Source organism: Amblyomma mixtum, chromosome 3 (assembly GCF_055824585.1).
Source record: "Amblyomma mixtum isolate Tamu chromosome 3, ASM5582458v1, whole genome shotgun sequence".
Lineage (NCBI taxonomy): Eukaryota > Metazoa > Arthropoda > Arachnida > Ixodida > Ixodidae > Amblyomma > Amblyomma mixtum.
Genome location: NC_143014.1, coordinates 410,231,148 through 410,375,326, shown reverse-complemented (window position 1 = coordinate 410,375,326; position 144,179 = coordinate 410,231,148). Strand labels below are relative to the sequence as shown.

General features: G+C 48.3%; 3 protein-coding genes, 1 long non-coding RNA gene and 3 pseudogenes across 4 annotated transcripts; all 7 read left to right on the top strand.

Annotated features, from left to right (window-relative positions):
• Positions 1-9,411: 9,411 nt before the first annotated feature.
• LOC149357635 (uncharacterized) lies at positions 9,412-11,044 on the top strand. The gene is made up of 2 exons (XM_089576641.1): positions 9,412-10,460; positions 11,041-11,044. Exons 1-2 carry the CDS (start codon positions 9,412-9,414, stop codon positions 11,042-11,044), a joined length of 1,053 nt encoding a protein of 350 aa, XP_089432767.1.
• A 527-nt stretch (positions 11,045-11,571) lies between these two features.
• On the top strand, positions 11,572-14,918 carry LOC149357634 (uncharacterized; annotated as a pseudogene).
• Positions 14,919-30,010: 15,092 nt separating this feature from the next.
• LOC149357633 (uncharacterized) lies at positions 30,011-78,915 on the top strand (annotated as a pseudogene).
• A 1,333-nt stretch (positions 78,916-80,248) lies between these two features.
• On the top strand, positions 80,249-82,057 carry LOC149357632 (uncharacterized). The gene has a single exon (XM_089577953.1). It carries the CDS (start codon positions 80,249-80,251, stop codon positions 82,055-82,057), a length of 1,809 nt encoding a protein of 602 aa, XP_089434079.1.
• Positions 82,058-82,551: 494 nt separating this feature from the next.
• Positions 82,552-85,768, top strand: LOC149357631 (uncharacterized; annotated as a pseudogene).
• Positions 85,769-87,084: 1,316 nt separating this feature from the next.
• On the top strand, positions 87,085-88,265 carry LOC149357630 (uncharacterized). Its single transcript, XM_089576640.1, has one exon. It carries the CDS (start codon positions 87,120-87,122, stop codon positions 88,263-88,265), a length of 1,146 nt encoding a protein of 381 aa, XP_089432766.1. The 5' UTR covers positions 87,085-87,119.
• Positions 88,266-120,501: 32,236 nt separating this feature from the next.
• Positions 120,502-123,308, top strand: LOC149357629 (uncharacterized). The gene is made up of 2 exons (XR_016291854.1): positions 120,502-120,538; positions 121,370-123,308. It is a non-coding gene; the product is annotated as an uncharacterized LOC149357629 (long non-coding RNA).
• The last annotated feature ends 20,871 nt before the right edge of the window (positions 123,309-144,179 follow it).

Here is a 144,179-nt window from a genome sequence, read left to right as displayed (position 1 = left end):
CGGCCCTCCTGCAGTTCTCATTAGCGACCGTGGACGCCAATTTACAGCGGACGTTGTTGAAGAACTTCTCCGCCTCAGCAGCTGCAGTATTCGCCACTCCACGCCATATCATCCCCAAACGAACGGTGTGGTAGAACGCACTAATCGGACGCTCACCACCATGCTTGCTATGTACATCGCTGCAGATCATAAAGACTGGGATGGCGTCCTCCCGTTCGTTACTCATGCATACAACACAGCGCAACATGAGACAACTGGCTACAGCCCCTTTTACCTGCTCTATGCTCGCTCGCCTCGCTGTGGCCTTGACACCATTCTACCATTTTTCATCCACGACGAACCTTCTCTTGCGACCACACTCTGCAGAGCTGAAGAAGCTCGCCAGCTTGCCCGCGTTCGAATTTTATCTTCGCAAGAGCGTTCCAAGAACCGCTACGACGTCCACCACCAAGAAGTTTCTTATGTTCCTGGTGACATTGTGTGGTTGTGGACCCCTCTGCGCAAGCGTGGTCTGTGTCAGAAACTGCTATCCCACTACACTGGACCGTTTGTTGTGTTGGAGTGCATTAGTGACGTTAATTACGTTATATCGCGACTAACTGCTAGTGGTCGACGGTCACGCCAGTCTCAGGTGGTGCATGTAGCCCGCCTCAAGCGATTCCATCCCAGGCGGTCTGTTTAACTCGCCCGACGGGCTTCGTCTGCGAGGAGGGAAATGTAACGTGCTTCCATAGAACCTCGACGGAAGAAGCAGAAGATGAAGGACGAGCAGAGAGAAAGGAAGAGAAAGAGCGGAAGGACGCTGGTAGGCTTCCTGCTTCCATCCTGCTCCGACCGATCCCCTCTGTGAATAACCCCCCGTGCGTTACGTGCTAAGCACGTAACAATATTATAGTAGAATACAACTTAAAAAAACAGCAGTTGCTAACACTGGACCGCAGTCGCCGCTTTCCAATTGGAACAGAAACAAAATCAGCCTGACTTTTGTAAACGGAACAGTAAACGAAATCAGCTTGAATGTTTGATTTTATCAAACAATCCCCATATCAAAATTCAAAAGCTCATAATTTTTTTTCTTGCAATAAGCTTGTTTATAGGTAACAAGGTATTTTTAAGCAACGGACTACTTTTTCGTCGTGGAGGAATTCTTGCGCGGAGGCTAAATATATGGGCGGAGCTTCACTGCAGACTTAAGTTGTATCCGACTATAAGTGTTTTTATTAAAACCTTCTCTAAATGTTCAAGCTGCACTGACCTCACAAATAAATTTTTTCAACGAAAATGTTTCAGGCTTTGATTAGGCACATTGGCATAACTTGCCATGAATATTTTTGAACAAACTGTAGATGGCTGTGTGCAACGTCTGGGGTGTTTGGCATGGAATGACCCAGTAGAACTGTGTTTGGTCACTCAGAGTCAACCCCTAAGAAGGCTGCTAGCCTGGTGCACAAAGGTCAGCTGACCTTGCAAGCTGATCCAAGTTGAGCCAGGAATCACGTGGAAGAGTGTGTGGGGAAAGGAGCATACTAAATGTCAGCACGGCATCCTAGTAGGCAGTGTATTTAATGTGGAGCAGTCCCTGCATATAGATTAGCTGTCCGTTCATCTTCGTGTGTACACCTTCTTCCCATGTCCATATTTTTTAACACTGCTTTCAATAAATGTAACTCACCTGCCCGACAACCTACTTAGGATCAAATATTTTACAGCTTGAAATAGAAGTGGATATCTGGAGGCAATGATCTGTCTTCAAGGCCAGTCACAAGCCCCACCTTGTGAGCTGTTCATCAAGTAGACACACACTTTTACAGTGCAAAACTGCACATTTGAAAGTAATATTAGCAGCCTTTAAAAGCTATGACTTTACCTTTACTTTTGTCCTTTTCTTCCCTTCGGGTGGTATAAGAGGTCTTCGGTGTCGTTTTTCATTGTAGATGTCCATTTCCTCCTTTGATTCTGCACAGCACATAGAAAGTTAGAAGCAATGTGCATTGATAAAAGGTTAAGAATGTATCATGGAGCTGCACCGCATATTATTTTGAATTTTTCCAATCTGATATGCACACAACCTTTACAAAATGTTCAATTTTTTTGTATTGTAATGGAACAAACCTGCATCCGCGAATTCTGTGTACAAGTTCCTCTCCGTCTACTGCAATCATACTGTATGCAGCTTACCAGATGATGATGATTGCAGATCTTACTGGTTTAAAGGCAGCTTTGTCCAAAGAGCACCATGGCACAAGGAATTTTCGTCTACTCAAGGTGAAATTAGAGACACATTTTTCGAGCATTTTACCGCACATATGCCAAACACCAGGCCAAGGGAAACCTTGCACACACTGCATCATTTCTGAGTACCTGGGGGCACTGTATGGGGATTGAACCCAACACTGCTTGCACGCAAGGTGGATGCTCAAACCAAGAGGGCACAGCTGCGGTACTTCAGGCTGCATTCATATGTCCTTTGCTGAGCAAGAATTAGTTGAAGACACATTAATTAACGTCTTAAGCAGTAAAAGCTTGATTACAATTTCTAAGCACATACACACTTCATTTTAGTGTTTGAGGTTGAGCACATATCCCCTCCTTTTGTCCTGCCTTGAGGGCAAGAACTCTGTAGGGTAATAAATTATAAAACACTAAAAACAGAGAAACACATGCTCGGCTGAGCCACTATAGCAACATGTACCCCACAGCGTTTTGCCTCAAGGAGGGCATCCCTGCTGAAAAAAACTTCTATGATGCAATAACCTCATAGAGGCTTCATCATAGAATATCATGCAATCTGAATGATATATCATACAATTTGTATGATATTCTATGACATCTCTATGATGACTATGATTTATAGAAATGTATGACATTTCTATGATAATTTTCTATGATTTGTATGATAAGTCTATGATATTTCTATGATAAACTGTGTGAGTTTATTGCAACATAGAACTTTTTTCAGCAGGGATGGCAGTTAAAACTATTACCATTATTTATAAAATATACCTTAATTTAATATATATATATGTATACATACATACTACATAAAACTTTGTATGCTGATTTCACATTTGGATTTTACGCTCCGCTAGCTGCAACAGTTCATCATCATCATCATTTATTAACCCTTAAGGGTCTCGTGGGGACATTACATAAGGGGGGGGGGATACAAGTGTCCGACGGTCATACATAAGAAAAGGCAGAAACAAGAACAAGAAGAGAGAAAAAAAGAATAAAAACTAGAAAGAAAGCTAGACAAAGCAAAACAGTAAACGAATTATGAAGTCAATCAAAGACAATGTGAGAAACAAGCAAAATAGTAAATACATTAATATAGTCAATCAAAAACAATGTGAAAAAAAAAACATAGAGAAATACACACCACAGTAAAACAACGCGTCAAATAAAGCGATCATTTTGTAGCACATCGCAGCTGATACATGGAAAGTTTTATTTTTCTTGGAAATGGTCGATGAGTAGCTGTCTAAAGCTGTCTAAAGCTGTCTAAAGTTACTGAGTCATTAAAACTAATACCCTCATATAGTCCTCCCCGGGACATCAATAGTTAAGAAGGAAGTATACAAGTGTATAATTAGTAGTACACAAAGCCTTGTTGTGTGCAATAAAGCCATTTTTTTCTTATACATGAAGCCCAATACTCACTGAAATAAAATTAAAAACACGAGCAGAAACCCGCGAAATACACGAGGCACCGCGACCCGCGAAACCGGCGGCACCGGCACCGGGAGGCACCGGCGGGGTATCAGAAGCGCAATTCGTTGACAATGTTAGACAACTACGCATGAGAAAACAAGTCATTTTATGAACTTCGCAACCTTTCGTTATAATTATTCGCTACAAGACAGGTGAAGATACGAGAATTACAAAAAAAAGAGAAATCGAAACTTTAGAGCACATGTTTTCCATTCGCCGCTTCCCGCGACCTCAACTTGCGCGCTTTGCGTGGTTTACTTGTCATGCCTCAAAATATTTTCACGAGCCCTTGACGAAGCGACAAATATCTATAATATAGCCAATGGATCCCCGAAAGTGCTCCATTTTGAGCTCTCAAGACGGTTGTGTCGTTGCGTAGAGCAGCGCGCGCACAGGTGCGGAAGTCATGCATACTTAGGGCACGCGCTTGTATATACACCTTCCTAATACCGCAAAAAGTTGTTCAGCCGCAGAAAAAGAAATACAATGGATGACCTTTTGGCGACTTACCTGTCATGTGTATGATTCTGGCATCGTAGTAACCGCCAGCGGTGAAGTCGTCGCCGCACCAGTAGACGCTGTAGTTTTTTCCCGGATCGAAATCCGCGACGTTCTTTGGTTCAAATGACTGAACTTTAGTGTGTTCAACAACAGCAGTTGTATGATCACACACGTACTCACAGTAGACGAACATTTCGGGAACAATTAAAACGAACCGCAAATGCGCACTAAGTTTGCAACGCGACGCGCCTTGATTTGGCAATGGACGCATCTCAACTACGCGGACAAAACTATAAGGCGTGCATAGGCTTTCATGCATCATGCGCAGCAAAATATAGTGCCACCTGTAAGCGATCGTACGACGCAATTTCTCATCGGCGCCTACTCCCGTCGAGATGGCGGCAGTCGTCCCCTCGACTCAAGAGGCTCACGTGAATCTGTCTCGGTTCGCCGGTCGGTCCAGAGTGCACACCGCATCGCCTGCCTCGAGTGGCGCTCACATGAATGTGGCTCGGTGCGTAGGTCGGTCCGGAGAGCATACCGCATCTCCTGGCTATCCTCTTCCATTTCCTTCGAATCGAATCGAGCCGCGATTCTTTTCTATTAGTGCACAGAAAATTACCTATGACACGGAAGGAGACCATCCGAAGCAAAGCATGCTGACTGAATAACCGTACGGGTTGTCTTCATGGCATACAGTGTCAATATTTTGCTGCGCATACAAATTTACCTGTTTGCACGTTGCTATTGGCTACATGGCGTGTTCACCCAACAAGTTTCCTGCTTGCGATTCAAGCCACTTATTGGTGTTGGCTTACTGGCGTCTTTGGCCAACAGCTGTACCAGTCAGGATTTTCTTTCCAATTCAAGCCACTCTGTTGGTGTTGGCATAATTTCGCGTTCCGCCAACACGGCCCAATAAGGAATCTGTTGGTGTTGGCTTATTGGCTTGTTTGACAAACAGAGTGCCAATAGCAATTCCTGTTTGCCATTCAAGGGCCAACAAGGAGAGACTGTTGGATTTTTTGATAGGGTATTTCTATTCGCGGATATGTTCAGTGTTTTATAAATTCAAAATTTGTAGCTACATAATTATTTTACAACAATATTTAACATTTGTTTCAAATTTTTTACTTTGTTGCCAGACTTACGTGAATAACCTTGGTGGCCAGATTTCTGAACCAAACTATCACTTCCCGCTTGTACTAAAAATGCTTAGTGGGAACATATTATTTGCTGACACAAAAACAGCCTCATTTCCGCAGCAATCAAAACAGCGTAAGTTCCAATCTTACAACAAAGACATTGTTGTTGAGCTTTCAGATTTTTTATGCCGTGTAGCCAGACGTTTGTGCTCATAATGGCAACTATTTCTATTCGCGGATATGTTCTGTGTTTTATAAATTCAAAATTTGTAGCTGCCACAGCAAATTGAATATTTTCTCTGGCCAAGTCGGTCCGCGTTTTGAGGCCAAGACAGAGGCGGGCGGGGAGCACATAGATCAGAACCCCAGAAGCGTGCACGGCGGAGTCTGATTTGCCAGTCGCAGGTGTACTTCCGGGCGACGCGTAAAATTTTCTGTGTATGCAGGACCAAGCAAGCGAAACGGGCGAAACACTTCACGCGACGGTGCTGCTCTAACAGCGCCCTACGAGGTCCACAAACAGTGCTAATTATTTACTGTCCAAAGTTCCTGCTATGCAGCGCGCGGGGCTGGAGGGAAGCGGCGGAGTGCTTGCCCTTTGCAAAAAAATACATATGAAAACAAAATGCATATGAAGGCAAAAAGAAATGAGCGCGCGCTGACACGCCGATTAACGGGGAGGACTCTGCGTAGACCTTCGTCAGTGCTGCTGTTTCCAAAGCCATAAAGGCGATCTAGTCGTGCCGACCACCCACTGAAAACTCGTCGCAGTGAAATTATTCACTCCATTCTCCCAGTCGCTTGTCCCGGCGGCCGCCGGCGCACTAGCTCAACGCCGAGTTACCATGGAAAAAGGACATTTTCCTTGCTCCATGATGCGCCGCGAGCTGTGGGGGCGAGATCTAGTGCGGAAAACCGCATGGCGCTCGCGAGCTGTGGCCGCCGTGCTTTCCAAAAGTCGGTGCTAGTTGCTCGCAGCCGAAAGGCGTCGTCGCGCACGCGGAGGCGCAGAAAAAAAGAGCGGCAGCACACCCGGACTGGATGTCGCCAAGAAGTCCTTCGTGCAACTTGGGCGCTGAGAAACTCCAAGTTCTCCTACAGCAGGTCTGGTTTGCGAAGACGGGGCTCTTCCGGAGTATTGGTGTAGGGCAGTCGTTTCTCACTTTGTTCCGTACCAAGGCAGGACGCCCATCCACAGAGCTGACCGATACCGACCAGTGGCACGTCAACATCCTACTGCTTGCGGCCCAGCACGGAGTAGGTTAATATTTTTCTAGTGAACGGATCTCACACGTTGAACTCAGAGCCGAACTGGTCGCTTTCAGCAGAAGGGAAAAGCTAATAGGCTTGAGTATTTCACGGTGTGTGTTTTGAATATTATAAGCGTCCTAAACTACTATGTCCTTCCCGAATGTATTTCTAATAGTGTATAGGTACGTTTTGGGATAATCAACGATCAATAGCCAATTACGACCGCTTAAATTTTTCTCTTGCTGGTTGAGCAGAAGATAACGCTCAACCCACGTGATAACTTATCATGTCATGTCTACTGTCATGTGGGGAGGGCCAGCGCAGCAGCAGCAGCCAGTGGACTACCGCACTAGGCGGCCCACCCACATGTTCTGAGAACATTGAAGAAATAAAGATGTTTGTAACCAATCAATCAATCAATCAATCAATCGCGCGATCACCGAACCCCTGACAGCGAGAGTCAGTGAACCAACTGGCGACAACCCTGCAGAGTTGTGCACAAGTGTAGTAGAAGTTATGGGCTTCAAATGCCTAAAAATTACACCAAACGATTATGTGCAACGATGGAAACTAAACAAATTTTATTAATTCCAAATTTGCAAACAAAGTTTAACATTTGTTTCAAAATTTAGACTGTTGCCAGACTTACGTGAATAACCTTGGTGGCCAGATTTCTGAACGAAAACTATCACTTTCCGCTTTTACTAAAAATGCTCAGTGGCAACATATTATTTGCTGACACAAAAACAGCCTCATTTCCGCAGCAATCAAAACAGCGTAAGTTCCAATCTTACAACAAAGACATTATTGTTGAGCTTTCAGATTTTTTATGCAGTGTGGTCAGACGTTTGTGCTCATAATGGAAACTATTTCTCTTCGCGGATATGTTCTGTGTTTTATAAATTCAAAATTTGTAGCTGCATAATTATTTTATAACAATATTTAACATTTGTTTCAAATTTTTTACTTTGTTGCCAGACTTACGTGAATAACCTTGGTGGCCAGATTTCTGAACGAAAACTATCACTTCCCGCTTGTACTAAAAATGCTTAGTGGGAACTTATTATTTGCTGAGACAAAAGGAACCTCATTTCCGCAGCAAGTAAAACAGTGTGAGCTCCAAGCTTACAACAAAGACATTGTTGTTGAGCTTTCAAATTTTTGATGCATTGTGGCCAGACGTTTGTGCTCATCATGGCAACTATGCATTTCTTATCACAGATATATTTCGAGTTAGAGTAAAAAGTATTATTTTATTTTTTCTGTTGTGAGGTAGCAATAATTTATGCAACATCTAGTCTAAATCTTAGTGAGTCGTCTGCATCAACGATGTTACAGCGGCGCCTCGCATCGAGCGCCCGTACCCGCGGTCCGACGCGGCATTTCGCCCTGCAGAGGAGCTGCCCAGCCCATATGACGTTTGCATGCGCCCAATCCACCGCTGCAGCTGTCAGTAAGGAGTCCTGGGTGGTATCGCCACGCATCCATAGGACCTGGAAGAGCATAAGACCGTAGTAAGACTAGCCTTCGAAGCCGCCAGGTCCCGAGGGATCTCGGCCGGTTGACAAGGACGCGGGGGGGAGGGTGGGGGGCAAGTCCGCCCTCCTGCCACTTATCTGAACTAAATAAAGTTTGTCTGTGCTAGCTCTGCGCGTAGCCCGTTCCAAGTGTTGTTAGCCCTCTTTTACCAACTAGCAGAGTGTTCATTTTTCTTTAATTTTGCTGCGCTGCCTTACGGCCACAGCAAATTCAATATGTTCTCTGGCCAAGTCGGTCTGCGTTTTGAGGCCAAGACAGAGGCGGGCGGGGAGCACATAGATAAGAACCCCAGAAGCGTGCACGGCGGAGTCCGATTTGCCAGTCGCGGGTGTACTTCCGGGCGACGCGTAAAATTTTCTGTGTATGCAGGACCAAGCAAGCGACACGGGCGAAACACTTCACGCGACGGTGCTGCTCGAACAGCGCCCTACGAGGTCCACAAACAGTGCTAATTATTTACTGTCCAAAGTTTCTGCTATGCAGCGCGCGGGGTTGGATGGAAGCGGCGGAGTGCTTGCCCTTTGCAAAAAAATACATATGAAAACAAAATGCATATGAAGGCAAAAAGAAATGAGCGCGCGCTGACACGCCGATTAACGGGGAGGACTCTGCGTAGACCTTCGTCAGTGCTGCTGTTTCCAAAGCCATAAAGGCGATCTAGTCGAGCCGACCACCCGCTGAAAACTCGTCGCAGTGAAATTATTCACTCCATTCTCCCAGTCGCCTGTCCCGGCGGCCGCCGGCGCACTCGCTCAATGCCGAGTTACCATGGAAAAAGGACAATTTCCTTCCTCCGTGATGCGCCGCGCGCTGTGGGGGCGAGATCTAGTGCGGAAAACCGCATGGCGCTCGCGAGCTGTGGCCGCCGTGCTTTCCAAAAGTCGGTGCTAGTTGTTCGCAGCCGAAAGGCGTCGTCGCGCGCGCGGAGGCGCAGAAAAAATGAGCGGCAGCACACCGAGAGGGCGCTGCGGTCGCCGACGGGAGGGGACGCGCTTCTCATCGGCCCCTGCTATTATGCCAATTAACGCAGTGTTAATTTACAGTTACCGCGATATATTTGGTATCAAAGTGTGCGCGAAAGTGCGGGGCATCGACCGGTACCAGTTTTGACCAAGCGGTACGTGATTCTCCCGATTTACGAGGACTTTTCTCTGGTGCGGTGCTAGGCCTAGCGTCGGCCTACCACAAGTACGGCCACCGGTGGCGACGGGCCCGGCCGCTAGGCCTAACCCGACGACGAGTACGACCAAGATGGCGTCCGAGAATGGAAGTGGACACGTCGATGGGAGACAACATAACGTCAGCGCCGAGCATCGGCAGTCTCGGCGGGCGTACGTCCATTGAAGTTCCCGGAGAGGACATTACACCGGAAGAAGCCGAAGGCTGGTCGGCCTCCGGCAAGCGCATCAAGCAGATCATGGCCGGCAAGGAAAACGGTGATTCCGCCGCCACTACTCGCCAGTCTAGACCCAAGACTAGGGCCAGTGTTGCTAAGAGAGTTGCAGCCTCGGTAACGAAAGCGGCGATGATGCCGATAGACATGCCGAAGGAAGACACCAAGATAGTCATGAGACCACGGGGAGGTCTCAACGTAGCGAGAACTGAGGTTTCAATAATTATGTCGGCCGTCATGACGGCGGTTCGAATAACGAAGGAAGAAGCCAAAGCAGACACCATCTGCACGAACGCGCAGCCAAACATCATCGTGGTACGCACCCCGGACGAGAGGCGTGCCACGCTGTACTCTAAGGTCAAAACCCTAAACGTAGGAGACAAGGCATACGAAGTCAGCGCCTACCGAACGGCGCCGGACGGCACGGTCAAGGGAGTCATCCGAGGCATAGCCGTACACGACACCCCGGAAGAGATAACCGAAAACATCGTGAACCCATGCAACCCCCTAGCGGTGGAGGCGCACAGAATCGGCAATACAACCACAGTGATAGTACTCTTCGCTGGACAAAAAGTACCGAACTACGTCAAGTATGGCTCGATATTTGTCAGGTGCGGGCTTTACCGCAAGCATTTTGACGTGTGCAGGCAATGCGGCAGGATCAGCCATAGAAGAGACGTACGCCCGAATCCCAATGCCAAAGTATGCTTCGGCTGCGGAATCGTGAACCCCAGCGAGGATCACAAACGCGAATGCAAGCCCAAGTGCAAGCTCTGCGGGGGACAGCATCCAACGGGCGAGAGGGAATGCAAAAACAAGTACAAGATGCCGTATGTGGTCAAAAAACGGCAATGGGAACGCAAGATGGAAGCCATGCAGCAACAACTGGGTCCGAAAAGCTTTCCGCCGCTGCGAGCGCCGTCTGCTGAGAGACCCCGCGGGGATTCGAGGCAGCGCGACAGCAGCCGCAAGAGGGACAACAGCAAGGGAGGCAGGAGCGCCAGCCGCCACAGACCGTCGCAGTCGGGGGAAAGAGTCACCTGGGCCGAAGCAGTCAAGGCTAACATGGCAGAGAAAAGACAACCACCGGCGCAAAACGCCACGAAGAAGTTCCAAGATGAGAATGGAATGGTAATAAAAGCCCTAAGAGACGAGAACGAGAAGCTAAAGCAGAGAATCGCCGAGCAGGACGCAACCATCAAGGAAATCAACGCGAAGCTAACGACGTTAATTGCGATGCAGCAACAGCAGCAGCTGCTGCCGAAGCCCGCACAAGAGAGGGAACAAGAAGAGATAACCGAGGACGAACTAGAGGTCGAGGTGGACCCGAGAGCCACGAAAACGGCGGGACCGGCTCCCAAGAGGAGAGCCATAGAGGTCGCCAAGGAACGAAAGACAATGGAGAGAATCGAAAAACAGGACGTCAGACTCGAGCGTCTGGAGGCGACCAGCAAGGAAACCAACGAACGACTTATTGCGCTCGCGCAAACGGTTCAGCAGATGACAACGAATATACAGAGCACGATCCAGAACATGATGGCGCAAATGCAAGCACAGCTGCAGACGCAGGTACAGGCACAAATACAATGTATGGAAGCACAGATCACCGCCAAACTGCAGCAATCATGGACGGGACAGCAAGTACAGCAGCATCCACACCCCCAGTGAGAGACCTCTTGGTCTGGCACTGGAACTGCAACGGCTTTACCGGCAAGAGAGCAGTGCTGCAGCAACACTTGCAGCAACTAACGAGGAAACCAGACGTCATAATGATTCAAGAAACACACAGCGAAGAGACGCCGAAACTACCGGGCTACCGGTCGCACGACAGCCCGCCGAGCAAAAGGGACACGTCCAAGGGCAAGGGAAGAGGGGTCTGCACCTTCGTTAGGAGAGGGATCACCTTCGTGGAACACGAAATGATCGGCAGAAGCGCCATCGAACACTGCACGGTGGAAGTAATCACGGGAAAGAAGAGGAGGGAGAGCACTTTCCTGGTGAACGTCTACAGCAACCCGTCCCACGGGCAACAGAAATTCAAGGCACTGTTCCACAAGGCAGCTTCAGTCGCGGGAAGCAATACGCTCGTAGTGTGCGGAGACTTTAACGCACCGAGCCAAGACTGGGGCTACCACAGAACTACGGTCAAGGGGAGAGAGCTGATGCAAGACGCCACCGACGTCGGACTGAACCTAATCACGGATCCGGCCTTTCCCACCAGGATCGGCACATCTGTTCCGAGAGACACAACTCCGGACCTTACCTTCATCAAAACTGAAGGAGGATCAAGAGAAGCGAAACGGAGAAACACGGGCCAAGAGCTGGGCAGCGATCACTACATCGTAGAGGTCGTCATACTGCTCGAAGGCCAAGGCAACACCGGCATAAGAAAGCATCGCATTACGGACTTGGACGCCTTTCGAAAGGCGCTACCCGCGGTGCAAGAGGACATTACGGACATCGAGCAATGGGCGGCCAACGTCGTTGAGACGACGGAAGGAGCCACCAAAGAGCTAGAGACGGACGAACGGACAGACAAGATGGACAGTCGGCTGGCCCACCTGATAGAAGCCAAGCAGTCCATAAAGGCGAGGTGGCAGAAGCGACGAACCAACCGAAGTCTAAGGAAGAAGATCGCCGAGCTCAACAGGCAGATCGAGGTCCACTGCAGGGTGCTATGCACCCAACAGTGGAACGAGGCCTGCAACGAAGCCGACGGACAGATGCACAAGGGCAAGACGTGGAACATGCTGCGGCACCTCCTCGACGAAACCAAGACCAAGGGCCACCAACACAACAACCTGGCCAGGATCCTACACAAGGCAATCTGCGAACACGGGGAGGACGAGGTCAAGCGGCGCTTGGACGCCAAGTACCTGCCGACCACCCCCACGGAAAGACACCCGGATTACCAAGGGAAGGAGAACGAGACTCTAGTTTGCGACATCCAGACCTGGGAAGTAAGAGTGTCCCTGCAGGAACTCAATGGAAGGTCTGCCGCGGGTCCCGATCGAGTGACCAACAGAGCGCTCAAGAACCTCAACGAAGCGGCCATCGAAACGCTCACGATCTTCTACAACAAGTGCTGGCAAGAAGGAAGGCTACCCAAGCAATGGAAAGCAGCCAAGACGATCCTCATCCCCAAGCCTGGCAGGCCGCCCAACATAGAGAACGTCAGGCCGATCTCACTCACTTCGTGCGTGGGAAAGCTCCTCGAGCACGTTCTCATGAACAGGTGGCAGCGTTACCTGGAAGAATCGGAGCTATACCCAAACTCCATCATCGGGTTTCGGAACAAACTCGGGACGCAAGACGCCATGATCTTACTGAAGAACGAGATCATCGACGATACGACGGGACCCAAGGACCACAGAGCCGTACTCGGGCTGGACTTGCAGAGCGCCTTTGATAAAGTGAGGCACTCGGCTATCCTGGCACAAGTATCCAGGCTAAACATGGGCAGGAGGACATACCAGTACATCAAAGACTTCCTGACGGAACGAACCACCGAAATCTGTGCGGGAGACCTACAGTTCGAAGAGAAGAAGCTGGGCAGCGTCGGAACTCCGCAGGGGTCGGTGATCTCCCCGCTACTCTTCAACCTCGTGATGATCGGGGTGGCCACCCGGCTAGAAAGAGTAGCGGGAGTCCGGCACACCATCTACGCCGACGACGTGACGCTATGGGTACCGGGAGGAAGCGACGGACACATCGAGACAACGCTGCAAGAAGCGGTCAACGCCATCGAGGAGCAGCTGGACGGGTCTGGACTCGTTTGCTCCCCGGCCAAGTCAGAACTGCTGGTGATTCCCCCGAAAGGATCGTGCAGGAAAAGAAAGAATATGGAAGTCAAGTACCAGCGTCCCAAGATCACGGTCAAGACGGCGGGAGGACAGGTAATACTGGAGGTCGAGAAGATTCGGATACTCGGGCTGCTCGTCCAGCGAAACCGAGTCAACGGTGACACGGTCAACAAGCTCGCGGGCAAGGCGGCTGCGGCAATGAGACTCATCAAGAGGGTGTCCAACAGAAAAGCGGGGATGAAGGAGGAGAGCCTGACTAGGCTCGTTCAATCCTTCGCAGTTAGCCACATAACGTACGTGGCCGCCTTCCACAACTGGAGGCCGAGTGAACTTAACAAGATAGCCGCCACCATACGCAAGGCGTATAAGGCGGCACTCGGTCTCCTCGGGGGCACGAGCACCGAAAAAATTCATGGCGCTGGGAGTCCACAACACACTGGACGAAATAGCCGAAGCAGAGAGAACGGCGCAACTCGAGCGTCTCTCCGAAACGGGAACCGGAAGACAGATACTGCGGGACCTTGGCCTCGAACCGAGGGAAGGCAAGCAGCAGAAAGACGTACCTATACCAGATAGCATCAACAGAAAGCTCAGGGTCTTCCCGATCCCGAAGAACGTGAACCCCGAGCACAACAGGGAGCGGAGGTTGGCGAGGGCCAGGGCTCTCGTGGACCTCCACGCCAGAGAAGAAGGCGCCGCCTACGTGGACGCGGCAGAGTATCAAGGGAGCACCGACGCATACGCGGCGGTGGTTGTCGGGGATCGACGGGTGCAACGAAGACCACGGTGAGCGTCCAGACTCGAGAAGCGCACCGGGCGGAGGAGGTGGCCATCGCCTTGGCCGTTTCCGACCCCGGTGTACTACAGTGTTGTGTGACTCTAGAACGGCAGTGAAGAACTACGCCAAGGGTAGGGTATGTAGTGAGGCCGCGAGCATACTGCGCAAGGCCGAAGACATCGGACGCAACAGTCCTGTGGTGATCAAGTGGTTTCCGGCCCACATGGGCAGTGACGTGTCGGAACGCGGAAACGTGAACGACAACGAGACGGCCAACTCGGCCGCGCGAGGACTAACCAACCGCGCGGCTGAAAGCACGGCCGACTCGGAGTCCTGGTCGCGGCGCAGTGCCAAGGACAAGATGACCACCTTCAACGAAATAGTGAAATGGTACAGACTGAACAGACAGACTATGCCGCCACCTCACCCGGGGCTTACCCGGAAGGAGGCAGTGTTATATATACAGTTACAGACGGGGTCCCTGCTCACCCCGGTGCTAGCTAAGCACGTGTGTCCGAGTGTGCACGCGAGCGACATATGCAGACTGTGCGCGAAGGAGAGAGCCACCGCGGCTCACATCCTTTGGGACTGTAGCGTAAATCCGCGCGAAGCCAGCGAGAAGACGACGATCCCGCCGCAACTACAGGCTGCAACGAGGAGCTGTGATCAAAAGACACAACTCAAGGCCGTCCAGCAGGTCTCGGCAGCTCTCGAGAGGCAGCGACCGAGCGAAACCGAGGAGAGGGGGCGGCACCCCCAGGAAGGGGGCGGCCGCCCTCTCGAACCCGCAGAAGTAGCGAGGGACGTAACAAGACCTCAAGGAGCACAACGCACGAGATTGACGTAGTGGCCGCGTCGCGGTAAAAGCTTGTCCTCCCTGCTTGGAGGGAGCCCAACCGACTCTGCAGGCTTTCTAAATAAAAGTTGTTCTCTCTCTCTCTCGCAGCACACCCGGACTGGATGTCGCCAAGAAGTCCTTCGTGCAACTTGGGCGCTGAGCAATGCCAAGTTCTCCTACAGCAGGTCTGGTTTGCGAAGACGGGGCTCTTCCGGAGTATTGGTGTAGGGCAGTCGTTTCTCACTTTGTTCCGTACCAAGGCAGGACGCCCACCCACGGAGCTGACCGATACCGACCAGTGGCACGTCAACATCCTACTGCTTGCGGCCCAGCAAGCAGTAGGATGACATTTTTCTAGTGAACCGATCTCACACGTTGAACTCAGAGCCGAACTGGTCGCCTTTCTGCAGAAGGGAAAAGCTAATAGGCTTGAGTATTTCACGGTGTGTGTTTTGAATATTATAAGCGTCCTAAAGTACTATGTCCTTCCCGAATGTATTTCTAATAGTGTATAGGTACGTTTTGGGATAATCAACGATCAATAGCCAATTACGACCGGTTAAATTTTTCTCTTGCTGGTGGAGCAGAAGATAACGCTCAAACCACGTGGTAACTTATCATATCATGTCTACTGTCATGTGGGGAGGGCCAGCGCAGCAGTAGCAGCCAGTGGACTACCGCACTAGGCGGCCCACCCACATGTTCTGAGAACATTGAAGAAATAAAGATGTTTGTAATCAATCAATCAATCGCGCGATCACCGAACCCCTGACAGCGAGAGTCACTGAACCAACTGGCGACAACCCTGCAGAGTTGTGCACAAGTGTAGTAGAAGTTATGGGCTTCAAATGCCTAAAAAGTACACCAAACGATTATGTGCAACGATGCAAACTAAACAAATTTTATTAATTCCAAATTTGCCGCTGCATAAATATTTTATAACAAAATTTAACAATTTAACATTTAACCTTGGTGGCCAGATTTCTGAACGAAAACTATCACTTCCCACTTTTACTAAAAATGCTCAGTGGCAACATATTATTTGCTGACACAAAAACAGCCTCATTTCCGCAGAAATCAAAACAGCGTAAGTTCCAATCTTGCAACAAAGACATTGTTGTTGAGCTTTCAGATTTTTTATGCAGTGTGGCCAGACGTTTGTGCTCATAATGGCAACTATTTCTATTCGCGGATATGTTCTGTGTTTTATAAATTCAAAATTTGTAGCTGCATAATTATTTTATAACAATATTTAACATTTGTTTCAAATTTTTTACTTTGTTGCCAGACTTACGTGAATAACCTTGGTGGCCGGATTTCTGAACGAAAACTATCACTTCCCACTTTTACTAAAAATGCTCAGTGGCAACATATTATTTGCTGACACAAAAACAGCCTCATTTCCGCAGCAATCAAATCAGCGTAAGTTCCAATCTTACAACAAAGACATTGTTGTTGAGCTTTCAGATTTTTTATGCAGTGTGGCCAGACGTTTGTGCTCATAATGGCAGCTATTTCTATTCGCGGATATGTTCTGTGTTTTGTAAATTCAAAATTTGTAGCTGCATAATTATTTTATAACAATATTTAACATTTGTTTCAAATTTTTTACTTTGTTGCCAGACTTACGTGAATAACCTTGGTGGCCACATTTCTGAACCAAACTACCACTTCCCGCTTGTACTAAAAATGCTTAGTGGGAACTTATTATTTGCTGAGACAAAAGGAACCTCATTTCTGCAGCAAGGAAAACAGTGTGAGTTCCAAGCTTACAAAAAAGACATTGTTGTTAAGCTTTAAAATTTTTGATGCATTGTGGCCAGACGTTTGTGCTCATCATGGCAACTATGCATTTCTTATCGCAGATATGTTTCGCGTTAGAGTAAAAAGTATTATTTTATTTTTTTCTGTTGTGAGATAGCAATAATTTATGCAACATCTAGTCTAAATCTTAGTGAGTCGTCTGCATCAACGATGTTACAGCGGCGCCTCGCATCGAGCGCCCGTACCCGCGGTCCGACGCGGCATTTCGCCCTGCAGAGGAGCTGCCCAGCCCATATGACGTTTGCATGCGCCCAATCCACCGCTGCAGCTGTCAGTAAGGAGTCCTGGGTGGTATCGCCACGCAGCCATAGGACCTCGAAGAGCATAAGTCCGTCGTAAGACAAGCCTTCGAAGCCGCCAGGTCCCGAGGGAGCTCGGCTGGTTGACAAGGACGCGGGGGGGGAGGGTGGGGGGCAAGTCCGCCCTCATGAAATTTATCTGAACTAAATAAAGTTTGTCTGTGCTAGCTCTGCGCGTAGCCCGTTCCAAGTGTTGTTAGTCCTTTATTACCAACTAGCAGAGTGTTCATTTTTCTTTAATTTTGCTGCGCTGCCTTACGGCCACAGCAAATTGAATATTTTCTCTCGCCAAGTAGGTCCGCGTTTTGAGGCCAAGACAGAGGCGGGCGGGGAGCACATAGATCAGAACCCCACAAGCGTGCACGGCGGAGTGCGATTTGCCAGTCGCGGGTGTACTTCCGGGCGACGCGTATAATTTTCTATGTATGCAGGACCAAGCAAGCGACACGGGCGAAACACTTCACGCGACGGTGCTGCTATAACAGCGCCCTACGAGGTCCACAAGCAGTGCTAATTATTTACTGTCCAAAGTTCCTGCTATGCAGCGCGCGGGGCTGGAGGGAAGCGGCGGAGTGCTTGCCCTTTGCACAAAAATACATATGAAAACAAAATGCATAAGAAGGCAAAAAGAAATGAGCGCGGGCTGACACGCCGATTAATGGGGAGGACTCTGCGTAGACCTTTGTCAGTGCTGCTGTTTCCAAAGCCATAAAGGCGATCTAGTCGAGCCGACCACCCACTGAAAACTCGTCGCAGTGAAATTATTCACTCCATTCTCCCAGTCGCCTGTCCCGGCGGCTGCCGGCGCACTCGCTCAACGCCGAGTTACCATGAAAAATGGACATTTTCGTTCCTCCATGATGCGCCGCGAGCTGTGGGGGCGAGATGTAGTGCGGAAAACCGCTTGGCGCTCGCGAGCTGTGGCCGCCGTGCTTTGCAAAAGTCAGTGCAAGTTGTTCGCAGCCGAAAGGCGTCGTCGCGCGCGCGGAGGCGCAGAAAAAATGAGCGGCAGCACACCCGGACTGGATTTCGCCAAGAAGTGCTTCGTGCAACTTGGGCGCTGAGCAACGCCAAGTTCACCTACAGCAGGTCTGGTTTGCGAAGACGGGGCTCTTCCGGAGTATTGGTGTAGGGAAGTCGTTTCTCACTTTGTTCCGTACCAAGGCAGGACGCCCACCCACGGAGCTGACCGATACCGACCAGTGGCACGTCAACATCCTACTGCTTGCGGCCCAGCAAGCACTAGGATGACATTTTTCTAGTGAACCGATCTCACTCGCTGAACTCAGAGCCGAACTGGTCGCCTTTCAGCAGAAGGGAAAAGCTAAAAGCCTTGAGTATTTCACGGTGTGTGTTTTGAATTTTATAAGCGTCCTCAACTACTATGTCCTTCCCGAATGTATTTCTAATGGTGTATAGGTACGTTTTGGGATAATCAACGATCAATAGCCAATTACGACCGCTTAAATTTTTCTCTTGCTGGTGGAGCAGAAGATAACGCTCAAACCACGTGATAACTTATCATATCATGTCTACTGTCATGTGGGGAGGGCCAGCGCAGCAGCAGCAGCCAGTTCACTACCGCACTAGGCGGCCCACCCACATGTTCTGAGAACATTGAAGAAGTAAAGATGTTTGTAATCAATCAATCAATCGCGCGATCACCGAACCCCTGACAGCGAGGGTCACTGAACCAACTGGCGACAACCCTTTAGAGTTGTGCACAAGTGTAGTAGAAGTTATGGGCTTCAAATGCGTAAAAATTACACCAAACGATTATGTGCAACGATGGAAACTAAACAAAGTTTATTAATTCCAAATTTGCAGCTGCATAAATATTTTATAACAAAATTTAACATTTGTTTCAAAATTTAGACTGTTGCCAGACTTACGTGAATAACCTTGGTGGCCAGATTTCTGAACGAAAACTATCACTTCCCACTTTTACTAAAAATGCTAAGTGGCAACATATTATTTGCTGACACAAAAACAGCCTCATTTCCGCAGCGATCAAAACAGCGTAAGTTCCAATCTTACAACAAAGACATTGTTGTTGAGCTTTCAGATTTTTTATGCAGTGTGGCCAGACGTTTGTGCTCATAATGGCAACTATTTCTATTCGCGGATATGTTCTGTGTTTTATAAATTCAAAATTTGTAGCTGCATAATTATTTTATAACAATATTTAACATTTGTTTCAAATTTTTTACTTTGTTGCCAGACTTACGTGAATAACCTTGGTGGCCAGATTTCTGAACCAAACTATCACTTCCCGCTTGTACTAAAAATGCTTAGTGGGAACATATTATTTGCTGACACAAAAACAGCCTCATTTCCGCAGCAATCAAAACAGCCTAAGTTCCAATCTTACAACAAAGACATTGTTGTTGAGCTTTCAGATTTTTTATGCCGTGTGGCCAGACGTTTGTGCTCATAATGGCAACTATTTCTATTCGCGGATATGTTCTGCGTTTTATAAATTCAAAATTTGTAGCTGCCTAAGTATTTTATAACAATATTTAACATTTGTTTCAAATTTTTTACTTTGTTGCCAGACTTACGTGAATAACCTTGGTGGCCAGATTTCTGAACCAAACTATCACTTCCCGCTTGTACTAAAAATGCTTAGTGGGAACTTATTATTTGCTGAGACAAAAGGAACCTCATTTCTGCAGCAAGGAAAACAGTGTGAGTTCCAAGCTTACAACAAAGACATTGTTGTTGAGCTTTCAAATTTTTGATGCATTGTGGCCAGACTTTTGTGCTGATCATGGCAACTATGCATTTCTTATCGCAGATATGTTTCGCGTTAGAGTAAAAAGTATTATTTTATTTTTTTCTGTTGTGAGGTAGCAATAATTTATGCAACATCTAGTCTAAATCTTAGTGAGTCGTCTGCATCAACGATGTTACAGCGGCGCCTCGCATCGAGCGCCCGTACCCGCGGTCCGACGCGGCATTTCGCCCTACTATAGTGAACTAGAATACTTTCTAGTTCACTATAGCCCTGCGGAGGAGCTTCCCAGCCCATATGACGTTTGCATGCGCCCAATCCGCCGCTGCAGCTGTCAGTAAGGAGTCCTGGGTGGTATCGCCACGCAGCCCTAGGACCTGGAAGAGCATAAGGCCGTCGTAAGACAAGCGTTCGAAGCCGCCAGGTCCCGAGGGATCTCGGCCGGTTGACAAGGACGCGGGGGGGAGGGTGGGGGGCAAGTCCGCCCTCCTGCCACTTATCTGAACTAAATAAAGTTTGTCTGTGCTAGCTCTGCGCGTAGCCCGTTCCAAGTGTTTTTAGCCCTCTATTACCAACTAGCAGAGTGTTCATTTTTCTTTAATTTTGCTGCGCTGCCTTACGGCCACAGCAAATTGAATATTTTCTCTGGCCAAGTCGGTCCGCGTTTTGAGGCCAAGACAGAGACGGGCGGCGAGCACATAGATCAGAACGCCAGAAGCGTGTACGGCGGGGTCCGATTTGCCAGTCGCGGGTGTACTTCCGGGAGACGCGTAAAATTTTCTGTGTATGCAGGACCAAGAAAGCGACACGGGCGAAACACTTCACGCGACGGTGCTGCTCTAACAGCGCCTTACGAGGTCCACAAACAGTGCTAATTAATTACTATCCAAAGTTCCTGCTATGCAGCGCGCGGGGCTGGAGGGAAGCGGCGGAGCGCTTGCCCTTTGCAAAACAATACATTTGAAAACAAAATGCATAAGAAGGCAAAAAGAAATGAGCGCGCGCTGACACGCCGATTAACGGGGAGGACACTGCGTAGACCTTCGTCAGTGCTGCTGTTTCCAAAGCCATACAGGCGCTCTAGTCGAGCCGACCACCCACTGGAAAACTCGTCGCAGTGAAATTATTCACTCCATTCTCGCAGTCGCCTGTCCCGGCGGCCGCCGGCGCACTCGCTCAACGCCGAGTTACCATGGAAAACGGACATTTTCCTTCCTCCATGATGCGCCGCCAGCTGTGGGGGCGAGATCTAGTGCGGAAAACCTCTTGGCGCTCGCGAGCTATGGCCGCCGTGCTTTCGAAAAGTCGGTGCTAGTTGTTCGCAGCCGAAAGGCGTCGTCGCGCGCGCGGAGGCGCAGAAAAAATGAGCGGCAGCACACCCGGACTGGATGTCGCCAAGAAGTCCTTCGTGCAACTTGGGCGCTGAGCAACGCCAAGTTCTCCTACAGCAGGTCTGGTTTGCGAAGACGGGGCTCTTCCGGAGTATTTGTGTAGGGCAGTCGTATCTCGCATTGTTCCGTAGCAAGGCAGGACGCGCACCCACGGAGCTGACCGATACCGACCAGTGGCACGTCAACATCCTACTTCTTGCGGCCCAGCAAGCAGTAGGATGACATTTTTCTAGTGAACCGATCTCACACGTTGAACTCAGAGCCGAACTGGTCGCCTTTCAGCAGAAGGAAAAAGTTAAAGGCTTGAGTATTTCACGGTTTGTGTTTTGAATATTATAAGCGTACTAAATTACTATTTCCTTCCGGAATGTATTTCAAATAGTGTATAGGTACGTTTTGGGATAATCAATGATCAATAGCCATTACGACCGGTTAAATTTTGCTCTTGCTGGTGGAGCAGAAGATAACGCTCAAACCACGTGATAACTTATCATGTCATGTCTACTGTCATGTGGGGAGGGCCAGAGCAGCAGCAGCAGCCAGTTGACTACCGCACTAGGCGGCCCACCCACATGTTCTGAGAACATTTAAGAGCTAAAGATGTTTGTAATCAATCAATCAATCGCGCGATGACCGAACCCCTGACAGGGAGAGTCACTGAACCAACTGGCGACAACCCTGCAGAGTTGTGCACAAGTGTACTAGAAGTTATGGGCTTCAAATGCCTAAAAATTACACCAAACGATTATGTGCAACGATGCAAACTAAACAAATTTTATTAATTCCAAATTTGCAGCTGCATAAATATTTTATAACAAAATTTAACATTTGTTTCAAAATTTAGACTGTTGCCAGACTTACGTGAATAACCTTGGTGGCCAGATTTCTGAACGAAAACTATCACTTCCCACTTTTACTAAAAATGCTCAGTGGCAACATATTATTTGCCGACACAAAAACAGCCTCATTTCCGCAGCAATCAAAACAGCGTAAGTTCCAATGTTACAACAAAGACATTGTTGTTGAGCTTTCAGATTTTTTATGCAGTGTGGCCAGATGTTTGTGCTCATAATGGCAGCTATTTCTATTCGCGGATATGTTCTGTGTTTTATAAATTCAAAATTTGTACCTGCATAATTATTTTATAACAATATTTAACATTTGTTTCAAATTTTTTACTTTGTTGCCAGACTTACGTGAATAACCTTGGTGGCCAGATTTCTGAACCAAACTATCACTTCCCGCTTGTACTAAATATGCTTAGTGGGAACTTAATATTTGCTGAGACAAAAGGAACCTCATTTCTGCAGCAAGTAAAACAGTGAGTTCTAAGCTTACAACAAAGACATTGTTGTTGAGCTTTCAAATTTTTGATGCATTGTGGCCAGACGTTTGTGCTCATCATGACAACTATGCATTTCTTATCGCAGTATGTTGCGCGTTAGAGTAAAAAGTATTATTTTATTTTTTCTGTTGTGAGGTAGCAATAATTTATGCAACATCTAGTCTAAATCTTAGTGAGTCGTCTGCATCAACGACGTTACAGCGGCGCCTCAAATCGAGCGCCCGTAGCCGCGGTACGACGCGGCATTTCGCCCTGCAGAGGAGCTGCCCAGCCCATACGACGTTTGCATGCGCCCAATCCACCGCTGCAGCTGTCAGTAAGGAGTCCTGGGTGGTATCGCCACGCAACCATAGGACCTGGAAGAGCATAAGACCGTCGTAAGACAAGCCTTCGAAGCCGCGAGGTCCCTAGGGATCTCGGCCGGTTGACAAGGACGCGGGGGGGAGGGTGGGGGGCAAGTCCGCCCTCTTGCCACTTATCTGAACTAAATAAAGTTTGTCTGTGCTAGCTCTGCGCGTAGCCCGTTCCAAGTGTTGTTAGCCCTCTATTACCAACTAGCAGAGTGTTCATTTTCCTTTAATTTTGCTGCGCTGCCTTACGGCCACAGCAAATTGAATATTTTCTCTGGCCAAGTCGGTCCTCGTTTTGAGGCCAAGACAGAGGCGGGCGGGGAGCACATAGATCAGAACCCCAGAAGCGTGCACGGCGGAGTGCGATTTGCCAGTCGCGGGTGTACTTCCGGGCGACGCGTAAAATTTTCTGTGTATGCAGGACCAAGCAAGCGACACGGGCGAAACACTTCACGCGACGGTGCTGCTCTAACAGCGCCCTACGAGGTCCACAAACAGTGCTAATTATTTACAGTGCAAAGTTCCTGCTATGCAGCGCGCGGGGATGGAGGGAAGCGGCGGAGTGCTTGCCCTTTGCAAAAAAATACATATGAAAACAAAATGCATAGGAAGGCAAAAAGAAATGAGTGCGCGCTGACACGCCGATTAACGGGGAGAACTCTGCGTAGACCTTCGTCAGTGCTGCTGTTTCCAAAGCCATAAAGGCGATCTAGTCGAGCCGACCACCCACTGAAAACTCGTCGCAGTGAAATTATTCACTCCATGGGTGGTGTCCAACTGACGGCGGACATTGCGTCACGGCGCAGCTTTGTCACGTGAATTTGAACTTCCGGGTCTTTTCTGTCGTTTGGTTTCCGTAGGCATTGCTTGCAGACGTGCGGTTTCGGTCTTTCTTTTCTTAATACTGGCGCTCACATTGCTGGAAAAAGGATGTTGTGCGCTGCCGCAACCTGCAGAAACTTCATTGCAACGAAATGCAACATGTTCCGAGTGCCATCAAGTACAGGGAACGGCAAGAACAGTGCGCCGTTGCGATCCGCTGGCAGTCTGCCTGCGACGGTCAACCCTATGCTGTGCTTCGAGCATTTTGTTGGCGGCAGAGTTTGAGAGCGTTGTGGAAGTTGAAGAAGTCGGTAAAGTAGGTTGTTTATCTCCTTGAGGAGCACCAATTTCTCGCTCGGAAGACTTCGGCTATGTGCCACAACCGTTCTCACATGACGGCGGCAGCACCGCGCGGGCTATGTTTGCAAATATATGCTGTTCGGCCTCCGTCAGTACAGCGACAACTCAAGATGTTAAAGGACAGGACGATTATTCCTAGACATTTGCGCTAATGCGAGTAGCTCGAATTCATAGCTAATACTTAAAGCGTGTGTTGTTACTGCCGTCAGCTGTCGAAACGGCGACACCGCGGCCTCGTACGGCGGCATCTCGTTCGCTGGCACAGTTGCTCTGGTCGCAGTGTTAAGACATGTTTACGAGCACTTGTAAGAGTTATAAATTGTTCTATGAGGCCATTCTCGCTAATTTCATGCTCAAACTGAAACACGTTTTCACCAGAACACTAGTCGACATGAGCACACAGCAAGTGTCGAAAATTATAATTAAGCAACCTGTTACACATAAGTTCCCTGTTTGTGTGGAACCGCATGTTGCAGTAATGTTTCTTCGTTTCCTGTGTGTGGAGAAGGAGGCTGACAGACGAGGTGATCGCATTAGAAAGTGATAAGAATTATTAACCGCCTTTCTTTTCATACTTTTAGTCAGTAAGTTGGGAAAAGCTTCACTTCAGGATAACACAATTAAAAATAAATGGCAGCCAACATAGCCTAGCTGTTTTTCACCTTTCATTGTACAGAACTTAGTAGAATTGACATCTGAGACAAATGCTATAATACTGAACTCTCACTGTGCAGCAAAGTGTCATTCGCACACTGTTTATGTGCTGAACATGCATATGAAGTAAATAAATGTCTACGTCTATAGCTTGCATATGTGATGCATTGCATGTTTGCATGTAGTAATATTGAAAATGATTGACTAATTGAGAGGTACATTGGTGATTTCAATAAGTGCAAGATGCTACAAGGAAGGCAGAGGCTGGTCTAGTGGTCGTTGGGTTCATAACGATCAAGAGTAATAATCATGCTATAAAATTGTTTTTTTATTAAAAAGCCAAGGAACGCATTGTGTTCAGTCATTCCAGACTTTTTGGTATCACTAGTGTCTTAGGGATGGTTTATCAATGTGCAAGCTGTGCCGCATTGTTAACGCCAAAGCTAAAACTGGATGCAAATGCCTTTTGCACAAGACTTTGTAACAGGGACTTGTAGAAGATTCTGAAAACAACTCGTATCAAGCTTCTTTGTGTGCTGTAAAAGCTGAAGCATGATATTTTTTTTACGCTCGACCATACTATTTATTATAATTTACTATTTGTCACAAAGATCTGCATTAAACTCATTTATTACATGCTGTAGAAAATGCGCTGCGAAAGGTTTTGCAAGACACAGATATGATGTTATACCTACAGGACAAGAAGAGTTTCTCGTTAATAGCTGAGAAACTTGCTCCTCTTGCAGTTCAACAGTAAAGCTGCCCACGTCAAGAGCTTGTTCTGCTTTTGGCTCCTGTTGCTTACTGTTCTGTGTTTGTGCCTGACTTTGTTTACGTTCAATAAAACTTCTTTTGGGGCTAGTTGGTGCATTTTGAATCTAAGAAAAGGAGCAGCACCAAAGCATGCAAACACAAACAAAGAAAGGAGAAGAGACAAGCGCTGTAGTGCCTGTAGTGAAGCTCTGTAGCAGGCTTTGGTGCCTTGTTTTGGCTTTTAGGTTTTTATTAGGAAAAACAAGGCAAGCTCATCTTTTGCCTAGTTGCTAGTGTTGTTACTTACCTACCTTACCTTGAACATTGTGCATACAGTGCGTAAGTTATACATCTCCACATTTCTATACATAGCTAGGCATCAACAGCTGAGGTGCCAATCATTGGCGACATCTGTCTGTTCACAGGCTGGTGGTTCTCCTTCAACTAGGCTCAGAGCACGAAGTACAGGGTCGTCCACTCTTGGGGTGATCACCGCTCCCCGTGGCTGCGCTCCGCGGAGCGCCAGTGCGTCCGGCGCGGCCGCGCATCGAAGCAAAGCTGCGCATGCGCGGGGGGAACTAGGGGAGGTGCTTCGCGTCGTCTGCTACAGCGCTGGAGCGCGCCGCTCTAGCTTTGCTGTGAAGCGCACTTCACTGAGCTCCAGCGACTGAGGGACCGAGACGGCATCGCGGGAAAGAGCACTTTAATCGCGGCAGCGTATTGGTTTCGCCTAGAGCATGTGAACAGCCTGTTTCTTCACCGTCAGAAAGTCAATTCAATGCAGAAACTGAAACAAGCATCTCCGCAGATAAACGACTTAAGCATTGCCCCCCCCCCCCGATTGATGAGGATAAAATGACTAAAGCGCTATTCTTTTGCGCGCTGTGCTGGTGCTATTTTTTGTTGTTGCCGCAACTGTTAGTGCCGTGTGTCTGGAGATCCTATCAGGCGCGCTTTTCTTGGTTTAGGGCGATGACGTGATGAGCATAGCGCGCAGTTTCGTGCATCGCTTGATGCTATATCGAATTTGATTAATGGGGCTAATAAAATGGCCAACATCCGTGTAAAATCAGGAAAAAAAAATTGAGCGATTGTTCACTCGTATATATATTTTGTTCATTTGCTTGTCATTTCTTCTACCATTAAGCCGGGCAATAAAAACAGTACTTTGACAGAAGCTAATCAGTGATCTCAGCTTCTCCGCGGCTATTTTATTGTTGTGTTAATGTCGCTCGTAGGTGTTCGTGGATCGCTTTACGGGATGTGCGACACTGCGCTGTCCGGCATAGCAACTGATTTCTGCGATCAAAGGGTCGCAACCTTACGCCCCATAGTCATATTTCTAGATCCGATAAAAAATACAACTTATTTACGTCATGTGAAGCCGCGGTGGCTCAGTGGTTAGGGCTTCCGACTGCTGATCCCGAGGGTGCGGGTTCGATCCCGGCCGCGTTTCGATGAAGACGAAACGCAAGGCGCCTTTGTACTGTGCGATGTCATTGCACGTTAAAGAACCCCAGGTGGTCGAAATTCTCCGGAGCCCTCCACTATGGCGTCCCACATATCCTGAGTCGCTTAATGTCGTTAAACCCGATAAACAAACCAACTAACAAATTATTTTGATTACCATCACTTGATGTAAAATCGCCGAAGCAGTTCCGGTTCGTTGTGGGATACCTGACGCGGGAAGTCGCATTCTAAGGTAGATTAATCGCAAATCAATTCTTTGATTATTACATTCATAAGCTGTTGTAAGGCAGGTAGCACTGACGTTTCTTTTTTCTTTTTTGAGTCTCTGGGATCAATGCACACTGTCTGAGAATGCTGTTTGTGTTCGTTTTGAATAGGCGGTTGGAGGGGAAAAGCTATGAGAGACGTGTCTGTTTTCTAGCTTACAATTAAGCTGTATTCTGTGAGAAAGAAGCAACACAGAGAAGTCAAGTGAAAGAGGAAAGAAATGAGTGACATATATTTACAAAAACATTTTCTGCACAGTTAGACACGGAAAAGACGTTGAGTAAAAGACATGACACTTTAGACGTAAGAGGCACAACTATTTCTGCCTGAAAACAAACGAAGTGAGTCACCATCTCTCTTGAAGACGGTACTTGTGAGGGTGCCCTTCACCTCAGAAAAAGTGGTCGGGGTGGGGGAAAATGCATAACCCAAGTTGAAAGGAGGAGACAAGCGATGGGGCTCGTGCGATACTTTGGTATGGATATGTGAGCGTTTCTTGCTTACTGGTGTGCCTTTTTTTTGGTCTGTTTTCTCCTCGGCCCATATCTTCGCTCTAATCGCTGTTGGCGTCATTGCAGAGCAGTTCTTTCTTAAAACTCTACTCTGTTCAGTAGCGAGTGGCTTCGCCACCACCGTCAATGACAGCTCGCATTCTGCTTGGCATGGAGCTGTACAGCGAACGACAAAAGCTAGTGTTGGACCTAAGGCGATCCCACTCCTCTTCCACAGCTGTCCAAAGCGCGTCCGCTGAGAGGCTGTGGAGTTGTCGGCGTGCCATAGAAAATTTCATTCTGCCCCAAACATTCTCGATGACGTTGATGTCGGGTGATTGTGGTGGCCAGTCCAGAACTGCCACGCCACGGTCGTCCAGGTAGGCACCGACCTTTCTTGCCTTGTGAATCGGAGAGTTGTCGTGCTGCAGGATAAATTCATTGTCCGGAAATGGTCCTCCGACTAGATACGGCAGCAGCACGTCGTCCAGGATTGAACAGTATGAGTCCGCATTGAAGCGGCCCTGGATTTGAACAAGAGGTCCAAGTCCTTCAGCAGTCATTACGCCCCAGACGCTCACAGCAGAGCGGCCGCTAGCTGCGACCCGCTGGATAAACTCCGGCATGTATCTATAAAAAAAAATTGTATTTCCTTTTTTAAACAAGCAGATGCAGAGTCTGGACTGAGAGTAATGAATACCGAAATGTTCTGACCTCTTAAGATTTTGGCTTGGCACTAACAGGCTGAAACGCAATTGAACTCGTCCCCAGAGTCAAATATACAGCCACCGTGCCTTTCCTGTCATTCCAGTGGTTATCACGGAATATAATACGAAAGGAATGAACAAAGACCCCGGTGGCCGCACATTTTGTCATTTTTGATCTCATTACAATATGGCGCAGGCTACCGATCCCAACTCGCGGGAACGAAACCTGGCCGCGGCGGCCGTGTTATGAGCGGTCGAAATGTAAAACGCATTTGATGTATGCGATATCATAACATTTTAAAGACCGCTTAGACGGTCAAGGTTCTTTTAGCGCGCTGTTCTATGGCGTCTCACATAGCCTATGTGACATAAGACGTTAAATCTAAAATACAAGCACCAACATAGATCACGATTTATGCCCAGCTTCAGGCAAACATTTCTTCGCTCGTGGGTCCAGCACAACGCTAGTAAATCGGAGATTGTCTTTGGTTTCAAAATTTTCTAAACTCTTTGGCAGGAAGTAAATACGGGATACAGAAACGTATATATAATCTGGGATGAAACCCAAAAATCGTTGCGCTGAAAATATGGCTTGCGAGATGACATTTATTAGCTCAATATTTCCTTTAAAACACGGAAGAAAAAGCGCAACATGAATTATAATTTGAACACATGCTATCATTGAAATTTTTTGAATAGAGTAACAAGCTATCAACATCTTCGTTTCCATATCTGTGCAAAGTTCCTGCGCACTTGCAAGACATGAGAGCTCACGCTAATTATGCTTACCGGCAGTTCTCGGGGCGCCAAACTCGCTGCCTCTGGTCCCATCTTGTTGTAAAGGTGGACTCATCTGTGAAGACGACTTTTCTCCATTCGTTTTCGGTCCACTGCTCATGCTGAAGGGCGAAATTTACGCGCTTTACTTTGTTGGCCGCGCTCACTATTGGCTTTTGCGCCGCCGTTCTGCTTTTCAGACCTGCCGCGTAGAGGCGACGCTTGATAGTCGTGTCTGAGACGCCATCCAGCCCGAGGTTATTCTTAATTTCGCGAACAGTTGAAGTGGGGTTGTCAGCCACCGCCGCAACAATGGCCATGTCGTCCTCTTCCGTGGTCACTTTGGGCCGGGCTTTACGGGGAGCATCAGCAATTCTTCCTTCCTTTTTGTACGCCTGGATGATTCGATTCACAGTTTTAAATGGCCGATTAGTCATCTCTGATATAACTCTTTGGGAATAGTTTTGAAGGCAGAGATCTACAATGCGCCGTCTTTCATTTTCTGGCACCCGCGACATGGCTACCTTTTCGAAAGTGCACCGGGAAATGAAATGGGCCTGCGCTGTCAAAGAGTTTTTGTCGCCGAAGGGGCATGGGAAGCAGCAAAAGATAAAAGCAATCCATATTCCAAAGCTGATCGCACGATGATCATGCAAGCCGACAGAACTGCGGTCAGAGTAAAAACGTCCGCTGGCCTTCGCTTTTACGAACAATCCGAGAATCATTCGCTTGAGAGTGGCCAGCCCCTTCGTTGAGCAGTCATGAGCAGCCACGTATCAGCATCGTAAGCTGATAAGAGCGGGTAGCATGACTCGGCTACCACAGACCGCCATCCTATACATCTCGGACATGATTCAAGCTGAACTCGCGCTGGTGCTGTGCGGCTTCGTATCATTGAGAAACCCGCTGCCGTGACTCAGTGACTTTCGCTCTTGCCCCTGATCCAAACGTTGCGGGTTCAACCGCAGCCGCGGAGGCAGTACTTCGATGGAGACAATATAGAATAAAACGTGTTCCACGGCTGCTTGGTTCATTCTGAAGAAAGGTCAACTTTTGCAACTCAAAAAGAAGGTCGAACACACAGATAGTCAATGGACAGGACAGGCGCTGTCCTGTGGCCAGGAGCGGGCAGCGGCTGTCCTGTCCATGGACTATCTGTGTTCGTCCTTCTTTTGCCCTATAACATTTCACCTTTATAGCGACATTATATGGCTTATCGGCAACGAAACCCGGATGTTGCTGTTTGCAAAAGTGGTCCAAAAACTCAGATGACGTAATCAAGGAAAGCCAGACATCATAATTGAAATATAGCCTAGACATCAGAGATGTGTGTACGGGATAATAGTTAGCAGTATTAATAGTTAGTAGTGATAATAGTGAAAGGTCTTTAGGACAAAGTCCTTAAGGTGAAAGGCCTTTGCAATAGAGACCTTTAGGTAAAGGACATTATTATTAATGGTGAAAGGCACTAATGATAAACAATAAAGGCCTTCAGAAAAAAGTTTTATGGCAAAGACCTTTAGGTCAAAGGCATTTAGGACAAATACCTTTAGCTAAAAGGCCTTTAGGTAAAGGGCATAATAAATGCTGATAGTCATTATGAGATTGTTAAATGCCTTCGGGTCGAACGCTTTTTGTGGTAAATGATTATAGGCCAAAGACCTTCTGGACAAAGGCCTTTATGGTAAAGGTGGGGGAAACCTTTAATAGAACACGCAGCAGAATTCATGATGACCCATAAATGATTTCGCATTCACAGCACGCAAGCAGTGTTAAGTGACCTCGGTAATTTTAATGACATAATGCAATAACGCCCGTGGCTCTGCTATGGAAACGCACGTTAATAAACCCCGAGCGGTTTATATTAACCAGAGGCCTCAGCGGTGACCAAATAGTTTGATCAGCCTTCGTGCGTGCCGGATGTGTGGGATTCCATCTGCAGAGCGACGGGTGTTGGCCGTTTTATTAGCCCCATTAATCAAATTCGATATAGCATCAAGCGATGCACGAAACTGCGCGCTATGCTCATCACGTCATCGCCCTAAACCAAGAAACGCGCGCCTGATAGGATCTCCAGACACACGGCACTAACAGTTGCGGCAACAACAAAAAATAGCACCAGCACAGCGCGCAAAAGAATAGCGCTTTAGTCATTTTATCCTCATCAATCGGGGGGGGGGGGGGGGGCAATGCTTAAGTCGTTTATCTGCGGAGATGCTTGTTTCAGTTTCTGCATTGAATTGACTTTCTGACGGTGAAGAAACAGGCTGTTCACATGCTCTAGGCGAAACCAATACGCTGCCGCGATTAAAGTGCTCTTTCCCGCGATGCCGTCGCGGTCCCTCAGTCGCTGGAGCTCAGTGAAGTGCGCTTCACAGCAAAGCAAGAGCGGCGCGCTCCAGCGCTGTAGCAGACGACGCGAAGCACCTCCCCTAGTTCCCCCCGCGCATGCGCAGCTTTGCTTCGATGCGCGGCCGCGCCGGACGCACTGGCGCTCCGCGGAGCGCAGCCACGGGGAGCGGTGATCACCCCAAGAGTGGACGACCCTGTACACGACAGCAAAATGGCTACAGGCTCTCCTCTGCTTTCATGGGAAGCAACATTGATTTTACATCCTTGAAGCTAGTGAATGTTCAAGAGATGACACAAAACAAAGCATTTATTTTTGCACATTTTTTTCATCTACCTAATGCAGCAACCAGCATCGGGAAATCGAGTACAGAAATTCTTAACATTCAGAGGTGCAAGTTAAATGTAAGTGGCTTGTCATGTCCCACACCACCATACAGGTTGTGAAATGCATTGCAGTGCAGTTGCAGTGCATAACTATGCATAGTCAATTTTGTTTGTGAGAAAAGTTCTTGTGCATCCACCAAAGCTGCAGTAAGTGGACGCCTCTCACTGCTGGAATAGCTGCCATGTAACTTCCCATCTGGGCTCTTGGCGCACATAAGTGGAGGTTTTCAGCCACAAAGTCGAAGGTGCATGCTTGTCAGGGCATAATTCGTACAGGCAGAAAGACTACAGTAGTGCTGAAAATTCAACACATTTGTAATGCAGTTGCACTTTTGCATTACAGCTCAACTAAAATTAAATCACATGACAGAGTTGTTAAGAATGCCAGCTTCTGCAGTAATTATTCCATAAAGCATAGCAAATATGCAACGAAAGCAATTAAGCTGACAAGTGCAGGAACCGACAATAAAACAGATTGTGCCCCTTGCTAAGGTTGTAAAACATTGATAAGTTCACAGACTTTCGAGAGGAGGAGCGACACGTGGGCAATCAGGGACGCCGTAGTAGAGGCCTCCATATTAATTGGAACCACCGGGAGTTCTTTAACGTGCGCTGACATCGCGCAGCGCACGGGCGCCTTTCGCGCTTCGCCTCCATCGGAAACGCGGCCGCCGAGTCCCGGATCGGGTCCTCCGACTTAGTAGCCGAGCGCCCTAACCGCTAGGCCACCGCGGCGTGTAATGAAAAAGTACCGAAAGTCCTCCGCGGATTTGCACGGTTCAGGCTCCTTGCCGTCGTAGCCACCCTGCTAGTGCGCTCGTACGTAATGCTAGGCTGCGGTTGCTGGTAGTCCATATATTCAGCGCCTGGAAGCGCGAAACCTCTAGGAAATATGTACTCTAATATATATTAGAGAACTATGTAGCAGCCATATGATAACCGTAACAAGAAGCGGACTTCTCAGCGAGTGAATGAAGCGTCCTAAACTTCAGCGCGAACAGACGACGCATGCCGAAACGTTCGCACTTACAACGCTTTTCCGCCCTTAATTCCAATAGGGAACGTCGAGCGTGGGCATAATAATGCACGTAGAGCATGCTGACCTTTTTTACGACTTCATTCGCGCGTATTGACTTATTAGGAGCGAATTTAAGCTTGGAAAATCCGCATTTCAAGCGGAGCGCCGTACACACGCATCTCGCCGAAAGACCCGGAAGTCGGAGTACCCAGCATGCCTTGCGGCTCGTTCAGATTGGACACCACCTATTCTCCCAGTCGCCTGTCCCGGCGGCCGCCGGCGAACTCGCTCAACGCCGAGTTACCATGGAAAACGGACATTTTCCTTCCTCCATGATGCGCCGCGAGCTGTGAGGGCGAGATCTAGTGCGGAAAACCGCTTGGCGCTCGCGAGCTGCGGCCGCCGTGCTTTCCAAAAGTCGGTGCTAGTTGTTCGCAGCCGAAAGGCGTCGTCGCGCGCGCGGAGGCGCAGAAAAAATGAGCGGCAGCACACCCGGACTGGATGTCGCCAAGAAGTCCTTCGTGCAACTTGGGGGCTGAGCAACGCCAAGTTCTAATACAGTAGGTCTGGTTTGCGAATACGGGGCTCTTCCGGAGTATTGGTGTAGGGCAGTCGTTTCTCACTTTGTTCCGTACCAAGGCAGGACGCCCACCCACGGAGCTGACCGATACCGACCAGTGACACGTCAACATCCTACTGCTTGCGGCGCAGCAAGCAGTAGGATGACATTTTTCTAGTGAACCGATCTCCCACGTTGAACCCAGAGCCGAACTGGTCGCCTTTCAGCAGAAGGGAAAAGCTAAAAGGCTTGAGTATTGTACGGTGTGTGTTTTGAATATTATAAGCGTACTAAATTACTATGTCCTTCCCGAGTGTATTTCTAATATTGTATAGGTACGTTTTGGGATAATCAACGATCAATAGCCAATTACGACCGGTTAAATTTTACTCTTGCTGGTGGAGCAGAAGATAACGGTCAAACCACGTGATAACTTATCATGTCATGTCTACTGTCATGTGGGGAGGGCCAGCGCAGCAGCAGCAGCCAGTGGACTACCGCACTAGGCGGCCCACCCACATGTTCTGAGAACATTTAAGAAATAAAGATGTTTGTAATCAATCAATCAATCGCGCGATCACCGCACCCCTGACAGCGAGAGTCACTGAACCAACTGGCGACAACCCTGCAGATTTGGTGCACAAGTGTAGTAGAAGTTATGGGCTTCAAATGCCTAAAAATTACACCAAACGATTATGTGCAACGATGCAAACTAAACAAATTTTATTAATTCCAAATTTGCAGCTGCATAAATATATCATAACAATATTTAACATTTGTTTCAAAATTTAGACTGTTGCCAGACTTACGTGAATAACCTTCATGGCCAGATTTCTGAACGAAAACTATCACTTCCCACTATTACTAAAAATGCTCAGTGGCAACATATTATTTGCTGACACAAAAACAGCCTCATTTCCGCACCAATCAAAACAGCGTAAGTTCCAATCTTACAACAAAGACATTGTTGTTGAGCTTTCAGATTTTTTATGCAGTGTGGCCAGACGTTTGTGCTCATCATGGCAACTATGCATTTCTTATCGCAGATATGTTTCGCGTTAGAGTGAAAAGTTTTATTTTGTTTTTTCTGTTGTGAGGTAGCAATAATTTATGCAACATCTAGTCTAAATCTTAGTGAGTCGTCTGCATCAACGATGTTACAGCGGCGCCTCGCATCGAGCGCCCGTACCCGCGGTCCGACGCGGCATTTCGCCCTGCAGAGGAGCTGCCCAGCCGATATGACGTTTGCATGCGCCCAATCCACCGCTGCAGCTGTCAGTAAGGAGTCCTGGGTGGTATCGCCACGCAGCCATAGGACCCGGAAGAGCATAAGAGCGTCGTAAGACAAGCCTTTGAAGCCGCCAGGTCCCGAGGGATCTCGGCCGGTTGACAAGGACGCGGGGCGGAGGGTGGGGGGCATGTCCGCCCTCCTGCCACTTATCTGAACTAAATAAAGTTTGTCTGTGCTAGCTCAGCGCGTAGCCCTTTCCAAGTGTTGTTGGCCCTCTATTACCAACTAGCAGAGTGTTCATTTTTCTTTAATTTTGCTGCGCTGCTTTACGGCCACAGCAAATTGAATATTTTCTCTGGCCAAGTCGGTCCGCGTTTTGAGGCCAAGGCAGTGGCGGGCGGGGAGCACATAGATCAGAACCCCAGAAGCTTGCACGGCGGAGTGCGATTTTCCAGTCGCGGGTGTACTTCCGGGCGACGCGTAAAATTTTCTGTGTATGCAGGACCAAGCAAGCGACACGGGCGAAACACTTCACGCGACGGTGCTGCTCTAACAGCGCCCTACGAGGTCCACAAACAGTGCTAATTATTTACTGTCCAAAGTTCCTGCTATGCAGCGCGCGGGGCTGGAGGGAAGCGGCGGAGTGCTTGCCCTTTGCAAAAAAATACATATGAAAACAAAATGCATAAGAAGGCAAAAAGAAATGAGCGCGCGCTGACACGCCGATTAACGGGGAGGACTCTGCGTAGACCTTCGTCAGTGCTGCTGTTTCCAAAGCCATAAAGGCGATCTAGTCGAGCCGACCACCCACTTTAAACTCGTCGCGGTGAAATTATTCACTCCATTTTCCCAGTCGCCTGTCCCGGCGGCCGCCGGCGCACTCGCTCAACGCCAAGTTACCATGGAAAACGGACATTTTCCTTCCTTTATGATGCGCCGCGAGCTGCGGGGGCGAGATCTAGTGCGGAAAACCGCTTGGCGCTCGCGAGCTGTGGCCGCCGTGCTTTCCAAAAGTCGGTGCTAGTTGTTGGCAGCCGAAAGGCGTCGTTGCGCGCGCGGAGGCGCAGAAAAAATGAGCGGCAGCACAGCCGGACTGGATGTCGCCAAGAAGTCCTTCGTGCAACTTGGGCGCTGAGCAACGCCAAGTTCTCCTACAGCAGGTCTGGTTTGGGAAGACAGGGCTCTTCCGGAGTATTGGTGTAGGGCAGTCGTTTCTCACTTTGTTCCGTACCAAGGCAGGACGCCCACCCACGGAGCTGACCGATACCGACCAGTGGCACGTCAACATCCTACTGCTTGCGGCCCAGCAAGGAGTAGGTTGATATTTTTCTGTGAATGGATCTCAGACGTTGAACTCAGAGCCGAACTGGTCGCCTTTCAGCAGAAGGGAAAAGCTAATAGGCTTGAGTATTTCACGGTGTGTGTTTTGAATATTATAAACGTCCTAAACTACTATGGCCTTCCCGAATGTGTTTCTAATAGTGTATAGGTAAGTTTTGGGATAATCAACGATCAATAGCCAATTACGACCGCTTAAATTTTTCTCTTGCTGGTGGAGCAGAAGATAACGCTCAAACCACGTGATAACTTATCATATCATGTCTACTGTCATGTGGGGAGGGCCAGCGCAGCAGCCAGTGGACTACCGCACTAGGCGGCCCACCCACATGTTCTGAGAACATTGAAGAAATAAAGATGTTTGTAATCAATCAATCAATCGCGCGATCACCGAACCCCTGACAGCGAGAGTCACTGAACCAACTGGCGACAACCCTGCAGAGTTGTGCACAAGTGAAGTAGAAGTTATGGGCTTCAAATGCCTAAAAATTACACCAAACGATTATGTGCAACGATGGAAAGTAAACAAATTTTATTAATTCCAAATTTGCAAACAAAGTTTAACATTTGTTTCAAAATTTAGACTGTTGCCAGACTTACGTGAATAACCTTGGTGGCCAGATTTCTGAACGAAAACTATCACTTCCCACTTTTACTAAAAATGCTCAGTGGCAACATATTATTTGCTGACACAAAAACAGCCTCATTTCCGCAGCAATCAAAACAGCGTAAGTTCCAATCTTCTAACAAAGACATTGTTGTTGAGCTTTCAGATTTTTTATGCAGTGTGGCCAGACGTTTGTGCTCATAATGGCAACTATTTCTATTCGCGGATATGTTCTGTTTTATAAATTCAAAATTTGTAGCTGCATAATTATTTTATAACAATATTTAACATTTGTTTCAAATTTTTTACTTTGTTGCCAGACTTACGTGAATAACCTTGGTGGCCAGATTTCTGAACCAAACTATCACTTCCCGCATGTACTAAAAATGCTTAGTGGGAACATATTATTTGCTGACACAAAAACAGCCTCATTTCCGTAGCAATCAAAACAGCGTAAGTCCCAATCTTACAACAAAGACATCGTTGTTGAGCTTTCAGATTTTTTATGCCGTGTGGCCAGACGTTTGTGCTCATAATGGCAACTATTTCTATTCGCGGATATGTTCTGTGTTTTATAAATTCAAAATTTGTAGCTGCGTAAGTATTTTATAACAATATTTAACATTTGTTTCAAAGTTTTTACTTTGTTGCCAGACTTACGTGAATAACCTTGGTGGCCAGATTTCTGAACGAAAACTATCACTTCCCGCTTGTACTAAAAATGCTTAGTGGGAACTTATTATTTGCTGAGACAAAAGGAACCTCATTTCTGCAGCAAGTAAAACAGTGTGAGCTCCAAGCTTACAACAAAGACATTGTTGTTGAGCTTTCAAATTTTTGATGCATTGTGGCCAGACGTTTGTGCTCATCATGGCAACTATGCATTTCTTATCGCAGATATATTTCGCGTTAGAGTAAAAAGTATTATTTTATTTTTTCTGTTGTGAGGTAGCAATAATTTATGCAACATCTAGTCTAAATCTTAGTGAGTCGTCTGCATCAACGACGTTACAGCGGCGCCTCAAATCGAGCGCCCGTAGCCGCGGTACGACGCGGCATTTCGCCCTGCAGAGGAGCTGCCCAGCCCATACGACGTTTGCATGCGCCCAATCCACCGCTGCAGCTGTCAGTAAGGAGTCCTGGGTGGTATCGCCACGCAACCATAGGACCTGGAAGAGCATAAGACCGTCGTAAGACAAGCCTTCGAATCCGCCAGGTCCCGAGGGATCTCGGCCGGTTGACAAGGACGCGGGGGGGAGGGTGGGGGGCAAGTCCGCCCTCCTGCCACTTATCTGAACTAAATAAAGTTTGTCTGTGCTAGCTCTGCGCGTAGCCCGTTCCAAGTGTTGTTAGCCCTCTATTACCAACTAGCAGAGTGTTCATTTTTCTTTAATTTTGCTGCGCTGCCTTACGGCCACAGCAAATTGAATATTGTCACGGACGCCGGTAGGACGTTCTGTTCCTGGCAGAACAGTTCCTGGCGTGCACACTGGGCAGAGCGCAGCCGGCAGGCCCTAGCACCGAGCAGAAGAGGACGAAGTCCGGCGCGCGACAAAGGTCGAAGACAGACCGCACGGGGGCGCCGGTAGAGTGATGTCTAAACTAAGTGCGGCATTGCCCCTCCCCTCTGGAAAGGCATCGACTCGATGCCTGAAAGTGAGGGGGAGCCGCGTGTGGGTGTTAACAGAATCCTAGGCACTGAACGTGGTGAGAGTTGTCCTAGCGGGCATGGTATGGCTTGAGTCTTGCGACGTGCACAATTTCGGATGTCGGCGGGCGTCTGGAAGAACGAACACTCCCTTGCGGGCGCACTTCATACGTAACGTCGCTGAGTTTGCGGAGTACCTCGTAGGGGCCGAAGTAACGGCGCAAAAGCTTCTCGGAGCGACCGCGCAGACGGATGGGGCTCCAAACCCACACTTGATCGCCAGGCTGGAAAATGACTTCGCGGTGACGGAGGTTATAGCGGTGAGCATCGACTTCTTGCCGCACGCAGGTTCGTTGGCGAGCCAGCCGGCGGGCAGCCTCTGCATGGCGAACGAATGCATCAGCGTCAGCAACGGATGGGCGTGCAATATCGGGCAACAACATCGTGTCCAACATAGTTACGACTTCACGACCGTGTACCAAACGAAATGGCGTGAACCCCGTCGTCTCTTGAAGGGCAGTATTGTAGGCAAACGTGACGTACGGAAGGATTTCGTCCCAGTTCTTATGGTCATCGTCGACGTACATAGAAATCATATCAGCGATAGTCTTATTGAGGCGCTCGGTTAGGCCGTTGGTTTGAGGATGGTAAGCTGTGGTCTTACGATCACTTATGCCACTGAGCCGCATAACTTCCTGAGTAAGCGTGGACGTGAACGCTGTGCCTCGGTCAGTTAAAACAACATAAGGGGCGCCATGGCGGAGGACTATGCTGATGATGAAAAAGTCAGCAATTTCAGCAGCAGTGCCGCGGGGAAGGGTTTTCGTCTCACAATACCGGGTTAGGTAGTCGGTGGCAACCACAATATACCGGTTACCCAATGATGACGTGGGAAATGGGCCCAGTAAGTCCATGCCGACTTGGTGGAAAGGAATTCTCGGCGGAGCAATGGGTTGGAGCAAGCCAGCCGGCTTGAAAGGTGGTTTCTTCCGACGTTGACACTCGCGGCAAGTGCGTACATAACGCTTGACAGCCGCAGAAAGCCTGGGCCAGTAATAACGGTGACGAACTCGTGCCATCGTTCGAGAAAATCCGAGGTGGCCGGAAGGAAGCTCGTCGTGGCGTGCCTGCAAAACGTCAGTGCGGAGCGCCGTTGGAACCACGAGCAGGTAACCAGAGTCCGTCGGGCCGTAATTTCGTTTGTAGAGGACGCCATCTCGTAAGCAAAACGACGACAAGCCACGCGCGAATAGACGAGGCGGAAACGAGGCGGTACCCTCAAGATAATCGATGAGTGGCCGTAATTCCGTGTCGTCCCTCTGTTGTTGAGCGAGAGCGGACGTGGTCAGAGCACCAATAAATAGAGGGTCATCTTCGAGGTCATCAGAGCTGGACGGGATAGGAGCACGGGACAAGCAGTCTGCATCGCTGTGTTTGTTGCCCGACTTGCAGACAACTGTTACATCAAATTCTTGCAAGCGAAGGCTCCAACGAGCTAGCCGGCCCGAGGGGTCTTTAAGATTCGCGAGCCAACACAGTGAGTAGTGGTCACTCACGACCCGAAACGGGCGACCATATAAGTAGGGCCGGAACTTCGTTATCGCCCACACAACAGCTAGGCACTCCTTTTCAGTGGTTGAGTAATTGACCTCGGACCGAGACAGCGTGCGGCTGCCGTAAGCAATCACGCGCTCAACACCATCTTGCCACTGGACGAGGACTGCACCAAGGCCAATGTTGCTGGCATCGGTGTGAAGCTCCGTGTCCGCCTCCTCGTCAAAATGGGCAAGAATGGGCGTTGTTTGTAGGCGTTCGCAGAGCTTTGCGAAGGCGTCCTGCTGTTCCTGTGCCCAGACGAAAGGCTGATCGTCTTTTGTCAGCCGTGTGAGAGGCTCAGCCAGCCTGGAGAAGTCTTGCACGAAGCGTCTGTAATATGCGCAGAGGCCAAGAAACCGGCGCACAGCTCGCTTATCAGTGGCAGTCGGGAACGCAGCTACAGCGGCCGTCTTGTCGGGGTCGGGGCTGACACCCTCAGGTGTCACAACATGGCCCAAAAACTTCAGCCGTTGGTACGCGAAGTGGCATTTTTCGGGTTTTAGAGATAGACCGGCTGATCGGATGGCCGTCAATACTGCACTCAAGCGTTTGAGATGCTCTTCGTAGGTCGCAGCGAAAATAACCAAATCATCAAGATAGACGAGACACGACTGCCATTTGAGGCCAACCAGGACAGTGTCCATCATTCTTTGAAAGGTGGCCGGAGCGGTACACAGGCCAAAGGGGAGCACCTTGAACTCGTACAAGCCGTCGGGGGTTATGAACGCGGTCTTTTCACGGTCACGTTCATCGACTTCGATCTGCCAGTACCCACTGCGTAGATCAAGAGAGGAAAAGTATCGGGCATGACGCAGGCGGTCGAACGAATCATCAATTCGGGGCAACGGATAAACGTCCTTTTTAGTAATCTTGTTGAGGCGACGATAGTCGACGCAGAATCGGAGAGTGCCATCCTTTTTGGCGACCAGCACAACGGGCGAAGCCCACGGGCTTGTTGACGGCTGGATAACCTCGTCGCGGAGCATTTCCTCAACCTGCCTCCGAATCACCTCCCGTTCTTTCGCAGACACTCGATAGGGGTGGTGTTGTATAGGCCTCTCGCCTTCATCCACTACAATGCGGTGTTTAGCGACCGATGTTTGCCGAACTTTAGAAGTGGTCGCAAAGCAGTCACGAAAAGAGTCGAGGATCATGTGGAGGCGGTGTTTCTGATCGGCGGTTAGGTCGGGGTTCACGTCAGTCATAACGGGGGCGTCAGACGTCGATGCATGGGTATCGTTGAGGGACAAGGCGCAGTGCGAGACTGAGTCACTAATTTCATCGAAAAAGGCTATGGCGGTTGCTTGCGGCAAGTGGCGGTATTCGGCGCTAAAGTTCGTAACAAAAAGCTGCGTTCGCAGTCCGCGGAGGGAAGTAACACCCCGCGCAACGCAGACTTGTTGACTCAGCAGTAACGACAGGTTACCTTCCGCAACCCCGTGAGGAGTGCGTGGGTTGGAGGATTCCACCGTAATAAACAAACTGGAGCGTGGTGGTAGCGTGACATTGTCATCACACACGCGAAAAACAGACCTGTCGGGCTCGCCGCGGTCGGCTATGGCACACTGAGGTGAGAACGTCACGACAAGTTCGCGGAGGTTGATTATCGCACCGTGTTCCCGAAGAAAATCTAACCCGAGGATGAGGTCCTTCGAGCAATGAGCCAACACAGCGAAGCAGGCAGTGAAGGTGACACCACGAATCTCCATTCTAGCGGTGCAGACGCCAAGCGGTGTCACCAGATGGCCTCCAGCTGTCCGGATGTGCGTTCCAGGCCAAGGTGTCAGTACTTTCCTCAGGACAAGCGTCAGACCACGACTCATGACGGAGAAATCGGCGCCGGTATCTACGAGAGCAGTCACGCGGTGGCCATCAACGATGACCGGGATTTCAGCCGAAGCTTGGTCACCTTCAGAAAAACGCTGTGTGAGGGAGGTCGGACTAGGGGATCGTTCTCGCGGTCGGGTTGGGGCGTCAAGCGGAGGCGTCTCCGTTCGTGGAAAAGTCGTCGGATTTAAGGGTCGTTCAGATCGTCCAGTTGAGGCGTCAAGCGAAGGCGTCTCTGGGCGTCGAAAGGTCGTCGCGGCGTGGGGTCGGAGGTCGGGTCGCATGCTAACGTCGGTGAGCGGAGGATGTTCGTCATTATGTCCGGTGACGGCGGCCCTACCTCCGGGAGTCGCCGTCCTCAGTTTTCCCGGCGCGGGCTGGAGGACTGCCGGACGTAGGACTGGCGGGCTGGTGAAGAAAACCGTCGAGGCGACGGTGACCTGGACTGACGTTGGGCAGTGGGTGCAGGTGGGACGTTGGCCGCTAGGTACTGATCGATCTCGCGGGGTCGTTCACCATAGCGTGGCAGGGGTGCGTCTGGCGAAAAGCCGCGCAGGCCAATCCGGCGGTACGGGCAGTGACGACGGATGTGGCCTGCTTCGCCGCAGTGGAAGCACAGGGGCCTGTTGTTCGGCGTTCGCCACATGTTTGCCTTCGTGACGGATGGGCGGTCGTCTGGCAGCGCTGTCGTATGCGGGAATCGGTGGGACGGCGCTGTAGGGGCAAGAGAGTAGAACGCCGGCGGTGGTGGCGCAGGACTTCGCAATGCCTCGCTGTATGTCATCACATAGGGCGCTGGCAGTTGCGGAGGTGGAGTGGGCTGCACCGTGCGGCGTATCTCGTCACGGACAGCCTCCGAGATGGCGGTGATACTAGGAGGCTGCTCCACAGAGCGAAGCTTCTGCAGCTCTTCGCGAACAATGCTCCTGATGAGCTCTCGGAGGGAGGTGTTCTCATCCCCGGACCTCGGCATGTGGCACTCCACAGCAGTGATGTTTGACGGACGGCCATAGTGCGCGAACCGCTGCTGCAGGGCGCGCTCCATGCCTGCCGCTTCCTTTGCAAAATCGGCGACTGTAGCCGGAGGATCGCACACGAGCCCAGCGAACAATTGCTCCTTCACGCCCCGCATCCAATGGCGCACCTTCTTGGCTTCCGACATCAAAGGATCAGCGCGGTTGAAAAGCCGGGTCATATCCTCCACGAACATTGCCACGCTCTCGTTTGGCTGCTGCGCTCTCGATTGCAGGGCTAATTCAGCACGCTCCCTCCGTTCGTTGCTGCTGAACGTATCCAGCAACTGGCGCCGGAAGTCTTGCCAGGTGTGGATGGCGGACTCGTGGTTTTCGAACCACGTCTTGGCGGCGTCCTGGAGGGCAAAGTAGACGTTCCGAAGCTTGCGGTCCTCGTCCCACAGATTAAATTCAGAGACCCTGTCATACCCGTCCAACCAGTCCTCCACATCTTCAAACTTGTCACCATGAAATGACGCGGGAGTACGAGGCGAATGAAGAAGCAGCGGTGGCGAACTCACAGATTGCTGGAAGGTCTGGCTGGCCACCGTAGAGGTCATCTTGCGGGATGGCGCGGTGAGGGGATTGTACTCGGGGGCTAAGCATTTCAAGCGGCGGCTTGACTTGTGGACAGGTGTCGTGTCTAGGGGGTGTGGCTGAGCGCTGGAGGTTCCTGGGACCTCTTCGTACATAGATCGTACCCAGCAGCTGCACCAAAAATGTCACGGACGCCGGTAGGACGTTCTGTTCCTGGCAGAACAGTTCCTGGCGAGCACACTGGGCAGAGCGCAGCCGGCAGGCCCTAGCACCGAGCAGAAGAGGACGAAGTCCGGCGCGCGACAAAGGTCGAAGACAGACCGCACGGGGGCGCCGGTAGAGTGATGTCTAAACTAAGTGCGGCAAAATTTTCTCTGGCCAAGTCGGTCCGCATTTTCAGGCCAAGACAGAGGCGGGCGGGGAGCACATAGATCAGAACCTCAGAAGCGTGCACGGCGGAGTGCGATTTGCCAGTCGCGCGTGTACTTCCGGGCGACGCGTAAAATTTTCTGTGTATGCAGGACCAAGCAAGCGACACGGGCGAAACACTTCACGCGACGGTGCTGCTCTAACAGCGCCCTACGAGGTCCACAAACAGTGCTAATTATTTACAGTCCAAAGTTCCTGCTATGCAGCGCGCGGGGATGGAGGGAAGCGGCGGAGTGCTTGCCCTTTGCAATAAAATACACATGGAAACAAAATGCATAGGAAGGCAAAAAGAAATGAGCGCGCGCTGACACGCCGAGTAACGGGGAGGACTCTGCGTAGACCTTCGTCAGTGCTGCTGTTTCCAAAGCCATAAAGGCGATCTAGTCGAGCCGACCACCCACTGAAAACTCGTCGCAGTGAAATTATTCACTCCATTCTCCCAGTCGCCTGTCCCGGCGGCCGCCGGCGCACTCACTCAACGCCGAGTTACCATGGAAAATGGACATTTTCCTTCCTCCATGATGCGCCGCGAGCTGTGGGGGCGAGATCTAGTGCGGAAAACCGCTTGACGCTCGCGAGCTGTGGCCGCCCTGCTTTTCGAAAGTCGGTGCTAGTTGTTCGCAGCCGAAAGGCGTCGTCGCGCGCGCAGAGGAGGCGCAGAAAAAATGAGCGGCAGCACACCCGGACTGGATGTCGCCAAGAAGTCCTTCGTGCAGCTTGGGAGCTGAGCAACGCCACATTCTCCTACAGCTGGTCTGGTTTGCGAAGAGGGGGCTCTTCCGGAGTATTTGTGTAGGGCAGTCGTATCTCACATTGTTCCGTACCAAGGCAGGACGCCCACCCACGGAGCTGACCGATACCGACCAGTGGCACGTCAACATCCTACTGCTTGCGGCCCAGCAAGCAGTAGGATGACATTTTTCTAGTGAACCGATCTCACATGTTGAACTCAGAGCCGAACTGGTCGCCTTTCAGCAGAAGGGAAAAGCTAAAAGGCTTGAGTATTTCACGGTGTGTGTTTTGAATATTATAAGCGTCCTAAACTACTATGTCCTTCCCGAATGTATTTCTAATAGTGTATAGGTACGTTTTGGGATAATCAACGATCAATAGCCAATTACGACCGCTTAAATTTTTCTCTTGCTGGTGGAGCAGAAGATAACGCTCAAACCACGTGATAACTTATCATATCATGTCTAATGTCATGTGGGGAGGGCCAGCGCAGCAGCAGCAGCCAGTGGACTACCGCACTAGGCAGCCCACCCACATGTTCTGAGAACATTGAAGAAATAAAGATGTTTGTAATCAATCAATCAATCGCGCGATCACCGAACCCCTGACAGCGAGAGTCACTGAACCAACTGGCGACAACCCTGCAGAGTTGTGCACAAGTGTAGTTGAAGTTATGGGCTTCAAATGCCTAAAAATTACACCAAACGATTATGTGCAACGATGGAAACTAAACAAATGTTATTAATTCCAAATTTGGAGCTGCATAAATATTTTATAACAAAATTTAACATTTGTTTCAAAATTTAGACTGTTTCCAGACTTACGTGAATAACCTTGGTGGCCAGATTTCTGAACGAAAACTATCACTTCCCACTTTTACTAAAAATGCTCAGTGGCAACATATTATTTGCTGACACAAAAACAGCCTCATTTCCGCAGCAATCAAAACAGCGTAAGTTCCAATCTTACAACAAAGACATTGTTGTTGAGCTTTCAGATTTTTTATGCCGTGTGGATAGACGTTTGTGCTCATAATGGCAACTATTTCTATTCGCGGATATGTTCTGTGTTTTATAAATTCAAAATTTGTAGCTGCCTACGTATTTTATAACAATATTTAACATTTGTTTCAAAGTTTTTACTTTGTTGCCAGACTTGCGTGAATAACCTTGGTGGCCAGATTTCTGAACGAAAACTATCACTTCCCGCTTGTACTAAAAATGCTTAGTGGGAACTTATTATTTGCTGAGACAAAAGGAACCTCATTTCTGCAGCAAGTAAAACAGTGTGAGCTCCAAGCTTACAACAAAGACATTGTTGTTGAGCTTTCAAATTTTTGATGCATTGTGGCCAGACGTTTGTGCTCATCATGGCAACTATGCATTTCTTATCGCAGATATATTTCGCGTTAGAGTAAAAAGTATTATTTTATTTTTTCTGTTGTGAGGTAGCAATAATTTATGCAACATCTAGTCTAAATCTTAGTGAGTCGTCTGCATCAACGATGTTACAGCGGCGCCTCGCATCGAGCGCCCGTACCCGCGGTCCGACGCGGCATTTCGCCCTGCAGAGGAGCTGCGCAGCCCATATGACGTTTGCATGCGCCCAATCCATCGCTGCAGCTGTCAGTAAGGAGTCCTGGGTGGTATCGCCACGCAGCCATAGGACCTGGAAGAGCATAAGACCGTCGTAAGACTAGCCTTCGAAGCCGCCAGGTCCCGAGGGATCTCGGACGGTTGACAAGGACGCGGGGGGGAGGGTGGGGGGCAAGTCCGCCCTCCTGCCACTTATCTGAACTAAATAAAGTTTGTCTGTGCTAGCTCTGCGCGTAGCCCGTTCCAAGTGTTGTTAGCCCTCTTTTACCAACTAGCAGAGTGTTCATTTTTCTTTAATTTTACTGCGCTGCCTTACGGCCACAGCAAATTGAATATTTTCTCTGGCCAAGTCGGTCCGCGTTATGAGGCCAAGACAGAGGCGGGCGGGGAGCCCATAGATCAGAACCCCAGAAGCGTGCACGGCGGAGTCCGATTTGCCAGTCGCGGGTGTACTTCCGGGCGACGCGTAAAATTTTCTGTGTATGCAGGACCAAGCAAGCGACACGGGCGAAACACTTCACGCGACTGTGCTGCTCTAACAGCGCCCTACGAGGTCCACAAACAGTGCTAATTATTTACTGTCCAAAGTTCCTGCTATGCAGCGCGCGGGGCTGGAGGGAAGCGGCGGAGTGCTTGCCCTTTGCAAAAAAATACATATGAAAACAAAATGCATATGAAGGCAAAAAGAAATCAGCGCGCTGACACGCCGATTAACGGGGAGGACTCTGCGTAGACCTTCGTCAGTGCTGCTGTTTCCAAAGCCATAAAGGCGATCTAGTCGAGCCGACCACCCACTGAAAACTCGTCGCAGTGAAATTATTCACTCCATTCTCCCAGTCGCCTGTCCCGGCGGCCGCCGGCGCACTAGCTCAACGCCGAGTTACCATGGAAAATGGACATTTTCCTTCCTCCATGATGCGCCGCGAGCTGTGGGGGCGAGATGTAGTGCGGAAAACCGCATGGCGCTCGCGAGCTGTGGCCGCCGTGCTTTCCAGAAGTCGGTGCTAGTTGCTCGCAGCCGAAAGGCGTCGTCGCGCACGCGGACGCGCAGAAAAAATGAGCGGCAGCACACCCGGACTGGATGTCGCCAAGAAGTCCTTCGTGCAACTTGGGCGCTGAGCAATTCCAAGTTCTCCTACAGCAGGTCTGGTTTGTGAAGACGGGGCTCTTCCGGAGTATTGGTGAAGGGCAGTCGTTTCTCACTTTGTTCCGTACCAAGGCAGGACGCCCACCCACAGAGCTGACCGATACCGACCAGTGGCACGTCAACATCCTGCCGCTTGCGGCCCAGCAAGGAGTAGGATGACATTTTTCTTGTGAACGGATCTCACACGTTGAACTCAGAGCCGAACTGGTCGCCTTCCAGCAGAAGGGAAAAGCTAATAGGCTTGAGTATTTCACGGTGTGTGTTTTGAATATTATAAGCGTCCTAAACTACTATGTCCTTCCCGAATGTATTTCTAATAGTGTATAGGTACGTTTTGAGATAATCAACGATCAATAGCCAATTACGACCGCTTAAATTTTCTCTTGCTGGTGGAGCAGGAGATAACGCTCAAACCACGTGATAACTTATCATATTATGTCTACTGTCATGTGGGGAGGGCCAGCGCAGCAGCAGCAGCCAGTGGACTACCGCACTAGGCGGCCCACCCACATGTTCTGAGAACATTGAAGAAATAGAGATGTTTGTAATCAATCAATCAATCGCGCGATCACCGAACCCCTGACAGCGAGAGTTACTGAACCAACTGGCGACAACCCTGCAGAGTTGTGCACAAGTGAAGTAGAAGTTATGGGCTTCAAATGCCTAAAAATTACACCAAACGATTATGAACAAGGGAGGGGAAAACCTCAGGTTGCTAGAGCCAACGTTTCGACAAGGGGACTTGTCTTCGTCGGGGCAAAGCGTTCATCATCGGCAGGGATTAAATAGGGCCTTCGCTCCGAGGAGGAAGGCCCCGGGGGTGGGGAAGGAAAGTGATGTGGGAGGAGATGCGTGTCAGGAAGGGGAGGGAGGTGAATCATGATTCCTTAGGCTGCAATAGTGGAACAACTAATATCCGGGGGGTGTGTAATGAACAAAAGGCTTTGAAGGGGCTGCGACGGAGGAGGAGGCGCTGGGTGAACCTGCAAAACTCAGATAAAAGGATTAGTCAACGTGGTACAGGGAAATGAGAACAAGGGGAAAAAAAAAGAAGCTGGCACTGGAAGGAGAAAGGAAGGGGGGCATTTCCAAGGAAGGACAAGGCAGGGGGAGGGGGGGAAATGGCTCGTGTTCAGAGAAAGCCAAAAAGTGGGGGCGGAGGGGGTAACAGGAGTGTCATGGTTTCCGAGAACTGGTAGCAGGGGATTAGGAGAAAAAAAAAGTGAACAAAGGGAGAGGGTGACAAGGCCGGAAATGTGGTGGAAGCTATGATGTGCGAAGGGTGCAAGGAGCGACATTATACTTATGTGAGGTTCTACGAAATAGTCTGACCACGTGCAAGACATTTGTTAATTTAAAATTATGCTGACCCTGGAATGTACCTGAGAGATTCCAGGTTTCCTCTGGACATGTTAATCCCTGTTGGTTGCAGTGTTTTAAATTTGTGGATTAGGAATGCTTCTCTGTATTTTCTGTCCCTAGTCGATTTGAAGCCTGACTGAAGAATGAACAATTTGAGTTCGTCGAATTTGTGATGACGTTGATTAAAATGGGTCGACACTGCCTTCTGTTCATTCCGTGTTGTGTCAGCCCGGTGCCCGTTTAATCTGGCACTCATTGTTTGTCCGGTTTCTGCGATATATTGTTTCTGGCAGTAGGAGCACTGGAGCATGTAGATAATATTGGACGATGTGCAGTCAAAACTGGTCTTTATATCGAAACTGAAATCGCTTGCCGTACTTTTAACCGTAGTGTCCCTTTGTAAATGTCTGCATGTCTTGCATCTAGGTCGAGAGCATGAAGTTACTGTCGGTGGTGGTTTCTTACCGAGCCTAGCATGCACCAGGATGTCCCTCAGGTTTGTGTTGCGTCTGTATGTTACCTTTGGTGCGTCGGTAAATATTTTCTTGAGACGGTCGTTACCAGTTAAAATGGGGTAGTATTTCCGCAGGATATTGTTTATGTTTGGAAGCGCGTTTGAGTATTTCGTTATAAGTGCAGGAGGTCGTTGACTGTTGGCTTTTGTTCGTTTTTTAAGAACTACATCTCGTTTCAAAGTGGTTGCTCGTTGGAACGCATTATTGAGGGTTGTCTGTGGATGGTTTCTGGTGATTAGTGTGTTTTTTAGCGAGTGGAGGTGTTTCAGGTAGTCATGGTCGTCGCTGCATATTCTTCTTAGTCTCGTTGCCTGTCCTACGAATATACCTTGTTTGCAGTGTCTTGGATGATGGCTAGTGAAATCTAAGTATTGTTGTCGGTCAGTAGGCTACCTGTAAAGTGTGGTTTTGAGCTTGCTATTTTCTAAATAGACAGTGGTGTCAAGAAAATTGACTTGCGTTTTCGAGGAGTTGAAGGTGAATTTAATGCTGGAGTGGAATGAATTGAAATGTGTGACGAATGCCTTCAGGGTCTCAGCCCCATGCTCCCATATCATGAAAATATCGTCTATGTACCGCAGGTATGAGTGGTTTTTTTAGAAATGAATTTAGAAGTTTAGATTCTAGTAGCCCCATAAAAATGTTCGCGTAGTTGGGTGCGAAGGGAGTGCCCATGCTTGTTCCAAATACTTGAAGGTAGTAAGAAGAATTGAATTCAAAGTAGTTGAGTGTTAGTACCAATTCAAGTAGCGTGAGGTACACTTCAGTTTCGTGCGGGTGAGGACTTTGAGTTAGAATTTTTAAGAGTGCGTCGATACCTTCATTAATGGGAATATTTGTGTACAAAGCGGCGACGTCAAGTGTGACAAGTATGCTATCTGCTGGGATAATGGAAGCGTCATTCAGAGACTCTATTATGCGGAGAAAGTGCGGTGTATCCTCGACAAAGGAAGGGAGGTGGGTGGGAATATCTGCAAGATAGTTGTTCAGGAAAATTGATAAGTTCTCTGTGGGCGTGTTATTGTTTGAAACGATAGGTCTGCCGGGGATATCTGCGGTAAACAAGTCTTCTTCGGAAACCATATTGATTTTGGGAAGTAGGTAAAAGCGTCCTGCCTGTTTGTTTAGCGGATTTAAGAAGTGGTAATCGGACTGCGTGATTAGTTCTCTTGATAGTAAGTTTGCCAGTTTGTTCAGAATCAATTTGCAGAACTCTGAAGTGGGATCTGAATCTAATTTCCTATAATGACAAGGGTTGTTAAGTTGCCTAAAAGCTTCTTTTTTGTATTTTTCGGCTGGCAGGATAACTATGCTACCTCCTTTGTCTGCAGGTTTAATGACTATATCGGTTCTAGAAGCTAAATGGTTCAGAGTAGCCTGTTCCGTTGGGGTAACGTTTCTGCGTTTTCGAGCTTGCTTTGTTTGGTCTATAATTTCTTTCGAGACAGATTTAATGTACAAGTCTAATTCGGGACTCTGCTGCGCTTCCGGCATCCACGTGCTTTCGGCTTTGAGAGGGATGGGATTAAGGCTGGTTACTGCAGTATTGTGAGCACGTGTTGACCACGTGTTACAGGAAAGAGCTAGGTTACTAATTGGGGTGTTTGCTTTTTCGGCAAAGAATTCCTTAATTCGCAATCTTCGCGGAAATTCTGTGAGGTCTTTGTGAAGTTCATACTCGTTAAGAAACAATATATCGGAGAAACCGGACAAACAATGAGTGCCAGATTAAATGGGCACCGGGCTGACACAACACGGAATGAACAGAAGGCAGTGTCGACCCATTTTAATCAACGCCATCACAAATTCGACGAACTCAAATTGTTCATTCTTCAGTCAGGCTTCAAATCGACTAGGGACAGAAAATACAGAGAAGCATTCGTAATCCACAAATTTAAAACACTGCAACCAACAGGGATTAACATGTCCAGAGGAAACCTGGAATCTCTCAGGTACATTCCAGGGTCAGCATAATTTTAAATTAACAAATGTCTTGCACGTGGTCAGACTATTTCGTAGAACCTCACATAAGTATATTGTCGCTCCTTGCACCCTTCCCACGTCATATCTTCCACCACATTTCCGGCCTTGTCACCCTCTCCCTTTGTTCACTTTTTTTTTTCTCCTAATCCCCTGCTACCAGTTCTCGGAAACCATGACACTCCTGTTACCCCCTCCACCCCCACTTTTTGGCTTTCTCTGAACACGAGCCATTTCCCCCCCTCCCCCTGCCTTGTCCTTCCTTGGAAATGCCCCCCTTCCTTTCTCCTTCCAGTGCCAGCTTCTTTTTTTTTCCCTTGTTCTCATTTCCCTGTACCACGCTGACTAATCCTTTTATCTGAGTTTTGCAGGTTCACACAGCGCCTCCTCCCCCGTCGCAGCCCCTTCAAAGCCTTTTGTTCATTACACACCCCCCGGATATTAGTTGTTCCACTATTGCAGCCTAAGGAATCATGATTCACCTCCCTCCCCTTCCTGACACGCATCCCCTCCCACATCACTTTCCTTCCCCACCCCCGGGGCCTTCCTCCTCGGAGCGAAGGCCCTATTTAATCCCTGCCGATGATGAACGCTTTGCCCAGACGAAGACAAGTCCCCTTGTCGAAACGTTGGCTCTAGCAACCTGAGGTTTTCCCCTCCCTTGTTCATTTTGTGATCGCTAAGGACTATCTACCGCACCCTCTCTCTACCATGGACCAAACGATTATGTTCAACGATGGAAACTAAACAAATTTTATTAATTCCAAATTTGCAGCTGCATAAATATTTTATAACAAAATTTAACATTTGTTTCAAAATTTATACTGTTGCCAGACTTACGTGAATAACCTTGGTGGCCAGATTTCTGAACGAAAACTATCGCTTCCCACTTTTACTTAAAATGCTCAATGGCAACAATTATTTGCTGACACAAAAACAGCCTCATTTCCGCAGCAATCAAAACAGCGTAAGTTCCAATCTTACAACAAAGACATTGTTGTTGAGCTTTCAGATTTTTTATGCAGTGTGGCCAGACGTTTGTGCTCATAATGGCAACTATTTCTATTCGCGGATGTGTTCTGTTTTATAAATTCAAAATTTGTAGCTGCATAAATATTTTATTACAATATTTAACATTTGTTTCAAATTTTTTACTTTGTTGCCAGATTTACGTGAATAACCTTGTTGGCCAGATTTCTGAACCAAACTATCACTTCCCGCTGGTACTAAAAATGCTTAGTGGGAACATATTATTTGCTGACACAAAAACAGCCTCATTTCCGCAGCAATCAAAACAGCGTAAGTTCCAATCTTACAACAAAGACATTGTTGTTGAGCTTTCAGATTTTTTATGCCGTGTGGCCAGACGTTTGTGCTCATAATGGCAACTATTTCTATTCGCGGATATGCTCTGTGTTTTATAAATTCAAAATTTGTAGCTGCCTAAGTATTTTATAACAATATTTAACATTTGTTTCAAAGTTTTTACTTTGTTGCCAGACTTACGTGAATAACCTTGGTGGCCAGATTTCTGAACGAAAACTATCACTTCCCGCTTGTACTAAAAATGCTTAGTGGGAACTTATTATTTGCTGAGACAAAAGGAACCTCATTTCTGCAGCAAGTAAAGCAGTGTGAGCTCCAAGCTTACAACAAAGACATTGTTGTTGAGCTTTCAAATGTTTGATGCATTGTGGCCAGACGTTTGTGCTCATCATGGCAACTATGCATTTCTTATCGCAGATATATTTCGCGTTAGAGTAAAAAGTATTATTTTATTTTTTCTGTTGTGAGGTAGCAATAATTTATGCAACATCTACTCTAAATCTTAGTGAGTCATCTGCATCAACGATGTTACAGCGGCGCCTCGCATCGAGCGCCCGTACCCGCGGTCCGACGCGACATTTCGCCCTGCAGAGGAGCTGCCCAGCCCATATGACGTTTGCATGCGCCCAATCCACCGCTGCAGCTGTCAGTAAGGAGTCCTGGGTGGTATCGCCACGCAGCCATAGGACCTGGAAGAGCATAAGACCGTCGTAAGACTAGCCTTCGAAGCCGCCATTTCCCGAGGGATCTCGGCCGGTTGACAAGGACGCGGGGGGGAGGGTGGGGGGCAAGTCCGCCCTCCTGCCACTTATCAGAACTAAATAAAGTTTTTCTGTGCTAGCTCTGCGCGTAGCCCGTTCCAAGTGTTGTTAGCCCTCTTTTACCAACTAGCAGAGTGTTCATTTTTCTTTAATTTTGCTGCGCTGCCTTACGGCCACAGCAAATTGAATATTTTCTCTGGCCAAGTCGGTCCGCGTTTTGAGGCCAAGACAGAGGCGGGCGGGGAGCACATAGATCAGAACCCCAGAAGCGTGCACGGCGGAGTCCGATTTGCCAGTCGCGGGTGTACTTCCGGGCGACGCGTAAAATTTTCTGTGTACGCAGGACCAAGCAAGCGACATGGGCGAAACACTTCACGCGACGGTGCTGCTTTAACAGCGCCCTACGAGGTCCACAAACAGTGCTAATTATTTACTGTCCAAAGTTCCTGCTATGCAGCGCGCGGGGCTGGAGGGGAGCGGCGGAGTGCTTGCCCTTTGCAAAAAAATACATATGAAAACAAAATGCATATGAAGGCAAAAAGAAATGAGCGCGCGCTGACACGCCGATTAACGGGGAGGACTCTGCGTAGACCTTCGTCAGTGCTGCTGTTTCCAAAGCCATAAAGGCGATCTAGTCGAGCCGACCACCCACTGAAAACTCGTCGCAGTGAAATTATTCACTCCATTCTCCGAGTCGCTTGTCCCGGCGGCCGCCGGCGCACTAGCTCAACGCCGAGTTACCATGGAAAAAGGACATTTTCCTTCCTCCATGATGCGCCGCGAGCTGTGGGGGCGAGATCTAGTGCGGAAAACCGCATGGCGCTCGCGAGCTGTGGCCGCCGTGCTTTCCAAAAGTCGGTGCTAGTTGCTCGCAGCCGAAAGGCGCCGTCGCGCACGCGGAGGCGCAGAAAAAAAGAGCGGCAGCACACCCGGACTGGATGTCGCCTAGAAGTCCTTCGTGCAACTTGGGCGCTGAGCAACTCCAAGTTCTCCTACAGCAGGTCTGGTTTGCGAAGACGGGGCTCTTCCGGAGTATTGGTGTAGGGCAGTCGTTTCTCACTTTGTTCCGTACCAAGGCAGGACGCCCACCCACAGAGCTTACCGATACCGACCAGTGGCACGTCAACATCCTACCGCTTGCGGCCCAGCAAGGAGTAGGATGACATTTTCTAGTGAACGGATCTCACACGTTGAACTCAGAGCCGAACTGGTCGCCTTTCAGCAGAAGGGAAAAGCTAATAGGCTTGAGTATTTCACGGTGTGTGTTTTGAATATTATAAGCGTCCTAAACTACTATGTCCTTCCCGAATGTATTTCTAATAGTGTATAGGTACGTTTTGGGATAATCAACGATCAATAGCCAATTACGACCGCTTAAATTTTTCTCTTGCTGGTGGAGCAGAAGATAACGCTCAAACCACGTGATAACTTATCATATCATGTCTACTGTCATGTGGGGAGGACCAGCGCAGCAGCAGCAGCCAGTCGACTACCGCACTTGGCGGCCCACCCACATGTTCTGAGAACATTGAAGAAATAAAGATGTTTGTAATCAATCAATCAATCGCGCGATCACCGAACCCCTGACAGCGAGAGTCACTGAACCAACTGGCGACAACCCTGCAGAGTTGTGCACAAGTGTAGTAGAAGTTATGGGCTTCAAATGCCTAAAAATTACACCAAACGATTATGTGCAACGATGGAAACTAAACAAATTTTATTAATTCCAAATTTGCAGCTGCATAAATATTTTATAACAAAATTTAACATTTGTTTCAAAATTTAGACTGTTGCCAGACTTACGTGAATAACCTTGGTGGCCAGATTTCTGAACGAAAACTATCACTTCCCACTTTTACTAAAAATGCTCAGTGGCAACTATTATTTGCTGACACAAAAACAGCCTCATTTCCGCAGCAATCAAAACAGCGTAAGTTCCAATCTTACAACAAAGACATTGTTGTTGAGCTTTCAGATTTTTTATGCAGTGTGGCCAGACGTTTGTGCTCATAATGGCAACTATTTCTATTCGCGGATATGTTCTGTTTTATCAATTCAAAATTTGTAGCTGCGTAATTATTTTATAACAATATTTAACATTTGTTTCAAATTTTTTACTTTGTTGCCAGACATACGTGAATAACCTTGGTGGCCAGATTTCTGAACCAAATTATCACTTCCCGCTTGTACTAAAAATGCTTAGTGGAAACATATTATTTTCTGACACAAAAACAGCCTCATTTCCGCAGCAATCAAAACAGCGTAAGTTCCAATCTTACAACAAAGACATTGTTGTTGAGCTTTCAGATTTTTTATGCCGTGTGGCCAGACGTTTGTGCTCATAATGGCAACTATTTCTATTCGCGGATATGTTCTGTGTTTTACAAATTCAAAATTTGTAGCTGCCTAAGTATTTTATAACAATATTTAACATTTGTTTCAAAGTTTTTACTTTGTTGCCAGACTTACGTGAATAACCTTGGTGGCCAGATTTCTGAACGAAAACTATCACTTCCCGCTTGTACTAAAAATGCTTAGTGGGAACTAATTATTTGCTGAGACAAAAGGAACCTCATTTCTGCAGCAAGTAAAACAGTGTGAGCTCCAAGCTTACAACAAAGACATTGTTGTTGAGCTTTCATATTTTTGATGCATTGTGGCCAGACGTTTGTGCTCATCATGGCAACTATGCATTTCTTATCGCAGATATATTTCGCGTTAGAGTAAAAGGTATTATTTTATTTTGTCTGTTGTGAGGTAGCAATAATTTATGCAACATCTAGTCTAAATCTTAGTGAGTCGTCTGCATCAACGATGTTACAGCGGCGCCTCGCATCGAGCGCCCGTACCCGCGGTCCGACTCGGCATTTCGCCCTGCAGAGGAGCTGCCCAGCCCATATGACGTTTGCATGCGCCCAATCCACCGCTGCAGCTGTCAGTAAGGAGTCCTGGGTGGTATCGCCACGCAGGCATAGGACCTGCAAGAGCATAAGACCGTCGTAAGACTAGCCTTCGAAGCCGCCAGGTCCCGAGGGATCTCGGCCGGTTGACAAGGACGCGGGGGGGGGGGGGAGGGTGGGGGGCAAGTCCGCCCTCCTGCCACTTATCTGAACTAAATAAAGTTTGTCTGTGCTAGCTCTGCGCGTAGCCCGTTCCAAGTGTTGTTAGCCCTCTTTTACCAACTAGCAGAGTGTTCATTTTTCTTTAATTTTGCTGCGCTGCCTTACGGCCACAGCAAATTGAATATTTTCTCTGGCCAAGTCGGTCTGCGTTTTAAGGCCAAGACAGAGGCGGGCGGGGAGCACATAGATCAGAACCCCAGAAGCGTGCACCGCGGAGTCCGATTTGCCAGTCGCGGGTGTACTTCCGGGCGACGCGTATAATTTTCCGTGTATGCAGGACCAAGCAAGCGACACGGGCGAAACACTTCACGCGACGGTGATGCTCTAACAGCGCCCTACGAGGTCCACAAACAGCGCTAATTATTTACTGTCCAAAGTTCCTGCTATGCAGCGCGCGGGGCTGGAGGGAAGCGGCGGAGTGCTTGCCCTTTGCAAAAAAATACATATGAAAACAAAATGCATATGAAGGCAAAAAGAAATGAGCGCGCGCTGACACGCCGATTAACGGGGAGGACTCTGCGTAGACCTTCGTCAGTGCTGCTGTTTCCACAGCCATAAAGGCGATCTAGTCGAGCCGACCACCCACTGAAAACTCGTCGCAGTGAAATTATTCACTCCATTCTCCCAGTCGGCTGTCCGGGCGGCCACCGGCGCACTCGCTCAACGCCGAGTTACCATGGAAAAAGGACATTTTCCTTCCTCCATGATGCGCCGCGAGCTGTGGGGGCGAGATCTAGTGCGGAAAACCGCATGGCGCTCGCGAGCTGTGGCCGCCGTGCTTTCCAAAAGTCGGTGCTAGTTGTTCACAGCCGAAAGGCGTCGTCGCGCGCGCGGAGGCGCAGAAAAAATGATCGGCAGCCTACCGAGAGGGCGCTGCGGTCGCCGACGGGAGGGGACGCGCTTCTCATCGGCCCCTGCTTTTATGCCAATTAACGCAGTGTTAATTTACAGTTAAAGCGATATATTTGGTATCAAAGTGTGTGCGAAGGTGCGGGGCATCGACCGGTACCAGTTTTGACCAAGTGGTACGTGATTCTCCCGATTTACGAGGACTTTTCTCTGGTGCGGTGCTAGGCCTAGCGTCGGCCTACCACAAGTACGGCCACCGGTGGCGACGGGCCCGGCCGCTAGGCCTAACCCGACGACGAGTACGACCAAGCTGGCGTCCGAGAATGGAAGTGGCCACGTCGATGGGAGACAACATAACGTCAGCGCCGAGCATCGGCAGTCTCGGCGGGCGTACGTCCATTGAAGTTCCCGGAGAGGACATTACACCGGAAGAAGCCGAAGGCTGGTCGGCCTCCGGCAAGCGCATCAAGCAGATCATGGGCGGCAAGGAAAACGGTGAGTCCGCCGCCACTACTCGCCAGTCTAGACCCAAGACTAGGGCCAGTTTTCCTAAGAGAGTTGCAGCCTCGGTATAGAAAGCGGCGATGATGCCGATAGACATGCCGAAGGAAGACACCAAGATAGTCATGAGACCATGGGGAGGTCTCAACGTAGCGAGAACTGAGGTTTCAATAATTATGTCGGCCGTCATGACGGCGGTTCGAATAACGAAGGAAGAAGCCAAAGCAGACACCATCTGCACGAACGCGCAGCAAAACATCATCGTGGTCAGCACCCCCGACGAGAGGCGTGCCACGCTGTACTCTAAGGTCAAAACCCTAAACGTAGGAGACAAGGCATACGAAGTCAGCGCCTACCGAACGGCGCCGGACGGCACGGTCAAGGGAGTCATCCGAGGCATAGCCGTACACGACACCCCGGAAGAGATAACCGAAAACATCGTGAACCCATGCAACCCCCTAGCGGTGGAGGCGCGCAGAATCGGCAATACAACCACAGTGATAGTACTCTTCGCTGGACAAAAAGTACCGAACTACGTCAAGTATGGCTCGGTATTAGTCAGGTGCGGGCTTTACCGCAATCACTTTGACGTGTGCAGGCAATGCGGCAGGATCGGCCATAGAAGAGACGTATGTCCGAATCCCAATGCCAAAGTATGCTTCGGCTGCGAAATCGTGAACCCCAGCGAGGATCACAAACGCGAATGCAAGCCCAAGTGCAAGCTCTGCGGGGGACAGCATCCAACAGGCGAGAGGGAATGCAAAAGCAAGTACAAGATGCCGTATGTGGTCAGAAAACGGCAATGGGAACGCAAGATGGAAGCCATGCAGCAACAACTGGATCCGAAAAGCTTTCCGCCGCTGCGAGCGCCGTCTGCTGAGAGACCCCGCGGGGATTCGAGGCAGCGCGACAGCAGCCGCAAGAGGGACAACAGCAAGGGAGGCAGGAGCGCCAGCCGCCACAGACCGTCGCAGTCGGAGGAAAGAGTCACCTGGGCCGAAGCAGTCAAGGCTAACATGACAGAGAAAAGACAACCACCGGCGCAAAACGCCACGAAGAAGTTCCAAGAAGAGAATGGAATGGTAATAAAAGCCCTAAGAGACGAGAACGAGAAGCTAAAGCAGAGAATCGCCGAGCAGGACGCAACCATCAAGGAAATCAACGCGAAGCTAACGACATTATTTGCGATGCAGCAACAGCAGCTGCTCTTGCCGAAGCCCGCACAAGAGAGGGAACAAGAAGAGATAACCGAGGACGAACTAGAGGTCGAGGTGGACCCGAGAGCCACGAAAACGGCGGGACCGGCTTCCAAGAGGAGAGCCATAGAGGTCGCCAAGGAACGAAAGACAATGGAGAGAATCGAAAAACAGGACGTCAGACTCGACCGTCTGGAGGCGACCAGCAAGGAAACCAACGAACGACTTACTGCGCTCGCGCAAACGGTTCAGCAGATGACAACGAATATACAGAGCACGATCCAGAACATGATGGTGCAAATGCAAGCACAGCTGCAGACGCAGATACAGGCACAAATACAATGTATGGAAGCACAGATCACCGCCAAACTGCAGCAATCATGGACGGGACAGCAAGTACAGCAGCATCCACACCCCCAGTGAGAGACCTCTTGGTCTGGCACTGGAACTGCAACGGCTTTACCGGCAAGAGAGCAGTGCTGCAGCAACACTTGCAGCAACTAACGAGGAAACCAGACGTCATAATGATTCAAGAAACACACAGCGAAGAGACGCCGAAACTACCGGGCTACCGATCGCACGACAGCCCGCCGAGCAAAAGGGACACGTCCAAGGGCAAGGGCAGAGGGGTCTGCACCTTCGTTAGGAGAGGGATCACCTTCGTGGAACACGAAATGATCGGCAGAAGCGCCATCGAACACTGCACGGTGGAAGTAATCACGGGAAAGAAGAGGAGGGAGAGCACTTTCCTGGTGAACGTCTACAGCAACCCGTCCCACGGACAACAGAAATTCAAGGCACTGTTCCACAAGGCAGCTTCAGTCGCGGGAAGCAATACGCTCGTAGTGTGCGGAGACTTTAACGCACCGAGCCAAGACTGGGGCTACCACAGAACGACGGTCAAGGGGAGAGAGCTGATGCAAGACGCCACCGACGTCGGACTGAACCTAATCACGGATCCGGCCTTTCCCACCAGGATCGGCACATCTGTTCCGAGAGACACAACTCCGGACCTTACCTTCATCAAAACTGAAGGAGGATCAAGAGAAGCGAAATGGAGAAACACGGGCCAAGAGCTGGGCAGCGATCACTACATCGTAGAGGTCGTCATACTGCTCGAAGGCCAAGGCAACACCGGCATAAGAAAGCATCGCATTACGGACTGGGACGCCTTTCGAAAGGCGCTACCCGCGGTGCAAGAGGACATTACGGACATCGAGCAATGGGCGGCCAACATCGTTGAGACGACGGAAGGAGCCACCAAAGAGTTAGAGACGGACGAACGGATAGACAAGATGGACAGTCGGCTGGCCCACCTGATAGAAGCCAAGCAGTCCATAAAGGCGAGGTGGCAGAAGCGACGAACCAACCGAAGTCTAAGGAAGAAGATCGCCGAGCTCAACAGGCAGATCGAGGTCCACTGCAGGGTGCTATGCACCCAACAGTGGAACGAGGCCTGCAACGAAGCCGACGGACAGATGCACAAGGGCAAGACGTGGAACATGCTGCGGCACCTCCTCGACGAAACCAAGACCAAGGGCCACCAACACAACAACCTGGCCAGGATCCTACACAAGGCAATCTGCGAACACGGGAAGGACGAGGTCAAGCGGCGCTTGGACGCCAAGTACCTGCCGACCACCCCCACGGAAAGACACCCGGATTACCAAGGCAAGGAGAACGAGACGCTAGATCGCGACATCCAGACCTGGGAAGTAAGAGTTGCCCTGCAGGAACTCAATGGAATGTCTGCCGCGGGTCCCGATCGAGTGACCAACAGAGCGCTCAAGAACCTCAACGAAGCGGCCATCGAAACGCTCACGAACTTCTACAACAAGTGCTGGCAAGAAGGAAGGCTACCCAAGCAATGGAAAGCAGCCAAGACGATCCTCATCACCAAGCCTGGCAGGCCGCCCAACATAGAGAACCTCAGGCCGATCTCACTCAGTTCGTGCGTGGGAAAGGTCCTCGAGCACGTTCTCATGAACAGGTGGCAGCGTTACCTTGAAGAATCGGAGCTTTACCCAAACTCCATCATCGGGTTTCGGAACAAACTCGGGACGCAAGACGCCATGATCTTACTGAAGAACGAGATCATCGACGATACGACGGGCACCAAGGACAACAGAGCCGTACTCGGGCTGGACTTGCAGAGCGCCTTTGATAAAGTGAGGCACTCGGCTATCCTGGCCCAAGTATCCAGGCTAAACATGGGCAGGAGGACATACCAGTACATCAAAGACTTCCTGACGGAACGAACCACCGAAATCTGTGCGGGAGACCTACAGCTCGAAGAGAAGAAGCTGGGCAGCGTCGGAACTCTGCAGGGGTCGGTGATCTCCCCGTTACTCTTCAACCTCGTGATGATCGGGGTGGCCACCCGGCTACAAAGAGTAGCGGGAGTCCGGCACACCATCTACGCCGACGACGTGACGCTATGGGTACCGGGAGGAAGCGACGGACACATCGAGACAACGCTGCAAGAAGCGGTCAACGCCATCGAGGAGCAGCTGGACGGGTCTGGACTCGTTTGCTCCCCGGCCAAGTCAGAACTGCTGGTGATTCCCCCGAAAGGAGCGCGCAGGAAAAGAAAGAATATGGAAGTCAAGTACGAGCGTCCCAAGATCACGGTCAAGACGGCGGGAGGACAGGTAATACCGCAGGTCGAGAAGATTCGGACTCGGGCTGCTCGTCCAGCGAAACCGAGTCAACGGTGACACGGTCAACAAGCTCGCGGGCAAGGCGGCTGCGGCAATGAGACTCATCAAGAGGGTGTCCAACAGAAAAGCGGGGATGAAGGTGGAGAGCCTGACTAGGCTCGTTCAATCCTTCGCAGTTAGCCACATAACGTACGTGGCCGCCTTCCACAACTGGAGGCCGAGTGAACTTAACAAGATAGACGCCACCATACGCAAGGCGTATAAGGCGGCACTCGGTCTCCTCGGGGGCACGAGCACCGCAAAATTCATGGCGCTGGGAGTCCACAACACACTGGACGAAATAGCCGAAGCACAGAGAACGGCGCAACTCGAGCGTCTCTCCGAAACGAGAACCGGAAGACACAGCTACTGCGGGACCTTGGCCTCGAACCGAGGGAAGGCGAGCAGCAGAAAGACTTACCTATACCAGATAGCATCAACAGAAAGCTCACGGTCTTCCCGATCCCGAAGAAGGTGAACCCCGAGCACAACAGGGAGCGGAGGTTGGCGAGGGCCAGGGCTCTCGTGGACCTCCACGCCAAAGAAGGCGCCGCCTACGTGGACGCGGCAGAGTATCAAGGGAGCACCGACGCATACGCGGCGGTAGTTGTCGGGGATCGACGGGTGCAACGAAGACCGCGGTGAGCGTCCGGACTCGAGAAGCGCACCGGGCGGAGGAGGTGGCCATCGCCTTGGCCGTTACCGACCCCGGATGTACTACAGTGTTGTGTGACTCTAGAACGGCAGTGAAGAACTACGCCAAGGGTAGGGTATGTAGTGAGGCCGCGAGCATACTGCGCAAGGCCGAAGACATCGGACGCAACAGTCCTGTGGTGATCAAGTGGTTTCCGGCCCACATTGGCAGTGACGTGTCGGAACGCGGAAACGTGAACCACAACGAGACGGCCAATTCGGCCGCGCGAGGCCTAACCAACCGCGCGGCTGAAAGCACGGCCGACTCGGAGTCCTGGTCGCGGCGCAGTGCCAAGGACAAGATGACCACCTTCAACGAAATAGTGAAATGGTACAGACTGAACAGACAGACTATGCCGCCACCTCACCCGGGGCTTACCCGGAAGGAGGCAGTGTTATATAGACAGTTACAGACGGGGTCCCTGCTCACCCCGGTGCTAGCTAAGCACGTGTGTCCGAGTGTGCACGCGAGCGACATATGCAGACTGTGCGCGAAGGAGAGAGCCACCGCGGCTCACGTCCTTTGGGACTGTAGCGTAAATCCGCGCGAAGCCAGCGAGAAGACGACGATCCCACCGCAGCTAGAGGCTGCAACGAGAAGCTGTGATCGAAAAGACACAACTCAAGGCTGTCCAGCAGGTCTCGGCAGCTCTCGAGAGGCAGCGACCGAGCGAAACCGAGGAGAGGGGGGCGGCACCCCCAGGAAGGGGGCGGCGGCCCTCTCGAACCCGCGGAAGTAGCGAGGGACGTAACAAGACCTCAAGGAGCACAACGCACGAGATTGACGTAGTGGCCGCGTCGCGGTAAAAGCTTGTCCTCCCTGATTGGAGGGAGCCTAACCGACTCTGCAGGCTTTCTAAATAAAAGTTGTTCTCTCTCTCTCTCGCAGCACACCCGGACTGGATGTCGCCAAGAAGTCCTTCGTGCAACTTGGGCGCTGAGCAATGCCAAGTTCTCCTACAGCAGGTCTGGTTTGCGAAGACGGGGCTCTTCCGGAGTATTGGTGTAGGGCAGTCGTTTCTCACTTTGTTCCGTACCAAGGCAGGACGCCCACCCACGGAGCTGACCGATACCGACCAGTGGCACGTCAACATCCTACTGCTTGCGGCGCAGCAAGGAGTAGGATGACATTTTTCTAGTGAACCGATCTCACACGTTGAACTCAGAGCCGAACTGGTCGCCTTTCAGCAGAAGGGAAAAGCTAATAGGCTTGAGTATTTCACGGTGTGTGTTTTGAATATTATAAGCGTCCTAAACTACTATGTCCTTCCCGAATGTATTTCTAATAGTGTATAGGTACGTTTTGGGATAATCAACGATCAATAGCCAATTACGACCGGTTAAATTTTTCTCTTGCTGGTGGAGCAGAAGATAACGCTCAAACCACGTGGTAACTTATCATATCATGTCTACTGTCATGTGGGGAGGGCCAGCGCAGCAGCAGCAGCCAGTGGACTACCGCACTAGGCGGCCCACCCACATGTTCTGAGAACATTGAAGAAATAAAGATGTTTGTAATCAATCAATCAATCGCGCGATCACCGAACCCCTGACAGCGAGAGTCACTGAACCAACTGGCGACAACCCTGCAGAGTTGTGCACAAGTGAAGTAGAAGTTATGGGCTTCAAATGCCTAAAAATTACACCAAACGATTATGTGCAACGATGGAAAATAAACAAATTTTGTTAATTCCAAATTTGCAGCTGCATAAATATTTTATAACAAAATTTAACATTTGTTTCAAAATTTAGACTGTTGCCAGACTTACGTGATTAACCTTGGTGGCCAGATTTCTGAACCAAACTATCACTTCCCGCTTATACTAAAAATGCTTAGTGGGAACTTATTATTTGTTGAGAAAAAAGGAACCTCATTTCTGCAGCAAGTAAAACAGTGTGAGCTCCAAGCTTACAACAAAGACATTGTTGTTGAGCTTTCAAATTTTTGATGCATTGTGGCCAGACGTTTGTGCTCGTCATGGCAACTATGCATTTCTTATAGCAGATATGTTTCGCGTTACAGTAAAAAGTATTATTTTATTTTTTCTGTTGTGAGGTAGCAATAATTTATGCAACATCTAGTCTAAATCTTAGTGAGTCGTCTGCATCAACGATGTTAGAGCGGCGCCTCGCATCGAGCGCCCGTACCCGCGGTCCGACGCGGCATTTCGCCCTGCAGAGGAGCTACCCAGCCCATATGACATTTGCATGCGCCCAATCCACCGCTCCAGCTGTCAGTAAGGATTCCTGGGTGGTATCGCCACGCAGCCATAGGACCTGGAAGAGCATAAGACCGTCGTAAGACAAGCCTTCGAAGCCGCCTGGTCCCGAGGGATTTCGGCCTTTTGACAAGGACGCGGGAGGGAGGGTGGGGGGCAAGTCCGCATTCCTGCCACTTATCTGAACTAAATAAAGTTTGTCTGTGCTAGCTCTGCGCGTAGCCCGTTCCAAGTGTTGTTAGCCCTCTATTACCAACTAGCAGAGTGTTCATTTTTCTTTAATTTTGCTGCGCTGCCTTACGGCCACAGCAAATTGAATATTTTCTCTGGCCAAGTCGGTCCGCGTTTTGAGGCCAAGACAGAGGCGGGCGGGGAGCACATAGATCAGAACCCCAGAAGCGTGCACGGCGGAGTCCGATTTGCCAGTCGCGGGTGTACTTCCGGGTGACGCGTAAAATTTTCTGTGTATGCAGGACCAAGCAAGCGACACGGGCGAAACACTTCACGCGAGGGTGCTACTCTAACAGCGCCCTACGAGGTCCACAAACAGTGCTAATTATTTACTGTCCAAAGTTCCTGCTATGCAGCGCGCGGGGCTGGAGGGAAGCGGCGGAGTGCTTGCCCTTTGCAAAAAAATACATATGAAAACAAAATGCATATGAAGGCAAAAAGAAATGAGCGCGCGCTGACACGCCGGTTAACGGGGAGGACTCTGCGTAGACCTTCGTCAGTGCTGCTGTTTCCAAAGCCATAAAGGCGATCTAGTCGAGCCGACCACCCACTGAAAACTCGTCGCAGTGAAATTATTCACTCCATTCTCCCAGTCGCTTGTCCCGGCGGCCGCCGGCGCACTAGCTCAACGCCGAGTTACCATGGAAAAAGTACATTTTCCTTCCTCCATGATGCGCCGCGAGCTGTGGGGGCGAGATCTAGTGCGGAAAACCGCTTGGCGCTCGCGAGCTGTGGCCGCCGTGCTTTCCAAAAGTCGGTGCTAGTTGCTCGCAGCCGAAAGGCGTCGTCGCGCACGCGGAGGCGCAGAAAAATGAGCGGCAGCACACCCGGACTGGATGTCGCCAAGAAGTCCTTCGTGCAATTTGGGCGCTGAGCAACTCCAAGTTCTCCTACAGCAGGTCTGGTTTGCGAAGACGGGGCTCTTCCGGAGTATTGGTGTAGGGCAGTCGTTTCTCACTTTGTTCCGTACCAAGGCAGGACGCCCACCCACAGAGCTGACCGATACCGACCAGTGGCACGTCAACATCCTACTGCTTGCGGCCCAGCAAGGAGTAGGTTGACATTTTTCTAGTGAACGGATCTCACACGTTGAACTCAGAGCCGAACTGGTCGCCTTTCAGCAGAAGGGAAAAGCTAATAGGCTTTTGTATTTCACGGTGTGTGCTTTGAATATTATAAGCGTCCTAAACTACTATGTCCTTCCCGAATGTATTTCTAATAGTGTATAGGTACGTTTTGGGATAATCAACGATCAATAGCCAATTACGACCGGTTGATTTTTACTCTTGCTGGTGCAGCAGAAGATAACGCTCAAACCACGTGATAACTTATCATGTCATGTCTACCTTCATGTGGGGAGGGCCAGCGCAGCAGCAGCAGCCAGTGGACTACCGCACTAGGCGGCCCACCCACATGTTCTGAGAACATTGAAGAAATAAAGATGTTTGTAATCAATCAATCAATCGCGCCATCACCGAACCCCTGACAGCGAGAGTCACTGAACCAACTGGCGACAACCCTGCAGAGTTGTGCACAAGTGTAGTAGAAGTTATGGGCTTCAAATGCCTAAAAATTACAGCAAACGATTATGTGCAACGATGGAAACTAAACAAATTTTATTAATTCCAAATTTGCAGCTGCATAAATATTTTATAACAAAATTTAACATTTGTTTCAAAATTTAGACTGTTGCCAGACTTACGTGAATCACCTTGGTTGCAGATTTCTGAACGAAAACTATCACTTGCCACTTTTACTAAAAATGCTCAGTGGCAACATATTATTTGCTGACACAAAAACAGCCTCATTTCCGCAGCAATCAAAACAGCGTAAGTTCCAATCTTACAACAAAGACTTTGTTGTCGAGCTTTCAGATTTTTTATGCAGTGTGGCCAGACGTTTGTGCTCATAATGGCAACTATTTCTATTCGCGGATATGTTCTGTGTTTTATAAATTCAAGATTTGTAGCTGCCTAAGTATTTTATAACAATATTTAACATTTGTTTCAAATTTTTTACTTTGTTGCCAGACTAACGTGAATAACCTTGGTGGCCAGATTTCTGAACGAAAACTATCACTTCCCGCTTGTACTAAAAATGCTTAGTGGGAACTTATTATTTGCTGAGAAAAAAGGAACCTCATTTCTGCAGCAAGTAAAACAGTGTGAGCTCCACGCTAACAACAAACACATTGTTGTTGATCTTTCAAATTTTTGATGCATTGTGGCCAGACGTTTGTGCTCATCATGGCAACTATGAATTTCTTATCGCAGATATATTTCGCGTTAGAGTAAAACGTATTATTTTATTTTTTCTGTTGTGAGGTAGCAATAATTTATGCAACATCTAGTCTAAATCTTAGTGAGTCGTCTGCATCAACGATGTTACAGCGGCGCCTCGCATCGAGCGCCCGTACCCGCGGTCCGACGCGGCACTTCGCCCTGCAGAGGAGCTGCCCAGCCCATATGACGTTTGCATGCGCCCAATCCACCGCTGCAGCTGTCAGTAACGAGTCCTGGGTGGTATCGCCACGCAGCCATAGGACCTGGAAGAGCATAAGACCGTCGTAAGACAAGCCTTCGAAGCCGCCAGGTCCCGAGGGATCTCGGCCGGTTGACAAAAATGCGGGGGGGAGGGTGGGGGGCAAGTCCGCCCTCCTGCCACTTATCTGAACTAAATAAAGTTTGTCTGTGCTAGGCCAAGACAGAGGCGGGCGGGGAGCACATAGATCAGAACCCCAGAAGCGTGCACGGCGGAGTGCGATTTGAAAGTCGCGGGTGTAGTTCCGGGCGACGCGTAAAATTTTCTGTGTATGCAGGACCAAGCAAGCGACACGGGCGAAACACTTCACGCGACAGTGCTGCTCTAACAGCGCCCTACGAGGTCCACAAGCAGTGCTAATTATCTACTGTCCAAAGTTCCTGCTATGCAGCGCGCGGGGCTGGAGGGAAGCGGCGGAGTGCTTGCCCTTTGCAAAAAAATACATATGAAAACAAAATGCATATGAAGGCAAAAAGAAATGAGCGCGCGCTGACACGCCGATAAACAGGGAGGACTCTGCGTAGACCTTCGTCAGTGCTGCTGTTTCCAAAGCCATAAAGGCGTTCTAGTCGAGCCGACCACCCACTGAAAACTCGTCGCAGTGAAATTATTCACTCCATTCTCCCAGTCGCCTGTCCCGGCGGCCGCCGGCGCAATCGCTCAACGCCGAGTTACCATGGAAAGGGGATATTTTCCTTCCTCCGTGACGCGCCGCGAGCGGTGGGGGCGAAATCTAGTGCGGAAAACCGCTTGGCGCTCGCGAGCTGTGGCCGCCGTGCTTTCAAAATGTCGGTGCTAGTTGTTCGCAGCCGAAAGGCGTCGTCGCGCGCGCTGAGGCGCAGAAAAAAATGAGCGGCAGCACAGCCGGACTGGATGTCGCCAAGAAGTGCTTCGTGCAACTTGGGCGCTGAGCAACGCAAAGTTCTCCTACAGCAGGTCTGGTTTGCGAAGACGGGGCTCTTCCGGAGTATTGGTGTAGGGCAGTCGTTTCTCACTTTGTTCCGTACCAAGGCAGGACGCCCACCCACGGAGCTGACCGATACCGACCAGTGGCACGTCAACATCCTACTGCTTGCGGCCCAGCAAGCAGTAGGATGACATTTTTCTAGTGAGCCGATCTCACACGTTGAACTCAGAGCCGAACTGGTCGCCTTTCAGCAGAAGGGAAAAGCTAAAAGGCTTGAGTATTTCACGGTGTGTGTTTTGAATATTATAAGCGTACTAAATTACTATTTCCTTCCCGAATGTATTTCAAATAGTGTATAGGTACGTTTTGGGATAATCAACGATCAATAGCCAATTACGACCGGTTAAATTTTGCTCTTGCTGGTGGAGCAGAAGGTAACGCTCAAACCACGTGATAACTTATCATGTCATGTCTACTGTCATGTGGGGAGGGCCAGAGCAGCAGCAGGAGCCAGTGGACTACCGCACTAGGCGGCCCACCCACATGTTCTGAGAACATTGAAAAAATAAAGATGTTTGTAATCAATCAATCAATCGCGCGATCACCGAGCCCCTGACAGCGAGAGTCACTGAACCAACTGGCGACAACCCTGCAGAGTTGTGCACAAGTGTAGTAGAAGTTATGGGCTTCAAATGCCTAAAAATTACACCAAACGATTATGTGCAACGATACAAACTAAACAAATTTTAATAATTCCAAATTTGCAGCTGCATAAATATTTTATAAGAAAATTAAACATTTGTTTCAAAATTTAGACTGTTGCCAGACTTACGTGAATAACCTTGGTGGCCAGATTTCTGAACGAAAACTATCACTTCCCACTTTTACTAAAAATGCTCAATGGCAACATATTATTTGCTGACACAAAAACAGCCTCATTTTCGCAGCAATCAAAACAGCGTAAGTTCCAATCTTACAACAAAGACATTGTTGTTGAGCTTTCAGATTTTTTATGCAGTGTGGCCAGACGTTTGTGCTCATAATGGAAACTATTTCTATTCTCGGATATGTTCTTAGTTTTATAAATTCAAAATTTGTAGCTGCATAATTATTTTATAACAATATATAACATTTGTTTCAAATTTTTTACTTTGTTGCCAGAGTTACGTGAATAACCTTGGTGGCCAGATTTCTGAACCAAACTATCACTTCCCGCTTGTACTAAAAATGCTTAGTGGGAACATATTATTTGCTGACACAAAAACAGCCTCATTTCCGCAGCAATCAAAACAGCGTAAGTTCCAATCTTACAACAAAGAAATTGCTGTTGAGCTTTCAGATTTTTTATGCTGTGTGGCCAGACGTTTGTGCTCATAATGGCAACTATTTCTACTCGCGGATATGTTCTCTGTTTTATAAATTCAAAATTTGTAGCTGCCTAAGTATTTTATAACAATATTTAACATTTGTTTCAAATTTTTTACTTTGTTGCCAGACTTACGTCAATAACCTTGGTGGCCAGATTTCTGAACGAAAACTATCACTTCCCGCTTGTACTAAAAATGCTTAGTGGGAGCTTATTATTTGCTGAGACAAAAGGAACCTCATTTCTGCAGCAAGTAAAACAGTGTGAGCTCCAAGCTTACAACAAAGACATTGTTGTTGAGCTTTCAAATTTTTTATGCATTGTGGCCAGACGTTTGTGCTCATCATGGCAACTATGCATTTCTTATCGCAGATATATTTCGCGTTAGAGTAAATAATATTATTTTATTTTTTCTGCTGTGAGGTAGCAATAATTTATGCAACATCTAGTCTAAATCTTAGTGAGTCGTCTGCATCAACGATGTTACAGCGGCGCCTCGCATCGAGCGCCCGTAAACGCGGTCCGACGCGGCATTTCGCCCCGCAGAGGAGCTGCCCAGCCCATATGACGTTTGCATGCGCCCAATCCACCGCTGCAGCTGTCAGTAAGGAGTCCTGGGTGGTATCGCCACGCAGCCATAGGACCTGGAAGAACATAAGACCGTCGTAAGACTAGCCTTCGAAGCCGCCACGTCCCGAGGGATCTCGGCCGGTTGACAAGGACGCGGGGGGGAGGGTGGAGGGCACGTCCGCCCTCCTGCCACTTGTCTGAACTAAATAGTTTGTCTGTGCTAGCTCTGCGCGTAGCCCGTTCCAAGTGTTAGCCCTCCTTTACCAACTAGCAGAGTGTTCATTTTTCTTTTATTTTGCTGCGCTGCCTTACGGCCACAGCAAATTGAATATTTTCTCTGGCCAATTCGGTCCGCGTTTTGAGGCCAAGACAGAGGCGGGCGGGGAGCACATAGATCAGAACCCCAGAAGCATGCACGGCGGAGTCTGATTTGCCAGTCGCGGGTGTACTTCCGGGCGACGCGTAAAATTTTCTGTGTATGCAGGACCAAGCAAGCGACACGGGCGAAACACTTCACGCGACGGTGCTGCTCTAACAGCGCCCTACGAGGTCCACAAACAGTGCTAATTATTTACTGTCAAAAGTTCCTGCTATGCAGCGCGCGGGGCTGGAGGGAAGCGGCGGAGTGCTTGCCCTTTGCAAAAAAATACATATGAAAACAAAATGCATATGAAGGCAAAAAGAAATGAGCGCGCGCTTACACGCGGATTAACGGGGAGGACTCTGCGTAGACCTTCGTCAGTGCTGCTGTTTCCAAAGCCATAAAGGCTATCTAGTCGAGCCGACCACCCACTGAAAACTCGTCGAAGTGAAATTATTCACTCCATTCTCCCAGTCGCCTGTCCCGGCGGCCGCCGGCGCGCTAGCTCAACGCCGAGTTACCATGAAAAAAGGACATTTTCCTTCCTCCATGATGCGCCGCGAGCTGTGGGGGCGAGATGTAGTGCGGAAAACCGCATGGCGCTCGCGAGCTGTGGCCGCCGTGCTTTCCAAAAGTCGGTGCTAGTTGCTCGCAGCCGAAAGGCGTCGTCGCGCACGCGGAGGCGCAGAAAAAATGAGCGGCAGCACACCCGGACTGGATGTCGCCAAGAAGTCCTTCGTGCAACTTGGGCGCTGAGCAACTCCAAGTTCTCCTACAGCAGGTCTGGTTTGCGAAGACGGGGCTCTTCCGGAGTATTGGTGTAGGGCAGTCGTTTCTCACTTTGTTCCTTACCAAGGCAGGACGCCCACCCACAGAGCTGACCGATACCGACCAGTGGCACGTCAACATCCTACCGCTTGCGGCCCAGCAAGGAGTAGGATGACATTTTTCTAGTGAACGGATCTCACACGTTGAACTCAGAGCCGAACTGGTCGCCTTTCAGCAGAAGGGAAAAGCTAATAGGCTTGAGTATTTCACGGTGTGTGTTTTGAATATTATAAGCGTCCTAAACTACTATGTCCTTCCCGAATGTATTTCTAATAGTGTATAGCACGTTTTGGGATAATCAACGATCAATAGCCAATTACGACCGCTTAAATTTTTCTCTTGCTGGTGGAGCAGAAGATAACGCTCAAACCACGTGATAACTTATCATATCATGTCTACTGACATGTGGGGAGGGCCAGCGCAGCAGCAGCAGCCAGTGGACTACCGCACTAGGCGGCCCACCCACATGTTCTGAGAACATTGAAGAAATAAAGATGTTTGTAATCAATCAATCAATCGCGCGATCACCGAACCCCTGACAGCGAGAGTCACTGAACAAACTGGCGACAACCCTGCAGAGTGTTGCACAAGTGTAGTAGAAGTTATGGGCTTCAAATGCCTAAAAATTACACCAAACGATTACGTGCAACGATAGAAACTAAACAAATTTTATTAATTCCAAATTTGCAGCTGCATAAATATTTTATAACAAAATTTAACATTTGTTTCAAAATTTAGACTGTTGCCAGACCTACGTGAATAACCTTGGTGGCCAGATTTCTGAACGAAAACTATCACTTCCCACTTTTACTAAAATGCTCAGTGGCAACATATTATTTGCTGACACAAAAACAGCCTCATTTCCGCAGCAATCAAAACAGCGTAAGTTCCAATCTTACAACAAAGACATTGTTGTTGAGCTTTCAGATTTTTTATGCAGTGTGGCCAGACGTTTGTGCTCATAATGTCAACTATTTCTATTCGCGGATATCTTCTCTTTTTAAATTCAAAATTTGTAGCTGCATAATTATTTTATAACAATATATAACATTTGTTTCAAATTTTTTACTTTGTTGCCAGACTTACGTGAATAACCTTGGTGGCCAGATTTCTGAACCAAACTATCACTTCCCGCTTGTACTAAAAATGCTTAGTGGGAACATATTATTTGCTGACACAAATACAGCCTCATTTCCGCAGCAATCAAAACAGCGTAAGTTCCAATCTTACAACAAAGACATTGTTGTTGAGCTTCCAGATTTTTTATGCTGTGTGGCCAGACTTTTGTGCTTATAATTGCAACTATTTCTATTCGCGGATATGTTCTGTGTTTTATAAATTCCAAATTTGTAGCTGCCTAAGTATTTTATAACAATATTTAACATTTGTTTCAAATTTTTTACTTTGTTGCCAGACTTACGTGAATAACCTTGGTGGCCAGATTTCTGAACGAAAACTATCACTTCCCGCTTGTACTAAAAATGCTTAGTGGGAACTTATTATTTGCTGAGACAAAAGGAACCTCATTTCTGCAGCAAGTAAAACAGTGTGAGCTCCAAGCTTACAACAAAGACATTGTTGTTGAGCTTTCAAATTTTTGATGCATTGTGGCCAGACGTTTGTGCTCATCATGGCAACTATGCATTTCTTATCACAGATATATTTCGCGTTAGAGTAAAAAGTATTTTTTTATTTTTTCTGTTGTGAGGTAGCAATAATTTATGCAACATCTAGTCTAAATCTTAGTGAGTCGTCTGCATCAACGATGTTACAGCGGCGCCTCGCATCGAGCGCCCGTACCCGCGGTCCGACGCGGCATTTCGCCCTGCAGAGGAGCTGCCCAGCCCATATGACGTTTACATGCGCCCAATCCACCGCTGCAGCTGTCAGTAAGGAGTCCTGGGTGGTATCGCCACGCAGCCATAGGACCTGGAAGAGCATAAGACCGTCGTAAGACTAGCCTTCGAAGCCGCCAGGTCCCGAGGGATCTCGGCCGGTTGATATGGACGCGGGGGGAGGGTGGGGGGCAAGTCCGCCCTCCTGCCACTTATCTGAACTAAATAAAGTTTGTCTGTGCTAGCTCTGCGCGTAGCCCGTTCCAAGTGTTGTTAGCCCTCTTTTACCAACTAGCAGAGTGTTCATTTTTCTTTAATTTTGCTGCACTGCCTTACGGCCACAGCAAATTGAATATTTTCTGTGGCCAAGTCGGTCCGCGTTTTGAGGCCAAGACAGAGGCGGGCGGGGAGCACATAGATCAGAACCCCAGAAGCGTGCACGGCGGAGTCCGATTTGCCAGTCGCGGGTGTACTTCCGGGCGAGGCGTAAAATTTTCTGTGTATGCAGGACCAAGCATGCGACACGGGCGAAACACTTCACGCGACGGCGCTGCTCTAGCAGCGTCCTACGAGGTCCACAAACAGTGCTAATTATTTACTGTCCAAAGTTCCTGCTATGCAGCGCGCGGGGCTGGAGGGAAGCGGCGGAGTGCTTGCCCTTTGCAAAAAAATACATATGAAAACAAAATGCATATGAAGGCAAAAAGAAATGAGCGCGCGCTGACACGCCGATTAACGGGGAGGACTCTGCGTAGACCTTCGTCAGTGCTCCTGTTTCCAAAGCCATTAAGGCGATCTAGTCGAGCCGAACACCCACTGAAAACTCGTCGCAGTGAAATTATTCACTCCATTCTCCCAGTCGCCTGTCCCGGCGGCCGCCGGCGCACTAGCTCAACGCCGAGTTACCATGGAAAAAGGACATTTTCCTTCCTCCATGATGCGCCGCGAGCTGTGCGGGCGAGATGTAGTGCGGAAAACCGCATAGCGCTCGCTAGCTGTGGCCGGGGTGCTTTCCAAAAGTCGGTGCTAGTTGCTCGCAGCCGAAAGGCGTCGTCGCGCACGCGGAGGCGCAGAAAAAATGAGCGGCAGCACACCCGGACTGGATGTCGCCAAGAAGTCCTTCGTGCAACTTGGGCGCTGAGCAACTCCAAGTTCTCCTACAGCAGGTCTGGTTTGCGAAGACGGGGCTCTTCCGGAGTATTGGTGTAGGGCAGTCGTTTCTCACTTTGTTCCGTACCAAGGCAGGACGCCCACCCACAGAGCTGACCGATACCGACCAGTGGCATGTCAATATCCTACCGCTTCCGGCCCAGCAAGGAGTAGGATGACATTTTTCTAGTGAACGGATCTCACACGTTGAACTCAGAGCCGAACTGGTCGCCTTTCAGCAGAAGGGAAAAGCTAATAGGCTTCAGTATTTCAGGGTGTGTGTTTTGAATATTATAAGCGTCCTAAACTACCATGTCCTTCCCGAATGTATTTCCAATAGTGTATAGGTACGTTTTGGGACAATCAACGATCAATAGCCAATTACGACCGCTTAAATTTTTCTCTTGCTGGTGGAGCAGAAGATAACGCTCAAACCACGTGATAACTTATCATATCATGTCTACTGTCATGTGGGGAGGGCCAGCGCAGCAGCAGCAGCAGCCAGTGGATTACCGCACTAGGCGGCCCACCCACATGTTCTGAGAACATTGAAGAAATAAAGATGTTTGTAATCAATCAATCAATCGCGCGATCACCGAACCCCTGACAACGAGAGTCACTTAACCAACTGGCGACAACCCTGCAGAGTTGTGCACAAGTGTAGTAGAAGTTATGGGCTTCAAATGCCTAAAAATTACACCAAACGATTATGTGCAAAGATGGAAACTAAACAAATTTTATTAATTCCAAATTTGCAGCTGCATAAATATTTTATAACAAAATTTAACATTTGTTTCAAAATTTAGACTGTTGCCAGACTTACGTGAATAACCTTGGTGGCCAGATTTCTGAACGAAAACTATCACTTTCCACTTTTACTAAAAATGCTCAGTGGCAACATATTATTTGCTGACACAAAAACAGCCTCATTTTCGCAGCAATCAAAACAGCGTAAGTTCCAATCTTACAACAAAGACATTGTTGTTGAGCTTTCAGATTTTTTATGCAGTGTGGCCAGACGTTTGTGCTCATAATGGAAACTATTTCTATTCTCGGATATGTTCTTAGTTTTATAAATTCAAAATTTGTAGCTGCATAATTATTTTATAACAATATATAACATTTGTTTCAAATTTTTTACTTTGTTGCCAGAGTTACGTGAATAACCTTGGTGGCCAGATTTCTGAACCAAACTATCACTTCCCGCTTGTACTAAAAATGCTTAGTGGGAACATATTATTTGCTGACACAAAAACAGCCTCATTTCCGCAGCAATCAAAACAGCGTAAGTTCCAATCTTACAACAAAGAAATTGCTGTTGAGCTTTCAGATTTTTTATGCTGTGTGGCCAGACGTTTGTGCTCATAATGGCAACTATTTCTACTCGCGGATATGTTCTCTGTTTTATAAATTCAAAATTTGTAGCTGCCTAAGTATTTTATAACAATATTTAACATTTGTTTCAAATTTTTTACTTTGTTGCCAGACTTACGTCAATAACCTTGGTGGCCAGATTTCTGAACGAAAACTATCACTTCCCGCTTGTACTAAAAATGCTTAGTGGGAGCTTATTATTTGCTGAGACAAAAGGAACCTCATTTCTGCAGCAAGTAAAACAGTGTGAGCTCCAAGCTTACAACAAAGACATTGTTGTTGAGCTTTCAAATTTTTTATGCATTGTGGCCAGACGTTTGTGCTCATCATGGCAACTATGCATTTCTTATCGCAGATATATTTCGCGTTAGAGTAAATAATATTATTTTATTTTTTCTGCTGTGAGGTAGCAATAATTTATGCAACATCTAGTCTAAATCTTAGTGAGTCGTCTGCATCAACGATGTTACAGCGGCGCCTCGCATCGAGCGCCCGTAAACGCGGTCCGACGCGGCATTTCGCCCTGCAGAGGAGCTGCCCAGCCCATATGACGTTTGCATGCGCCCAATCCACCGCTGCAGCTGTCAGTAAGGAGTCCTGGGTGGTATCGCCACGCATCCATAGGACCTCGAAGAGCATAAGACCGTCGTAAGACTAGCCTTCGAAGCCGCCAGGTCCCGAGGGATCTCGGCCGGTTGACAAGGACGCGGGGGGGAGGGTGGGGGGCAAGTCTGCCCTCCTGCCACTTATCTGAACTAAATAAAGTTTGTCTGTGCTAGCTCTGCGCGTAGCCCGTTCCAAGTGTTGTTAGCCCTCTTTTACCAACTAGCAGAGTGTTCATTTTTCTTTAATTTTGCTGCGCTGCCTTACGGCCACAGCAAATTGAATATGTTCTCTGGCCAAGTCGGTCCGCGTTTTGAGGCCAAGGCAGAGGCGGGCGGGGAGCACATAGATCAGAACCCCAGAAGCGTGCACGGCGGAGTCCGATTTGCCAGTCGCGGGTGTACTTCCGGGCGACGCGTATAATTTTCTGTGTATGCAGGACCAAGCAAGCGACACGGGCGAAACACTTCACGCGACGGTGCTGCTCTAACAGCGCCCTACGAGGTCCACAATTAGTGCTAATTATTTACTGTCCAAAGTTTCTGCTATGCAGCGCGCGGGGCTGGAGGGAAGCGGCGGAGTGCTTGCCCTTTGCAAAAAAATACATATGAAAACAAAATGCATATGAAGGCAAAAAGAAATGAGCGCGCGCTAACACGCCGATTAACGGGGAGGACTCTGCGTAGACCTTCGTCAGTGCTGCTGTTTCCAAAGCCATAAAGGCGATCTAGTCGAGTCGACCACCCACTGAAAACTCGTCGCAGTGAAATTATTCACTCCATTCTCCCAGTCGCCTGTCCCGGCGGCCGCCGGCGCACTCGCTCAATGCCGAGTTACCATGGAAAAAGGACATTTTCCTTCCTCCATGATGAGCCGCGAGCTGTGGGGGCGAGATCTAGTGCGGAAAACCGCTTGGCGCTCGCCAGCTGTGGCCGCCGTGCTTTCCAAAACTCGGTGCAAGTTGTTCGCAGCCGAAAGGCGTCGTCGCGCGCGCGGAGGCGCAGAAAAAATGAGCGGCAGCACGCCCGGACTGGATGTCGCCAAGAAGTCCTTCGTGCAACTTGGGCGCTGAGCAATGCCAAGTTCTCCTACAGCAGGTCTGGTTTGCGAAGACGGGGCTCTTCCGGAGTATTGGTGTAGGTCAGTCGTTTCTCACCTTGTTCCGTACCAAGGCAGGACGCCCACCCACGGAGCCGACCGATACCGACCAGTGGCACGACAACATCCTACTGCTTGCGGCCCAGCAAGCAGTAGGATGACATTTTTCTAGTGAGCCGATCTCACATGTTGAACTCAGAGCCGAACTGGTCGCCGTTCAGCAGAAGGGAAAAGCTAAAAGGCTTGAGTATTTCACGGTGTGTGTTTTGAATATTATAAGCGTCCTAAATTACTACGTCCTTCCCGAATGCATTTCAAATAGTGTATAGGTACGTTTTGGGATAATCAACGATAAATATAGCCAATTACGACCGGTTAAATTTTACTCTTGCTGGTGGAGCAGAAGATAACGCTCAAACCACGTGATAACTTATCATGTCATGTCTACTGTCATGTGGGGAGGGCCAGCGCAGTAGCAGCAGCCAGTGGACTACCGCACTAGGCGGCCCACCCACATGTTCTGAGAACATTTAAGAAATAAAGATGTTTGTAATGAATCAATCAATCGCGCGATCACCGAACCCCTGACAGCGAGAGTCACTGAACCAACTGGCGACAACCCTGCAGAGTTGTGCACAAGTGTAGTAGAATTTATGGGCTTCAAATGCCTAAAAATTACTCCAAAGTATTATGTGCAACGATGCAAACTAAACAAATTTTATTAATTCCAAATTTGCAGCTGCATGAATATTTTATAACAAAATTTAACATTTGTTTCAAAATTTAGACTGTTGCCAGACTTTCGTGAATAACCTTGGTGGCCAAATTTCTGAACGAAAACTATCACTTCCGACTTTTACTAAAAATGCTCAGTGGCAACATGTTATTTGCTGACACAAAAACAGCCTCATTTCCGCAGCAATCAAAACAGCGTAAGTTCCAATCTTACAACAAAGACATTGTTGTTGAGCTTTCAGATTTTTTATGCAGTGTGGCCAGACGTTTGTGCTCATAATGGCAGCTATTTCTATTCGCGGATATGTTCTGTGTTTTATAAATTCAAAATTTGTAGCTGCATAATTATTTTATAACAATATTTAACATTTTTTTTCAAATTTTTTACTTTGTTGCCAGACTTACGTGAATAACCTTGGTGGCCAGATTTCTGAACCAAACTATCACCTCCTGCTTGTACTAAAAATGCTTAGTGGGAACTTATTATTTGCTGAAACAAAAGGAACCTCATTTCTGCAGCAAGGAAAACAGTGTGAGTTCCAAGCTTACAACAAATACATTGTTGTTGAGCTTTAAAATTTTTGATGCATTGTGGCCAGACGTTTGTGCCCATCATGGCAACTATGCATTTCTTATCGCAGATATGTTTCGCGTTAGAGTATAAAGTGTTATTTTATTTTTTTCTGTTGTGAGGTAGCAATAATTTATGCAACATGTAGTCTAAATCTTAGTGTGTCGTCTGCATCAACGATGTTACAGCGGCGCCTCGAATCGAGCGCCCGTACCCGCGGTCCGACGCGGCATTTCGCCCTGCAGAGGAGCTGAACAGCCCATATGACGTTTGCATGCGCCCAATCCACCGCTGCAGCTGTCAGTAAGGAGTCCTGGATGGTATCGCCACGGAGCCATAGGACCTGGAAGAGCATAAGACCGTCGTAAGACAAGCCTTCGAAGCCGCCAGGTCCCGAGGGATCTCGGCCGGTTAACAAGGACGCGGGGGGGAGGGTGGGGGGCAAGTCCGCCCTGATGCCACTTATCTGAACTAAATAAAGTTTGTCTGTGCTAGCTCTGCGCGTAGACCGTTCCAGGTGTTGTTAGCCCTCTATTACCAATTAGCAGAGTGTTCATTTTTCTTTAATTTTGCTGCGCTGCCGTACGGCCACAGCAAATTGAATATTTTCTCTGGCCAAGTCGGTGCGCGTTGTGAGGCCAAGACAGAGGCGGGCGGGGAGCACATAGATCAGAACCCCAGAAGCGTGCACGGCGGAGTGCGATTTTCCAGTCGCGGGTGTAGTTCCGGGCGACGCGTATAATTTTGTATGTATGCAGGACCAAGCAAGCGACACGGGCGAAACACTTCACGTGACGGTGCTGCTCTAAAAGCGCCCTACGAGGTCCACAAACAGTGCTAATTATTTACTGTCCAAAGTTTCTGCTATGCAGCGCGCGGGGCTGGAGGGAAGCGGCGGAGTGCTTGCCCTTTGCAAAAAAATACATATGAAAACAAAATGCATATGAAGGCAGAAAGAAATGAGCGCGCGCTGACACGCCGATTAACGGGGAGGACTCTGCGTAGACCTTCGTCAGTGCTGCTGTTTCCAAAGCCATAAAGGCGATCTAGTCGAGCCGACCACCCACTGAAAACTCGTCGCAGTGAAATTATTCACTCCATTCTCCCAGTCGCCTGTCCCGGCGGCCGCCGGCGCACTCGCTCAATGCCGAGTTACCATGGAAAAAGGACATTTTCCTTCCTCCATGATGCGCCGCGAGCTGTGGGGGCGAGATCTAGTGGGGAAAACTGCATGGCGCTCGCGAGCTGTGGCCGCCGTGCTTTCCAAAAGTCGGTGCTAGTTGTTCGCAGCCGAAAGGCGTCGTCGCGCGCGCGGAGGCGCAGAAAAAATGAGCGGCAGCACACCGAGAGGGCGCTGCGGTCGCCGACGGGAGGGGACGCGCTTCTCATCGGCCCCTGCTATTATGCCAATTAACGCAGTGTTAATTTACAGTTACCGCGATATATTTGGTATCAAAGTGTGCGCGAAGGTGCGGGGCATCGACCGGTACCAGTTTTGACCAAGCGGTACGTGATTCTCCCGATTTCCGAGGACTTTTCTCTGGTGCGGTGCTAGGCCTAGCGTCGGCCTACCACAAGTACGGCCACCGGTGGCGACGGGCCCGGCCGCTAGGCCTAACCCGACGACGAGTACGACCAAGATGGCGTCCGACATGGAAGTGGCCACGTCGATGGGAGACAACATAACGTCAGCGCCGAGCATCGGCAGTCTCGGCGCGCGTACGTCCATTGAAGTTCCCGGAGAGGACATTACACCGGAAGAAGCCGAAGGCTGGTCGGCCTCCGGCAAGCGCATCAAGCAGATCATGGCCGGCAAGGAAAACGGTGAGTCCGCCGCCACTACTCGCCAGTCTAGACCCAAGACTAGGGCCAGTTTTGCTAAGAGAGTTGCAGCCTCGGTAACGAAAGCGGCGATGATGCCGATAGACATGCCGAAGGAAGACACCAAGATAGTCATGAGACCACGGGGAGGTCTCAACGTAGCGAGAACTGAGGTTTCAATAATTATGTCGGCCGTCATGACGGCGGTTCGAATAACGAAGGAAGAAGCCAAAGCAGACACCATCTGCACGAACGCGCAGCCAAACATCATCGTGGTCAGCACCCCGGACGAGAGGCGTGCCACGCTGTACTCTAAGGTCAAAACCCTAAACGTAGGAGACAAGGCATCCGAAGTCAGCGCCTACCGAACGGCGCCGGACGGCACGGTCAAGGGAGTCATCCGAGGCATAGCCGTACACGACACCCCGGAAGAGATAACCGAAAACATCGTGAACCCATGCAACCCCCTAGCGGTGGAGGCGCACAGAATCGGCAATACAACCACAATGATAGTACTCTTCGCTGGACAAAAAGTACCGAACTACGTCAAGTATGGCTCGATATTAGTCAGGTGCGGGCTTTACCGCAAGCACTTTGACGTGTGCAGGCAATGCGGCAGGATCATCCATAGAAGAGACGTACGCCCGAATCCCAATGCCAAAGTATGCTTCGGCTGCGGAATCGTGAACCCCAGCGAGGATCACAAACGCGAATGCAAGCCCAAGTGCAAGCTCTGCGGGGGACAGCATACAACGGGCGAGAGGGAATGCAAGAACAAGTACAAGATGCCGTATGTGGTCAAAAGACGGCAATGGGAACGCAAGATGGAAGCCATGCAGCAACAACTGGATCCGAAAAGCTTTCCGCCGCTGCGAGCGCCGTCTGCTGAGAGACCCCGCGGGGATTCGAGGCAGCGCGACAGCAGCCGCAAGAGGGACAACAGCAAGGGAGGCAGGAGCGCCAGCCGCCACAAACCGTCGCAGTCGGGGGAAAGAGTCACCTGGGCCGAAGCAGTCAAGGCTAACGTGACAGAGAAAAGACAACCACCGGCGCAAAACGCCACGAAGAAGTTCCAAGAAGAGAATGGAATGGTAATAAAAGCCCTAAGAGACGAGATCGAGAAGCTAAAGCAGAGAATCGCCGAGCAGGACGCAACCATCAAGGAAATCAACGCGAAGCTAACGACATTAATTGCGATGCAGCAACAGCAGCAGCTGCTGCCGAAGCCCGCACAAGAGAGGGAACAAGAAGAGATAACCGAGGACGAACTAGAGGTCGAGGTGGACCCGAGAGCCACGAAAACGGCGGGACCGGCTCCCAAGAGGAGAGCCATAGAGGTCGCCAAGGAACGAAAGACAATGGAGAGAATCGAAAAACAGGACGTCAGAATCGACCGTCTGGAGGCGACAAGCAAGGAAACCAACGAACGACTTACTGCGCTCGCGCAAACGGTTCAGCAGATGACAACGAATATACAGAGCACGATCCAGAACATGATGGCGCAAATGCAAGCACAGCTGCAGACGCAGATACAGGCACAAATACAATGTATGGAAGCACAGATCACCGCCAAACTGCAGCAATCATGGACGGGACAGCAAGTACAGCAGCATCCACACCCCCAGTGAGAGACCTCTTGGTCTGGCACTGGAACTGCAACGGCTTTACCGGCAAGAGAGCAGTGCTGCAGCAACACTTGCAGCAACTAACGAGGAAACCAGACGTCATAATGATTCAAGAAACACACAGCGAAGAGACGCCGAAACTACCGGGCTACCGGTCGCACGACAGCCCGCCGAGCAAAAGGGACACATCCAAGGGCAAGGGCAGAGGGGTCTGCACCTTCGTTAGGAGAGGGATCACCTTCGTGGAACACGAAATGATCGGCAGAAGCGCCATCGAACACTGCACGGTGGAAGTAATCACGGGAAAGAAGAGGAGGGAGAGCACTTTCCTGGTGAACGTCTACAGCAACCCGTCCCACGGACAACAGAAATTCAAGGCACTGTTCCACAAGGCAGCTTCAGTCGCGGCAAGCAATACGCTCGTAGTGTGCGGAGACTTTAACGCACCGAGCCAAGACTGGGGCTACCACAGAACGACGGTCAAGGGGAGAGAGCTGATGCAAGACACCACCGACGTCGGACTGAACCTAATCACGGATCCGCCCTTTCCCACCAGGATCGGCACATCTGTTCCGAGAGACACAACTCCGGACCTTACCTTCATCAAAACTGAAGGAGGATCAAGAGAAGCGAAACGGAGAAACACGGGCCAAGAGCTGGGCAGCGATCACTACATCGTAGAGGTCGTCATACTGCTCGAAGGCCAAGGCAACACCGGCATAAGAAAGCATCGCATTACGGACTGGGACGCCTTTCGAAAGGCGCTACCCGCGGTGCAAGAGGACATTACGGACATCGAGCAATGGGCGGCCAACGTCGTTGAGACGACGCAAGGAGCCACCAAAGAGCTAGAGACGGACGAACGGATAGACAAGATGGACAGTCGGCTGGCCCACCTGATAGAAGCCAAGCAGTCCATAAAGGCGAGGTGGCAGAAGCGACGAACCAACCGAAGTCTAAGGAAGAAGATCGCCGAGCTCAACAGGCAGATCGAGGTCCACTGCAGGGTGCTATACACCCAACAGTGGAAAGAGGCCTGCAACGAAGCCGACGGACAGATGCACAAGGGCAAGACGTGGAACATGCTGCGGCACCTCCTCGACGAAACCAAGACCAAGGGCCACCAACACAACAACCTGGCCAGGATCCTACACAAGGCAATCTGCGAACATGGGGAGGACGAGGTTAAGCGGCGCTTGGACGCCAAGTACCTGCCGACCACCCCCACGGAAAGACACCCGGATTACCAAGGCAAGGAGAACGAGACACTAGATCGCGACATCCAGACCTGGGAAGTAAGAGTTGCCCTGCAGGAACTCAATGGAAGGTCTGCCGCAGGTCCCGATCGAGTGACCAACAGAGCGCTCAAGAACCTCAACGAAGCGGCCATCGAAACGCTCACGAACTTCTACAATAAGTGCTGGCAAGAAGGAAGGCTACCCAAGCAATGGAAAGCAGCCAAGACGATCCTCATCCCCAAGCCTGGCAGGCCGCCCAACATAGAGAACCTCAGGCCGATCTCACTCACTTCGTGCGTGGGAAAGGTCCTCGAGCACGTTCTCATGAACAGGTGGCAGCGTTACCTGGAAGAATCGGAGCTTTACCCAAACTCCATCATCGGGTTTCGGAACAAACTCGGGACGCAAGACGCCATGATCTTACTGAAGAACGAGATCATCGACGATACGACGGGCACCAAGGACAACAGAGCCGTACTCGGGCTGGACTTGCAGAGCGCCTTTCATAAAGTGAGGCACTCGGCTATCCTGGCCCAAGTATCCAGGCTAAACATGGGCAGGAGGACATACCAGTACATCAAAGACTTCCTGACGGAACGAACCACCGAAATCTGTGCGGGAGACCTACAGCTCGAAGAGAAGAAGCTGGGCAGCGTCGGAACTCCGCAGGGGTCGGTGATCTCCCCGCTACTCTTCAACCTCGTGATGATCGGGGTAGCCACCCGGCTAGAAAGAGTAGCGGGAGTCCGGCACACCATCTACGCCGACGACGTGACGCTATGGGTACCGGGAGGAAGCGACGGACACATCGCGACAACGCTGCAAGAAGCGGTCAACGCCATCGAGGAGCAGCTGGACGGGGCTGGACTCGTTTGCTCCCCGGCCAAGTCAGAACTGCTGGTGATTCCCCCGAAAGGATCGTGCAGGAAAAGAAAGAATATGGAAGTCAAGTACGAGCGTCCCAAGATCACGGTCAAGACGGAGGGAGGACAGGTAATACCGGAGGTCGAGAAGATTCGGATACTCGGGCTGCTCGTCCAGCGAAACCGAGTCAACGGTGACACGGTCAACAAGCTCGCGGGAAAGGCGGCTGCGGCAATGAGACTCATCAAGAGGGTGTACAACAGAAAAGCGGGGATGAAGGAGGAGAGCCTGACTAGGCTCGTTCAATCCTTCGCAGTTAGCCACATAACGTACGTGGCCGCCTTCCACAACTGGAGGCCGAGTGAACTTAACAAGATAGACGCCACCATACGCAAGGCGTATAAGGCGGCACTCGGTCTCCTCGGGGGCATGAGCACCGAAAAATTCATGGCGCTGGGAGTCCAAAACACACTGGACGAAATAGCCGAAGCACAGAGAACGGCGCAACTCGAGCGTCTCTCCGAAACGAGAACCGGAAGACAGATACTGCGGGACCTTGGCCTCGAACCGAGGGAAGGCAAGCAGCAGAAAGACGTACCTATACCAGATAGCATCAACAGAAAGCTCAGGGGCTTCCCGATCCCGAAGAACGTGAACCCCGAGCACAACAGGGAGCGGAGGTCGGCGAGGGCCAGGGCTCTCGTGGACCTCCACGCCAGAGAAGAAGGCGCCGCCTACGTGGACGCGGCAGAGTATCAAGGGAGCACCGACGCATACGCGGCGGTGGTTGTCGGGGATCGACGGGTGCAACGAAGACCGCGGTGAGCGTCCGGACTCGAGAAGCGCACCGGGCGGAGGAGGTGGCCATCGCCTTGGCCGTTTCCGACCCCGGATGTACTACAGTGTTGTGTGACTCTAGAACGGCAGTGAAGAACTACGCCAAGGGTAGGGTATGTAGTGAGGCTGCGAGCATACTGCGCAAGGCCGAAGACATCGGACGCAACAGTCCTGTGGTGATCAAGTGGTTTCCGGCCCACATGGGCAGTGACGTGTCGGAACGCGGAAACGTGAACGACAACGAGACGGCCAACTCGGCCGCGCGAGGACTAACCAACCGCGCGGCTGAAAGCACGGCCGACTCGGAGTCCTGGTCGCGGCGCAGTGCCAAGGACAAGATGACCACCTTCAACGAAATAGTGAAATGGTACAGACTGAACAGACAGACTATGCCGCCACCTCACCCGGGGCTTACCCGGAAGGAGGCAGTGTTATATAGACAGTTACAGACGGGGTCCCTGCTCAACCCGGTGCTAGCTAAGCACGTGTGTCCGAGTGTGCACGCGAGCGACATATGCAGACTGTGCGCGAAGGAGAGAGCCACCGCGGCTCACATCCTTTGGGACTGTAGCGTAAATCCGCGCGAAGCCAGCGAGAAGACGACGATCCCGCCGCAGCTAGAGGCTGCAACGAGGAGCTGTGATCAAAAGACACAACTCAAGGCCGTCGAGCAGGTCTCGGCAGCTCTCGAGAGGCACCGACCGAGCGAAACCGAGGAGAGGGGGGCGGCACCCCCAGGAAGGGGGCGGCGGCCCTCTCGAACCCGCGGAAGTAGCGAGGGACGTAACAAGACCTCAAGGAGCACAACGCACGAGATTGACGTAGTGGCCGCGTCGCGGTAAAAGCTTGTCCTCCCTGCTTGGAGGGAGGCTAACCGACTCTGCAGGCTTTCTAAATAAAAGTTGTTCTCTCTCTCTCTCGCAGCACACCCGGACTGAATGTCGCCAAGAAGTCCTTCGTGCAACTTGGGCGCTGAGCAATGCCAAGTTCTCCTACAGCAGGTCTGGTTTGCGAAGACGGGGCTCTTCCGGAGTATTGGTGTAGGGCAGTCGTTTCTCACTTTGTTCCGTACCAAGGCAGGACGCCCACCCACGGAGCTGACCGATACCGACCAGTGGCACGTCAACATCCTACTGCTTGCGGCCCAGCAAGCAGTAGGATGACATTTTTCTATGAACCGATCTCACACGTTGAACTCAGAGCCGAACTGGTCGCCTTTCAGCAGAAGGGAAAAGCTAATAGGCTTGAGTATTTCACGGTGTGTGTTTTCAATATTATAAGCGTCCTAAACTACCATGTCCTTCCCGAATGTATTTCTAATAGTGTATTGGTACGTTTTGGGATAATCAACGATCAATAGCCAATTACGACCGTTTAAATTTTTCTCTTGCTGGTGGAGGAGAAGATAACGCTCAAACCACGTGATAACTTATCATATCATGTCTACTGCCATGTGGGGAGGGCCAGCGCAGCAGCAGCAGCCAGTGGACTACCGCACTAGGCGACCCACCCACATGTTCTGAGAACATTGAAGAAATAAAGATGTTTGTGATCAATCAATCAATCGCGCGATCACCGAACCCCTGACAGCGAGAGTCACTGAACCAACTGGCGACAACCCTGCAGAGTTGTGCACAAGTGTAGTAGAAGTTATGGGCTTCAAATGCCTAAATATTACACCAAACGATTATGTGCAACGATGGAAACTAAACATATTGACACCGTCCATTCATCGTCGTCGTTCTACTAGACCCACGAGAGCGCGGAATGCGCGCGCGAGCTGGCCTTAGGAAGAAGCCGAAGTGTCTGGCTGCGAATGCTCCGCTTTTGGGACTGCTACTGACGTCCGCTGCAGTCGCCTACTTTGAAGTGTCCAACCGAGCCGGACGTACTGTACCACCCGTGACATCTGGTGGAGGTGCTGGGTAACGCATTCCATGCCTCGGACTCCCCCAGCAAGCAGGGATTCAAGTCCTCGAGGGTCATCTGCCATCGAGGTGACGCCTGTACACCACGGTAGCCGCCGGCTCCAAGGCCTTCAACCCGAGTTTGGGCTTCCGGAGTCTCGCTCAACACAAGCGGTTCGTTCAGCGCCATCGTCGACGACCGTCCAGCCCGAAATAGGCATGCAGACGACGATTAGTTCACCTTCTGTTGTGCTGCAGCAGCCTCGGGAGCCACCGATCTTCCAAGGTTCTCCAGGCGAAGACCCGGAAGACTGGCTGGAGAAATTTGAACGCGTAGCCCGGTACAACAGATGGGCGGAAGACTCGAAGCTTCAACACGTGTTCTTTTCGCTGGAGGGCGCAGCTCGTACGTGGTTCGAGAACCGGGAGTCGTCCATAACGACATGGAACGCATTTAAAGACCAGTTCCTGAAGGATTTCACTACGGTGATTCGAAGAGAACGGGCCGATCTGCTCCTTCAGTCCCGAACCCAGTTACCAAATGAAAGCATACTGGTATACTTCGAAGAGATGGCAAAGTTATTTCGTCGAGCTGACCCGGACATGACAGAGCAGAAGAAACTCCGGTACCTTATGCGAGGTGTCAAGGAGCAAATCTTTGCCGGACTGGTTCGCAATCCACCGAGCACGGTCGCAGAGTTTCTGTCGGAGGCAACCACCATGGAAAAGACACTCGATATGCGGTTGCGGCAATACGAGCGTCAGCCTTTGGCCATGACTGCGGTAGCCACGGACATCAGTAACACCCACATGCTTCGCGAAACCGTACGAGCTATCGTTCGCGAGGAGCTCCAGAAGCTGTTCCCGGCTACGCCGCCTGCGCCAACGGTTTCTGCTCTATCCGAGGTTATTCGGGAAGAGGTGCAGCAGGCGCTTACAACACCAGCTCCCTTCCAGCCGTCCACAGCCCCACCGCGAATGACATACGCCGCTGTTGCTCGTCGCGCACAACTGCCGCCGAGTCGTCTTCAGGAAACCCCGGTCTCTTTTCGGCCGCCACCACCCTCTCGTCCTGCTCCATCGTATCCCCGTAAAAGTGACATCTGGCGCACTCCCAACTACCGTCCTCTCTGCTATCACTGCGGTGAGCCGGGTCACCTGTACCGCAACTGCCGGTATCGTCAGATGGGCCTGCCGGGGTTCCCTGCAGATGCACCACGTCCGCAGCCTGGGCAGCGACCCAGAGAAATCAACGATTATCTGGCCGAATCTGCCGGCGGGAGACGCAGGTCGCCATCTCCACGTCGTCGGTCTTACGGTGACTTTCCTCGGGGAAGGTCGCCAAGCCCCCGCCAGGAAAACTAAAAGCAGCAACCTTTGAGGGGGAGGTTGCTCACCGACGAAATGTAACAGACCCTCCTACGCCGCAACTAGGTGGCCACCCGATGCCACGACCGAATGCCGTCCAACACCGTGAACCGCCGACTCTACGTGAATGCCACCTGACGTATCGAAATGAACCCGCACCGCACCGCAGCCGTGACCGAACACCGCGCCGTACCTCTCACACGACGTCTTCAACAGCAAACCTGAGCATTTCCCTCGACGGAACAGACGTCGCTGCACTCGTCGACACAGGGGCGGATTACTCTATCCTCAGTGGAACTTTCGCCGCCACTCTGAAAAAGGTCACCACTCCGTGGATGGGCCCACAGATTCGTACAGCCGGGGGTCACTTAGTTACACCGACCGGGACTTGCACATCAAGAGTAGCAGTTCAAGGCGCAACCTACCTGGCAACGTTCGTTATACTTGAACATTGTTCACGTGACGTCATTCTCGGGATGGATTTCTTGACCGAGAATGGAGCGGTCATCGACCTCCAGTCAAAGGCCGTGTGTTTCTCCACAGAGAATGCAATACACAGAGATCCAGACCATCCGACCGCACTTTGCATCCTGGATGACCACGTCACCATCCCACCTCGTTCGAGTATTATGGTTTCTGTCGGCGCCAAGACTGTGCGGAATTTCGAAGGCGTCGCGGAAGGCAACCAGATCTTGCTTTTTGCCAGGAGCCTTGCTGTCGCCAGAGGAGTCGTTAATCTCGTCGACGGAGAAACAGAAGTGCTGATAACCAATTTCGGTGGTGCACACCAACATCTGAACGTGGGAACCGTTGTGGCTCACGTTGATGCCATCGCCCATGTCAGCAGCACACCCAGTATTTCCACAATGTCGTTGTTGCAACAGCAGAGCCCAGTTACTGGTTTCACGTTCGACGTCAATCCAGCACTCTCCCCGACGCAGCAACAACAAGTTAAAGATCTTCTTCTGCGCTACGGCGACACCTTCTCGGTATCATCGCGTGTTGGACGAACTCACCTAACGAAGCATCGCATTATTACGGACGATAACGTGCACCCTCTCCGACAGTCCCCCTACCGAGTGTCTCCCGCTGAACGCGACGCTATTGGCCGCCAAGTGAAAGAAATGCTCCGCGACGACGTAATTCGTCCTTCCCGGAGTCCCTGGGCAGCGCCAGTCGTCCTTGTGAAGAAGAAAGACGGAACATTGCGGTTCTGTGTAGACTACCGTCGCTTAAACAAAATCACCAAAAAGGATGTCTATCCTCTCCCCCGGATCGACGACGCTCTGGATCGCCTTTGTAGCGCGAAATACTTTTCTTCGATGGACCTCAAGTCAGGTTACTGGCAAATTGAGGTCGATGAGCGGGACCGTGAAAAAACAGCTTTTATTACTCCAGATGGCCTGTACGAATTTACGGCCATGCCCTTTGGACTGTGCTCTGCACCGGCAACTTTCCAACGCCTTATGGATACCGTCCTTGCCGATTTAAAATGGCAGACGTGTCTCGTCTATCTTGCCGATGTTGTCGTCTTCGCCCCGACTTTCCAGGAGCATCTTCACCGCCTCGAATTGGTCCTACAAGCAATAAGGTCTTCTGGACTCACGCTCAAAAATGAGAAATGCCACTTTGCATATACAGAGCTGAAGTTCTTAGGGCACGTTGTGAATCAAGCCGGTGTTCAGCCTGATCCTGAAAAAACAACAGCTATTGCCCATTTTCCGCCGCCGCAAGACCTGAAAGCTGTCCGCCGTTTTCTTGGATTGTGCGCGTATTACCGTCGCTTCGTGAAAGATTTTGCTCGCATTGCCGAGCCGCTGACGCGCCTAACACGGTCTGACACACCTTTCAGATGGGAAGCAGCGCAAGAAAATGCATTCCGCAGCCTTCAAAGCCTCCTGCAGGCGCCTCCCGTTCTGGCTCACTTCGACGTCAACGCCGACACGGAGCTCCATACTGATGCCAGCAACATCGGCGTAGGTGCTGTCCTGGTCCAAATCCAAGCGGGTCAAGAACAGGTCATCGCTTACGCAAGTCGATGTTTGTCACCAGCCGAATCAAACTATTCCGCTACCGAGAAAGAATGCCTTGCCATTGTATGGGCCACTTCGAAATTCCGACCGTACCTTTACGGCAAAAATTTTAAGGTGGTGACCGATCATCATGCCTTATGCTGGCTCGCAAGCCTTAAAGACCCGTCCGCTCGCCTCGTCCGATGGAGTCCGCGGCTCCAGGAATACGACATGACTGTCGTGTACAAATCCGGGCGCAAGCACTCTGACGCCGATTGTCTGTCCCGCGCCCCAGTAGATCCTTCTACCGACGCCTGTAATGATGATGACATCTTACTGAGTGCTCTCAGCGCCTCCTGCCTCGCTGACCAACAATGCGCCGACCTCGAACTTCGAGATGTAATGGAATTTCTCAACGGCAGCAACACGACCGCACCACGCGCTTTCAGGCGCGTGTTGCCATCTTTATGCATCCGCAATGGTCTTCTGGTCAAGAAAAATTTCGCTCCAAACAATACGCAATACCTAATCGTCGTACCGGCTAGCCTGCGCAATGAAATCCTCCAGGCCTCCCATGACGAACCCACTTCTGGACATTTGGGCATAGCCCGTACGCTAGCCCGAATCCAAGGGAATTACTACTGGCCTCGCCTCCGTGCTGATGTCACTCACTACGTCAGAACGTGCCGAGCCTGTCAGCGTCGCAAGGTACCGTCAACCAAACAAGCTGGGTTCTTGATGCCCATTAGACCACCTACAAGGCCCTTCCAACAAATAGGAATGGACATGCTGGGTCCGTTCCCACGTTCGAACTCTGGCAACAAATGGATAATTGTCGCGACGGACTACCTTACCCGCTATGCAGAAACGTCAGCTCTACCCAGCGGCACCGCTTTAGAAGTCGCCAAGTTCTTCGTGCATCAGATCGTACTCCGCCATGGGGCACCTGAAGTGCTGATCACTGACAGAGGCCCTGCGTTCATGGCTGAGCTGCTGCAGGAGATCTTGGTTTACAGTCATACCGACCACCGCCGAACAACGTCGTACCACCCTCAAACGAACGGGTTGACTTAAAGACTGACATGATTTCTGACATGATTTCCATGTACGTCGATATTGAACACAAAACGTGGGACGAAGTGCTTCCTTATGTCACCTTCGCCTACAATACGGCCATGCAAGAAACAACGAAGATGTCCCCATTCCACCTCGTCTACGGTCGGGCAGTGACGACGATGCTCGACGCAATGTTACCACATCTGGACGACTCTAGCCTTCACACTGATACCTACACGTTCCTGGAACGCGCCGAAGCTGCTCGCCAACTGGCCAAAGTTCGAATTCAGGACAAACAACTTCGAGATGCAGATCGCTACAATCGGCGCCGTCATGACGTCCATTATGCGCCCGGCGACCGTGTGTGGGTGTGGTTCCCCATTCGGCGACGAGGACTGAGCGAAAAACTCCTCCATCGCTACTTCGGACCATACCGCGTGGTCAGGTCATTGGGCGACCTCAACTACGAGGTCATTCCCGATGGATTTCGGAAGTCCCGACGGTCTCCGTGCCCTGAAGTGGTTCACGTGGTCCGCCTGAAGCCTTATCACGAGCGGTAGCCTCGCCCACTAGTCCCGTTCATTCCTTCCGACCTCTCCACTCACTCCCAGCATCGGGACGATGCTTCTTTTTGCCGGGGAGTAATGACACCGTCCATTCATCGTCGTCGTTCTACTAGACCCACGAGAGCGCGGAATGAGCGCGCGAGCTGGCCTTAGGAAGAAGCCGAAGTGTCTGGCTGCGAATGCTCCGCTTTTGGGACCGCTACTGACGTCCGCTGCAGTCGCCTACTTTGAAGTGTCCAACCGAGCCGGACGTACTGTACCACCCGTGACAATATTTTATTAATTCCAAATTTGCAGCTGCATAAATATTTTATAACAAAATTTAACATTTGTTTCAAAATTTAGACTGTTGCCAGACTTACGTGAATAACCTTGGTGGCCAGATTTCTGAACGAAAACTATCACTTCCCACTTTTACTAAAAATGCTCAGTGGCAACATATTATTTGCTGACACAAAAACAGCCTCATTTCCGCAGCAATCAAAACAGCGTAAGTTCCAATCTTACAACAAAGACATTGTTGTTGAGCTTTCAGATTTTTTATGCAGTGTGGCCAGACGTTTGTGCTCATAATGGCACCTATTCCTATTCGCAGATATGTTCTGTTTTATAAATTCAAAATTTGTAGCTGCGTAATTATTTTATAACAATATTTAACATTTGTTTCAAATTTTTTACTTTGTTGCCAGACTTACGTGAATAACCTTGGTGGCCAGATTTCTGAACCAAACTATCACTTCCCGCTTGTACTAAAAATGCTTAGTGGGAACATATTATTTGCTGACGCAAAAACAGCCTCATTTCCGCACCAATCAAAACAGCGTAAGTTCCAATCTTACAACAAAGACATTGTTGTTGAGCTTTCAGATTTTTTATGCCGTGTGGTCAGACGTTTGTGCTCATAATGGCAAATATTTCTATTCGCGGATATGTTCTGTGTTTTATAAATTCAAAATTTGTAGCTGCCTAAGTATTTTATAACAATATTTAACATTTGTTTCAAAGTTTTTACTTTGTTGCCAGACTTACGTGAATAACCTTGGTGGCCAGATTTCTGAACGAAAACTATCACTTGCCGCTTGTACTAAAAATGCTTAGTGGGAACTTATTATTTGCTGAGACAAAAGGAACCTCATTTCTGCAGCAAGTAAAACAGTGTGAGCTCCAAGCTTACAACAAAGACATTGTTGTGGAGCTTTCAAATTTTTGATTCATTGTGGCCAGACGTTTGTGCTCATCATGGTAACTATGCATTTCTTATCGCAGATATATTTCGCGTTAGAGTAAAAAGTATTATTTTATTTTTTCTGTTGTGAGGTAGCAATAATTTATGCAACATCTAGTCTAAATCTTAGTGAGTCGTCTGCATCAACGATGTTACAGCGGCGCCTCGCATCGAGCGCCCGTACCCGCGGTCCGACGCGGCATTTCGCCCTGCAGAGGAGCTGCCCAGCCCATATGACGTTTGCATGCGCCCAATCCACCGCTGCAGCTTTCAGTAAGGAGTCCTGGGTGGTATCGCCACGCAGCCATAGGACCTGGAAGAGCATAAGACCGTCGTAAGACTAGCCTTCGAAGCCGCCAGGTCCCGAGGCATCTCGGCCGGTTGACAAGGACGCGGGGGGGAGGGTGGGGGGGGCAAGTCCGCCCTCCTGCCACTTATCTGAACTAAATAAAGTTTGTCTCTGCTAGCTCTGCGCGTAGCCCGTTCCAAGTGTTGTTAGCCCTCTTTTACCAACTAGCAGAGTGTTCATGTTTCTTTAATTTTGCTGCGCTGCCTTACGGCCACAGAAAATTGAATATTTTCTCTGGCCAAGTCGGTCCGCGTTTTGAGGCCAAGACAGAGGCGGGCGGGGAGCACATAGATCAGAACCCCAGAAGCGTGCACGGCGGTGTCCGATTTGCCAGTCGCGGGTGTACTTCCGGGCGACGCGTAAAATTTTCTGTGTATGCAGGACCGAGCAAGCGACACGGGCGAAACACTTCACGTGACGGTGCTGCTCTAACAGCGCCCTACGAGGTCCACAAACAGTGCTAATTATTTACTGTCCAAAGTTTCTGCTATGCAGCGCGCGGGGCTGGAGGGAAGCGGCGGAGTGCTTGCCCTTTGCAAAAAAATACATATGAAAACAAAATGCATATGAAGGCAAAAAGAAATGAGCGCGCGCTGACACGCCGATTAACGGGGAGGACTCTGCGTAGACCTTCGTCAGTGCTGCTGTTTCCAAAGCCATAAAGGCGATCTAGTCGAGCCGACCACCCACTGAAAACTCGTCGCAGTGAAATTATTCACTCCATTTTCCCAGTCGCCTGTCCTGGCGGCCGCCGGCGCACTAGCTCAACGCCGAGTTACCATGGAAAAAGGACATTTTCCTTCCTCCATGATGCGCCGCGAGCTGTGGGGGCGAGATGTAGTGCGGAAAACCGCATGGCGCTCGCTAACTGTGGCCGCCGTGCTTTCCAAAAGTCGGTGCTAGTTGCTCGCAGCCGAAAGGCGTCGTCGCGCACGCGGAGGCGCAGAAAAAATGAGCGGCAGCACACCCGGACTGGATGTCGCCAAGATGTCCTTCGTGCAACTTGGGCGCTGATTAACTCCAAGTTCTACCACAGCAGCTCTGGTTTGCGAAGACGGGGCTCTTCCGGAGTATTGGTGTAGGGCAGTCGTTTCTCACTTTGTTCCGTACCAAGGCAGGACGCCCACCCACAGAGCTGACCGATACCGACCAGTGGCACGTCAACATCCTACCGCTTGCGGCCCAGCAAGGAGTAGGATGACATTTTTCTAGTGAACGGATCTCACACGTTGAACTCAGAGCCGAACTGGTCGCCTTTCAGCAGAAGGGAAAAGCTAATAGGCTTGAGTATTTCACGGTGTGTGTTTTGAATATTATAAGCGTCCTAAACTACTATGTCCTTCCCGAATGTATTTCTAATAGTGTATAGGCACGTTTTGGGATAATCAACGATCAATAGCCAATTACGACCGCTTAAATTTTTCTCTTGCTGGTGGAGCAGAAGATAACGCTCAAACCACGAGATAACTTATCATATCATGTCTACTGTCATGTGGGGAGGGCCAGCGCAGCAGCAGCAGCCAGTGGACTACCGCACTAGGCGGCCCACCCACATGTTCTGAGAACATTGAAGAAATAAAGATGTTTGTAATCAATCAATCAATCGCGCGATCACCGAACCCCTGACAGCGAGAGTCACTGAACCAACTGGCGACAACCCTGCAGAGTTGTGCACAAGTGTAGTAGAAGTTATGGGCTTCAAATGCCTAAAAATTACACCAAACGATTATGTGCAACGATGGAAACTAAACAAATTTTATTAATTCCAAATTTGCAGCTGCATAAATATTTTATAACAAAATTTAACATTTGTTTCAAAATTTAGACTGTTGCCAGACTTACGTGAATAACCTTGGTGGCCAGATTTCTGAACGAAAACTATCACTTTCCACTTTTACTAAAAATGCTCAGTGGCAACATATTATTTGCTGACACAAAAACAGCCTCATTTTCGCAGCAATCAAAGCAGCGTAAGTTCCAATCTTACAACAAAGACATTGTTGTTGAGCTTTCAGATTTTTTATGCAGTGTGGCCAGACGTTTGTGCTCATAATGGAAACTATTTCTATTCTCGGATATGTTCTTTGTTTTATAAATTCAAAATTTGTAGCTGCATAATTATTTTATAACAATATATAACATTTGTTTCAAATTTTTTACTTTGTTGCCAGACTTACGTGAATAACCTTGGTGGCCAGATTTCTGAAGCAAACTATCACTTCCCGCTTGTACTAAAAATGCTTAGTGGGAACATATTATTTGCTGACACAAAAACAGCCTCATTTCCGCAGCAATCAAAACAGCGTAAAATCCAATCTTACAACAAAGACATTGTTGTTGAGCTTTCAGATTTTTTATGTTGTGTGGCCAGACGTTTGTGCTCATAATGGCAACTATTTCTATTCGCGGATATGTTCTGTGTTTTATAAATTCAAAATTTGTAGCTGTCTAAGTATTTTATAACGATATTTAACATTTGTTTCAAATTTTTTACTTTGTTGCCAGACTTACGTGAATAACCTTGGTCGCCAGTTTTCTGAACGAAAACTATCACTTCCCGCTTGTACTAAAAATGCTTAGTGGGAACTTATTATTTGCTGAGACAAAAGGAACCTCATTTCCGCAGCAAGTCAAACAGTGTGAGCTCCAAGCTTACAACAAAGGCATTGTTGTTGAGCTTTCAAATTTTTGATGCATTGTGGCCAGACGTTTGTGCTCATCATGGCAACTATGCATTTCTTATCGCAGATATATTTCGCGTTAGAGTAAAAAGTATTATTTTATTTTTTCTGTTGTGAGTTAGCAATAATTTACGCAACATCTAGTCTAAATCTCAGTGACTCGTCTGCATCAACGATGTTACAGCGGCGCCTCGCATCGAGCGCCCGTACCCGCGGTCCGACGCGGCATTTCGCCCTGCAGAGGAGCTGCCCAGCCCATATGACGTTTGCATGCGCCCAATCCACCGCTGCAGCTGTCAGTAAGGAGTCCTGGGTGGTATCGCCACGCATCCATAGGACCTGGAAGAGCATAAGACCGTCGTAAGACTAGCCTTCGAAGCCGCCAGGTCCCGAGGGATCTCGGCCGGTTGACAAGGACGCGGGGGGGAGGGTGGGGGGCAAGTCCGCCCTCCTGCCACTTATCTGAACTAAATAAAGTTTGTCCATGCTAGCTCTGCGCGTAGCCCGTTCCAAGTGTTGTTAGCCCTCTTTTACCAACTAGCAGAGTGTTCATTTTTCTTTAATTTTGCTGCGCTGCCTTACGGCCACAGCAAATTGAATATGTTCTCTGGCCAAGTCGGTCCTCGTTTTGAGGCCAAGGCAGAGGCGGGCGGGGAGCACATAGATCAGAACCCCAGAAGCGTGCACGGCGGAGTCCGATTTGCCAGTCGCGGGTGTACTTCCGGGCGACGCGTAAAATTTTCTGTGTATGCAGGACCAAGCAATCGACACGGGCGAAACACTTCACGCGACGGTGCTGCTCTAACAGCGCCCTACGAGGTCCACAAACAGTGCTAATTATTTACTGTCCAAAGTTTCTGCTATGCAGCGCGCGGGGCTGGAGGGAAGCGGCGGAGTGCTTGCCATTTGCAAAAAAATACATATGAAAACAAAATGCATATGAAGGCAAAAAGAAATGAGCGCGCGCTGACAGGCCGATTAACGGGGAGGACTCTGCGTAGACCTTCGTCAGTGCTGCTGTTTCCAAAGCCATTAAGGCGATCTAGTCGAGCCGACCACCCACTGAAAACTCGTCGCAGTGAAATTATTCACTCCATTCTCCCAGTCGCCTGCCCCGGCGGCGCCGGCGCACTAGCTCAACGCCGAGTTACCATAGAAAAAGGACATTTTCCTTCCTCCATGATGCGCCGCGGGCTGTGCGGGCGAGATGTAGTGCGGAAAACCGCATAGCGCTCGCTAGCTGTGGCCGGGGTGCTTTCCAAAAGTCGGTGCTAGTTGCTCGCAGCCGAAAGGCGTCGTCGCGCACGCGGAGGCGCAGAAAAAATGAGCGGCAGCACACCCGGACTGGATGTCGCCAAGAAGTCCTTCGTGCAACTTGGGCGCTGAGCAACTCCAAGTTCTCCTACAGCAGGTCTGGTTTGCGAAGACGGGGCTCTTCCGGAGTATTGGTGTAGGGCAGTCGTTTCTCACTTTGTTCCGTACCAAGGCAGGACGCCCACCCACAGAGCTGACCGATACCGACCAGTGGCACGTCAACATCCTACCGCTTGCGGCCCAGCAAGGAGTAGGATGACATTTTTCTAGTGAACAGATCTCACACGTTGAACTCAGAGCCGAACTGGTCGCCTTTCAGCAGAAGGGAAAAGCTAATAGGCTTCAGTATTTCACGGTGTGTGTTTTGAATATTATAAGCGTCCTAAACTACCATGTCCTTCCCGAATGTATTTCCAATAGTGTATAGGTACGTTTTGGGATAATCAACGATCAATATAGCCAATTACGACCGGTTAAATTTTACTCTTGCTGGTGGAGCAGAAGATAACGCTCAAACCGCGTGATAACTTATCATGTCATGTCTACTGTCATGTGGGGAGGGCCAGCGCAGTAGCAGCAGCCAGTGGACTACCGCACTAGGCGGCCCACCCACATGTTCTGAGAACATTTAAGAAATAAAGATGTTTGTAATGAATCAATCAATCGCGCGATCACCGAACCCCTGACAGCGAGAGTCACTGAACCAACTGGCGACAACCCTGCAGAGTTGTGCACAAGTGTAGTAGAAGTTATGGGCTTCAAATGCCTAAAAATTACTCCAAACTATTATGTGCAACGATGCAAACTAAACAAATTTTATTAATTCCAAATTTGCAGCTGCATGAATATTTTATAACAAAATTTAACATTTGTTTCAAAATTTAGACTGTTGCCAGACTTTCGTGAATAACCTTGGTGGTCAGATTTCTGAACGAAAACTATCACTTCCGACTTTTACTAAAAATGCTCAGTGGCAACATATTATTTGCTGACACAAAAACAGCCTCATTTCCGCAGCAATCAAAACAGCGTAAGTTCCAATCTTACAACAAAGGCATTGTTGTTGAGCTTTCAGATTTTTTATGCAGTGTGGCCAGACGTTTGTGCTCATAATGGCAGCTATTTCTATTCGGGGATATGTTCTGTGTTTTATAAATTCAAAATTTGTAGCTGCATAATTATTTTATAACAATATTTAACATTTTTTTCAAATTTTTTACTTTGTTGCCAGACTTACGTGAATAACCTTGGTGGCCAGATTTCTGAACCAAACTATCACCTCCTGCTTGTACTAAAAATGCTTAGTGGGAACTTATTATTTGCTGAAACAAAAGGAACCTCATTTCTGCAGCAAGGAAAACAGTGTGAGTTCCAAGCTTACAACAAAGACATTGTTGTTGAGCTTTAAAATTTTTGATGCATTGTGGCCAGACGTTTGTGCTCATCATGGCAACTATGCATTTCTTATCGCAGATATGTTTCGCGTTAGAGTAAAAAGTATTATTTTATTTTTTTCTGTTGTGAGGTAGCAATAATTTATGCAACATCTAGTCTCAATCTTAGTGAGTCGTCTGCATCAACGATGTTACAGCGGCGCCTCGAATCGAGCGCCCGTACCCGCGGTCCGACGCGGCATTTCGCCCTGCAGAGGAGCTGCCCAGCCCATATGACGTTTGCATGCGCCCAATCCACCGCTGCAGCTGTCAGTAAGGAGTCCTGGATGGTATCGCCACGCAGCCATAGGACCTGGAAGAGCATAAGACCGTCGTAAGACAAGCCTTCGAAGCCGCCAGGTCCCGAGGGATCTCGGCCGGTTAACAAGGACGCGGGGGGGGAGGGTGGGGGGCAAGTCCGCCCTCATGCCACTTATCTGAACTAAATAAAGTTTGTCTGTGCTAGCTCTGCGCGTAGCCCGTTCCAAGTGTTGTTAGCCCTCTATTACCAACTAGCAGAGTGTTCATTTTTCTTTAATTTTGCTGCGCTGCCTTACGGCCACAGCAAATTGAATATTTTCTCTGGCCAAGTCGGTGCGCGTTGTGAGGCCAAGACAGAGGCGGGCGGGGAGCACATAGATCAGAACCCCAGAAGCGTGCACGGCGGAGTGCGATTTTCCAGTCGCGGGTGTAGTTCCGGGCGACGCGTATAATTTTCTATGTATGCAGGACCAAGCAAGCGACACGGGCGAAACACTTCACGTGACGGTGCTGCTCTAACAGCGCCCTACGAGGTCCACAAACAGTGCTAATTATTTACTGTCCAAAGTTTCTGCTATGCAGCGCGCGGGGCTGGAGGGAAGCGGCGGAGTGCTTGCCCTTTGCAAAAAAATACATATGAAAACAAAATGCATATGAAGGCAAAAAGAAATGAGCGCGCGCTGACACGCCGATTAACGGGGAGGACTCTGCGTAGACCTTCGTCAGTGCTGCTGTTTCCAAAGCCATAAAGGCGATCTAGTCGAGCCGACCACCCACTGAAAACTCGTCGCAGTGAAATTATTCACTCCATTCTCCCAGTCGCCTGTCCCGGCGGCCGCCGGCGCACTCGCTCAATGCCGAGTTACCATGGAAAAAGGACATTTTCCTTCCTCCATGATGCGCCGCGAGCTGTGGGGGCGAGATCTAGTGCGGAAAACCGCGTGGCGCTCGCGAGCTGTGGCCGCCGTGCTTTCCAAAAGTCGGTGCTAGTTGTTCGCAGCCGAAAGGCGTCGTCGCGCACGCGGAGGCGCAGAAAAAATGAGCGGCAGCACACCCGGACTGGATGTCGCCAAGACGTCCTTCGTGCAACTTGGGCGCTGAGCAACTCCAAGTTCTACCACAGCAGCTCTGGTTTGCGAAGACGGGGCTCTTCCGGAGTATTGGTGTAGGGCAGTCGTTTCTCACTTTGTTCCGTACCAACCCGGTCAAAAAATCCTTCAAAGTTCCTTCAGGGAGCCAACAGGATTCTTGACTGTCACCTCTACATGCACCTGAAGGACCTGAAGGAATCTGCATGGATGCTCTGTTTGCAATGGTGCGACTCTGACGGGGCTGAAGGCATCTCCATTAGCAGCTCTGTTGGCACCGGCGCGGCTCTGATGGTGCTGAAGGCATCTCCGTCAGCAGTTCTGTTTGTACCGGCACGACTCTGACGGTGCTGAAGGCATCTCCGTCAGCAGCTCTGTTTGCACCGGCGCGTCTCTGAAGGTGCTGAAGGGATCTCCGTCAGCACGTCTGTTTGTACCGGCACGACTCTGATGGTGCTGAAGGCATCTCCATTAGCAGCTCTGTTTACCGGTCGGCGTGGCTCTGACGGTCCTGCAGAAATCTACATGCAGCGCTGCTCTGTCTGCGGGCGACGTTAGCTTCGACCGTCACCGGTATAGCTGCGAATCGCTTCGGGAAAGTTATAATACTGGCAAGAAGCTTAATTGTACGTTTTAATCGGTTTGTGTAGCACACATCTTGTAGTACCAGCACAACCGCTCACCGGTGGAGATTTATTTGGCCAGAAAGCAGCTTACGAAATTAGCGGGGACATATCTGAAACACACGTACGTATGCTCAAACATATACAATATTCGTGCAAATTGCATGATTCTTGCAAGCACGCATTAATGAGCTGCGCGCCCTTCCGATAGTGCCTGAAAATTCTTTGCACGGAGGCCATGAATCGCTGTAGAGCTCGCGTTCTCGATCATATGCTTAGCTTTCAAGGATGCATCCGGCCGGCTTCACTCGATCCTGGCTCATTTTCGGCAAAACTGTACACATATCATATATCAATATTGGACGGTAAACGTTGTCTCGTAGTGAACTTGACAACTGATGCGTACCAACCAAGCGGTTCGCATAACTGAAGTACTTCTGCGTTTCGTGCGAAGCATGCAAAGACGGCCGGCCGCTATTCGGCTTTGCTGACTTTTCTTCACTCGTCCTCGGCGCAGACGATTCCAGGCGCACGGCATAAACTACGGCCAGGTGAAAAAAAATGTGTGTTAGCTGCGCAGTTAATTTTAATCTAGGGAGAACCATCAATTGAGGCGAATGAATTTTTAAAAGGTGCTGCACAATTAATTCTAGCTTAACGCGTTTGTGCGCGTTGCGCGCAAAAAGTAGAGCAAATGTGGTATCGGTACGTACGTCGATCATACTTCATACTCAAAACTGATTATGTTCGACCTTTCCGCTATGCATATGCTGCGCACCGCGTGCAGTGAACCCGCCCGCTATCAGGGCAGATCTGCCTATCTGATAGCCAGTACACGTACGCATGTTTGTGTGCGGCATACACCGGCCAGGAACTGCGCCAGTCGGAATTAACTTTTTCTACTACGCATAGCCTTCCCTCGATCCTCGATCATCCTTTCAGCAAGGTGGAGACGCTGCATGCATGCTCGATCGTCCAGAGCTTCCTCGATCGGGCAACGAAACCAGTGCCCATATTCTACGCGGGAGCGCGCGCCCGCACCGATTTTCGTAGTCACGAGGATTCATACGCCAGCGCACCTTTCAGTCGGGGATTAAGGTGACTGAATGCAGCGCACAGCGCTATAAGCGCGGCAAAGACGTGCAGCGAATTGCTCGCGCTGAACGACAGCGCAATTTTTTTTTTTTCCATGGCGCGACGTTTCTGTTTAAATAATTTTCACCAAGCAGGAAAGCGCCCTGCACTTGCATTGACTGTTGAAGCCAAGCGCAGTGAGTACACTGAAGTCCCCTCGAGGCATCTGTGTTGTCATGAGAAGCCGCACAACTCATGTGCGGCTCTCCTTCAGTCTTTATCTCCCAAACTCCCCTCCCTACGCAGAGTAGCATGCCAGCGATATTGAAACACCGGCTAAATTCTCTGTATTTCATTAAAGAGTCTCTCTCTCTCTGGCGATGTGTATCATTGAAAACATTAAACTCGCCCACCTAGCACCGCGATGTCAAGTGAACATATTCCTTGACGCTGGATTCATGATCTCTATGCAGTTAATTCCCAGCCCCCTGTATGTCACACTAAGTGAATGGGGATTAACCATCACATCACACCAACTGGCCAGCTCCACTGGCTGGAGGACCTTCTTTGAAAGGCATTTGCGTAAAAATTCTTCGTATCACTAGGGTATACGGCAACTTAATTGACAGCAGTAACAGAATTTTGGTTCCCGGAACACACCCATGGAACATGTAACGCTGCATCAAAAATAAGTGCAGCCAGTTTTGAGGCTTTGAGGTTTTGAGGATTGTTCTCGCAATCACTCTCCGAAGGTACCATTCCAGACGACTGGGAAGTGGGGAAGGTCGTTCCCGTCCACAAATCAGGTGGTACTGATTCACCTCTTAATTATCGCCCCATTTCATTAACAAGTGTACCGTGCAAAATCATGGAACATGTCATTTACTCTCAAATCATGCAATCTTTGGATTCAAATAATTTCTTCCATCCATCACAGCATGGATTTCGCAAGGGGTTCTCCTGCGAAACTCAACTAGCCATTTTTCTACATGATATTCACGCCAACCTTGATACTAACCTGCAAACTGACTCCATTTTCTTAGATTTTGCTAAGGCATTCGACAAAGTACCTCATCAACGCTTGCTTCTTAAACTCTCCCAGTTGAAGTATACATCCGAACATAATTGCATGGATTAAAGCTTTCCTCACGCATCACTCTCAGTCCGTCGTCATTAATAACCAACTTTCCAACCCGCTTCCAGTAACCTCTGGCGTCCCACAGGGTTCTGTTCTCGGTCCTTTGTTATTCCTCATATACATTAATGATTTACCCCAGCATGTCTCTTGTCACATCCGCTTATTCGCCGATGATTGCGTCATTTATCGCTCAGTGACTAACCATTCTGACCAAGAATCCCTTCAGGCAGACCTGCGCCATGTGCAAGACTGGTGCTACCAGTGGATGATGATGCTTAACTCTAACAAATGCAAGTGCATGTCCTTTCCCCGCCGTCGAAATCCTCTTGTTTTCAAATACACAGTCTGCAATTCCCCAGTTGACCTCGTCCAGTCATATAAATACTTAGGAGTCACCATTTCTAATGATTTATCTTGGCGTTTGCACGTGACTAACCTGATATCATCTGCTAATAAAACACTAGGTTTCTTAAAACATCACCTACGGGAAGCCCCACAACACGTAAGACTACAAGCGTACATCTCATTCATTAGAACTAAACTTGAATACGCATCACCCATCTGGAGCCCTTATCAAGAATATTTAACACACGCTATCGAATCTTTTCAAAACAGGGCTATCAGATTCATGCACTCCTCATACTAGTACGATGTCAGCATATCATCCCTCAAATCGTAGTCAGGTCTAGCTAATCTTTCTAGTCGCCGTCGCATAGCCAGTCTTGTCCTGTTTCACAAGTTCTTTTATTCACCACTAAAACAAGAACCATACATTTGCGCACTTCCACAATGTAGGTCCCACCGCATCGGTCGATCATTCTCTTCCAAGTTTTGCGTCCACGTGGCCGTACCACTGTTTTTGGCAACTCATTTTTTTCTCGTGCAGCAGCTGACTGGAACGGCCTTCCCCATAATATTACTGCCATAACATGTTCATCATCATTTTCAAGCACTGTTGATTCCTGCATTTCGTAAACCCCACCCCTTATGTAACACCCTGGAAAAGGGTCTTTAAGGAAAATAAAGTGATGTGATGTGATCTACAAACATGATTTATTACACACACTAGGCCACAACAACAAAGCAGAGGGAGTAATAAATGTTGGACAGGAACGTGCATTATTCTTTACACTTAAAAGCAGCAAACATTTTAAACACATGAAAAAACAAGGATGACAAAGCATCATACTATCAGGCTGCAAGGCCAGGTATATCCTTATGTCTAGAGACCAGATTTTAGGCAAATGCCTATTTTTTTCAAGGCATCATAGGCGCACCATTTTTACATATGAGCATGAATTAGGCGTTCACGACATGTTTAATACACATTTGATGGTGCCATAAATGCCTATTTTGGGCGTCAGCGCCTATAAATGCCGATTTCCAACGTTGGTGCCTAAAAATGCCCTATTTTGAAGAAAATGGCCCTGATATACGTTGTGGTTTTGTTTTCAGATTCTCTTTGTTTTCGAATCCATTTCGGTTTTGAGTTGAACCCACACATGGCAACATTAAATGACTTCGTCACTTGGGTGTGGTGAACACTACTCCAACGCCGACTGTGTAGACAATGTCAACCACATCAGCCAAAAATATCGAAATAACCTTTTTCCTGTTTCTGCCGTTTTGTAGTTACAGCTTGTAAACTCTGGCCGTTAAAATGGTAGTTGACCAGATGGTTCTACATTTTGGAAAGTACATGAAGTACGTAAGTTTCGTCCACATAATTCCCAGTGGGTTCGAGTTGACTGCAAATTGTTCCATAAGCTGGCTGGATAAAGTTTAACTGGATAAAATTTGCCATATTGGTAATCTGCCTTATGATCATTCCTTGTGCCTCATCTGCATGTCATCCTAATCAAATAGCCTTTGGCGGCAGTTTTCTTGGAGTAGGCCGCACTGGACAGCTGAGAGCCGTGCCAGTCGTGCGTGTATACGGAACACATTCATGCACTCAAACAATGTTTGATGCTTGTATGAATATCACTCTTTTGGCGTCACTCCTATGTCATATTATCTCAACCCTTCAATCGAAATGGTTTCCTACAAGCACACTCCTGTAACATCTGTTGGTGTGGAGCGTTCCTTTTCAGCTTACAAGCTTGTTCTCAATGAGAAGAGGCACAATTTTGAGCCCACCAACATGGAGACGTTGCTTGTGTGCTACTGCTTTCATGACTTTAGCAGTGATTACTATATGAACGGTGTTTATTTATTATGAATCCCCAGTGGATGTACGTAGGCCCGTGCTGAACTATATAATTATTTTCGGCATATAAAGCATCACCAGCACTAAGCGGCTACATTTTTAGCATTTTTAGCATTTTTAGCAAGCACCATTTTAAGTCCGCGTGACTTCCGACACTTGGAGCCACTAACTATAAAACGCAGTTTACACAAATGGCGACACATTTATTAATGTTAAAGCACCATGCATGCCTGCAATAGATAAGATTAATTCCTATGAGGATGACTCTGAACACATGTCGGATGCTTTAAAGTCACATTTGCGTCAATTGCTAAATGCACGGCCTCTTGTTTTACTATTGTGCACGACAAGCAAATTGTTTGTTTCCAGGTATGCCAACGCATTTTAAAAGGCTTTGTAACCATCTCTTTTGCTCTGCTGAAGCATGCGTGTTGTACGAAAAGCTTCACGACAGCTTTAAAAAGAGTGCTTCTAAGGTTCGCACACAATGGTTAAGATCTCAAATCATTCCGGCTGTTTTTACTTTATGGCAGATATTGCGTGCTGATGTTCGGATCTGATAAGTGCAATTTTGATGCAGTTTATAGTGCCTATTTTTCTTTTTAGGTGCCTAAAATCAAATCTTAACCACCTATTTTTGGCGCCTAAAACATGCCGTCTTGGTGCCTAAAAATCCGGCCTCTACTTATGTCTTATAAATCCCATCAACAGACTTTGTCAGCATACATGGCAATGTGTTCTCTCTTGCATTATTTGCACTAAATACTTTGAAGCATAAATGTTCCAAGAATAAAAGAAACTTTGAGATTAGTGTAATATTGTCACGTAGTTGTGATGGCTGCAGTTTGGCAGTCAGGTAGACAGCAAAACGGCTTCCAAAGAAACACTGTTGGGCTGTTTCACACCCACAAAGAACTGAACGACTCGGCAGCGGTGTAGCAACAAGCGTGCTTGGAGGTCGTCGAAGACAATGCCTGCCGCTTGTGGCCGTGCTGAATTTATAACTGACGACGAACTTTTGACAATGTGACAATATGGAGCAACCTCCCGTCACAATCTGAAGATTGGTGTAATTGCTGCTAACTGCAATGAATTTCATGGCCACAAGTTTGAAAAAAGTTAAACACACTGAAGAGCTACCTTAAAGGAATACAAAAATAAAAATACACTGAAACTACCTTCATGAACTGCACATCATACATCACTACCAGATCAATCTCTTTCCTTCTGGTTGGGCACTTCACACAAGTATGAAACATTATTAATACTAAAGAAAACACATTGCAGAGACACATCATCAAGGGAGTGCAAACAATTATTCTGATCAGCCGGTGGGTGCTGACACTGCATGATATGTAGGACATCAAATACAAGTGGTGAAACAAGAAGCCTTTGGGAGTGAAAATATATACAGCCTGCAATCTCATAAGTTCCAAGTACATAACAATATGAGCCGTCTACCATTTTAACATAACAAGAGCTGGTCTTTTTTGGAGTCAAATAATCCGAACTGTGTATAATAATGCTGCCAATTTGTGCTCGAAAGTACCTAGACATCTGAGGAATGCAGCCAAAGTGTGAATTGAAAATCATTTTTAGCTGCTCGGGAAATGAAGGAACAGGGTGTGGCACACCTAGAGCACATGTCTGGTAGCTGTTTGTGTGCTAAGCGCCAATATTTTTCTTGGCAAAAGCCAAATGAGCTGGGAGCTCCAAATTTCTTTCTGAGCTTCGATAGCACTGCTGCATTATGCACCGTTCAGCGACCTGCATAGGCACCAGCTTGGCTGCTGACACAAGCCGCAGTGCACGGCCAATCCCATCTTCAAAAGGAACCGTGGACACACCCCATAATGGGCCAAACATGCGCGTAGCCTTAGAAAGGTGCAGCAGCTGGTGAACATTATATGTCATAGCTGCCTCACCATAGAGCCTCGCTGCTATCCCTAGTAGCACAGTATGTAACTGCAACGTTGCCACAACATTGCCAATGTTGTACTATGTTGCGCTAACATTCTTCAACATTAGATAATGTTGCTGCTATGTTACCAAGCAACTTGCTGATAACGTTGCTCTGAAGTGGTCTTTTCACATTGCAGCAATATTGTCAAATGATGAATAAATGTTGAACCACATACGATGGCATTGCTATAACATTCATGCTATAGGTTAATCTGCCCTCTCTGGCTATTTCTGAAGCCCAAATAGAAAAGTCGGTACCAGATCACTTCCCCTCACCGTGAGAGTATTAATTTGTTTATTAATTTTTACTTCGATTGCAAGTTTGCATGTGGTGTGTATGCAAATGGTGACACTAAGGTAGAAAGATATATTTCTATCTGAAATATTTTTAAACAGCTGGAATTACTTTGTTTTTAATTAAACAGGCAGACAAAATTAAAACTGCCGAAGAAATTTAGTTCTGGTTTCACTGACGCCCTGCAGTCTAATGGTCCAAATCCAAACCGCGGCTACTCGCGGCCGCGCCGAGAGACAAATTCCAATCCTGCGGCGTGCGCTGGTCCGAGAACTCGCGTGTCAGCGGCAGTCATGGCAAGATTTTCACGTTTTTTGTTCTTCTAGTACAGTTTTTTGGCGGTCGTCGTGCCCGCACTGCTGTGTTTCGTTGTGGTTTCACTGGAATTCAGCTGAAACAACAAAGGCTTGCCCAGAGGATGACCTCAATGGTGAGTGATTTCTAGACTTGCATTGTTGTGCTGTGACCTGTGTTGGTTGGCACAAAGCCAGTAGTGTATATATGTTACCCATGCCCTGCGTGATAGTTTGATAAAGTGCTACATTCGTTGTATTATGAAGAGAATGAAGTGTTCGCTAATCGAGGTGTCATTTCGGCAACGACGCCGAAGAACAGCAGAGGCTGTTCACGACGAACTAGAAAACTGTTTTCGTCAAGGGTACCCACGATGGTGAGAGCCGGCTTTTGCGGGTACGCATCACGAAATGCTACCCTGTTTGGCAGTTGTCAGTCTTGATAATGGTCATGGCAGCAGATTGTGCGCAACAGGAGCAGCACAGTTTCAAGATGCCTTTTCATCGCATAATGTTATTTTATCCTCTTTATCAGCGCCGGTCGAGGACGCAGTTGAAAGCCGCAGTTCTCACTTGTCAGATTTTAGCACCGCTAGCAGCATCCCTGACATAGAAAGTGCAACGTAAGAGTTGTCGCGAATTTCTGACAATGAGGAGTTGGTGGGTTATGAAGATAGGATGACACCTGAGTCTGGTTTCGCTACTCAATGTCTAGAGCACGACTTGCGCGTGTGGGCAATTAATAGCCAATTGCCTGCTTCTCACCTGCATTCCCTGCTTAAAGTGCTGAAACCATACCATCCAGAGTTACCCACGGATTCTAGAAAATTACTAAAGACGCAGAGGCATAGTGATCCAGCAGTGATGAGCGATGGTCATTACCACTACTTTGGAATTTTTCGTTCTCTGGAAGAACAAGTTGTGCATGTTCCTTAACGTCTGCGCTTTGTGCGAGGGCATTACACCAGTTCTCATGCATTCTACTGGAAGATAGCATAGATCCAGCGACATTGTAAGCAAGGAACCAGAATTTATTCTTTCACTCGAAACTGACGCTGCTGCATCATGCCAGTAGTGTAGTATTTTCCCTCTCATTCTTAATCAGATGTATACTCTTATAACCAACATTTATGGGACTGTGCAGCGATTTGCACCAAGGGTAAGAAAAGTGAAATATTCATTGGAATTCAATCATCCTTCATCATCATCAGCCGGACTATACTCGCAGCAGGGCGACAGCCTCTCCCATATTCCCCAAATTAGCCCTTTCCTGTGCTAGCTGCATCCACTTGACCCCTGCAACCATCATCAGTTTGTGATCTAGCTTATGTAGCCCACGAAGAATCGGCCGTTAGCAACTATGCCTTTCAAATTGTGCACAGCAGTGAGGCTGAAAAAGACTATAGGCTGGGCCTGCCCTCTTTGCTCAGTTTACTTTGTCGGCCACCTGCCATGGCACAATTGAGGGAAGACAAAGGGAGTGATGTGCAACCACCTCCAGCCGCGTCTTCATCTACAAACGCCCTTGTGGTTTTAAGCAATTGAATGGCCGTCCCCATGGCTGACACCAGTAGGTCCGCTTGTAAGGCAGGATTCAAGCCAGACAGCAGCACTGGCCATTGCTGTGAGATGCGGGAATGGGAATTTTTGTTTGTATATTATTTGCTTGCTTTTGAGGAATTTTAGTTGGCATGAATAGTCGATGTCTTTTTTGTAATGAATGCATTTTTAGCCACTTTCAGAACAATTTGTTGCTCAGGCTGTTAAAATATGCTCGCGCTGCCAGGGAAGGGCGGATTTTTTTCTCACTATTTTGGTTTGAGCCAAGTGACTGGACATAAGTTCTTTGTACAGAGCTGTCCAATGTCTGTGCTCATTGAGGATTGTAAAAGATTTGTTATTAGACGTGTGCCCACCAAGATGCTTATATTAGGAAATTTTTGGTTCTTTCTTTTTTTTGCAGGGATGCAGCTTTGCTTGTCACATCATGAATTAGAAGAGACCATCATTGTGAGCAGCTGGAGGCTACCAGAAGATAAGCATATTTTAGACGTGCTAAATTGTTCAGGCAAATGTTGAGAGTACTTTAAATTTGTAGTTTTCCAGTGCAACGGTGCATGACCAACGAAGGGAAGAAGAATACTTGAAGAAAACAGCGCAGCAACAGGGACAAGAGAGAAGATGAGACAGGTGCTGACTAGCAACTGAAGGTTTATTGAAAAGGAATGCATAAAATATACTCTCTTCGCAACCAAGAGCGTGCATGAGCTGCGCAAACAACACTGATAACCTGTCAACTTCAGTCATGGTGGTCAGGATACAATAGTTCACAATCATTAACAAGGACGGATGGCCGTTCATGGCTGTGAACTGTTGAATCTTGACCACCATGACTGAAGTTGATAGCTTATCAGTGTTGTTCGCGCAGCTCATGCACGCTCTTGGTTGTGAAGAGAGTATATTTTAAGTGTTCCTTTTCAATAAACCTTCAGTTGCTAGTCAGCACCTGTCCCATCTTCTTTCTTGTGCCTGTTGCTGCGCTGTTTTCTTCAACTTGCCGTTTTACTGAAGTTGGGAAGAAGGATAAAACACAGCGCTCACTGACAACTGGTTATTTAACGGCGCAGACACTGCTTAAATGCCTTCAGACCAGCGGAGCAGGAAAAAAACAAACTTATCACACCTTTATCATCAAAACTATGAAAGAAACATCATTTCTGTGTTATATGATACAACTGAAGTATTGCTCGCACATTGTGAACCAGCTTTTTTAATATGATGCGTCTCTGTCCCTTCACAAGTGGCTTGCTTCTGCTAAGGATCTTCACACTTGAAAATCTCTGTACAATCACTGCAGTGCTTGACAAGTTTGGAACCTGTCCTCATTCTTTAGATCTCCTGCATGCAGTTTGCATTTACGGGCCTGTAGCATTTTGCCTCCATCGAAATGCAACCACCGCGGCCAGGATAGAACCCGTGTCTTAACAGGCCAGCAGCCGAGCACCATAACCACTGAACTGCCGTGGCTGCTCATGTATGTGTGTGTGTTCCGTAGGGCTGGAAAACTATGAACTTAAATCAGTGATGCTAACCAGGCCAACAACTAACTCTGCTGTTCATAATACCTCTGCTCCTTGTTTCTAAATGGCCAATTAGGTGGCACTGCTACTTTGTTTATTTGTTGCAATTTTGTGCACAAAATGAATGTCTTATATTTGGGAAACACAAAGTCCAGGTGGTGTATGTTTGCAAGGTGTGCTATTGTTGTGTAGATAGTTTACTGAAGTGTTTTGTATTTCTAACATGCCAGTTGAGAGGTGTGTGTGCATTTTCATGCTATGGTAATGTGCCTAGTAACTGTTTAAAACATTAGCTCTGGTTCTTGTTCCTGAGTAGCTCACATGTGTGCTGCTCATCCCTTTTTTCTTAGCTAAGCTACTTCATCAAATTGCATGTTGTAGGTGTCACCATGCATGTATATCTTAGAGCTTAAAGTAAGTGCTCTTGGAAGTCATCTTAAGGTGAATTCACACGGTGGACTGAATTGCAAATCTTGAGGGTGAACTGTGCATTATGTGGCTTGACGTCACGAATTGACGCCAACCAATTGGTGTCTGCAGATGGAAAGAGGAGGGCGTTTTTTTTCTATTAGGACAAGATCTGCTGTTTTCATCTCATGTGTGAATGCTTTCAGCATGCGGACACTGCCTTTACTTGAGGTGATGCTAGAGATCTTTTTGTGACCTCATCCGTTGTGTGAATATACTACCTTTGATGTGCATTTTGGTGTAAGGACATGAACTCTAACTATACCTAATTCACAGAACTGGCCCCAGCAATGACATCCATCAATGGGGCTAGTGGCAGTGGGCCAGACGAGTTTGGTGAGCGAACCTTCTTGTGATGCATGCCATTTTTTATTTTTCATAATCAAATCGGCCTAAGAAAATGTTCACTGCAAACAAAGGATTTGTCCAATGAGCGCCTGTTAATCCTGTCCTGTGCCACTTGAGGGCGCCTTATCCCCTGAAACTTCTACTCTCATCCTTCCACCATCTCTGCTGTGCCCCTAACTTTGACTGTATGTGCTACATTGACCTTTCTTGAAATTGGTTACATACCCTTCCCAGGCCCCATTTCTTTCTGTACTTTTTATCTCTACTTTGTGTCGCTCTCCTACTCTACTGTGTGATTACATCTATACCTTTCGATAGCTTGTCGTCCTGCCTTCAGTTGCATTTCAAGCCTTTTCATTAAGCTTCATGTTTCTTTCCCATAGTTATCTAATAATTAAAAGCTTTTTAATTGATTGACATCCCCTTTCTTGTGAATTAACAAAATATATTAGCATTATTCTGGTCGTCTGGTACATTCAAAGTTGTTAGGCGTTGTACCGTGTACAGGTTGAAAAGTTTTCTGGCACAGTGTTCCTGCTGTCCTTCAGCAGATGCGCAGTTAATTGAACCTGACGTCTTTTTTTTTCTTTTTGCATTGCCTATGAGGCTTGCTGTACTGTCCCTTTCATTTTTGGCAGGATATGCGATTTTTCTGAACTGCTCTCGCTCCGCAGTGTTCTGCTGTGTCTTTAAGGCTCGTTTATGGGGGTTCAGCGTCCCAAAGCGACTCGGGCTATGAGGGACGTGGTAGTGGAGGGCTCCGGAAATTTCGACCAGCTGAGGTTCTTTAACGTGCACTGACATCGCACAGCACACGGGCCCCTGGAACTTTGCCTCCATCGAAATTCCATTGCCGCAGCTGGATCGAACTCTCGTCATTTGGGTCAGCAGCCAAGCGTTATAACCACTGAGCCACTGCGGCCACGGTTGTCACTTGTCACTTAGCCCTCATTATTTCACCAGTTATCTTTTTAGCCATCAGTGTTAGTGTAGTTTAAAAGGGTGTGCGCTAAAAAAGACGTACACAGGGAAAAGATACAGACGACAGGAAAGAAGCGCAACTTCCAACTTTAATGACAACAAAAGAAGCCAGGCGCACATATATATCCGCTGATAAACAGATATGAGCTGCGTGATGGAGCGTGACCCCATCAACCAAACATAAGACAGCGCAAAAAATGCATATCTAAGTGACATTAAAAGAAACCCAAGAAAGTGAACATATCAAACACCTGCCGAGGTAAGGTAAAAAAGTGGGATTCGTATCGTCTGACAACAATGCATAACAACATGGGAAAACAGAGCTGTATGAAAGATGACACTGAAAAAGAGGATAACACCATAAAAAAGGCTAACAACATGACGAAATTTTTAACAAAGAACAAGTGAAAGATGGAGATAAAAACCGTGTAAAGGGTGGTAAATAAAGGCACATTGGAACATCTAAAAGGACAATAAAACATAGAGAGGCGAACGGGTTAATAGTCTAGATGTACCCATCCAGAAAGGCAAGTTCATTTCTAGACAGGTTAATGGAAGGCGTGCTAACGCACTTGTCTTTCCTGAGGTGAATAAAAAAGGCCTCGATTACTTCTCTTTCTGTCTTGTCCTGAGCCTTAGCTAGAAACTTGGTTTCATTAAACTTGGGGTAGCAGTTCTGGCAACTGCTGCAGTGTAACGGAAGGTTACCTCCAGACCTGTTCTTCATGGTGACGTTGTGCCTGCGGGCGCGCTCATTGAAACATTTCCCGGTTTGACCCACATACACTTTGCCGCACGTCAAGGGAATCTCGTACACAACATTGGCAGTGCATTGTGTGTACACGGTTTGATGCTTGATATTACAGGCCTTCTTAATACGCTTCCTGGTCACCATCGGACATAATTTCGCCAGTTTGCAAGTAGCCGAAAAAACCAGCCTAACCCCGTGACGAGACGCAACTTTCTTTAAATTGTGTGAAAGACCATGCAGGTAAGGTATAACCTGCACAGGTTTCCGTTCTGTTTGATGTTTAGCATGCTCCGAGTTTTTAATTTTTTGCAAAAGGTTTTCAGACATGTTCGTGACCAGATTTGCAGGGTAACCTGCAGCAGAAATTCGGTCGATCTGGCACTGGAAACTTTCACCTATCTTGTGGCCGCAGGATTTTTCTAATGCAGATTTCATGCAAAGAGATACTATGCCAAGCTTTACCAGCTTGGAGTGGGCACTATCATAGGGCAAAAGTGACTTCTTTGAGTGCGGCTGATAAGACCAACACACATGATCATTTGTAAAAATAAGCTGTAAGTCAAGAAACTGGAGTCGATCATGATCTGCTCGTTATGCGTGAATTTTAGACCCCTCGATGAAGAACAGAAGGTAGTGAGAATTTGGACTACAAGTGTATCAGCAGCACAGTATGAAGGTGCGTTAAGAAGGACAAGATAATCGTCGACGTATCTGAAAATACATGTTATCCCTGTGTCCTTCAAGCTAGCTTCAAGGCGCCGGTCAAATGACGCCAGAAAAATTCCGCATAAGACCGGTGCGACTGAGGAACCTATACAAATTCCGGCTTTTTGCAAGTAAAACTCATCCTGGAAGCAAATAACAGTGGAATCCAAATAAAACAATAGTAGGTCCAGAAATTTTTCAGTTGTGACACCGGCAGAATTTTGAAACCTGACTTCGCCAAATTCTTCCAAATGTTCACGAACAGCATCCAACAACCCGTCGTGAGGCACAGAGTAAAATAAGTCCTCAACGTCAATTGAAAAACCAGTTGTGGCCGATACCTTGCCTCCCTCCAGTACCTGCACCACTTCCTTTGAGCTTCGAACGCGGTAAGGGTAAGCGCCAGCTATTCTGTCCAGTTGGCACCGAAGGAAGTCACCCACAACGTTTTGCCACGTATCCCTTTCAGACACAATGGCACGTAGTGGACAAGCAGGCTTATGCGTTTTACCTGAAAAGAATATTTCGAGGCATCCGGTCTCAGCTCCTTTGACCGCCTCGGAGCATGCTAAACATCAAACAGAACGGAAACCTGTGCAGGTTATACCTTACCTGCATGGTCTTTCACACAATTTAAAGAAAGTTGCGTCTCGTCACGGGGTTAGGCTAGTTTTTTCGGCTACTTGCAAACTGGCGAAATTATGTCCGATGGTGACCAGGAAGCGTGTTAAGAAGGCCTGTAATATCAAGCATCAAACCGTGTACACACAATGCACTGCCAATGTTGTGTACGAGATTCCCTTGACGTGCGGCAAAGTGTATGTGGGTCAAACCGGGAAATGTTTCAATGAGCGCGCCCGCAGGCACAACGTCACCATGAAGAACAGGTCTGGAGGTAACCTTCCGTTACACTGCAGCAGTTGCCAGAACTGCTACCCCAAGTTTAATGAAACCAAGTTTCTAGCTAAGGCTCAGGACAAGACAGAAAGAGAAGTAATCGAGGCCTTTTTTATTCACCTCAGGAAAGACAAGTGCGTTAGCACGCCTTCCATTAACCTGTCTAGAAATGAACTTGCCTTTCTGGATGGGTCCATCTAGACTATTAACCCGTTCGCCTCTCTATGTTTTATTGTCCTTTTAGATGTTCCAATGTGCCTTTATTTACCACCCTTTACACGGTTTTTATCTCCATCTTTCACTTGTTCTTTGTTAAAAATTTCGTCATGTTGTTAGCCTTTTTTATGGTGTTATCCTCTTTTTCAGTGTCATCTTTCATACAGCTCTGTTTTCCCATGTTGTTATGCATTGTTGTCAGCCGATACGAATCCCACTTTTTTACCTTACCTCGGCAGGTGTTTGATATGTTCACTTTCTTGGGTTTCTTTTAATGTCACTTAGATATGCATTTTTTGCGCTGTCTTATGTTTGGTTGATGGGGTCACGCTCCATCACGCAGCTCATATCTGTTTATCAGCGGATATATATGTGCGCCTGGCTTCTTTTGTCGTCATTAAAGTTGGAAGTTGCGCTTCTTTCCTGTCGTCTCTATCTTTTTCCTGTGTTTGTCTTTTTTAGCGCACACCCTTTCAAATATGAATATGTACCAACTAGCCCGTCAAAAAGCTTTACTACTGTTAGTGTAGCAGCCGATCAACTCTTCACTGAGATGTGTTTCTCATAGTATTAATGTTTCTACAAGTTTTAATACAGCATAACCCTGCTGATGTACTCCTCACGGGACTAAAAAAAATTGGCTGTGGCTTAGCTCAGCTATGCCAGACATACGTAGCGAGAGGTAATGGACCTTCAGAGGCTAGGCGAACTCGTCGAGCTGCATCTTCACGGCGTCGCTTATTCAGACGTTCTGCACGTTCTTCCTCGGTCTGGTCGCCTTTGCCTTGTTTCGTTCCAACAGCTAAGCTTGGTTTGTTTCAGCCTCTCCGACTCGCTCTCCATCTCTGGCCACAACAGCTTCAACGAACCGCCCTCTTATACAGGCCGCTGCTCATTCATTCATAAATCTTTAATCACAAGGATGACCTGAGGCCCAAGGGGGAAGTGGGTTGGTTAGGTGAAGGTGAGGGTGTCGGTCTCTGACATGAAGTCTAGCAGGGCACTGAGCTTGCGCTTGGCGTCGGTACTGGGGGCCGTCCAGTCTTCGTATGTCTGGATGTGGTAGGCAGAGGTGTAGCAGGCGCACAGGCTCGCAGTGCCAGGACAGGTCCAGATCAGGTGGTGCAAATCAACAGAGTCAGCAGGGCAATTGGGGCAGCCGATCCTGGTTCGGTGCCATCGACTCGGGATGTCTGGGGTGTACGCTGCACCGGCTCGCACCTTGTGAGCGAGAACTTGGGCCGGGCGAGAAAGTCCTGAAGGAATGGATGGAGTAATGTCTGGGACAAAGTGCCACGACAAACCCCTCTGCTCTTGTTAAAGGCGTGTGATGATAGAGTCAGGTATTATGAGCGGGATGGGAGAACAATAAGGGTGGTCCGAGTTGGTCGGCTCACGTTAAGGCAATGCCGACTGTCTTCCTCTAGCTGCGCGCCAGCAGCCTCGTGGGCAGTCCTGTTCCCGGACCCTTGTGCGTGATTTCTGGGTGTCCAGTGAATGCGTACGTAGATTTGGGAGGTCTCTTGCTGTGCCTACTGCTATCTCTGGCTCTCCTCCTCCTCTGACGTTGCACCAGATGGCGCGGCTCCATCTGGCAACGGTTGCTAGGCAGCGGCGCAAGAAGCGGTGTGACCACGGTGTGACCACCGCCGCAGTGAAAATGCTACTTTGCGACCAATAGCTCTTGCTACAAAAAAAAAATGCAAGAGCGAGGAAACATTAGAGGCAGGAAGTAGGACAAATTTAAAAATGACAGGAATGAAGAACTAAACACATTTATTGCAGTGCTGGCACTTGAAAAAATCATGCAGCATTGTCTGCTGCATTTTCTTACGTCCGGTGAAGACTACTCATTTCTCCAGAATTTACGGGGCTATGTGGCTGTTGCGATCATTGCAAACATACTTTCTGAGAATGTCTAATGCCGCTACAGCCAACATAATGGTTGGTTCCAGCGGAGGCTAGCCCTCGTCCTCTTTGTTGCCACTGCTGTGTGCATCCAGAAGTCACAAAAGATGTGATGAGGTGCGGAAGGACAAAATCAATCGCGCCAGCCACACTAACACTAGCAGCACAATTACAAAGAAACAAGGATAGGTGAAGAAAAAATTAGCTGTGGTTTAGCTCTGATTAAACATGGCGAGAAGCGGTAGCTTCATGTGGCTGCGCTTTGCAAAGCTTTGTTTGTTTCTAGTTTCTCGGCTTGTTGAAAGATTGTTGTTTCTTTGGACTTTGCCGCACGTAGCTACGTGAAACTACTGCTTCTCACCAGGTTTAACCGAAGCTAAACCACAGCTGATTTTTTCCTATACCCGTGGTGTTAGATTTTCTGCGTGTGGAGCGCTAATCTTCCTCTTTGTATTCTTCGTCTTCCTCTTGTTATTCCTCTTCAAACTCCTCTCGAAATCGCCTGTCACTGATCAATCATGAATCGCTCGAATCACAAATTACCATGATATTGCATGAGCGGCTGTGTAACCTAGCAGTTAGTATACAAGAAGCACATATACAGGGTGTCCCAGCTAAAAGTAACGAAGCTTGTAAAAAAGAGGATGATCCCTAGCCGAGTGAGACCAACTGAGGGTTGTTGCCAGTCGCGTGTCCTAGTCTGTAGTATTTTTTTTTATTATGCAAACATGATTAATTAGCAGAGACTAATTAGCTAACTTTTTAATTATTGCCTACAGGAAGAAAGTGTCAATGCAGGAGTTGTAGATCCCTTTGAAAAATAACCGTTTGCCGTGTTTGCAGCCAAGTACCACTGATACAGCTTCTTTTATTTGACTTAAAAGAAAGCCCGCGAAATGCAAAAAGAGCCACGTGATAGGGAAGCAGTTTCAGCGCTCCCAGACGACCAGCCAAGCAAAGACATTCGCTTATCTTTGCAACGTTGTCCCGAACGGGGTTCGGCGTTTTGTGATGGTTGCGAGATATACGTAATTAACTCTCGCATCGGCGCTAGGGCGACCGTTTCTTCAGCGCGTGACGGTGCAAGTTAGCGGCACGGCCACATTCCAATCACTCGAGGCGAGGTTACGCGTGAAAAAGCGCTCCATGCGAGCCGCGCTTCACTTCCTTGAAAAGCAGCACCCGCTCACTTTCCATGACGCATAAGCAGTTCCTGGTGCATATCTCGCCACCTCCTCAAGACGCCAAAAGCTGTACGGGACAGCGTTGCAAACATAAGCGGATGTCGTTGCTTGATCGCTCGTTTGGGAGCGCTGTAACTGCTTCCCTATCACGTGGTTCTTTTTGTATTTCGCGGGCTTTCTTTTAAGTCAGATAAAAGAAGTTGTATCAGTGGTACTTAGCTGCAAACAAGGCAAACGATTATTTTTCTATGGGATCTACAACTCCTGCATTGACAATTTCTTCCTGAAAGCAATAATTAAAAAGTTAGCTAATTAGTCTTTGCTAAATACTGCAGACTAGGACACGCGACTATCAACAACCCTCAGTTGGTCTCACTCGGCTAGGGATCATCCTCTTTTTAACAAGCTTGGTTACTTTTAGCTGGGACACCCTGTATATCTCCAGTTTTATTGAATTGTCACACCGTGGGTCTGAAGCTTAGTGGTTAGCGCACCTGGCTCTCGCCCAATGGACCTGAGTTTGAATCCCACTGATTGTGAGGTTTATTTGTTTGTTTATTTTATTTGTGGCAGACTTGAAGGTCATGTTGCGTACATGGCGATCTCAGCCGTGCACCTGTAGCAGTGAAGCTACTGCTTCAAAAAAGTGCAACCACTGTGGATGATGATGGCACAGCCTGTCTGAATGCCGTCTGCCTAACACAGTGGTGCTAGACATGCCAGGCCAAGTAAAGCCGCTTTAGAAGTAAACATATGACTGCCACTGTTTCTCATTTAGGCTGGCATGGGGTGTTATTTCACAAGTATTACTGTGTAGGAATGTGGCCGAAGTTACAATGCAACGAACAGCAGGGTTTATAATGCATGGAACCCTATTATCATCATGCCAGATCTAGACCACTACAATGTGTAGCAGCCAGGAAAATGCAGCACCCATCAACTCAGCAGCGAGGTTCTACTGTGCAAAGCTTTCACTGTTACCTTGAGAGCAAAATACTTAATTTTTTTCATTTACTTGATAGCCCACAATGTCAAACTGAACTCAGTTTGCTTTTGCTTATATGTGCTGCTGAGGTGCATTGATATTTGTGTACTTCCTTTTCTTGTCAAAAAAGTATGCTCAGCCGAGGAGATGGAGACCGCCGCGGACTGCCAGCTCCAGCTGCCTGGTGGGCAGGACACTGTGATAGGTTCTGCTAGGGATGATGGAAAGGTGATTGTGCGTGTTCTTAAGTCATATAGTGTATCAAATACCATAGTAGAGTGAGTGAATGATTCTTAATTAAATTGGGGCTGGTACATAGTGAAATGGGTACAGTTTAGAGGATGATGCTAGCTTACAGTAGAAACTTATACTAGTCCCAGTAAGTGTGCCGAAAAGGGTAGTGTGCAAAGCATAGATGTGTGGTTTCAGACAATATCATGTAAGGCACAGGTCAGCATTTCTAATTTGTCATTTTTGTACTTCATTACCTGACGATGCCATAATGGGTCCGCAGTTATTCTTGTCCTGAGGAAATTCTTAGTACACAAGTAATTTTTGATCATGAGGAGGCTGCCTTGTTCTGTCAGGTATGCCTAGTTGTTGGTATGTGAAATTTATTCTCATTTCTGAAGTTTGTTTGAATTGGGGCAGAGAACATTATTTCAACTTTTGGCGGTATTTGACTCGGAATGAAGAGAAGCTAGAACTGTCAGAAGATTGTGCTATATATTTCATGTTGCACGCAAGCAATTTCTTTTTTTTCGAATTATAAGGCTAGAAATAAAAAATCTACTGATTTTGGACACTGCTCGCTGTAAAAGAGTGCATTCATGCCTACATAATTTTTATGTTTTTCAGCTGTTTGTTTTAAGTTATGAAATATTTAAAATCCCTTGATTCATTGCTGTTAATGTGTACAAATGCGAAATTCTCCACGTTTGCTGCAGGTCTATGCAGGCAGTGGGCTCTGGATGGAGCCTGGTGCCTGGCAGATGCTCCTGAGAGCACCAACAGACTCAATGTTCTGCCGCGGTGCTACTCAGGTGTATTGGACACCTGATGAGCTGAAGAGCCGCAGCGTGACTGGCGTGCTTTCAAATAAGTGCCGGTCTCTTGGCAGAACAGAGGCTAAACCGGCACTTACACCGGAAAAAGTCTTCTCTGAAAGGTGCTAGTGCTTTTTTTTTCTTTGCTTTGAGTAACACCTAGGCAATCAAACTTTGCTTCAGCCAAATACAGTCGCGCTCACTTACAGAAAGCGTGATAGTCATGGAGATCCTGTTCATTGTATCCGAGGTTTGTAACAACTGCAATGTCCTTATTGCATCCAAAACTGCAAAGTCGGGCAAAAGTGACGTTTAGTTTTTGCAAGGTGTGTTATGCCCATACGTTTCTTCATGCAGGCTCTATCACAGCACTTTCAGAGATCTCCACACTGTTTGTGTGGCTCTCGCTAAGATCCGTTCTGCCAGTAACCTGATTTATCTATTTGGTTGTGAAATTAGCGTTCTCAACGACTGGTGGCAAGTCATTGTGCGCGTTCTCCGATCTTGCTGCGACAAAGATAGTGCAATTAACATATCTGCACAGAATGTATAAATAGCATTGCCTGTTGTTTCGAGTAATCTCTGTCTTTGGTTTTCATGCAAGCATCTCAATGCATCCAACAACACACAGCAGACGCGGAGTGGGTAGGCCCATGTGTCGTCAGCAATCAGAGGCTGCCAGACAAGCAGTCAGTTCGCAAAGGAAACGAAAATCGTTTTAAAGATATCTGCCGCACGGAATCAACTGAAATTTTTGGGTATTGTAATTTAATGTGTTGGGAATTAAATGCTACAACAAGGGTATGCACGAAAGTAGGCTTCATGGCCCCTTTAATGGCGAACATTCGTTTCTGTGTTTTTACAATGAGAGTGGTAATTCTGAATCTCACTTTTGCATTTATCATGTATCTAGATGTGTTCAAATGTGGCCTATTTTGTGTTCTATTGTGCAGCTCTGTTTCATATCTACATGGGAGACATACCAAAGGAGCTTGCAGAGAAGAGACTGAAAGCCGTGCGCATGCACCTCTCACAGAAGCTGGGGGACGTGCAACGAAAAATTGGAGGTCATGATGTATAAATTTATTTTGCCACTTACCTATGCCGAAGCCGTCAGGCGTCCCCGCCCAGAAACGTTCGTTTCGTACCAGCATCCACCGCAGTCGACACCATTTCGTCCTGCCTGGCCACCACCGCAACGTTTCCGTCCATGGCGGACACCGGACAACCTACCCATTTGTTATGTCTGCGGCATTCCTGGCCATGTGATGCGTCCCTGCCGCCGCCAAGTGTTGTCCCCTGCTGCCAATACTGACCCTCGAGGTTACGCCTACGCCCCTCCCCAGCCTTTTCACCGCACTTCGCCTTCTGAGACCACTGCTTCCTCCGATCTCAGGCCGTATATTCGCCGCCGTGCTCCATCTCCGCGTCGTCGCTCGGTTTCCCCGATGCGCCGTCGTCCCTCTTCCCCTTCGGAAAACTAGTGCCCGCAGTTCCGGAGGCAAGAACTGCTTGCTCGTCACCAAGCTCAAGACCTCGACTTTCTCCGACAAATTTGATCGCGGTTTCTGTGGAGGGCACCGATGCTTTCGCGCTTGTTGACACCAGTGCTGCTGTATCTGTACTAAGTGAGAAATTGTGCCGCCAGTTACGAAAAGTGATGACTCCGCTATATGGTTTTATGCTTCGCGCCGCTAATTCGCAACTTATTGCGCCTTTGGGGGCATGTACAGCCCGAGTTACTATTCAGGACGTTCTGTATATTGTTGAATTCATCGTCTTCCCATGGCCGTCTCACGACGTCATCTTAGGCTGGGACTTTCTCTCCCAACATGACGTTGTCATCGACTGCGCTCGTTCCGAAGTCGCCCTTCTTCCCTTCGGCGACGACTCTGTGAACGCTTCCACTAACTTGTGCTCCAAGCTGACTGTGGCTGATGACGTCATGATCCCGCCGTGCTCTGCTGTGCTCGCCTCTGTTCATTGCGACTCTGGATCCAACGGCCCTGTCATCTTCATCCCGTCCGACTCCTCTGCTTCTCGCCACTGTCTACCCCTGCCATTCGCCGTGCTTGCCGTCTCAGCCGGCTGCAGCGCCTTGCCCCTGACGAATCCATTCCTGTGCCCCTCCACTCTTCTTCGTGGTGAATGCTTGGGATGTGTCCAGCCTTTCGCTTCCGTCGTCGCCTGGGACCCTTCTGAGGACGACTCCTGCCGCCTGCAAGTGTCTTCACTTACTTCCTCCTCACCGTCTCCTGATCCCGTTCCCGAGGCCGTCTTTGTGGGCTCAATCGACACAAATCTTTCGCCACCGGAGAAGACCCAGCTTGCGGCCCTGCTAGATAAGTTTCGGTCATCGTTTGACTTCTCTCACCACCGTTTTGGTCGCACTTCAGCTGTTACCCATCGGATCGACACTGGCGCCCATTCGCCGTTGCGCCAACGCCCATATCGCGTCTCGGCCACCGAACGGCAGGTTATCGACACCCAGGTCAATGATATGCTGCAGCGTGGCGTCATACAACCATCACACAGTCCTTGGGCTTCCCCCGTCGTCCTTGTCACCAAGAAAGACGGCTCTATCCGCTTTTGCGTTGACTACTGGCGCCTCAACAAAATCACCTGAAAAGACGTCTCTCCGCTACCCCGCACCTCCACCAAGATGTAACGGCCTTTATTGACAGTTGTGAAGGCCGGTTAGAGCGGGCAAGGACAGGTCCGGTCCCGGAACAGTTCACGCTCTCGTCTCGCGCCGCGCGTCGGCTCTGCTGCTTCAGCTGCCGATCGTCGTCTTCTCATCTCGCGCCTCGCCTCGGTTCTGCTGCTCTGACTGCTGATCATCTTCCTCTTTACAGGTTTCTATTTTATAATAAAGCTTTCGTTTGCCCTAAATCTGGTTGTCAGTATATATATCGTAGGGCATTACAGACCCTTTTGGCCAGCTTAATTGGAAAATATTATTAGTAGCAGGCGCTGCCTTTTTGCAACAGCTTGCGATGCACTAATCGAAGAAGCTATGTTATCATGCGCAATGTGCAGCACACATTTCTGAGTGATGAAAAAACTTATCTATGGTGCGCCATTAGGACTGGCGTCCCTCATTAGGCCTAACACTATCCCGATACCTGCAAGCAGGATCTGTGCCAACAGGCCGACGCCATTAGAACCAACAGGTCTGACACCGACAGGTCCATCACCATCAGGTCCATCACCAACAGGCCCGACAGGCCATCACCAACAGGCCCGACAGGCCCAACAAGCCCGACAGGCCCAACAAGCCCAAATTACGGGTTCCTTCAGCCTTCAGACCGATAGGCTGAAGGAATTTTTGACTGGGAAGGCAGGACGCCCACTCACAGAGCTGACCGATACCGACCAGGGCCACGTAAACAGTGGCCCTGCGCGTAGCCCGTTCCAAGTGTTTTTAGCCCTCTATTACCAACTAGCAGAGTGTTCATTTTTCTTTAATTTTGCTGCGCTGCCTTACGGCCACAGCAAATTGAATATTTTCTCTGGCCAAGTCGGTCCCCGTTTTGAGGCCAAGACAGAGGCGGGCGGCGAGCACATAGATCAGAACCCCAGAAGCGTGTACGGCGGGGTCCGATTTGCCAGTCGCGGGTGTACTTCCGGGCGACGCGTAAAATTTTCTGTGTATGCAGGACCAAGAAAGCGACACGGGCGAAACACTTCACGGGACGGTGCTGCTCTAACAGCGCCTTACGAGGTTCACAAACAGTGCTAATTATTTACTGTCCAAAGTTCCTGCTATGCAGCGCGCGGGGCTGGAGGGAAGCGGCGGAGTGCTTGCCCTTTGCAAAACAATTCATATGAAAACAAAATGCATAAGAAGGCAAAAAGAAATGAGCGCGCGCTGACACGCCGATTAACGGGGAGGACTCTGCGTAGACCTTCGTCAGTGCTGCTGTTTCCAAAGCCATAAAGGCGATCTAGTCGAGCCGACCACCCACTGGAAAACTCGTCGCAGTGAAATTATTCACTCCATTCTCGCAGTCGCCTGTCCCGGCGGCCGCCGGCGCACTCGCTCAACGCCGAGTTACCATGGAAAACGGACATTTTCCTTCCTCCATGATGCGCCGCCAGCTGTGGGGGCGAGATCTAGTGCGGAAAACCTCTTGGCGCTCGCGAGCTGTGGCCGCCGTGCTTTCCAAAAGTCGGTGCTAGTTGTTCGCAGCCAAAAGGCGTCGTCGCGCGCGCGGAGGCGCAGAAAAAATGAGCGGCAGCACACCCGGACTGGATGTCGCCAAGAAGTGCTTCGTGCAACTTGGGCGCTGAGCAACGCCAAGTTCTCCTACAGCAGGTCTGGTTTGCGAAGACGGGCTCTTCCGGAGTATGGGTGTAGGGCAGTCGTTTCTCACTTTGTTCCGTACCAAGGCAGGACGCCCACCCACAGAGCTGACCGATACCGACCAGTGGCACGTCAATACCCTACTGCTTGCGGCCCAGCAAGCAGTAGGATGACATTTTTCTAGTGAACCGATCTCACACGTTGAACTCAGAGCCGAACTGGTCGCCTTCCAGCAGAAGGGAAAAGCTAAAAGGCTTGAGTATTTCACGGTGTGTGTTTTGAATATTATAAGCGTACTAAATTACTATTTCCTTCCCGAATGTATTTCAAATAGTGTATAGGTACGTTTTGGGATAATCAACGATCAATAGCCAATTACGACCGGTTAAATTTTGCTCTTGCTGGTGGAGCAGAAGATAACGCTCAAACCACGTGACAACTTATCATGTCATGTCTACTGTCATGTGGGGAGGGCCAGAGCAGCAGCAGGAGCCAGTGGACTACCGCACTGGGCGGCCCACCCACATGTTCTGAGAACATTGAAAAAATAAAGATGTTTGTAATCAATCAATCAATCGCGCGATCACCGAACCCCTGACAGCGAGAGTCACTGAACCAACTGGCGACAACCCTGCAGAGTTGTGCACAAGTGTAGTAGAAGTTATGGGCTTCAAATGCCTAAAAATTACACCAAACGATTATGTGCAACGATGGAAACTAAACAAATTTTATTAATTCCAAATTTGCAGCTGCATCAATATTTTATAACAAAATTTAACATTTGTTTCAAAATTTAAATTTAGACTGTTGCCAGACTTACGTGAATAACCTTGGTTGCCAGATTTCTGAACGAAAACTATCACTTCCCACTTTTACTAAAAATGCTCAGTGGCAACATATTATTTGCTGACACAAAAACAGCCTCCTATCCGCAGCAATCAAAACAGCGTAAGTTCCAATCTTACAACAAAGACATTGTTGTTGAGCTTTCAGATTTTTTATGCAGTGTGGCCAGACGTTTGTGCTCATAATGGCAACTATTTCCATTCGCGGATATGTTCTGTTTTATAAATTCAAAATTTGTAGCTGCATAATTATTTTATAACAATATTTAACATTTGTTTCAAATTTTTTACTTTGTTGCCAGACTTACGTGAATAAGCTTGGTGGCCAGATTTCTGAACCAAACTATCACGTCCCGCTTGTACTAAAAATGCTTAGTGGGAACATATTATTTGCTGACACAAAAACAGCCTCATTTCCGCAGCAATCAAAACAGCGTAAGTTCCAATCTTACAACAGAGACATTGTTGTTGAGCTTTCAGATTTTTTATGCCGTGTGGCCAGACGTTTGTGCTCATAATGGCAGCTATTTCTATTCGCGGATATGTTCTGTGTTTTATAAATTCAAAATTTGTAGCTGCATAATTATTTTATAACAATATTTAACATTTGTTTCAAATTTTTTACTTTGTTGCCAGACTTAAGTGAATAAGCTTGGTGGCCAGATTTCTGAACCAAACTATCACGTCCCGCTTGTACTAAAAATGCTTAGTGGGAACATATTATTTGCTGACACAAAAAGAGCCTCATTTCCGCAGCAATCAAAACAGCGTAAGTTCCAATCTTACAACAAAGACATTGTTGTTGAGCTTTCAGATTTTTATGCAGTGTGGCCAGACGTTTGTGCTCATAATGGCAGCTATTTCTACTCGCGGATATGTTCTGTGTTTTATAAATTCAAAATTTGTAGCTGCATAATTATTTTATAACAATATTTAACATTTGTTTCAAATTTTTTACTTTGTTGCCAGACTTACGTGAATAACCTTGGTGGCCAGATTTCTGAACCAAACTATCACTTCCCGCTTGTACTAAAAATGCTTAGTGGGAACTTATTATTTGCTGAGATAAAAGGAACCCCATTTCTGCAGCAAGTAAAACAGTGTGAGTTCCAAGCTTACAAAAAAAGACATTGTTGTTGAGCTTCCAAATTTTTGATGCATTGTGGCCAGACGTTTGTGCTCATCATGGCAACTATGAATTTCTTATCGCAGATATGTTTCGCGTTACAGTAAAAAGTATTATTTTATTTTTTCTGTTGTGAGGTAGCAATAATTTATGCAACGTCTAGTCTAAATCTTAGTGAGTCGTCTGCATCAACGATGTAACAGCGGCGCCTCGCATGGAGCGCCCGTACCCGCGGTCAGACGCGGCATTTCGCCCTGCAGAGGAGCTGCCCAGCCCATATGACGTTTGCATGCGCCCAATCCACCGCTGCAGCTGTCAGTAAGGATTCCTGGGTGGTATCGCCACGCAGCCATAGGACCTGGAAGAGCATAAGACCGTCGTAAGACAAGCCTTCGAAGCCGCCAGGTCCCGAGGGATCTCGGCCGGTTGACAAGGACGCGGGGCGGAGGGTGGGGGGCAACCCTATTGAAAAAACTCTGCGTGAGTTTGCACGAGAACAGTGATTTTTGTACGATCACGTTCATTTTGCACACGAATGCGCAGAAATTGTGCGTTACCTGTACGCATTCTGTGCGTCCTGTGTGTACATGATCGCGTACTGTGAGCTGAAAGACGTACACGCACACTCTTTGTGTGTAAAAAATCGTGGACTCTCGTGGACAACTCTCTGTGTGTGGACATCTGCGTGCTGAGAGGGGGCTTGCCGAAGCTGTACGTGCTTATGTGCATACTGAGCAAGCTCAGTGAGGCTGCGTGTGGCCATGTGTGCGTTTGCTTGCTTAGTAGCAACTTGTCGAGACGGTAAAGGCCCATTTAGGGTGAAAGCAAACAAAGTTCGAGCATTCAGTTAATGATTACTTCTCAATAATGAGCAATAAGCTCACGTTTTGCTGTTTTATAATTTTCGTCTTGGCGTAAGTACCCATTAATCATTTTCAACTTCAGCAAACAAATAACCAAAAAATTATCTTTTAGTGCAAAATGGTTCCCTTCGATACTGCAGGGACCTGTACATGACAACATGCACACTGAGCAAGAACTTGTCAACATTGCAAGTTCATTGTAAAATAATGTAAAAAACAAGCTTCTAATGACTCTTACAGCATCCTTCAGTTCTTCCTTTAACCAGTTCTGAAAGTTACAGATATCTTATAGATGCATGATGAAAGCCATCCAGAGCATTTATGTTGTCGCCCGTCATGCAGACAGCCATATTTCGAAATCAAAAGCAACACAACCATTTGTTGCTTGCACTCGAATCAATGGAATAACTCTGAAAGGGCAACAGTGTTTGTTAGGTGCAACAAACAAGCTTGGGGATATAATCAGGTTCAATCAAACATGACGTGCAGAAAGCGAATTGTGAGCTGTAACAGGAATGTTACGAGGCAATTTCTAAAACCATTTCCAAAGCAATTTGCAAAGTCATTAGCATAAATTTACATACACGTAAAAAAGCCATGTAAGCCTACATGAAAAGACAGTTTTGAATTCACAGTTGGTGTCAAAAGTTCAGAAATTAGTGCGCTCTCTCAATTTCAGTGACAAATCACAGATCGATTAATTAATTCCCAGTATGGCTCCAGAACAAATCTAATGAATCTCAAATGTGCGAAGTATATATACCACACATGTTGCCTGATTAGCACCAGCATTGCATGATGCATGACGAAGTATCACACTCTTCATTCTTCTTCAATCTGTTTTGAAATTTGCACTACCACAAAGACCATCTGGATGGACTATGATTCCATCATATTGCTGAGAGTCACATTTGGAGACCAAGAGCAACACAACAGTGTGCTGCACATGAGTGGATATAATGCACTGGGACAACTGTGCACAGTAAGGAACGCTTGTAAGGCGTCAGGTATTTGCTTGGGGAATGTAATCAAGTTGAGTCATGTTTCATGTGTAGAAAGGAAGATAAAAGTTGTAGCAGAACTATGAAATCCAACATCCAATACTGAACTTCCCCAGGTGATCTACACACACATAAAAAGCACGAAAGATAAGCTCAGCGGTACTGTTAAGTTTGATGCCCTTTGAGGTTTGACTTGCGCGTCTGTATGCAACCATCAGATACCATCTTGAAGTTACCAGAATGCCCAAAACAACTTTGTTGAACTGTTCTACTCTAAACTGAAATACTTTTCCTTAAAACATTTTTTTTTGCAACATGCTGTGTAGCTAATTATAAAATAAAGAAAAGAAGCTGATAAAATTTTCTCATCTCAAGCGTACTGGTAAGTACACAAATCTGAGTGCTTTCAAGAGAGGTGACGCACCCGGTATTCAGTGTCCAGAAGCATACATAACGCTGCAGAATCCTATAGCAAGAAAATTTCTTTTAGTTGACAGATGGCTATGTCTGGTCACAAAGTCAATACCAAGTAAGGCGCATATCCTAACCTGCAATTACATGAAGCTGCACGTGCTTCATAGGCTGTAACTCCGCCAATAACTGCTACATATTTCCCACCTCTAGCACGAGTGCGGAATCAATATACAGCATGGAAACAGCAGTTTTGTTGCTCTAGCTTCTTTACTATGCTGTTTAGGCAAGAGACGAGTTGAAATATTTGCATGGGCAGTTCTCGATTGAAGTAACGTAAAAAACATCCGCACTCCTTTCTGCTGAAGCGACTGGTGGACCACTTTCGCATGTCGCATCTCGTATGACTTGCTAAGGGTCCAGACTGACACACGCACTTCGTCAAACCTTCACAGAAAACACTCTTCGCTTTTGCTATAAGCTCCGGCCACAGGCAGTAAGTGTCCCGTCATCGTTCACATCGCAAAAGAAGGCAGCGCTCGCAGGCGGTCAGTTTGAGCTGACAGCGACAGGCGTTGCAGGCACACCGCCGACTAAGTTTCCAAGGAAGCCACACTGTAGAAGGGCGCCGTCTTGTAATCGAAACACACCACAGAAACAATGGCCACTGTCGCTGCTTATGAGCCAGGCATTTTTGCAACGAAGTTAGCAGTGCGATAGGCCGAAAGGTTCGACTCATCAAACGACGGCACCGCACTGCTGACCTCATTATCGTTGTCGACCAGACATCCATAACACATATGCCCCGACGGATCGCTTAATTGGGAGCTGCTACTACTCTTGGATGAGAGCGCGCCCACCGGCAGCACACACCGGTAATCCTTCTTCTTTTGCGATTCCAGCACAGTAACAGCGGCGCACAAGACCGCCCAGCAGCAGCACGAGAAAACAAGCGAAGCTCACGGCAGTGATCTCAGAAACCATGCAGCATGTCGGATAGGCTTTGGATTTGATGCGCTAGACCATGCCCACTCACGCACGCACGCACGCACGCACGCATGTACCGACACGCATATTCATGCGTCCACGCGTCACAAATTTCTCAAGTTTTTAATGCTAATATGTGCACAAGAACTTAATTATTTTTGTAACGAAAGTTTCATTTGGTTTTAATCCTTTGCTATCGCACTACCCAAAAGCATAGAGCCCGAAATAGCCCGAAAGAGACGACCTGGAGGAATGCCTGGAGGCGATGCCTTTCTAAACGGGCCGAAGGAAGCCGGAACTGGCCGAAGCGCTAGCCAACGAACGCAGCGTCTGGGGAGGGACAGCATGGCGGACAGCGTTGCTGCGTTTGTCGTGGTCATGGTCGTGGTCCTCCTTTGTGGTGCCGAGGGCGTGAACCATCGCTGGCATGAGCATTTGTCACTCTTCCGATATGTAATGTGCCGACAGCAGTGAAATTCGCTGGTGCGATGTACGAAAACGTGGTAAGGTGCTGAGTAAACCTGTGTTTATAGCGTGCGTCAGCGGGCTTCGTCCTTTGCGCGCCTTCACTGGAAACGCTATGCTGACGGCGGGGTTCATTTCCTCCATGGCGGAGCAGCTGGTGGGAGACCACTACCCGGGTGACATCTCGCATCTTGGGGGTAAGTTAATTTTCTTCGAACCTGTTCATTATTTCAAAGCCTTTGCGCACAACTGGCCACGTCAACACAGCTAGTACAGAGACGCGAAGACGCAGTGCCTATCGCGGCAGCACGCAGCGCTGAAAGGTTGTTTGCTGGCGGCACACGGGCATGAATGCGCGTATAGTGTCAGTGGTCACACGGTCATGGTCAGTATGCCATGCAAATATGCACAGCTGATCCGATCGCGGGGTGCACGATATCGGCGCCGTACTGCCGCCGTACTGCCATTCATCTCTCGCCGAGAATGGAATATGTGCCCGCGAATAGATCTTCGGCCCGGGCTTTACATTCTCGCCGCATGTTACGCTGTAATTGAAGTAACAGCGCTCGAGCTCGAGCAGTATAACTACGTAGACTGCGATTCAGCTGTATGCGTTAGGATTGAGCTTCCTCCTCTTTCACTTGTATTTCACTTGTACTTTTATAAATTGTGTATTTAAGGTACGAAGCTCCGTATGATCCAGCTGCGTTCGTACTTATAGCCGAGCCAGTGTAGTCGAGCCTTGAATAGCAGAACGATGAGATAAAAATAAATTGCTCTGAAGTTTTTCGCCTCTATTTTGGCATTCGCTTTTTCATACTTTGGCTCGGAGCTGAAATGGTACAAACAACTGCAAAATGCACACAGGTGCCCTAGCTCCATTTGGCCTAAATCCCGAAGTTGCAGTGAAATTTAAGGGTAATTGAGCCTTTAATATGTACGAAGAATAAACTTAATTGTTTCATGATTATAACCAATGGCGCAAATAAATCTGACTTTGACTTAAATATGCTGAGGTACCTCTCCAATACCTTATTTGATGTTAAAGGAAAAAGTGTGGTTTTTCTGCAATTGGCACTATTAATTCATCATACCTGTGAGAATGTGAAATCAGTGCTAATCATGCCAGATTTCAAATTGAGGGACGCATGCAGAATTTGAAGCAAACCAGCCTTCTACTGAAAATATCATTCTGCTGTGGTCTGTTCTTTTGAATGGTGGCATGTATTGTAGAAACGATGCTGGATATCGATATGCAAGTGATATCTCGTCTGAGGCTAGCTTGTGAATGACTGCCGTGGTTATGAATTTCTTGTTGCCTGGCCCACTTCGAAATGTGGTTAAACAGTCGTGTTCCATTCTGCGACCGGCTCCTTTTTGTGCCTTGCATTTTGCCTTACATGCTTGATTCTAGTCCATTTTTTGCACTGTGCTGCTGTTAAATGTGTCTTTTTACCTTGCAGCAAGCTCCACATAGCTTTACCAGCAATGCCTCTTCCAAGCTCTCCAGTATAGCTGTGCCAGCCTTTCACTTGGTGCTAGGATGCCCAGCAAGCAAGCAGGCTTTTGAGGTAAGCACTGAAGACATCTTCCGACACAAGTAGCTTTTATTTTCCTAGTCCACTGCTACTTGTGTGATCCCTCGTTATGTTGATTTTTGCAAGTTAGGTTGCCTATTAAGGGCTCTCTTTTGTTTTTCACCTGCTGCTGTGGCTTACTGCATTGGTGTTCGGCTACTGAGCCCAAAGACGCGGGATTGAATTGTGGTGGCTTCGTTTCGACAAGGCGAAATGCATATTTGCTCGTGTGTTATGCAATGTCAGTGCATGTTAAAGAATCTTTGGTGGTCGAAATTTATGCACAGCCCTCCTCTATGAATGGAGCTATTGTTCAACTTTGAGGCATTAAAGGGACACTGATGGCAAGCTGAAGTTGACCTGTGATGATGAAGTTCCGCATCCTAACCACAAAGACGATACTTTTTCTGAAAGTGGAGCTTTATAAGCCAGAGAAAGCAAAACATACAATTGTCATCAGCACCGGCTGATATCGGAAATAAATTGCGATGCGCTGACTCCGTTTTTTTTTTTGGCACAGATTCCAGAGGCTAGGCTGAACTGCCATTCACCTCAGAACGGTTATCATGGAGTCCTTTGTGTAGACTTCATGAGTTCAAATCGAGTGTCGGGAAAATTTTTAAATGTAATTTTTGCGCCAATCATTGTGTTGATGGCCTTTGCGCTGCTGTTAAAACCCGGGATAGCAGTATGGTACCCATAAAACTAGGTTCAGGACTTGCAGGAAGTGGTTTATCACATTCCGCTAGCTTGTGCAAGAAACTACTTCAGGGATATGTGCAGGTGTCTTTAATGTGTTCCTGAGTGAGCACTAACTCGTTAGGGGGAAGGCAGCTTCTAATCTGGCACTACAGTGCCAATGTCGTGAGTGTAAATCATAAGATGACCCATCAGTGTGTACGCCTGATTTCTGTGACACTTCAGTGGTGTATAGAAGTGGTAAACAAATATGTAAGGTATTTGATGCATATCTCCAAGGCAACGGCTGTATGAGTAGCGAAGCCATTAGTCAATCTTCAACTGAAAGAATTTTCTCTTTTAGATGACGTGCTTGTATATCAGTGACAGTTATTTGTTGTCCTGCCTTTCGCTGGTGTGGGTCATGTGTGGCGCATCTTCATGCAAGCCTTCTTTTCCTTCACAAAAAATTCAATTGATAGTCCAACCTGTTTTCTTCTCTTTTCCTGTGTTGCATCTTTTGGCTGGTTTTAAATCTGTCACTGAGCTCAGACCGTGATAATTACAGCCGGAAAACAGGGCTACTGAATGTGAGCTTGGCATACATGCGTACTGTATGTGTGAAAGTGCAGTTTACAATATTCAGAAATGCTTGATAGCCTTACAAGAATCTAAAATTTTGTTGGAATTCCTATTTGTTCTCTGTTCAAGTGTCGAGAGTTTTTCCGCTTCATCGTGTGATTAGAGCCACTTTGGTACTTAAGCTGAAATCTTTTCTTTAGCCTGCATGTTTCTCACTTTTGGGACAGAAACGTGGAGGCTAATTAAAAGAGTTCAGCCTAAAAGAGTATAGACACCTAATCTTGGTGGCATGTTTTCTTCTCTATAATGCTGCGGAAGACACTACTATGCATGAATCACCATCTGGTATTCGCGTGAGACCGCTAAATAATTTATAATCAACTTTTTCTGCCATCCTGTTTCGGTGAACAATTTGACTATGGCTATGACATCAAAGAGAGGTTATAGGTCACGTGAGGCGTGGAAAAACTGCACTTATAATCGCTGCATCATCATTTTAATTCGCTACAGCGCTGACACCAGCATTCCTTAAGAGCCAGAAGTACCAATTGTATTGCAGTTTTTCATGCCTCACGTGACCAATAACCTCGCTTTGACGTCACAGCCATCATTCAGCTGTCGAAACCGAAACAAATACAGCAGGAGAAAGAAATTTGATTATAAATTATTTAGCGGTCATAGGAGGATGCCATGTGGTAATTCATGTATAATACTTTATGCCTTATTACAAAGAAAAAAACACGTGCCAAACGATAAGGACAGCAAAGTGAGCTATGGAAAGAAAAATGATAAGTCTAACATTAAGAGACCAAAAGGGGGCGGAGTGGGTGAGGGAACAAACGCGGGTTAATGACATGCTACTTGAAATTAAGAGGAAGAAATGAGCCTGGGCGGGGCTTGTAATGGGAAGACAACATAACCGCTGGTCCTTAAGGGTAATAGAGTGGATTCCAAAAGAATGCAAGCATAGCAGGGGGCGGCAGAAACTTAGATGGGCGGATGAGGTTAAGAAGTGTACGGGGATATGGTGGCCACACCTAGCAAAGGACAGGGTTAATGTGGAGACATGGGTGAGTCCTTTGCCCTGCAGTGGGCCTAGTCAGGCTGATGATGATGGTATGTGTCGCACCTGCTGCTTCGTGCTATCAGCTGGCCCATGCTTGGCCGACCAGACTAGCCAAATTTGTGATGTGGGTTTTCTATTGCACCTGCATTTGTGTACACAGAGGACTTGAATGGTAGCAGGCGATCCTGTGCATGTGTTCACGCCACAGCACACATGACCCACACTGAAAGCTTCTCTGCCTTTAGTAAGACAGCTGCATCAGTCTGGGGCATAACGTATCCCAGTGCTAGAGTATGAGTAAATTGCTCTCGAATTTTAATCTGGTATCAGGTAGCATAGCGCAAAAGAAGGCTAGCGCGGCTGCCTAATATTCTCTTGGGCAGCTGTGTTGGATTTTCAGTGCCTGTTAGTGTAATCAGTGAAAGTTCACTGTAAACCATTCGTTTCGATGTAAATTAGGAAGTCCTTAGAGCCCTGTACTTTTTAATGATAATAACAAGGTAATCCAGCAATTCAATTGTACCTGTTCTCTTTCAACACAGTAAAGTGCTGCTGGGTCGAGTTCACAGTTTTACTTTGTAGGTGTGCTCAGGCTGTCATCATCATCAGCAGCAGCAGCAGCAGCCTGACTACACGCACTGCAGGGCAAAACCTCTCCCATGTCTCTCCAATTAACCCTGTCCTCTGCCAATTGTGGCCACCGTATCCCCGCAAACTTCTTAATCTCATCCGCCCACCTAATTTTCTGCCGCCCCCTGCTACGTTTACCTTCTCATCGAATCCACTCTGTTACCCTCAAGGACCAGCGGTTGTCTTGCCTTCGCCTTACATTCCCTGCCCGAGCCCATTTCTTCCTTTTGATTTCAAATAGGATTTCATTAACCCGCGTTTTTTCCCTCACCCACTCCGCCCGCTTCCGGTCTCTTAACGTTACACCTATCATTTTTCTTTCCATAGCTCGCTGCATTGTCCTTGAATTAAGCTGAACCCTCATTGTTAGCCTCCACATTTCTGCCCCATAGGTGAGTACCAGTAAGATACAGCTGTGTTAGACTTTTCTCTTGGGGGATATTGGCAACTGGCTTTCACGATCTGAGAGAACCTGCCATATGCGCTCCACCCCGTTCTTATTCTTCTAGTTATTTCCCTCTCATGATCCGGATCAGCGGTCACTACCTGCACTAAGTATACATATCCTCTTACTACTTCTAGCACCTCGCTACCAATTGTGAAATGCTGTTCCCTTGCTAGGCTGTTGAGCATTACTTTGGTTTTCTGCGTGTTCATTTCTAGCCCCACAATTCTGCTCTGCCTGTCTAACTCATTCATCATGCTTTGCAGTTCATATCCTGAGTGGCTTAGCCAGGCAATGCCATCAGGGAATCTCAAATTACTTAGGTATTCTCCAGTAACTCTTATCCCCAACTGTTCCCCTTCCAGTCCCCGGAATACCTCCTGTAAACAGGCAGTGAATAGCATTGGTGAAATCGTGTCTCCCTGCCTGACACCTTGCCTTATTGGAATTTTATTGCTGACCTTATGGAGAACTATGGTAGCTGTGCAGTCGTTATAAATATCTTCCAATATTTTCACATAACACTCTTCTACACCCTGATTCCACAATGCCTGCATGACAGCTGTGGTTCCACCGAGTCAATTGCTGTCTGGTAGTCAATGAAGGCTATATATTGGGGTTGGTTGTATTCTGCCCATTTCTCTATCACCTGATTGATTGCATGAATGTGGTCTCTTGTTGAGTATCCTTTATGAAAGCCTGCCTGATCATTTGATTGATTGAATTCGAAGGTTGTCCTGAGTCTATTAGTGATTACCATAGTAAATACCTTGTAGACAATGGATAGTAAGCTGATCGGTCTGTCAATCTTCAAGTCCTTGACATCTTCTTTCTTATGAATTAAAATAATGTTCGCATTCTTTCAAGCTCCTGATACGCTCGTGGTCACGAGGCAAGCGTATGCAGGGTGGCTAGTTTCTCTAGCATAATCTCTCCTCCATCCTTCAACAAATCTGCTGTTACCTGATCCTCACCAGCTGCTTTACCCCTTTGCATTGCTCCTGAGGCTTTCTTTACTTCCTCCCTCGTTACTGGCGGGTGTCCCATTGCTGTGCTCTACTGCCTCTCTCTGTAACATTCTGATTACATTCACTACTGTAGAGATTTGTGTAGAACTCTTCGGCTACTTTAACTATCTTATCCATATTGCTTATGACATTGCCCTCTTTGTCTTTTAGCGCATACATCTGGTTTTTACCAGTGATTAGTTTTCTCTTCACTGATTTTAGGCTACCTCCATGCTTTAGAGCATGCTAGGTTTTCTCCATGTTAAACTTTCTTATGTTGGCTACCTTGCACTTATAATTAACTTCGATAGCTCTCCTAGTCCTATTCTATCTCTGAAGTTAGACGTCCTGATGCTTTGGCGTTTCTTCATCAGATCTTTCGTCTCCTGAGATAGCTTGCAGGTATCCTCTCGAATGATCTGACCACATACTTCTGCAGCATGCTGCAATGAATTTAAATATGTATTTAAAGATAACAGTTAAGGTGGGAGATTGAGCTTTGAGATTTGCACTTCAACTCGGGAGTTATGCCGCTGCTACACAGAATACTTGATCGCCGTAGAGATATTTCATCATCTCGCACCAAACTGCTGTCGAGCCACTGTCACAGTTGATAATTTTGCTGGGAAGCTGTTGTAGCGCTCACGCAGTTTTGAAAAGGTGGTATTCATTGTTTTTGTGTTATTGGCAACAGTGATAATACGCTTGCTGCAGTGTTTTGTGGCCAGCCTTCTTTTTTTCAGTGAAATAAGTTGTACATTTCATGTTGAGTATTCTTTCAGCGATTAAATTGCTTTGATTTTATTCCTTAGTGTAAGTTGCGAGTGCTCCATGTCTGAGTGCAAATTTCTACCACTGAAAAGCCTTCAAAATCTTGATAGATGTCCACACTGTTCTAGGGACTCTCTGGCTATTGGAAATGCCCATTTAGCTGCATTCAAGTGCCACTGAGTTGATGGCCATTTGAAAGCCTTCAAAATGCCTGTGTGACACGCTTATTAGATTTTGTGCAGGTTTGATGCTGAGCAGCCTGCGTGCTTGAGTCGGGTTTTCCAGCGTCTGTATTTCAAACCTGATACTTTTCGAAATCATCATTAGTTCATTAATGGAAGAACTACTTGTGCCCTTTTCTGGAATTTCCAGAAAACAAATTAACTGAATTTTTTTGCATATACTGCTACCTTTTTGCAGGTGCTGCATAGTGAGAACCTGGATCAAGACGCCAACCTGCTGGACTTGGAGAAGCTGAAGAAATTGTTTAGCCACTGTGTGGCACCCGTCATGAGGGATGTGGCATTAATAAAGCCAGTTAGGTGACCTTATCTATGTCCTTTTGCAAGCATGCTACACACATGAGAGCCATCCCACGAAGCACCATTGCTGCAAAGCTTGTTATCTCACAACATGCATGCTGAATAAGGCAGTGACAGACAGGTGAGGAGGCCTTTAGGTAGGGCATTGGCGTAACGTGTCGAGCAGTGATGTAGGAGCCTTGCAGCCATGCAAGGTATTATCGGTATCATGATGGTAACTCCATTTGACACTGTCTAGTGCTCTGTGAGCCAGACAAGGCTCTTGAACATTCTGGGACTCACCCTTGGCTCTCGGACATTCTGGAAGCCCCACCCGGCTTGCGCATATCACGCGAGGATGTCTCCTGCTGTACGAGCCTTACGCAGCTTGCGCACTTTATGTGACAGATGTCTCGCATTTGCGAGCTTGCTCGGCTTGCGCAAATTGTGTGAAATATGTCTCGCGTTCTGCGACCTCGCTCAATCGTCACAGTGTGCGTGGCAATAAACACGCAAAGATAGGCACGCAGAATCCACGTTCAGTATTTTCAATAGGGAAGTCCGCCCTCCTGCCACTTATCTGAACTAAATAAAGTTTGTCTGTGCTAGCTCTGCGCGTAGCCCGTTCCAAGTGTTGTTAGCCCTCTTTTGCCAAGTAGCAGAGTGTTCATTTTTCTTTAATTTTGCTGCGCTGCCTTACGGCCACAGCATATTGAATATTTTCTCTGGCCAAGTCGGTCCGCGTTTTGAGGCCAAGACAGAGGCGGGCGGGGAGCACATAGATCAGAACCCCAGAAGCGTGCACGGCGGAGTCTGATTTGCCAGTCGCGGGTGTACTTCCGGGTGACGCGTAAAATTTTCTGTGTATGCAGGACCAAGCAAGCGACACGGGCGAAACACTTCACGCGAGGGTGCTACTCTAACAGCGCCCTACGAGGTCCACAAACAGTGCTAATTATTTACTGTCCAAAGTTCCTGCTATGCAGCGCGCGGGGCTGGAGGGAAGCGGCGGAGGGCTTGCCCTTTGCAAAAAAATACATATGAAAACAAAATGCATATGAAGGCAAAAAGAAATGAGCGCGCGCTGACACGCCGGTTAACGGGGAGGACTCTGCGTAGACCTTCGTCAGTGCTGCTGTTTCCAAAGCCATAAAGGCGATCTAGTCGAGCCGACCACCCACTGAAAACTCGTCGCAGTGAAATTATTCACTCCATTCTCCCAGTCGCTTGCCCCGGCGGCCGCCGGCGCACTAGCTCAACGCCGAGTTACCGTGGAAAAAATACATTTTCCTTCCTCCATGATGCGCCGCGAGCTGTGGGGGCGAGATCTAGTGCGGAAAACCGCATGGCGCTCGCGAGCTGTGGCCGCCGTGCTTTCCAAAAGTCGGTGCTAGTTGCTCGCAGCCGAAAGGCGTCGTCGCGCACGCGGAGGCGCAGAAAAATGAGCGGCAGCACACCCGGACTGGATGTCGCCAAGAAGTCCTTCGTGCAACTTGGGCGCTGAGCAACTCCAAGTTCTCCTACAGCAGGTCTGGTTTGCGAAGACGGGGCTCTTCCGGAGTATTGGTGTAGGGCAGTCGTTTCTCACTTTGTTCCGTACCAAGGCAGGACGCCCACCCACAGAGCTGACCGATACCGACCAGTGGCACGTCAACATCCTACTGCTTGCGGCCCAGCAAGGAGTAGGTTGACATTTTTCTAGTGAACGGATCTCACACGTTGAACTCAGAGCCGAACTGGTCGCCTTTCAGCAGAAGGGAAAAGCTAAAAGCCTTGAGTATTTCACGGTGTGTGTTTTGAATATTATAAGCGTCCTAAACTACTATGTCCTTCCCGAATGTATTTCTAATAGTGTATAGGTACGTTTTGGGATAATCAACGATCAATAGCCAATTACGACCGCTTAGATTTTTCTCTTGCTGGTGGAGCAGAAGATAACGCTCAAACCACGTGATAACTTATCATATCATGTCTACTGTCATGTGGGGAGGGCCAGCGCAGCAGCAGCAGCCAGTGGACTACCGCACTAGGCGGCCCACCCACATGTTCTGAGAACATTGAAGAAATAAAGATGTTTGTAATCAATCAATCAATCGCGCGATCACCGAACCCCTGACAGCGAGAGTCACTGAACCAACTGGCAACAACCCTGCAGAGTTGTGCACAAGTGTAGTAGAAGTTATGGGCTTCAAATGCCTAAAAATTACACCGAACGATTATGTGCAACGATGGAAACTAAACAAATTTTATTAATTCCAAATTTGCAGCTGCATCAATATTTTATAACAAAATTTAACATTTGTTTCAAAATTTAAATTTAGACTGTAGCCAGACTTACGTGAATAACCTTGCTTGCCAGATTTCTGAACGAAAACTATCACTTCCCACTTTTACTAAAAATGCTCAGTGGCAACATATTATTTGCTGACACAAAACAGCCTCATTTCCGCAGCAATCAAAACAGCGTAAGTTCCAATCTTAACACAAAGACATTGTTGTTGAGCTTTCAGATTTTTTATGCAGTGTGGCCAGATGTTTGTGCTCATAATGGCAACTATTTCTATTCGCGGATAAATTTTGTGTTTTATAAATTCAAAATTTGTAGCTGCATAATTATTTTATAACAATATTTAACATTTGTTTCAAATTTTTTACTTTGTTGCCAGACTTACGTGAATAACCTTGGTGGCCAGATTTCTGAACCAAACTATCACTTCCCGCTTGTACTAAAAATGCTTAGTGGGACCATATTATTTGCTGACACAAAAGGAACCTCATTTCTGCAGCAAGTAAAACAGTGTGAGCTCCAAGCTTACAACAAAGACATTGTTGTTGAGCTTTCAAATTTTTGATGCATTGTGGCCAGACGTTTGTGCTCATCATGGCAACTATGCATTTCTTATCGCAGATATATTTCGCGTTAGAGTAAAAAGTATTATTTTATTTTTTCTGTTGTGAGGTAGCAATAATTTATGCAACATCTAGTCTAAATCTTAGTGAGTCGTCTGCATCAACGATGTTACAGCGGCGCCTCGCATCGAGCGCCCGTAAATGCGGTCCGACGCGGCATTTCGCCCTGCAGAGGAGCTGCCCAGCCCATATGACGTTTGCATGCGCCCAATCCACCGCTGCAGCTGTTAGTAAGGAGTCCTGGGTGGTATCGCCACGCAGCCATAGGACCTGGAAGAGCATAAGACCGTCGTAAGGCTAGCCTTCGAAGCCGCCAGGTCCCGAGGGATCTCAGCCGGTTGACAAGGACGCGGGGCGGAGGGTGGGGGGCAAGTTCGCCCTCCTGCCACTTATCTGAACTAAATAAAGTTTGTCTGTGCTAGCTCTGCGCGTAGCCCGTTCCAAGTGTTGTTAGCCCTCTTTTACCAAGTAGCAGAGTGTTCATTTTTCTTTCATTTTGCTGCGCTGCCTTACGGCCACAGCAAATTGAATATTTTCTCTGGCCAAGTCGGTCCGCGTTTTGAGGCCAAGACAGAGGCGGGCGGGGAGCACATAGATCAGAACCCCAGAAGCGTGCACGGCGGAGTCTGATTTGCCAGTCGCGGGTGTACTTCCGGGCGACGCGTAAAATTTTCTGTGTATGCAGGACCAAGCAAGCGACACGGGCGAAACACTTCACGCGACGGTGCTGCTCTAACAGCGCCCTACGAGGTCCACAAACAGTGCTAATTATTTACTGTCCAAAGTTCCTGCTATGTAGCGCGCGGGGCTGGAGGGAAGCGGCGGAGTGCTTGCCCTTTGCAAAAAAATACATATGAAAACAAAATGCATATGAAGGCAAAAAGAAATGAGCGCGCGCTGACACGCGGATTGACGGGGAGGACTCTGCGTAGACCTTCGTCAGTGCTGCTGTTTCCAAAGCCACAAAGGCGATCTAGTCGAGCCGACCACCCACTGAAAACTCGTCGAAGTGAAATTATCCACTCCATTCTCCCAGTCGCCTGTCCCGGCGGCCGCCGGCGCACTAGCTCAACGCCGAGTTACCATGAAAAAAGGACATTTTCCTTCCTCCATGATGCGCCGCGAGCTGTGGGGGCGAGATGTAGTGCGGAAAACCGCATGGCGCTCGCGAGCTGTGGCCGCCGTGCTTTCCAAAAGTCGGTGCTAGTTGCTCGCAGCCGAAAGGCGTCGTCGCGCACGCTGAGGCGCAGAAAAAATGAGCGGCAGCACACCCGGACTGGATGTCGCCAAGAAGTCCTTCGTGCAACTTGGGCGCTGAGCAACTCCAAGTTCTCCTACAGCAGGTCTGGTTTGCGAAGACGGGGCTCTTCCGGAGTATTGGTGTAGGGCAGTCGTTTCTCACTTTGTTCCTTACCAAGGCAGGACGCCCACCCACAGAGCTGACCGATACCGACCAGTGACACGTCAACATCCTACCGCTTGCGGCCCAGCAAGGAGTAGGATGACTATTTTCTAGTGAACGGATCTCACACGTTGAACTCAGAGCCGAACTGGTCGCCTTTCAGCAGAAGGGAAAAGCTAATAGGCTTGAGTATTTCACGGTGTGTGTTTTGAATATTATAAGCGTCCTAAACTACTATGTCCTTCCCGAATGTATTTCTAATAGTGTATAGGTACGTTTTGGGATAATCAACGATCAATAGCCAATTACGACCGCTTAAATTTTTCTCTTGCTGGTGGAGCAGAAGATAACTCTCAAACCACGTGACAACTTATCATGTCATGTCTACTGTCATGTGGGGAGGGCCAGAGCAGCAGCAGGAGCCAGTGGACTACCGCACTAGGCGGCCCACCCACATGTTCTGAGAACATTGAAAAAATAAAGATGTTTGTAATCAATCAATCAATCGCGCGATCACCGAACCCCTGACAGCGAGAGTCACTGAACCAACTGGCGACAACCCTGCAGAGTTGTGCACAGGTGTAGTAGAAGTTATGGGCTTCAAATGCCTAAAAATTACACCAAACGATAATGTGCAACGATGGAAAATAAACAAATTTCGTTAATTCCAAATTTGCAGCTGCATAAATATTTTATAACAAAATTTAACATTTGTTTCAAAATTTAGACTGTTGCCAGACTTACGTGATTAACCTTGGCTGGCCAGATTTCTGAACCAAACTATCACTTCCCGCTTGTACTAAAGATGCTTAGTGGGAACATATTATTTGCTGACACAAAAACAGCCTCATTTCCGCAGCAATCAAAACAGCGTAAGTTCCAATCTTACAACAAAGACATTGTTGTTGAGCTTCCAGATTTTTTATGCCATGTGGCCAGACGTTTGTGCTCATAATGGCGACTATTTCTATTCGCGGATATGTTCTTTGTTTTATGAATTCAAAATTTGTAGCTGCCTAAGTATTTTATAACAATATTTAACATTTGTTTCAAATTTTTTACTTTGTTGCCAGACTTACGTGAATAACCTTGGTGGCCAGATTTCTGAACGAAAACTATCACTTCCCGCTTGTACTAAAAATGCTTAGTGGGAACTTATTATTTGCTGAGACAAAAGGAACCTCATTTCTGCAGCAAGTAAAACATTGTCAGCTCCAAGCTTAAAACAAAGACATTGTTGTTGAGCTTTCAAATTTTTTATGCAGTGTGGCCAGACGTTTGTGCTCATAATGGCAACTATTTCTATTCGCGGATATGTTCTGTTTTATAAATTCAAAATTTGTAGCTGCATAATTATTTTATAACAATATTTAACATTTGTTTCAAATTTTTTACTTTGTTGCCAGACTTGCATGAATAACCTTGGTGGCCAGATTTCTGAACCAAACTATCACTTCCCGCTTGTACTAAAATGCTTACTGGGAACATATTATTTGCTGACACAAAAACAGCCTCATTTCCGCAGCAATCAAAACAGCGTAAGTTCCAATCTTACAACAAAGACATTGTTGTTGAGCTTCCAGATTTTTTATGCCATGTGGCCAGACGTTTGTGCTCATAATGGCAACTATTTCTATTCGCGGATATGTTCTGTGTTTTATAAATTCAAAATTTGTAGCTGCCTAAGTATTTTATAACAATATTTAACATTTGTTTCAAATTTTTTACTTTGTTGCCAGACTTACGTGAATAACCTTGGTGGCCAGATTTCTGAACGAAAACTATCACTTCCCGCTTGTACTAAAATTGCTTAGTGGGAACTTATTATTTGCTGAGACAAAAGGAACCTCATTTCTGCAGCAAGTAAAACAGTGTGAGCTCCAAGCTTACAACCAAGACATTGTTGTTGAGCTTTCAAATTTTTGATGCATTGTGGCCAGACGTTTGTGCTCATCATGGCAACTATGCATTTCTTATCGCAGATATATTTCGCGTTAGAGTAAAAAGTATTATTTTATTTTTTCTGTTGTGAGGTAACAATAATTTATGCAACATCTAGTCTAAATCTTGGTAAGTCGTCTGCATCAACGATGTTACAGCGGCGCCTCGCATCGAGCGCCCGTACCCGCGGTCCGACGCGGCATTTCGCCCTGCAGAGGAGCTGCCCAGC

Excerpts from the sequence above, each read along its gene's own strand:
- LOC149357635 (XM_089576641.1), top strand. The coding sequence starts at position 9,412 with ATGGAAGTGGACACGTCGATGGGAGACAACATAACGTCAGCGCCGAGC.
- LOC149357632 (XM_089577953.1), top strand. The coding sequence starts at position 80,249 with ATGGCGTCCGACATGGAAGTGGCCACGTCGATGGGAGACAACATAACG.
- LOC149357630 (XM_089576640.1), top strand. The coding sequence starts at position 87,120 with ATGCAGACGACGATTAGTTCACCTTCTGTTGTGCTGCAGCAGCCTCGG.